Source organism: Ostrea edulis, chromosome 3, assembly GCF_947568905.1.
Source record: "Ostrea edulis chromosome 3, xbOstEdul1.1, whole genome shotgun sequence".
Classification (NCBI taxonomy): domain Eukaryota; kingdom Metazoa; phylum Mollusca; class Bivalvia; order Ostreida; family Ostreidae; genus Ostrea; species Ostrea edulis.
In genome coordinates, this window is record NC_079166.1 from 75,173,989 (window position 1) to 75,288,891 (window position 114,903).

General features: G+C 35.1%; 5 protein-coding genes across 11 annotated transcripts; 3 read left to right on the top strand and 2 right to left on the bottom strand.

Annotated features, from left to right (window-relative positions):
• Positions 1–1,086: 1,086 nt before the first annotated feature.
• Positions 1,087–10,677, top strand: LOC125677555 (fibrinogen-like protein A). Its single transcript, XM_048915665.2, has 6 exons — positions 1,087–1,652; positions 4,624–4,717; positions 7,546–7,664; positions 9,354–9,450; positions 9,727–9,891; positions 10,060–10,677. Exons 1-6 carry the CDS (start codon positions 1,323–1,325, stop codon positions 10,290–10,292), a joined length of 1,038 nt encoding a protein of 345 aa, XP_048771622.2. The 5' UTR covers positions 1,087–1,322; the 3' UTR covers positions 10,293–10,677.
• Positions 10,678–21,774: 11,097 nt separating this feature from the next.
• On the bottom strand, positions 21,775–44,137 carry LOC125677554 (tryptophan--tRNA ligase, mitochondrial-like). Its single transcript, XM_048915664.2, has 7 exons — positions 43,982–44,137; positions 33,752–33,933; positions 31,232–31,313; positions 29,981–30,061; positions 28,571–28,650; positions 28,145–28,263; positions 21,775–22,274 (listed from the first exon to the last, which is right to left on the bottom strand). The coding sequence occupies exons 1-7, from the start codon at positions 44,087–44,089 to the stop codon at positions 21,826–21,828; spliced, it is 1,101 nt and encodes a 366-aa protein (XP_048771621.2). The 5' UTR covers positions 44,090–44,137; the 3' UTR covers positions 21,775–21,825.
• On the top strand, positions 44,131–65,697 carry LOC125677550 (daf-12-interacting protein 1-like). 4 transcript variants are annotated; one of them, XR_008801252.1, is made up of 8 exons: positions 44,131–44,230; positions 44,513–44,678; positions 46,859–46,957; positions 48,388–48,542; positions 51,019–51,311; positions 52,972–53,112; positions 56,750–61,685; positions 61,739–65,697. XR_008801252.1 is itself a non-coding variant. In XM_048915658.2 (7 exons), exons 2-7 carry the CDS (start codon positions 44,535–44,537, stop codon positions 58,489–58,491), a joined length of 2,574 nt encoding a protein of 857 aa, XP_048771615.2. In that variant the 5' UTR covers positions 44,131–44,230; positions 44,513–44,534; the 3' UTR covers positions 58,492–65,697. The 4 variants fall into 4 exon arrangements, 3 of the variants coding, with proteins under 3 accessions (XP_048771615.2, XP_048771617.2, XP_048771616.2); XM_048915658.2 differs by having other exon boundaries at positions 56,750–65,697; XM_048915660.2 differs by having other exon boundaries at positions 48,388–48,536; positions 56,750–65,697.
• A 2,540-nt stretch (positions 65,698–68,237) lies between these two features.
• Positions 68,238–82,685, bottom strand: LOC125675675 (trichohyalin-like). Of its 4 annotated transcripts, none has more exons than XM_056158961.1 (10): positions 82,418–82,531; positions 81,530–81,680; positions 80,240–81,278; positions 76,358–76,580; positions 73,198–73,665; positions 72,252–72,968; positions 71,690–71,959; positions 71,270–71,459; positions 70,781–71,120; positions 68,238–70,368 (listed from the first exon to the last, which is right to left on the bottom strand). In XM_056158961.1, exons 3-10 carry the CDS (start codon positions 81,233–81,235, stop codon positions 70,144–70,146), a joined length of 3,429 nt encoding a protein of 1,142 aa, XP_056014936.1. In that variant the 5' UTR covers positions 81,236–81,278; positions 81,530–81,680; positions 82,418–82,531; the 3' UTR covers positions 68,238–70,143. The 4 variants fall into 4 exon arrangements, with proteins under 4 accessions (XP_056014936.1, XP_056014937.1, XP_048769410.2 ...); XM_056158962.1 differs by having other exon boundaries at positions 73,264–73,665; positions 82,418–82,493; XM_048913453.2 differs by lacking the exon at positions 81,530–81,680 and having other exon boundaries at positions 73,264–73,665; positions 82,418–82,685.
• Positions 82,686–90,777: 8,092 nt separating this feature from the next.
• LOC125676969 (uncharacterized) lies at positions 90,778–97,567 on the top strand. Its single transcript, XM_048914858.2, has 3 exons — positions 90,778–90,992; positions 95,733–95,865; positions 97,312–97,567. The coding sequence occupies exons 1-3, from the start codon at positions 90,874–90,876 to the stop codon at positions 97,408–97,410; spliced, it is 351 nt and encodes a 116-aa protein (XP_048770815.1). The 5' UTR covers positions 90,778–90,873; the 3' UTR covers positions 97,411–97,567.
• Positions 97,568–114,903: the final 17,336 nt, after the last annotated feature.

The window sequence follows — 114,903 nt, forward strand, 5'->3', positions numbered from 1 at the left end:
TTTATTGAAAGTAAATGTTAACCACAAACTAACAACTCAACTTTATTACAAACGGGATGATTTCAGATTCTCCATCGTGAACTTCCCATGCTTATGTAGCAATATTATATTATAACCTGCATATGGTGTCTATATCTCTCAACTGATTGGATACACACGAGCTTGTTCTGATTTTGATCAGGTTCTAAATCGAAGCAGGCTACTGACAAATAAGTGGATGGTACAGGGATTCCAACAGTCTCGTTTAAAGTCAGCATTTTGCAGATTATATGGTCGTTATAACGATCGAGTTTACCAATACAAACTATCATTGGGTCAAATGCTGTTTGACGTTTTCCTACCGATTTTTGGGTCGTTCTTGGTTCACTGATTTTGAGTACGGATAATTCCATTTACCTGATCAATATATTGGGCTCACGGTGGGTGTGACCGGTCGACAGGGGATGCATACTCCTCCTAGGCACCTGATCCCACCTCCGTGTTTGCCCAATTCTCTATTTTGTTTTGTTTACATGAGTTGTCAGTTCGTTGTCTTCACCTTTCATAAGGAATATAATTTTTAAAAATGTGGACAAACACAAACCCCTGTACATACTAGAGCAGGGATCAGGTGTCTAGGGGGATAAGCATTATCTGTTGACCGGTCACACCCACCGTGAGCCCGATATCTTGATCAGGTAAACAAAGCAATCCGTTGTTAAAATCAGTCTGCCAAGAACAGCTAAAAATTGGCATGAAACGCGTCAGACAGCATCTGACCCAATGACAGGTTGTATTGGCAAAGGTTATCATTATAACGACCATAGAATTTGCAAAATGCTGATTTTGAACGAGGCTGTTGAATCCCCTGTAACATAAACTTGTTGCTGGACATATGTATTTTGTTTAGCAACTCAGATGTGTTTATAATTTGAAGAAGAAAAAATGTTGCATATCACCGTGTTAGCAAATAAACATTACCAGTCCAATCAATGATTGTTGGTATCAAATTGCACAATTTTGAAATAATATGTGGTCGAAGTGTTGTGCTCATTTAAAATGGCTATAGACCATTGCCTTTCCAACTTTGAATATTAATGGGTTTATTTTGCAAAACATGATACGGCTGGAAACAAGGGGGTGTTTTCTAAACAGTTTATATCGATTATCGTTATACTTATAACACACTTAATTGACTTTCTGAAGGTGTCTATCAATATTTAATTTGTTTTGTTTCTACAAATACTCCAAATGTAATGAGGCACCAGACAATTTAGTCTTACCTAGAAGTTTGAATTATTTCACGTTAATCCCTTACAAGGAATAGCATAAACGAACTGATAATGAAATCTGCATATACAGAGTTTACTATTTTAATGTTCTTATTTTCGTTGTCCAAAATTCCTGCTGCCCCATTGCTTTCTCAAGATACTTTCACGTACATTGGGAATAGTTTTTACAGTAACACGAGTCACGTGAGGACGGAGCTGTCCGCCCCGCTTCTAGGAGATATTGTGGGATTCTGCTCCCGAAATTGCTTCCGTGACCTAGCGTGTTATGGATTCGAACTGTGTACCCTGTCAGGTGGAAATGAGATATGCCGCTTGACCAATGGAGTTGCGATGGGATCTTTTGATTTTACAGCCGGTGAAATCTGCAAGCATTATTACATGGTGAGAGTTGGGTCTTTGAACTGTTACTCTTGGATTCAAGATTTTCTACAAACAAATATGCTAATTTTTTTTTTTTTTTTTTTTTTTTTTTTTTTTTTTTGCAAAACTGCAAATTTAAGTTGATTACGGAATTAATTAAATACATGTAAGGTTTTGGAAATGCATCTTGTTTTTCTTATTGGGGTATTACAACACAGAAATGCTATGAAAATCTAAATTAGTAGCAGTTTACAGTATAGAAATCTCAAAAGTATCAATAGTATCGAAGGTTTATTTTTCCTCTTCTTTTTTGGTAATAAGGGTTTCTTATAGCCATTCTATTCAAGATTTTATTACAGTAAATACACCTGTTACCTAAAAGTCCCTAGATTTATTTTCAATTTTTTCTGGAAACTTTTTTTTCACACTATGGTCAAAGCGTTACAGTTTTATGAGTTGAGTAAATCAAAGTACTGAACACATTATCATTGTAGACTCTTGTTATATATCACTAATTGTTTTTTCTGTATATTTAATTACTTATTTGGTTGAGTCAGGCATTTCTATCAACAACAAAAATATTCATTTCAGACGAAAGAGTCGAAAGTCGACCGATTTTGACTTTGGGGGAATAAAATTTATTCCAACAAGCATTATATATCATGGGAATATTAGGATTTAACGGTGCATAATGGGATGGGTTGCTTGTTACTTGTTGGTTTTATTTGTTGGTTGTTTGGTTTTCTTTTTCCTTTGTTTTCTATATTATCATTATCATTACATGTATTACCGTATAGCAGGGCTTTTCCGCGGGTCTAAGATTTGGCGATTTACTGGCTCAAATTTATGCTAATAATTTTAGCGGAATAAATTTTCGCGGACAAGGAAGAGTTATATCTCTTTCAAATACTGACGTCGTAATTGGGTGCATATTTCGCGAGTGAAATTTTGGCGGAAAGCTATCTAACCGCTAAAATAAGCCAAATTTATAACCCCGCGGAAAAAACCCCTATACGCTATTATCATTGTTATTATTAATATCATTATTATCTTTATTATCAATTTATCTTGAGAGGTGGAGGTGTGATATTTATTCCACATTATATTTTGCATTTGTATTACTTATGACTGTTTAGTGGGTTCTCATTTCTACATGTACATGTACGTCCACGTGGGGAAGCGGGTTAGAAAAGGTCCTCAGTACCCGCTGTTTGTCGTAAGAGCCGATTAAATGGGGTGGTTCTTCGGATGAGATCGTAAAAATCGAGGTCCCATGTCACAGCAGGTGTGGCACGATAAAAATCCTTTTTAGCTCAAAGGACATAAGCGCCGAGCATAGACCTAAATTTTGCAGCCCTTCACCGGCAATGGTGACGTCTCCATCTGAGTGAAAAATTCTCTAGCGGGATTTTAAACAATATACAATCAATAAATCTATATGTATGTATTATAAGATGATTGTATCGAATACATAATCATTTCTCGCAACAAATAAGAAAGAAACATTGCTTTTTTTTCATTGAAGCATTTTCGAGGTCAGACTTTTCCCAATATTCTGATAAGCCAAAGAGGGTTTACATAATGATTTTGACTAAGGGTTACTCCGTTTACCTGATCAAGGTAGAGGATTCACGGCAGGTGCGACCAGTCAACAGGAAATACTTACTTCTCCTAGGCACCTGTTCCCACGTCTGGTGTTTCCCATGGCCGTTGTTTGTCCTTGAAATCTTTATAGGAGTTGTGAGATTGAACACTATTCGTTATCTTCATCTTTGATATGTCATACAATGCTGAGATACGATAGATCCAGGTGATATGTATGTGTAACCCAGTGTGGGATATAGCGAGCATGTGCTGATCATCAAATGGGAAATCTTTTCCTTTTCTTATTTTTCGAAGTTATGAAAAGCAAACTCAGTTGAAAGTACAAAATGTCTTTGTAGTACATGTAAATGTATTCAGAAGTATAGAAAGCAATAACCATACAGGAATCCTTTAAATTCAATGATATCTATAAGTATTCTAATACATATTGTTCGCTTATAACATTGAATAGGAAAGAATAAGCAACGTTTTGAAATAAAAGAAAAAGAAATAAATTTTAGTAATAAATTCATGCACTTTCAAACAAAACGAAGTAAGTGTAGACGAATCCTTATGATAGATAAAATGCTGATACATGTATATGCAATGATGTGTACATATACAATGTATATATAAATATTTTGAAGATAAGCAAAGCATTCAAACATGTTTGGAAATGATGAAGCACTCCATGCACAGTACTGTGATCCCAAACTCTTCCTAATCTTGCCTCTAAACAAAGCAGTAAGATGTGGGCAAAATAATCTGATATTTGTTTTGTTCATTAAAGAATAAGAACTTAGCCTATGTTCAAATCATTCATTGTAGTTGATTTCTTTGCATTAATAATCCCAGTGTACATTATGTATATGTGGAAAACAAGGAAATGATATCGATTATATATTTAAAAGTACATATATGAAAAGTGTGCTGACATAGGAGAATATTGCATTAAACCTTTAGCAATGAATTAATTTCGCAATTGTTATTTGTTCATAGTGGACTCACACTAGGATTAAAATAAAACTAAGGTTCTCTTGGACCAGTAGAGTGAATATTTGAATTTTTAAAGAATGTCAACTTTAATGACAAACTTTAATTAACCACAACAACAGAATTAACAAGGAATCACGTAATCCTCCCATCAATTACATTTAAGATTGCTGTAATGACCATGGAAATGATTTTTAAATTGACAGTACCTGTAACTTTGAAATACCAGAGTGGGCAATATGTCATGTAATTCACGCATTTTGACTTTTAAAAATATATTGAAATTACGCAGTTTATTTGTGTACCCGTCTGTTCTGTCGCTGTTTCAGGCAGCAACACAACGCATCAAAATATCTTAAATCTGATTTCTTTAAAAATCAAATAATCAAGATGTTTATTGCATGCATATTTCTAGAATCATGCCTGTGGAACTGGAATGGTGCCCAATAAACTGACCGGCGTGTGTCAGGCCTTAAATGTACAGGGGCATGTAGCAGGGATTTATTCAGGTATGCCATTGTTACGATCAATTTTAGAAATTAATTTCAGGTTTGAAAATGCATGGGGCATGAACTGCGATGATTAACCTCAGCATACTTCATGATGCGCGTTCATAAAAAGTACGCTGGTGTGAAGCGATGCAGTGCATGTCCTCGATCATCATGGCCTCATGTATTTTTAAAACTGAAATTTGTTGTTTTATTTTTTTTTTTTTTTTTTTTTTTTTTTTTTTTTTTTTTTTTTGTATATTCACATTCTACTTGCATGCCTGTTGGAATTTATCACAACTCTCTTTTTTTTTTTGGTATTCACGAGGAAATGGCTATCAGGCAAAAATATTTCTAACATTAGAAATGTAAATATTATCTGAATTAGTAATTACCCATGTGATAATTGGAGAACAGAAGTGATTACACAAACATCTGTGTTTTCCAATCAAACTTTCCTTCGATATCATTTCAGCTTTTATTCGGATAACAACGAAAGTTTGTTTTTATACACCTGTCTTTAGACATAGTTGTACATGTTTTATGGTACAGGGATGTCTGTAGGTCCGTCCGTTCGGGGGTTTTCTGTTTCTTTTTCATTTCTCTGTCACATATACCTGAAACTTGCTTTTTAGCGTCTTTGTGGGTTATCATAGCTCGTGTTACAATTTTGATCCCGTGGACTTTTCTTGCAGGAGTTTCACTCCTTTATTTGAAATTTAATGTTATATGAGGAGGGTGAATGGGATATCCGATAACTTCTTTCCAACGTTTTCGAGTCATGACCTTCTCATCTTACGAAGTGTTTGTACATGTATCAGTATCAGAGATGTTTATGTGGAAATATTACACATGGTTTGTTCATCTAACTCTATTCATAGTTTTATAGCCAGGGACCTCTTATTTTACAATGTTTGCGTGGGTCTTGAAGACGTGGATATCAAAATGATTTTGATTTTCTTCAATTTATGAGAAAATTGCACGTTGTTGGACTTGGTCATTATGAGCAAATATTACATAGTCCATGTCTGTCCGTCCATCTCTCATAGTTGTCAAGTTAGGGACTTCTTATTTTACAGTGTTTGCATGAATATTGAAAATATGCTTATTGAATAATTTTGATTTTCTTCAGTTTGGGAGAAAACAGCAGGTTGTTGAACTTAGTCAGTTTTGAGGATATGTTTTATGTACATAGAGAGTACACGGTTTGTTAATCGATGTCCTTTCACAGTTTTCATACCAAGACCTTGTTGAGTGCGTATCACAAGGATTTTAATTCCCAACATTTTCTTAATTTTCTTTGATGTTTGAAGAAAGTACAGGTTTTAGAACTTAGTCAAATTTTAGAGAAAATATTTTACACACAGAGTTCTTTGTTTGTCTATTTACGGGTTGTCATAGTTTCTATGCTGATACCTCTTATATATTATACCTTGTGGCATGTTTGCCATGTTTGCTAATAAATGTAAAAAAAAAAAAGAAAACATGTATCTTCATAAAAACACCCTACATACGCGTATGTTGGTGACGGTAGTGTTATGTACAGGTTCCGGAACTCTGGGTTATCTGACTTTGGTAGCTTGTGCTCTCTTCCAGACAATGTAGTATTACATGTCTGTACTGTACAGGTGAAATGATGGACCTAGTTCGATCATCAACTATAGTAACTAGAGTTGAAACAAAGTACAATCGAACTGCCTTTGGTCGAAACCGGAAGGGGTGTCTCTACACATGTCTGGTCTACCACACAGCAACATTTCCTTGCAGAGTGGTTGAACTTTAGTAACCAGACATGCGCACTGAAGGTCCGGAAGCAAGCTAGGCATGCGCAATGAAGTTTCGGAAGTCGACTAAACAACTACCATAGTTGATGATCGAAATTACTTTGGTTCAACTTTAGTTACTATAGTTGATGATCGAACTAGGCCATGATATGTTGATAGTGTGAATGTTAGCTACCGCTAGAGGGAGCGCAGAACAATACATATGCATGAGGGAATCCAGAACCTTTTTTCCAAGTGATTTCACTCCAGTCCAATCCATACTCGGAACTAACACTTAGTGTTTTACAACTATGGTGATTAAGAATAAGCAGATTAGAACTCTTTTTCTTACCAAGCTTGGTGGAGGGGGGGGGGGGGGTCACCGTCCTTGTTATATGCGCAATTACAGGATACCCCCACCAATGGAAATGCTGAGTATGTTTCATTGAAAAAAAGACGGGTAAATAAAGGTTTTAAATCATCAGCTCGAGTATACCAAAGACTGAATTCTAGAAACTCAATCCGTCGGGTTGTTAATTTAATTAGATGAGGAAAACCCAGACACTTGTATTTTCTGTTGCACAAAACAATATCATCATCTAGATCCGCCTTTGAAGCATTTGTCAAAACCTGTAGTTATAGACCGTGGTGTCATATTGTCATGCCTTGGTATTGATTGATATTACATTTAAAAAATGCATTTCATTTCTGAAAATTCATAAGGGTATCAACTGTGACACGGCATATTTCATCAATCATGGTAGCGCTTTATGGAAAAGCATACCGGCATGATTATTTTAAACAGCATTTCTCGACTTCGGGAGTTATCTTGCCTCATCCACGAAGTGTTGTTTGAAATATGAAAACGTATCCTGCCTCATCCACAAAAACTGGTACTTTATTTCTTGAATATCATACAAAGTTCAATAGTTGACCTCAAAGGCACTTGCATATGAAATGATAAACCACCCATTGAATATACCACTACCTACATGTATGTTATAATACCCCAGTTTCAGTAAATTTCTTTATTATTATTCAAATACCTATGAATTATCATGCCAGATTTATTTTTCTTTAACACAGGATGTTCTGACTGCGCATGTGTCGCTCTGTCATCGAGTGTAAGCGGGATGTACTCGATAACTCTAGACGGAGGCCTAGTGGACGTTCAGTGCGTTATGAAGAATGGATATGCATACACGGTATGACTTCTACATGTAACTGAACGCTTCCACTTTAAATTTCCACAAAGGCATCGTTCTGTAAGTTTACTTATTCTTGTTGCTTTGTACATTTTGTAAGGGAGGGAGGTGGATATTTCAGAATTGGGTGAACAGCACATGCAGTCGTTTATAAATGCTTCGTGTATTCAATGCCCGCCATGTTGGGTATCCGACCACTCGCTTCTCCTTTGACCACTGTGCACCCTAAGTCCGTTTCATCTGCCAGCATTCCAGCATACCAAACATATCATCAATAGCTCTTCCTTCTGTCCTCGACCTAACATCACATTTCAGAGACTGCATCAAGTTTCCTTGTTTTTATAACATTGCGCATGATATGAGGAAACTGTCTGATTCATTGAAAATAATATAACATCCCGTCACAACGTACTGCTTGTACTGAGCCTCTGCAGGGACTTTCCCGTCACCTCCAAGTGTCTTCACAACCAATGGGGGGGTTCTAATTCACCCTTTGTAGGGTTTTAAGTAAATTCAGGTTAGGATATTATTATAACAGAATGATTAGCAGAATATATTGAAATTCTGTACATGCATATCATGATATAAAACATATTTCTCTCCAAAATTAAAAACAAAAATGGAAAGCATGCGTTATGACGAAAGGTTGCTTGGTATATTATATATATATAGATAATCAATTATATATCTCACAGTATCCGGCAATAGATAGAAAACAAAACAGATTTTAAAAAGTTGACAACACTAGTAAAACGTGAGCGTTTTCCTTTAATCAGCCGCTGTATTATACTCGTATATATCCAAACAGATTCGGTTGATGATTCTTCATTTGTTGATTTGTCACGGACGGGTATAAATTAATGCATTAGTTATGACAACAACAGGATCCTGGGAAGGTTTAAAAGGTCAGGGACCTCATTAGTAGTGTGGAGCATGGCTATAAAAGATATTCCATTCATTTGTTGTACTTGACCTTTGTAAATAAACAAAATTCACAATACTGCATTAAAACATGTAAGATCCAAGTAGTATTTTGACGGAGTTGTTTAACTGTAGTCACACTGACAATATCCAAACAGTTTGTAACTGTCTTAGTTAACTGTAGCCACACTCTAATAATATCCAAACAGTTTGTAACTGTCTTAGTTAACTGTAGCCACACTCTAATAATATCCAAACAGTTTGTAACTGTCTTAGTTAACTGTAGCCACACACTAATAATATCCAAACAGTTTGTAACTGTCTTAGTTAACTGTAGCCACACTCTAATAATACCACACAGTTTGTAACTGTCTTAGTTAACTCTAGCCACACACTAATAATATCCAAACAATTTGTAACTGTCTTAGTTAACTGTAGCCACACTCTAATAATATCACACAGTTTGTAACTGTCTAAGTTAACTGTAGCCACACTAACAATATCCACACAGTTTCTAACTGTCTTAATTAACTGTAGCCACACTAACAATATCCAAACAGTTTCTAACTGTCTTAATTAACTGTAGCCACACTAACAATATCCAAGCAATTTGTAACTGGTGTAGCTGTAATTACGTTTCGCATTATAGATATTGCGATAGTAATATAACGTTAAGTAAGGAAGATCATGCGATCGTGCAAGTAATTTTGTTATTCCTTTCAATGCGATAGCGTCCATGTTTGTTATTGTAAAATATTCCTTTTCCAGGTAATTATGGACAGGAATGACGGAAGCGTGGATTTCTACAGGACGTATTCTGACTATGAGGTCGGATTCGGCAGTCCATCAACAGAAACCTGGATAGGTAAGGGGAGATTAAGAGACGAGTCAGAGAGAGAGAGAGAGAGAGAGAGAGAGAGAGAGAGAGAGACAGACAGACAGACATAGAGAGAGAGAGAGAGACAGAGAGAGAGAGAGACAGAGAGAGAGAGACAGAGAGACAGACACTTATATAATCACTGAACATTTTTCATTGTCGACGTACAAAGAGGGGGTAGAATGTTTCTGAGATAACTAACATACTGAAATGAATGAATAATGATGGTGTGTCTTACATTATGGAGAGTGTTTACTATTGTAGGAAACAAGTACATTCATTTGCTGACTACTGGAGGTAACACCGTGCTAAGATTTGAATTTGAAGATTTCTCCTCGAACACTCGCTATGCCGAGTACAGTAGTTTTAATGTCCAGTCAGCCACAACCAATTATCTGATGACTGTGTCCGGTTACACTGGCAATGCAGGTACAAATTAACAAACATGTTACTGAAATAATTATTGATGGGATTACCGTAAAATTCATGTATGATTGATACATGTATAACTTTTTACATAATCTTATAGACTAACACCCTCTGTCGTGACTGATTGATTCTTGATTTATCGATTAATTCACCATTCTTCTTCATTAGGTGACAGTATGACATATCACAATAACGCCCCGTTCTCTGCCAAAGATGTCGATCATGACACGAATGCCGGAAATTGCGCGGTGGATTATAAAACAGCCTGGTGGAACCTGAGTTGCCTGCGCACGAAATTGACGGCGACCTACGGCTCCAGTGGAACCAACGTCATGGGGTGGCATGGTTGGGAAAGTTACAAGCCTTTAAAAGTGGTGAAAATGCTACTTCGACACCCCTAAAAGTGTTTTGGAAGAAAACCGTAGCTCGCAGGCCCAAATATGTTTCTGTTTCTTCCGTCCTTCTCAATCTACCTGGAGAAATGCCCCAACTCAAAATAATTCATTGTTACCTCTCAAAAAAAAAAAAAAATTAGTTTACGATTCGACGCCCCAATTTCCTAGAATATTCATTGAACTGATATAATGTGGGGGTTTTTTTATTGAAAGCTTAACATGTATAAAGATAGAGGTGTACATGTGCTCGATGAATATTTATTTTTTTTATTATTATTATTATTATTTTTCAACATTCTGTACATAGTTCATGGTATATCTTCATAATATATACATATAATATAGAATTGCAGAAGTGTTTATTTCTTTTAGAGAGAGAGAGAGAAAGAAAGAAGGAAGGAGAGAGAGAGAGCTATGAAAATATTTGGTTCCATCTGTCCCAAAGGGCATCAAAATTTTCAGTATCACCATTTTTATAAGAAATGAATTTTTGTGTTTCATAGAATAACTTTAAAAATGATATTGCAGAGCGCACACTCAAATTTTTCTCTGTACACCTTGCTGTATAAATATAATACTTTAACCAAAGGATGAGAATATTTTGTATACCCTTGTTTTTCTCAAGGATGCCTACTATAAAAGACTTTTTTGTAAAGACTAGTTAACGATTTGTTCTCTGTTATAAATAAACTTCAAAACCAGATAGAAATGATTGAACACAATTACATTCCCATATTATATGTTCTATTCTTTCCTTCTCATTGTGACAAAAGGTACACATTTTTGAGTTCACTTTTTTTATTTTAAATAAAAAAGAGTTTCTTGATAAAATTTTATTAAGTATTCTATATTGGAACCATTGAAGTTTACTAGTTTTTGTTATTATGAAAGGTATTTTGTGGATTATTTTCCACTCAGTATCATCTATTTCTAAGAGTTCACTCCATTTTGTTTTGCCTGTTGTCACAGAGGAGTTTTTGTTGAGAAGTTCATAAAAGCATTTGGACTTTCTACATTTCAGTACATTGTATATGTTTGACATGATGAATGGATTTGCCAACTTTTTAAAACTTATATTTTTGGAAGACTTTTTAATCCATGTCTTTATTGCATGAATGATGCTTGCATATTCTAAAAAAATGATTTTCACATTCGGATAAGTATCACAAAAAGTTTCATACCTAAAAAAAATACCATCTTCTTCAATAATATCATTTATGTGTTTAATATTACTGTCAAAGAGTTGTTTATTAAAAAAAACTTTTCCCACCAACATGAATCATATGATTATAAAATAGAGGTGCTCGATGAATATTACCCTTTTTGACATCCCCTTACTTACACCCGTACGTAGCGAATACCGTACATTAATTATGCTTACCGGTACCTGCAGGGCAAACTGATTGGTCGCAAAGGAGAATGAAAGTATTAATCGTGTTCTAAACCTTAACAATATACATAAATTTGTGTATTTCTTCCCTATTTTTCAACAGTATTACCACATGTGGTAATAAAGGTGTTTTCGTATGTTCATAGAAATAAAAACTGATATAATTTGATAAAAGACTCTTGTTTTAATGTAGAAGCCTATGCATATTTTCATGAATTTGTTGGCATTTGAATTGCCTCTCCATCACTGGCATCGATGCTAAAACATCTCAACACTGTTTAAAAGTGCATGGCGTGAGCAGGTGCCATTTGTAAATGTTATGTCTTATTGTTTATTTCATTCATTTGAAACATATCTTATTTCAGGTATATGTAACCTTTGATAAATAAAATCTTATATCTATCAATTTAAAACGTCATTGTTATTCCCCGAGAGACAAGAAATGATGTCAAAGGCGGTAGTGATGAATTGTTACCCACCAGTATATTATAGTATATAAAGACCCGTACCGTAGCAGGTTTGACACGATAATTAGATTCCTCCCTGCTCAAAGGCCGCAAGCGCCGAGCATAGGCATAAACTTCGCTGCCCTTCATCGGCAGTGCTGACGTCTCCATATGAGTGAGAAATTATCTAGAGGGACGTTAAACAAGATACATCGGGTAAACCCTAAGAGCGTGATTTTTTTTTATTTTTTTTTACCTCTAATGAATGACATTTTTCAATCTTAATTTTTATTCATTCACTCTTTTTTGTGAGAAGAGCCGAAAGACTACCCCTAAAGATTTGACTTTATCGTATAAAAAAAAACAACTAAAGATTTGATAACTTCCAGGAGAATCGTTAATTATGATTTAATTAATCAGAATGATAATGAACGTCCTGTACTAAAAAGAATAACCTAATACCCCATAGTGTGTTTCAAATATCAAAGAATTTCAGGATTATAAATTTAGAATAGCAAATTGAAACCTGACATAATCTACGTAATTATAACAATTAAAGAACAAGTACATTGTACCATGGATAACAGAACCTATACCTAAGCACAAGCCGTGAAAGCTGAAATGTGCTTATTTCCAATGGAGTCCTTATAATTACATAATAAATATGACTAACAGACAAAATCAGTAAACAACGCTAGACTAGTATTGGAATTTTGGCAGGTTTTGATTAATATAAATTAGTTGCATAATGCGTTGAAAAAGGACTTGTCTTAATATTAACAAAACTGGATATGCTATCATGCAATAGCCCTTGCCTCACTGGCTAATTGAGACTTTACAGCGGTTTTTTTTTTTTTTTTTTAAACTTTGCTGTGTTGTCAATTTAGCTGTTTTGTTTCCAAAAGCAACGCATTTCCACCTTAATAACAATGTAAAACAGACAAGGAGATTTTTTGCCTTTTATCTTGGGTATGAAACATTCGTATTGGTTTTATTTATTTTCAATTCAAGCGTGTATTTAATTATCCATTTATCTATTTTCGCTACCTTAATCAACTTTGGAAATATATTGGATTAAGCACATGTTGTCCTTGAAAATTAGAACTCGTTTTGAGACAGGAAATTGTATGCTGAATCTCGTGTCCCCACTTCTCTTGCTGTGTAGGTGACTGTGTTCTCAAAGCCTTTTTTATAAAAATGTTTTATTTATCTATTGTAAAAACTTTATTTGCACAAAGGATAAAAACTAGGCCCGGTTGCTGAAATTAAACAATCTGTTTCGATTTTCTGTGGTCACATACACTTTTAGGGGACTTTACACGTTAAATGTCAATGAAATGTTTCACTAGATCTAACAAATGTATATATAGAAGGCAGTTACTGGACCTCTCAAGGGTGGATTGAGTATATTTCAATATTTGTGGACGAGCCCCTTCTCTGCATACATGTAAATAAATATACTGTAATTGAATCTTACTGGAGAACGTTACTACTGGAGACCAGGGGCCACGTGATCTCTATCTAAAGAATGGACAGACATTACAATCTAGAAAACGTGAGATACATTTGGAGGTGAATTAGATGAAATTGGAGACGAGTTTCATTTTTTACTTATATGTCCATTTTGTGTAACGGAACCCTTTCTAATTTTGCGCTCAAATATTGTGTAACACTTGCTATGAATAAGACATTTGCCCACGAATCACAAAAATAAATGCGTTTTGTCACCATTTTCGTCACATAAAACACACAAAATGAATGTTTATCTGTCATCACTTCTAAAAATACATTTTAGGATTATTTCATTGTATGCATATACATGTATAGCATACACAATGTTATTCATTGTAAATATATGTACATAGACATTGAAGTACTAGCTGCAGAACTCTATCTCTCTGAAAAAATATTTGGACAGATCAGAGATCTGATCTGTCCAAATAGTTTCTTTCAGAGAGCTACAGTTTTGCAGCTATTGACGTATTAGATACGATAAGTTACATTTGATTACCTGTATTTTATTTTAATTCCTTCCAAACTGACGAAAAAAAATCAAATAAAAATTAAAACATTCTTTAGGCACATTTTTTATAAAATAACTTATAAAACTTAAAAAAAAAAAAAAAAAACACGTCTTTAATTATGCAGTGTACCGAATTTTCACATTTACCATGACAACTAAATGAGCCCATGAATAACAAAATCAGGTTGCTTGTTTTGGGTTGTTTTTTTTGGGGTTTTTTTTTTTTTGTTTTTTTTTTTTTTGTATTTGGGGAGAGATCATTTTGGCTGTTGTTGTTTTCATCCTTCTCTTCCCACGTATTGACCAGTGATATACACTATGTAAAGCAAGTTATAAATCATGTAGTTCCATTTTCTGTTATGGTAGCCATGGCAACACAATAATTCCATAAATCGCTAAAATGAGTTTTTCACCCTTTTCTTCCCTTGAGGTGGAAAACTTCTCCAATAAACTATCACAATAACTTTGTCATGTAAGTAATGATACATTTTGTATCATAAAAAGTACAAATTCAAATTTTTATAAAAGTTTATAAACCTACAATACATACAAATCATGCACCAATAGATACAACACAACATTGATGTTTCCGTCAATTGTCGCCCGAAGAAATCAACTAAATGATCAACTGTCTGTTAATAGGAAGATGCTGGAAGATATCTTTAAAGCACAAATGATGGACAAACTTTGACTTTAGTGTACGCCAGGTTACGTAGGGAAGTACAGGGGTAATGACACCGGTATTGTCAGTGACCACATGCTTCTTTGTTTGTTTTTTAAAATATATAAGTTACGTTTTTCACCAATAGTTATATGCATTATGTGTCATATTTTTCATCGATTGATTGATTGCATATGGATATATTGTTAAACGTCCTTCTTGAGAATCTTTCACTCATATGGAGATGTCATCGTTGCCGCCGGAGGGCTGCAAAATTTAAGCCTATGTTCGGCACCCACGGACTTTCACCAGGTGGGATCTTTATCGTGACACGGGACCTCGATTTTTGCGGCTTATCTGAAAGACCTCGGTCCCCATTTAGTTGCCTCTTACGACAAGCAAGGGGGTACTGAGGACCTATTCTAACCCGTATCCCCACGGAATTATTTTGCATTGAACATATCCATAACCATTCCTTTTGTTCTGCACCACAGGTGCTTGTGGACAGGAACCCCTCCCTTCCCTGCCCCATCTGTATATATTCATCATAAGGTCCATCTATTATGCTCAATGCATATGTTTAACTCACTGAAATAATAATAGACCAGTAGACCACATCACTCACCAAGTCATCTTTGCCATGATCTTGTTCAGCTGTGGTGATTTTTTCCCCATTATATACTCCGGTCTCATAAACAAAATTGATCCCAAATTACGGCACCAACCTAGCCCTAGAGGGTCATGACATAACGGAATTTGAATTCACACAACATGAGTATGTTTCAATACTAATAGGACTAATATGATCTTGCTATTCTGGAGATTTGTTCCTTGTAAATCAGTGTTCAATTTCATCCACCCTAACCAACCTCAAGAAAAAACTTGAATCCATCCAACTTAGAAACGTTCGCATTTTAATATACTTAATTGTGGTCCTGTTGCTGTTGAAAAATTTGTTCTAGATAATCAGTTCTTGTACATTTCCATATAAAAGTTTGATCTATTGTAGCCCCGCCCTACCCCTGAATTTAACAAAAACGGTGAGCCCCTACTGTGCATTACTCCAACCTACGCCCGGGTCACACTGGTCGTGTTTGTATTCAGCATAGTTATAGCACATAATGTACGCATTCTAATGCGCATGTTGGTGTTATGGAGGTAGTGTCGAATTCACATTGTTAAGTTTAATTTCAACTTTTTAAAAAGGTAATATTTTTATTACTTTTATACGTGAAACATTCTACACGAGGTACAGTGGCTGATCCAGGATTTCCAAAGGGGTGGGGGTCCACATGTGAAAGTCAAGTATTATCAAAAATACTCAGCCATCTCGAGTTTTCATCTATACATGACAGTAACGCGAAAAGGAGGGGGGGGGGGGTGTCCCTCTAAATCCGTCACTGATGTACCAGAACACATCGTTTTGTGTCAAGTCATTCTTATTTGTTTATTTATCTAAAGGCGATCAAATTATTAACTGGAAAAAAAAACCTTGAACGCGATTATTTACACAAAGCAGGCAGGTAAAAAGTGCATGCTTCATGAAAGGTACGCATGTACATACAAGTTCTTTATTTTATCTATCGATATCTATTTTACTAATTACTGTAAATCTGATGGGCTGGAAAATTAAGTAATTAAAAATAAATGAAGCGACTCACATTATGTACATAGTAATAAAAAATGTTACCGCTTTTAACAATCAAAATTAACTATATTTATCATAATTCACCCCGAGACATCAATGTGGGTATCAAACTACCTTAATAATGAATATCTGCTGATTGTGTTCTCACTCAATATCATATTCATAAAATGTGCATACAAAAATACCCAATGACATAATTTCTCGATCATATGATCGTGTGATGCAACATTTCAACAAAAACTCTAAAAAGTGTATGATCCCAAATACTGTGGAGGCGACGAACTATCGATTTCCAATATGCAGTAGTAAGAATATATAAGTTTTTCACATTATTCTCAGTGCATGTTTTAATTTGGCCCATCTACTGCATAACCCAAAATCTCCTGTGCAAACGAACGATCTTCTCTGTACAATCATTTGATTTTAAATATCAAATTTCTTGGAAAAACAAATGACAATTCCTGTCACCCTTTACAAGACATGATTGGAAAGGGCGGTGTTGAGTGTATTTTATTTCCAATCTTATAAAGAACAAGATGATACCGTTTTTCATTCAAAAGTTCAACTTCTTTGGTAATAAAGTGCACCGCCACGGCACATGATACGCCCGTCACATATTGTTAACAGTATAGATTGTACCCATTAAAACATTTTTTTTTTATATCAACTTAATTAAATGTCACAGTGACTTTAAAGTAGGATGAGACACACCTTCTACCTAAGATGCATTAGTTGACCAATTTTGGTGATTCTAGGTCTAATAGTTTTCAAGTTATGAGCCGGACAAGTTTTTGCCATATATGGCCATATTTTCTTAATGAAAAGTCACAGTGACCTGGTTTTAATGTGCGACACACCTTCTACCCAAGATGTATCTGCAGACAAAGTTTGATGATTCTAGGCCTTGTAGTATTTAAGTTACGGGTCGGACACGAAAAAGCTAACAGACGGACGGACAGACGGATATCTTCTTAACGAAAAGTCATAGTGACCTGGTTTTAATGTGCGACACACCTTCTACCCAAGATGTATCTACAGACAAAGTTTGATGATTCTAGGCCTTGTAGTATTTAAGTTACGGGTCGGACACGAAAAAGCTAACAGACGGACGGACAGACAGACAGACGGACAGACATGAACGCCATACCATAATACGTCCCGTCTTAAGACGGGCGTATAAAAACTCAATACCGACCCGCCCGTCAACGATTCAAACATCAAACGAGCCATCAGAGTGTACTGCTTACTACGAAATCATGGGATATCAAATTGCCCAGAGCATCAGATTCTTCTTCTTTTTTTTTCGATATAAGGCCCAATCTAATTTGCACGGATCAACTTATCCCCGACACAACTGAATCGGGAGGGGGGGGGGGGGGGGGTTCTACAGCACAACCGGATGTCGATCATGCGATTTTTCTTTCACAACTTTCGGTCGTGCAGTAGATCGATTGGTGCCCGTGGTATAGGCATTTCTTCGCAAATGAACTACTTGATGTGGAAATGAAATAATCAAATTACATATTAAATACAACAAAACCATTATTTTGTAGAAAAATAAATGATTGTTTAAACAATGACGTGAAACTCGTATGAAATAGAAAAAATAGATTTCATTGACCCTCGATAAATTCCATATAAATCGATTAGTATACTTTGATAAAACTGCTATCAATATTCACTATTTTTGTGGTTACCGATACATTGTTTTTAAATCGAATTCGCACTTTGTATAACTCATGTGCACGTTATTATAAATATGATCGATAAGACTCGTTTATAATGATGCAATGCAAAAACGTAGCAAAGATCTCTGTCGTGTTGGAAATTATCAAAGCATTTAATTATCGGGGATGTTTCCAATTAAAATCTGCCCCACGTGTTAAAGATTCGCGATCTCTACAGGCGAGGTGCCTGATTAGTCCCGTCATCTACGATTTGGCTAATCCCACAGATTTTTCCTCCTAAAATGAGTGAAATCGTGTTTAATTTCAATCAATAGCATATACCGTTTCACACCAACTGTGACTTCATATCAATGTCACTTAACTACCTGCATAATTTCCTTTTCATAACATGGGTTCCGCAAAAATGAGCACCCCCCCCTACCCAAGCAGCACAGTAATGCATTGTAAAGACTTCATGGGTTACACACATACAAAAGTCGTCTTGGGGCTATCTAGTAGATTTACCATGTCCGGATTCCCGGGAAGGAGAACTGTTTTATTCATCAGTTGCTAGTACATGTAAGTAAGTAATCTTTATTCAAAGTTGGACTATCATACGAGTAACAAGAGTTCAAAACCAGCTGCTTCATGTACAGTGTCCTTATTTAATGCAAATTCAGGAAAAGGAGTTTACATGTATTACTGCAGTTTAATATTATGATTTGTTATATATTTGTTGTATAATACAGGATTGTTGCATGTCTGATATTAACACTGGCACGCACCCTTCAACACACACCCTGTATCAGCACCCTTTACCGTACATTTCATATCAGACCGGCGTGCAAAAATCAATTACGTGCACCATAGTTAATCAATGTATCGGAGTAATTTAATGTACCAAAGTTTTATACTAGAGTTGGCCTAAACCATTGTATCTAGGTTTTTACCATAGAAAAGAACTGTATCAAATATTCCTTGATCTGCCTTTCAAATGCTAAAACGCACCTCACGCGTGATAACAAGAATATTATTTGATAAAATCAGCTTTCGGACTCCGTATCAAATTTAAAAAAAAACACATCAAAAATACTATTCCGTCCTATGAAATTTTTAAGTATAAAAAAAGTGCAGTACAAATGTATATGATAAATAGAATATTACATGCCAAAATTCATCAGTGCATGTCATATCAGCCCGAGGGACCCAATATCAGCCCGAGGGCTGAAGGAAATTAAACGACATCCAAACAGTTATTAGCGTGATATACCGGGTGTTTCTAATCCTTATTGGTCAACTGAACCGGACGTGTTCCACTGTTTTATTATGACCGTTATCATTGTTGGATATTCGTTGCAAGCTAGAGCATGGGGAAGTCTCATAAAAGCAACAGTTCTGCAGAGCGGGGCATCTCTTTGCAATATGAAATATCTATCAAGAGTTATAGCACCCCAACAAGTTTTCTTCTTTAAAACCCATTCATTTCTGATATAAGATCAGTAATAAAAACAACATAACACACTAAATGGACTAGCAACGACACCCAGCAGCTTTTAATGTTGTAACAATACAACGTACTATAATTACATAAATGTAAATGCAAATTAGTATTAGTATAGAATTTAAATGTGTTGTCTGCTCTACGTGTCGTTCTAAACTGATTTTACATCGTTACTCGATTAAAACTGGTTCTATTGAACCGCATGACTGAACATACCTATACAGGTATTCGAATTGAAAACTTGAAATATCCGGAATAATCCATTCATTATAATTGCCAAGTAGAAATTGATTTCTGTCCAATTCGTTCCTCAAACGAAAGAAATCACATTTACTGAAATTATCAAATATGAAACAAAGAATATTGGAATTTCCAATGAACAGCAATCATTAATCACTCTGGTTCCATGGTAGAAGCGTTCACGTCCTAACTGGGAGGTCATGACTTCAAGCCTTGATGCAATTTGGAGGAGTAAGCATACCCTGTTGACCGGTCACAGGTCAGACAAACAGACAACCCATAGTCAAAATCAGTATGTAAAGTTCGTCTAACAATTCGAATGTGACGCATCATACTTTTACATCAAAAAATTTCTGTTCTCTCTTATTCGTATTTGCTCCCTAAATAGATTTATCATTAACGTACATATTGAAATGATGAGTTGAGACACACCCCATCTATCATTACTCTGAAAAGTAAGACGTTTGTTGTTGTACACTGTACATCGGAGTATGTGTTGGTGTACACTGTACACCGGAGTAAATGTTGGTGTACACTGTACACCGGAGTAAATGTTGGTGTACACTCTACATCGGAGTACATGTTGGTGTACACTGTTAATTGGAGTAAATGTTGGTGTACACTGTATATCGGAGTAAATGTTGGTGTACACTGTACATCGGAGTAAATTATGGTGTATATTGTACATCGGAGTAAATGCTGGTGTACACTGTACACCGGAGTAAATGTTGGTGTACACTGTACATCGGAGTACATGTTGGTGTACACTGTAAATGTTGGTGTACACTGTACACCGGAGTAAATGTTGCTGTATATTGTACATCGGAGTAAATGTTGGTGTACACTGTTAATTGGAGTAAATGTTGGTGTACACTGTACACCGGAGTAAATGTTGGTGTATATTGTACATCGGAGTAAATGTTGGTGTACACTGTACATCGGAGTAAATGTTGGTGTACACTGTACATCGGAGTAAATGTTGGTGTATATTGTACATCGGAGTAAATGTTGGTGTATATTGTACATCGGAGTAAATGTTGGTGTACACTGTACATCGGAGTAAATGTTGGTGTATATTGTATATCGGAGTAAATGTTGGTGTACACTGTACATTGGAGTAAATGTTGGTGTATATTGTACATCGGAGTAAATGTTGGTGTACACTGTACATCGGAGTACATGTTGGTGTACACTGTTAATTGGAGTAAATGTTGGTGTACACTGTACATCGGAGTACATGTTGGTGTACACTGTTAATTGGAGTAAATGTTGGTGTACACAGTACATCAGAGTACATGTTGGTGTACACTGTACATCGGAGTACATGTAACTGAAAGGCATCACTTCTTAGCGTATGGTAACTTAAAAATAAACTCTGGTTAAAATAAGCTAGCTGAATTACCATGCATAATAACTAATGATTTAAATGCAATCTGTGATTAATCAATTTATGCCATTGCTTTGATTGATTGATTGAATATTGTTTAACGTCCCAATCAAGAATATTTTACTCATATGGAGACTGCCGGTGAAGGGCTGCAAAATTTAGGCCTATGCTCCGCGCTTACGGCCATTGAGCAGGGAGGGATCTTTATCGTGCCACACCTGCTGTGACACGGGACCTCGATATTTGCGGTCTCATCAGAAGGACCGCCCCATTTAGTCACTTCTTATGACAAGCAATGGGGTACTGAGGACCTATTCTAACCCGGATCCAATGCTTTTAAAATTTGCCCATAAAAACAATGAGGATGCAAATTTTATAGATTAATAATGTAGCTTTCTCACACTCTGTTTCTCTCCCTCCCTCTCAATCAAAAGCAACATGTACATGTATCTGTATATGAAAAATAATTTCTCCCAAACTTCCTGTCAAATAATAAAATGTAAGTTTTTAAAAAATTCTTTCAAATCAGATCACAAAAAATCTTTATTAAAAAGTCACATCTAAACTTGATAATAATCAGGTGAATCCTACAAGTTTTCTGACATCAGTCATTGTGTCTTCAGCTATCACTGATGCAACTTCCTGTCCTTGGCTTAAAACGCTTTGAAGATGTGACTTGTCACTTAGTAACCAAACAATCCTTTCCCTGATTGGCTGAATTTCAGTGATCACAATGTCTGCTAGAAGCTTTTTATATTCTGCAGTTGACAAAGAGGCATATGTTTCACATATGTCATCTGGAGTTTCCCCTGTGCAAGCTGCATGAATATCAATAAGATTGGTCACGCCTGGACGATTTTCCTTGTCATAAGAGATTTGTGAAGTGAAGTCCGTGACTGCCGTTTTGATTTTAGATGCTATGACATCATTAGAGTCTGTTAAGTCAATCCGTCCCTTGGAACTTTTATCCGATTTACTCATCTTGTTCTCAGGAAATTTGAGGCTCTTAATCCTGGCAGTATTTCCTACAAAATAGTGAAGTGTTGAAATGATTTAACAAAAATCACCCAACATACACAACTGACTCAATGTTTATGTATTGATCAATGTTCTATTGAAACATGTAGATTTTTAATGACATTTAGGGTTTTCTACATTTGTGACTGAATTTTGATCAAAAAGATGGTCAATACACTGTTAATCCCTCTTTCTATACTTTTGTATCTGATTTTCAGACTTTCTTTTCAAATAATTACTTCTAACACATGACTAGCAAGGCACATGCATATCTAACCTGCATGTTCAAGTCAATGGCATTACACAGGGATGGTAAAACAACATCTATCAAAGCACAATTAAGGTAGCTCCACCCTCGTGTGACTAATCAATAGTAATAGTTGAAAGTGGAAAAATGTATTAAAGTCCAATCAATATACATTAATTTAACCAATAATCAAAGGAAATTGGTATGTTGCCACTTTTTTTTAAGATGTCAAGACATACAAAAACAGAAGTATAGGTCAACATAAGAAAATCAAACATTTTCGTAAAACAGAATAATAAAAATACAGTAGATAAAAACTTGATAAAATGACAAACTTTTAATGTTAACAGTTTGGAAAAACTGCTGATTTATGAAATATATATTATGGAAATCATCGCATAATATAGACATACAGTAGAGGAAATACCAGCATAGGAGTTATTGCCCTTGAAAACATTTTTTTTTTTTACAGTAAATGATTAAGGTAGACCTATACTCGGCCTTAAATGGACTCAATCATGAAAAAATTGCCTTTATAAAATAGATAATATTCCAGTAATGGATAAACATTGAAAAATATATATGTCAACATGCTAATTTCATTGTTATTGCTTCTCAAAAGTAAGTACCCTATCGACATAGAATTAGCATTAATGAAAATGTATTCCTCCTTCTTATTTTTCTTAATAATTATTATTTTTCCAAAACAAATGGGCTGTAATAAGCAACATAGACTATATACCCATTATTTAATGATATGTAATCATTTATTTTAATAAATTTGAATAACTATTTTCATAATGTACACTTTGTGAGCCCAATATTGGTCTTTCCCCCCAATTTTTATGGACTAAACCTTGAATAAATTGTTTTTAATTTACAGATTATCATCTCAGAAAAAGGATTTGCGTAAGAAAATCATATGTTGACGTATCATTTTAAAAGCTATAAGCTCTATAACAAGTACACCCCCCCCCCCCCAAATCTTGAATTAAACATTATCATATTTTCATACGACATGTAAAATTTAAGTATATTCACAACATTGGATAATGATTTTAACTATGTTAAACTATAAGTATTATAGATACATGTGGTTTACAATTAGATTTTACATTTTATCTGAAAACAAATCATTCTAGAAGAGGGTATTCACAATGTGAATGTAAAACGAAAGTAACAAACTGAATTTTGATAGGTTTGCTATTATGATTAATGCATGTGTGTAATGTGTGTTATATCTTTCATCATGGAATCATTTGCATGTACATAAATTGGATATACGTACATGTACACCACTTACGCCAATCTTTGTAGATGCAATCTCAATAAATAACTACAGTTGTAATCGTGTTATATAGATGCCGCCCCAATAATTTTGAAAAAAAGGAGAGGGGATGAGGAAACAAGAGGCCCATGGGCCACATCGCTCACCTGAGTCACCTTGGTCCATATCAGAAGATTTTCCATATCTATTTGCATGTAAAACCGTAGTCCCTATTATGGCCCAAACCTTCCCCTGGAGGCCATGGTTTTTGCAAACTAGAATCTACACTATGTCAGAAAGCTTTCATGTAAATGTGCACTTCTTTGGCCTAATGGTTCTTGAGAAGAAGATTTTTAAAGATTTTCCCTATATATTTGTATGTAAAACTTTGATCCCCTATTGTGGCCCCATCCTACCCCAGGGGGGCATGATTTTAACAAACCTGAATCTGCACTATATCAGAAAGCTTTCATATAAATCTCAGCTTTTCTGGCTCAGTGGTTCTGGGAAGAAGATTTTTAAAGATTTTTCCTATATATTTGTATGTAAAACTTTGACCCCCTATTGTGGCCCCATCCCACCCCCAGGGGCCATGATCTTAACAATTTATAATCTGCACTATATCAGGAAGCTTTCATATAAACCTCAGCTTTTCTGGCTCAGTGGTTCTTGAGAAGAAGATTTTAAAAGATTTTTCCTATAAATTTGTATGTAAAACTTTGATGACCCCCTTGAGGTCCCATCCAATCCCCGGGGTCCATGATTTTAACAAACTTGAATCTGAACTATATCAAAACAAAAAAAAACCAAAAAAAAAAAACAAACAACAAAAAAAAAAACTCTGACCCCCTATTGTGGCCCCATCCGACCCCCGGGGGCCGTGATTTTAACAATTTAGAATCTGCATTATATAAGGAAGCCTTCATATAAATCTCAGCTTTTCTGGATCAGTGGTTCTTGAGAAGAAGATTTTTAAAGATTTTCCCTATATATTTGTATGTAAAACTTTGATCCCCTATTGTGGCCCCATCCGACGCCCGGGGGCCATGATTTTAACAATTTAGAATCTGTACTATATCAGGAAGCTTTCCTATAAACCTCAGCTTTTCTGGCTTAGTGGTTCTTGAGATGAAGATTTTTAAAGATTTTTCCTATATATTTGTATGTAAAACTTTGATCCCCTATTGTGGCCCCATCCGACGCCCGGGGGCCATGATTTTAACAATTTAGAATCTGTACTATATCAGGAAGCTTTCCTATAAACCTCAGCTTTTCTGGCTTAGTGGTTCTTGAGATGAAGATTTTTAAAGATTTTTCCTATATATTTGTATGTAAAACTTTGACCCCCTATTGTGGCCCCATCCGACCCCCGGGGGCCGTGATTTTAACAATTTAGAATCTGCATTATATCAGGAAGCTTTCATATAAATCATAGCTTTTCTGGATCAGTGGTTCTTGAGAAGAAGATTTTTAAAGATTTTCCCTAAATATTTGTATGTAAAACTTTGACCCCCTATTGTGGCTCCATCCGACCCCCGGGGGCCATGATTTTAACAATTTAGAATCTGCATTATATAAGGAAGCTTTCATATAAATCTCAGCTTTTCTGGATCAGTGGTTCTTGAGAAGAAGATTTTTAAAGATTTTCCCTATATATTTGTATGTAAAACTTTGATCCCCTATTGTGGCCCCATCCGACCCCCGGGTGCCATGATTTTAACAATTTAGAATCTGCATTATATAAGGAAGCTTTCATATAAATCTCAGCTTTTCTGGATCAGTGGTTCTTGAGAAGAAGATTTTCCCTATATATTTGTATGTAAAACTTTGATCCCTTATTGTGGCCCCATCTGACCCCCGGGGGCCATGATTTTAACAATTTAGAATCTGCATTATATAAGGAAGCTTTCATATAAATTTTATCTTTTCTGGCCCAGTGGTTCTTGAGAAGAAGATTTTTTAATGACCCTACCCTATTTTTACCTTTTCTTGATTATCTCCCCTTGGAAGGTGGCCTGGCCCTTTATTTTAACAATTTAGAATTCCCTTTACCTAAGGATGTTTTGTGCCAACTTTGGTTGAAATTGGCCCAGTGGTTGTTGAGAAGAAGTTGAAAATGTGAAAAGTTTACAGACAGACGGACAGACGGACGGACGTCGGAATACGGGTGATCAGAAAAGCTCACTTGAGATTTCAGCTCAGGTGAGCTAAAAATGATAGACAGTCGGTGAAATAAAACAAATTATTTGCAGCCGTTCTTTGAAGCTTGCGTCAATATCTGCAACATTGGAGCAGCGAACACAACTACGATATCTGTGGTCACTGGAGCAGCGAAGTGTGAACTTTTATTTTTACACAAGATTACCATGTATTTGTTCATGATAATTTGGATTCAACAGCTGCATAGTTTTGAATTAGCAATTATTACGCTTGAGAATTTTTTACTCATATGGAGACGTCACCATTGCCAGTGAAGGGCTGCAAAACTTAGGCCTATGCTCGACGCCGACGGTCTTTGAGTAGGGATTTTTAGCGTGCCACACCTGCTGTGACACGGGACCTCTGTTTTTGTTGTCTCATCCGAAGGACCGTCCCATTTAGTCGCCTCTTGCGACAAGCATAGGGTACTGAGGACCTGCTTAAACCCGGATCCTCACAAAAGATATAATCGCGTAATTCCATATGTTGGACATGGATCATTGTAAAACTTTTACATACATGAATAGTCAATGTATCTCACGGACGCCCTCATCCGCTAAAATGTTGTCTGTTCTCTAACCGATTTTTATCTAAAGCTTGAATCATCTTTAGCCCCCTCCCCCTTTTTAAATACAAAATTTGACCGCCGCTGATAAGAACACCTTGGAAGGAATCAATATCGGACAATCATATTGCCATGTAAAAATCAAACTGATATCTTTAAAATAACACATTTCGGAAAACGGATACGTGGTTCTGCATTTACATTTGATTGTGACGTAGGCTTTGTATAGGTCTACTTTAATATAAACAAGAGGTACTGTGAGCAATGCTCACTAAGAATACCCCCCGCTTACCCCAATCTCCCAAAGGGTGTTGGTAATAGGTATAAACTACCTCTTTTCTGAGTGTAAAAAACAAATGGCATGACAAACCGAACCATATTGGTACTTCGATGTCCAGTGCACGTGACCTTTGACCTTTTGACCCCAAAATCGATAGGAAACATCTTCATCCCATGGGTAGTCCATATGTATGATATGGTGACTGTAGGTGGAAAGGATAATGCTTTAGAGCCCGGAAACCATATTGCTACTTCGATGTCCAGTGTGCTTGACCTTTGACCTTTTGACTCCAAAATCGATAGGAAACATCTTCATCCCATGGGTAGTCCATATGTATGATATGGTGACCGTAGGTGGAAAGGATAATGCTTTAGAGCCCGGAAACCATATTGCTACTTCGATGTCCAGTGTGCTTGACCTTTGACCTTTTGACCCCAAAATCGATAGGGAACATCTTCATCCCATGGGTAGTCCATATATATGATATGGTGACGGTAGGTGGAAAGGATAATGCTTTAGAGCCCGGAAACCATTGCGTCTACAGACGGACGGACGGACAGCCCGATTCCAGTATACCCCCCCACAACTTGTTGCGGGGGGTATAATAAATATACTGATATATGGAAAATATAAACTTTTTCACAACCAATTAGTTTTCATCCAGTGAATTAAATCCCTCTGAAAGATATATTTCTACCATGCAAAAATTTTAATTTAATTAATTTTTTTTTTACAAAAACCTACAACGTATGACATCACACGAGGATCGATCTACCTTAAGGTTATTGGAGCAACAAAAATTGTGCATAATTATCCCGACTGTTCATGATCGGGAGGCTCTTGGTAAAAATTGTACTAATTTCTAATATCAATATATTCTATGGAATCAAAAGGTCTGGGTCAGAAACAAGTTCTACATAAATGTACGAGTTCTTTCCACGCACTAATTAGCACGTTAACTGGACACAGATGCACAGTGTATGCCTGGTATAGCCTTATTCAGACAGGTGGGGGGATTATAGTGTTTCTCGACTAAGGAAACCAACCAAAGTCATCCTAGCATGTCCAATCCGCAATGCCAGGCAACACAAGCAAAATACATGAGTTTTGAACATCAATAGAAATCATTTAGTAGGATAACAGATGATAATTGTATTATTACAAAGTAAAATCGTGTTGTACATCTAAAATAGAAATCGTGTATGAAAGAAAACTTTCTGAAGTTAACCTTCGAGTGCCTGCAAAGTATTGAAATACATGTACAGTAATTTGAAACAATCCTGCTTGCAGATGAAATATCAAATATGTGTAAACACTTGCCTAATAACATTTTGGGGACTCGAAAAACTTTTCCGAATTTATTATTGAACGATATGGCTAGATCCTCACACAGATCGAGGTGCTGCCTTTGGTCCTCACCAATGGGAATTAAGGTTGACCTACAAATACATCCAAAAATGCTTTTCAAAGGGAGATAATTAGGCACGATCAACTTTGATGCCAATTTGTATACATGTATAATACAATATCATAAATTGTTGTGTTTGCACAAAACATTTTACTGATGATGATAAATGTTTTCTATAAAGATACAAAATTCAATTCTGAACAATTTAATTAGTTGTATTTATATGTTAATTTTAAATTCAGCTACTCAAAAATGTTTCCCATATTGGAAGGTAGATAGTGACGATAGACAAATGTATATGTATTCACACTGCAGATGTTCATAATTAAAAATCTTACTTGTACAAGAGAATATCAGCTGCCTGAAGAATTGGATAAGTAAACAAACCTACATTGGGGCTCTTTATGTTAGACTTCTCCTGAAATCACAACAACGAATCATCAGATTATAAAAAAACCATTCCAAAAAATAAACCTTTCTCACGATTAATCATTACATTAAAATCACTCAAAATTAGATAAACACATGAAATTAGACATTAAATTACATGTACAATCACACAAAATTAGACAAACATGCGGAATTAGACATTACATTACAATCACACGGAATTAAATAAACACATGGAATTAGACAAACACACGAAATTAGACAAACACACAGAATTAGACAAACACAGAGAATTAGACAAACACACAGAATTAGATAAACACACGGAATTAAACAAACACATGGAATTAGACACACACATGGAATTAGACAAACACATGAAATTAGACAAACACACAGAATTAGACAAACACATGGAATTAGACAAACACATGGAATTAGACAAACACACAGAATTAGACAAACACACGGAATTAGACAAGCACACAGAATTAGACAAACACATGGAATTAGACAAACACACAGAATTAGACAAACACACGGAATTAGACAAACACACAGAATTAGACAAACACACAGAATTAGACAAACACGCCAAATTAGACAAGCACACAGAATTAGACAAACACGCAGAATTAGACAAACACATGGAATTAGACAAACACACGGAATTAGACAAACACATGGAATTAGACAAACACGCCAAATTAGACAAACACATGGAATTAGACATTGCATTACAATCACATGGAATTTGACAAACATGCGGAATTAGACAAACACATGGAATTAGACAAACACACAGAATTAGACAAACACATAGAATTAGACAAGCACATGGAATTAGACAAACACATGGAATTAGACAAACACATGGAATTAGACAAACACACAGAATTAGACAATCACACAGAATTAGACAAACACATGGAATTAGACAAATACATGGAATTAGACAAGCACACAGAATTCGACAAACACACAGAATTAGACAAACACACAGAATTAGACAAACACACAGAATTAGACAAACACAGAGAATTAGATATACATTATAATGTCATGGAATTAGACATCACATTACAATAATACAGGGCATGTTCATATAAATGATAGTCACACTATCACAAATATACACAGCTTAAATGAACAACATATCAACCGTTACAATTAAATTAGGCAGTTTATCAAAAACATCAACTGGTGCAACGAAACCTTGGGGTCTCTTCTCTTCCACTGTTACACTGCTCTACAACACATACGTACATCAGAGAAAACAGAAAATGAAAAGTTGTGAAGATCCAGAGTTATCATCTATGGATTCCCCACTTATATAACGATGAATTTGATTGGCTGACCTGCCATTGTGGTAGATGCTGTAGTCTGGCACTGGTTGTGATACAACTTAAAATCCAGCAAAGTTCTGTGTGCTGTTGGACCTGAAAATGGATAAAAAAAACCTGAATTTCACATCTTGTCTTAATATTCTGTAATTTGAAAGAGAATGGATGCAAGTCTTGTATTGATTTAAAAATGCAAATATTTTGCATTTATCCTTACTGTGTCAGAGATGGCACATGCCATCTTCGCTAGCCAAGGGTTTTTGGTCCACTCCCCTTCCATGGGGAGCGGAGTGGACCGAAAACCCTTGGCTAGCAAAGATGGGCACATGCATGTATTATTACTGGTGCATATATATATATCAATACAAGGCTTTTAAAACCTTGAATCTGAACTGTCATTAGAATCAGCAACCATGGAACTTATCAATATACACTACTGAAAATAATTGCTTTTCGTTCGTAAAGAGTCAGTCAAACTGTCGATAGTTAAAAGATGTGTGAAAAATTTATCAAAGCATAACTCAGTGAGAGGCATGACTAGTAAAATATAACCTTGTTACATAACCTTGTGTCTATGTGTTTGAGACTCTGTTTTAAGTGATTATTCTTGTATATAATTGTATGTATCAAGTGGAAGACCCAGGGGAAGAATAGTGCGTGCACTAATCAGGTCACCTTCTTGAAATAAAGTATTATTATTTCATAACTTAGTGAGAATCACGACTACTAAAATAAGATTAGTCGCTTTTATCTTTATATTGCTGAAATATGTCCGAAAATTCTTCATCGACTGTCCACTTGGGAATTTCCAATGTTTTTGCCTTTGATATCTCTACAAACTTTATTGATAGCCATTTCCTCGTGAATGTGTTTTAGCTGTAAACAAGGCACATATGATTCTTGATAAATATAGTATGTCTACCTTAACAACTGGCAGTTTAGACAAAAATGAAAGTAGAATGTAGATGTAAGGTATAAACTTCATTTTTGAAATATAACAGGGTATGAACTGCAACGGTTCACACTGGGTCTACCTTTCTCATAAGTTTGAGATTTTTTGAGAAATCCAAGTTTGCACACTTTTCATGAAGCGCTAACACACTTCATAAAGTATGCCGGCCTGAAGTGTTGCGGTTTATACCCTCACATATTTTCAAACATGAAATTTATTTCTCAAATGTAATATTCGTTTTGTGTCAATTTCTAATCTTTTTTTATATTGCTATTCTAATCAATACAGGACAATTAAGGAAGCTTAAACTTCACCTGTGACTGTAAAAATAGAACGGACTTCTCTGGGTCTATTCCACAGGCCAGCAAACAGGCTACCATCTTATAAATGTTCTCCCTTTAAAAAAAAACCAAACACAGCCGATAAAAAATGTTGAATAGAAATATACATGAAATACAATTTCACACAACCATGTACATGTACTTATTAATCACTGTAATATCATACACGCTTCTTCTGTTTGTAAATTAGTCCCAGCTAGGTTCAGAGTTCCCCATGTAAGATTTACAAAACGTGAGTTCAAATATTTAAATTGCAAATTAAATTCGGTAACTAACAAGAACTTGAGAGTTGATATTTAATTCATCATTATAACTTACATGTAACTCGGAAAAAAATCTTGTCTCAGATTTAGCTTCTAGCATCATAATAGTTACTTACATTTCCAGTCACATTTTAAAATCATTATCAGCATATGGCAAATGTTAATATTACGACAGTTTATAAACAATCAAAGGTCGTGAGTGATTACGAGAAATAAGACAGTTGCAGTGATGATATTTATGCTTCTTCTAAGCAAATCTAATTTCACCCACCGTCCATGAAAACTATGACTATATGGGAGAGGAGATAATATTATCAATGAACAATTACTGCAATGTTTTCAGTTTAAATATTCAAATAAACAGTGTGTTTTTCATTGCTACACTTGATGCAAGAGTTGTAACACAGTTACATATATATTAAAAGTTTTTGATGATAGAAACTGAGAGTAGTTTATAGAAATTGCGAATTGAGGTTTTTGGTTCTGGCAATCAACTGTGAATTTTCTATCTAGGCCCTGATCGATTGATTGTATATTGTTTTACGTCCCTCTCGAGAATATTTCACTCATATGGAGACGTCACCACTGCCGGTGAAGGGCTGCAAAATTTAGGCCTATGCCTGGCGCTTACAGCCTTTGAGCAGGGAGGGATCTTTGTCGTGCCACACCTGCTGTGACACCAGACCTCGGTTTTTGCAGTCTCATTTGAAGGACCGCCCCCATTTAGTCGCCTCTTACGACAAGCAAGGGGTACCGAGGACCTATTCCAACTTGGATCCCCAAGGGAATCTAGGCCCTGTAATTCATCACTCCCGAGAATTGATTCATAAAAAGAGACATGTATGCAAAATTAAAGTGGCCACAATGGATGTGTTCTCTTTTTTAAATTGAGGTGCAATGAGGTCTACGATACAGTCGTTATTAGGACTGTTACTGCATGCAAAGAAAACAATTCCTTGCTGTTGGTTTTCTGTAACTGCCTATTGAATTGCCACTGGAAAACATTACAATGCTCAATGTCCCTACATAACAACTACATGGTAAACATAAATTGAGCAAGCCAACATTCATGAATAGATTAGGACTTCCTTTGTTCTAGAATATGTGTTTAATCCTATTTCATTTAAAATCTAATGAAATATGTTCAAATAAAACATTTGCAAGCTGAAGAATAATATTGCAAAAATAATATTGCAATCTTTACTCATTGAGTTGTAGTTGCTAAACTGTATATTGATCGAGATATCAGACTTTCTAAAATTACTAAAGACAATGACAGTCACATACAAAACGTTTTAGGTTTAGTGTAATATTTCCAAGTCATTTGTTTTCATTCATGTTTTAATATTGATATTTCACAAAAATATTACACAGATACAGTACTGCAGACATAGGTAACACACAAACTGAGCCGGAATTTGTAAGTTTTTATCATGGATATAATTACGGTAACATCTTAGCAGCATTATTAAATTTGACATTCGGTAGATATAGACTATTGATACATTTCAAAAAGAACTAGAACTACCTTCTTTAGGCCTAGACTCATTGTTTCTTTGGCAAGTGTTTGACCTATTACCAGAACTGTAGATATTTTGGAAGATACCTTTTAAAAGAGCTAGACCCTGTGTCACCTTAAGTGTTTGCATGATAAAGAACCTGGAGCTCACTGCTAAATGACAGAGTTCTTAAAACATGCCAGTCCATCTTTGGTCCCCAGTAATTTTTTCCCAAGTGATATGAGCAAACTATAGAACCTGATAAACAAATTGTCTCATTGTCTGCTAGATTTTCCTCCACTTTCTTTCACTTAGAAATGGACCAGAGATCCTAGCATAGGTCAAAGATTGTGGTGATGTCTCTAAAAGTGTTTGATTCGAAAATGGACTATGACCACAAACAACAAACCAGAAAGTCAAAGAACAAGATGTGTCTTTGAAACACTACAACCAATAGTGTATAGCCATGTTCAATTGTGTCAAATTTGACCTTGATCTTACTCAATGATCCTTGACCTTTTTTTGTCATTAGGACAAATAAATTTGACATTGACCTTTCCATTTAGCAAATATGCAGTATCTACCTTGTATATTTCAAAAGTCATGATCAAGGTTTAAAGTTTTAGACAGACAAAGAGAAAGACAGAGCTATAAGGCAGAACTGAAACAAAATATGTGAATTCTGAATATCACAGGATTAGTATGCCGGTATTTCTATTTAGACTGTGAACCTGAACTCCTTCGGATCCTGTCTGACTGTGATTGCGTGGAGGTCGACAACACTATACATAACATCGTGATAATCTTCCTGGAGTTTCCTCCACAACTTAATGGCCCCAAGGTAGTTACCCAGGTGGGGGATGCCCGTTGGCTGTATGCCAGAGAACACTCGCATTTCTTCATCCTGTACAATCTACAAAAAATAAATATTTTGACAGGGATTTAAGGTAAGGTCTGCAACAACAGGGAGATAACTCTTGACATACCTCAGTGCACTTTGCGCTTTCTGACGTCATAATGAAAAATGCGCAATGTCATAGTTGTATCGAGGAAAAATGTCATAATATATACTTGCTATCTACTACCGCTGTCAAGTGTCAAGCGGCGTATGTGTAAATCTCTAAGACAAAATAATTATTTTTTTCAAATGATCATTTATAAGTTATTTTCTTTGATATTATAAAAGTCTACAATTTTTTTATACATACATATATGTAGTATGCGCTACGGTTAATTTCCATTAAAATTATGTTGTGACCTTGAAATTGCCTCTAATGGGCATCAGCATTTGAAATACATGGAGAAAGTTGTTTGTAAACAACGGCATGGCTCTAGTAAAAGATGATGATCGGTACCGGTTGCTGATATTTTGTGTGAAACCATGAGATGTTCACATGTAATCTCTGCGAATCTTGCTAGGGAAAGTAGGATTTATTTTGATGCTGTTATTAATCGATCATTGTTTGTGAATAGTATCCTCAAAGACAAGATTCGACAATAACAAAGATAGGAATTTTTATGACATTCACAAGCATTTTTAAAAAAAATAAACCTGTCAATGTTTTACCTCTCTAGTTGCATGCACTTTATATTTCAATGCTATGAAATCTACTTGGGCCGACAGAGCGATTTATCGCATGAACTTTGAAATGTAGAAAACGTGACTGATATGATCACGTAAGAAATAAAAAGGTGTCTTCTCTAGTATATTTCAAAATATTCTAATTTTGTCTGAGGAACATCTGTATAAAGGGATAGATCTTGTTGACATATTTATTAGTGTCATTTTTACTAATTTTACATTACCCCCCCCCCCCCCCTCCCTTCCCCCCCCCCCCTTCTAGGTCCCCCACTGACCGGGCTTTATATTGTCATGAAGGTTACAGTTGTATGTTCAACTATGTAAACAAACATCAATGTAAACAAACATCAAGTAATGGAACAAGAAGAGGGAATTTAAAATTTCAAAGATGTAGTAGTATATAAGACAGGTTTGGACTAATGAAACACGGAATTTATGAGGAAGCGGGACCGTGGAAAACCCGCCGGAATATTGAAGATATTATATTGAATTTAGAAGAAGAAAAAACATCTTAATTTCTAATAAATGTGATACTACAATACTTGACATATAAATATAAATATCATTTTTGGGCTGGAATTGTATTTTGTTCATGAAAATGGTCAAAGCACTCTTCAAAAGTTGTACAATTATAAAACAAAGTGAATATTCACATAAATGAAATAATTCTTTTCAATCTGTTACCATGGAAACAAAGCCCGGTGCCGTGGGTAGTAATTTTATATGCTTTCTTAAAGGACACATCTCGTGTTTTCAAAGTATACAGAATTATATGCATTTTGTCTCCCTTATGCTTATAGAAATTAATTGTAATAGTTTGTTCACTGAAGTATTGCGATAATTAGCCACAATATGGATTTAAATCTAAGCCCCGATTTCAAAATGCCTAGTTAATTAGATAGGTAGTCACGTGGCGATGCAAGTTGTTTCGGCCTTTTTACAGTTCGGCCCTAGGTTCGTTCGGCCTCAAGTTTTTTCGGCCTCTTGTCGTTTCGGCCTCAGATACCTAGTCGTTTCGGCCCAAGTTTCGTAAGCGACAAAATACCGACAATGTGATGTTGTTTTTTTGTTAATATAGATGTGTAATGAATTTATGCTATTGTTGTTTGTTGAATGGAAGCTGTTCGAGTGTAAGCTTTTGAGACTTTAATGAAGAGGAAATTTTGTATGATGAGGAAATAATTGGAGGTAGGCCTAGTGTTAGAAAAGATTATGAAATATATGCAAAATTGTTCAAATTTTCTTTTCCATGATGCTTAGCAAATTGTGATACCATGATGATTGTGAATAGCTTTTGAAATCATCAAGGCAAACTTTTTAACATCGAAATATAATGATTTCTTAACTTTGTGCCGTAAAATTTCAATTTAGCATTTGACATGTGATTTCACCGCAAAACCTATAGATATTAAAAATCACTTTGAAATCATGTGAAGAAACTACAAACAACTGTGTATTTTTTGTTAGTATATTTATAAAAATTAGCTACAATTTAAGTGATACTACACTAAGCTTATTCAAAAAGGCATTTTTTCAATGAAATATATTTAGTGAAAAAATAAACAATTATGACTCATGGCCAGGTACTGTTCCTGTAAACTGATGTGTTATTTGCGTAGTTAGTGTATGTTAGGTTCAGTTAGTAATTTTACGGGTGAATACAATGTTGATAATAAAATCTACAGTACAGACCACGAGTATTCCCCAACACACGGTGTAAAATGTCCGTGAACACGATGTATGTGTATTTCGAATACACAAGAAGACTGCCTTGTCTAAAAAGTTAGTCCCTGATACCCACCGTGAGATCAGTGGCGAATTTAAGGGGGGCAGCCGGCGTCCCACCCCCCATAAATTTTCAAATTTAAGGTAAATCGTGGTATCTTGTTTAGAAAAAATGTAATAAACGATTAAAAAAGCAATAATTTCTTTCTTTCCCAGCCGGGAATATCTATCAGACATTCATATTATGAATTATTTTTTACCATAAATGTAACGTGTTCAACTTTGTATACAAATAAAGAAGTCGATCAACAGAAACACGAGTGATTAATTCTAAAATCTTATTTACAAGTTTTGATGAATATTAATGAGTCAAGTATCATGGAAAATTATTTAACCATACTAAACTGACACAGAGAACTAAAAACTTGATTGTAATGTGCACGAGGTCCGCGTGCTTGAATGCTTGAAATTCGGTCACGGCCTCCCGGGAAGCTGATTCACACTTTTACGCATGGAAATATGTTACAAAATTGTTGTACATGTACATTGTATGTCCAATTCTTCGGTTTTGTAAATTAATGATTGACCACACAATTAGCTGTGCGTCAATTTTCAATTTAAGGACATAGGATACCCAACAACATTTGCTGTAGAATTTTGTAATACTATTTATAAGGGTTTAAAATATTCAATGATAACCGATGTGATTGATCTTGATCTCTCTCTCTCTCTCTCTCTCCTTTCTAGCCGACCAAACTTATGAAGTGTGAGGACGTCCTCACAATGTGTAGAAGATAATACACACATATATTATTATTATTGAGAAAAGAAGACATTCAGTCAAGTCGCAGATCAGGCAGTCGGTAAACGTTTCTTCATACAAATGTCTTGAACCTCAACTTGTCATTACGCACATGATGGATCCACAGTTTACATAGTCTTTATGACTTGGTTGAGTCGCGAATTTCGGGGGGAAAAAAACTTTTTTCACATCCCCCCCTTCGCATTAGTGCAGTAATTAACTGTTTGCTAGGAATGCATCAACCTATTTATTCCTAAGATCTACCACATGCACATCTTTGATGATCTCACAGGTGCTTGGGTTCAGGACCCCCCCCCCCCCCCCCCCCCTCGAATAAGCTACATGAGTTGATTTAATTAATTTTTGTTGAAAATATTACTAATGCATGTCAACAACGTCTTGCATACCCATAAAGTCCAAAATACATGTAATTCAAAATAAGCCCTTTAGAAAAATACCCTCACTGATTATTATAAGTTCTGTTATAATAACCGGTGAGGGTATTATTTTTTTAAAGGGCTTATTTTGAATTATTTTGGACTTTATGGGTATGCAAGACGATTGTATTGAGAGGGGGGGGGGGGGATTATTGATTGTGTCAAGTCGATGTTTGGAAATAATACTTGACGTTAGGGTATTCTCTTTCGAGAAATGTTGAATATTTGAAGTGAAGTGCATATAACGTTATAGATCTGTCAAGAACGACATTAAAACAAGAAAAAAAATTATCTGCAACAACTTTTTAATTGTTCACCAAAGAAAGCAGACGATATATAGAGCTTCTCTATCTGCTGGACTGTAAAAATCGGATATATGGACCTAATGTATACTGACAATTCAGAAATATTGTGCAAAAATACATGTTGATTAGGCTTAAAAACACAATCTTAATCTCAAACTCCAATGAATATTGTAATCTTTCTATGTTAGGTCGTCGCACTGCACGTCTCTCAAAGCCGGATATATATTTTGAAGGCTTATTTTCATATTTTCACTGCATCAGATGGTACCGGTTTATAATTAATCAGCATCATAATGTGTTTTGACATTTTTGCTTTTAAAATACAAGCTTATGTAATCTGTAAATGGAATATCATTTTCTTTGATGGTGTGGACTTCCTTGTTTACACCATAGACAATTATAACAGTTTACACAACAATTAAACATTTTTGTTTTGCAATCCTTTGTCTTTTTAGACTTTTGTATACAAGAAAGTCCACTTGTAGTGAAAAGGTTATACATGTAGGTGTCCTTTATTTTTAAGAATGGATAAATTTATACTGTCCGTTCTTAAAAATAATGGACAGCAATTGTCAACTTATTGGACAGTGTCAGATAAACCCAATCTACAGGTAGACTGAAAATAAGAAAGACAATACGTGTGTCATGGAGATACAAATTCAATTTTAAATTCCTTACAAGTAAGAATCAAAACAGATATCGGAAAAATCACTGAAACACTTAAAACGATATTTTCTCTGAGTAGAATTCTCTGCTTCAACTCGTAAGATTCACATTTTTTTAAATTCCATTGGCCATTATGATGTCGCATCAAAACTTAAATTTGAAAGACATATTTCCATACTGTATTTGAATTTCGCTGGATTCAGAGGCACAATCCAAAACTTCTTCACAACGCTTTGGGGGGGGGGGGGTGTTTTCTTTATTAGCATATCATAATTCTGAATTATTATTTTCGCTTTCATGAATAATTTCATTTCACGAGATGGGCACATTGGGTTCTTTTGGCTGGCGTTAATTATTTCCTCATCCAAATATTCGAAATCACAATGCTTTTCAGATCAAAATTTGGCTCCCAGTGGCAACCTTTTACGTTGTTAAAATGTCGATAGCTTCTGACCCCCTGCCTCGGTAATATTCGAACCCAAGCTACGCCTATGGCTCCAATAAGTGAACAAAAGAAACAGACTTCTACGCAAGACTGGTTATATTGTCAGATTATTAAAAAAATAACTTTATTCATAATTATCATTGTCAATGGGTTTACCTGAGCCTGTCCATTCTTAGAACAAAAGATGTAATGTTTTAAGTAGGATATAAACCTCAAACTTTCCATTTTGCGAGAGAAAGAACTGATCTCGGCCCTACGGGCCTCACCCAGTTCTTTCTCTCACAGAATGGACAGTTTTTGGCTTATATATATCCTATACAGAAATATCAATTTTGATATAGTAAGTAAGATGAGAAAAAAGACTTAATGTATTGGTATTACAAAGGTATTTAAAAGTTAGGCCGAAACGACTAGGGCCGAAACGACATTAGGCCGAAACGACTATGGCCGAAACGACATTAGGCCGAAACTACTAACGGCCGAAAAAACTTGGGGCCGAACTGAAAAAAGGCCGAAACGACCAGAAATCTCACGTGGTACAGTGACGTCATATGCGACCTTCGTCGATCAACTTGTTGTAATAGTAGTGTTAGATATTTTTTAAAACTCGGGTTTTAGGGGCCTAATTTATTTACCATGGATAACATTTATTTCGATGTTGACAAATTTCCCGAGTCTTATATCTTTTAGCCACCAGTGCTTACAAATAGCGACCCAAATGTAGCGAGGAAAGCGAGTATGAAATCTGCATAAATTTGCGAGTAAATAATGTTTACATGGGATCACTGTCTAAACACTATTTGGTAATGCCATTTCTGTAAACAACTGTAATTAGCGTTGTTGCTTTTCTAAAATAAACAGAGCAATTATTATTAAATTTATTTTTGGAGAAGTTAGATAGGCCTAAATTATAATACGATTACGTACATGTAGCATTGACAACTAGGCCTACCGTCACGGGTGCATTTCGGGAAAAAAAATATAATAAAAATTATCAAAGTTATTGTGAAAATCACAATATTTTTAAATTATTTTATTCAAGCTCAATTTTATTAATCATTATTTTTTGTTATCTACACATTGTTACTTAGGAAGTGGGAGCGCGGCGTGCTGTTGTTGTAAACACGTACGCGTTCCTTTAAAAAAAATGAAAGCATTATAATTCAATTCAAAGTTGGGAAATATCATATTTTATTATTTATAATTGAAAGTTCTATTATCTTTTATCTTTAAATTTCTTTTTTAAAACTACCAGTTGGTAGACACTGCTAGCAAAGTTCTGCCTATATGGTGTTACAAGGTTAAGGTCAGTTGGTGCGAGTGTGTATTGAATTTGAGAGCAGAACGGAAAGCATATGCGGTAGGCCTATATGTAACAGTGCGAAGCTTCGATAGAACCATTTTCTCGCAGTTTATATACGTCTTTGTCCAAGAGCTTGTTTGAAAAAGTATAGGGACAAATTCTGCTGGGTTTTTTTTTATGGCAAAGTCGTTGTGCCAACAAAAAATATTCACGTCTTGTCCCTCATACCTTCCTTCGAAAATTGAAAAAAACACAGTCCAAATCATCTCTACTGACAGCAAGTACACCCTTAAACGGCACACAACACCCCAATGCAGTGTTATTTACAAGCCGTTAATGTGATAATTGTTTGTTTGTCAATTAAATCTAATCTGTTTATGAAATGGCTAACAAATGTTTTCAAATCTTCTCGCTCGAGGTCGCATATGACGTCACAGATAATGGCGCGTAAAATATCGAAGAAAATATGCATATCGCAAGATTTGAATTTCATCGCAATCAAACTCGAAAACTACGCAAACTGTTTCTTTTAAAACACATGTAAAGTAGTTTTAGGCATGAAATGAATTAATTTTGCTGAAAAAATTAAAAAGTTTAAAAACACGAGATGTGTCCTTTAAATGTTTATGGTCCAAATATTATGTTTAAAGTGAAATCTTTTTAAATGTTAACTTTGTAAAGCTGCTCAATATGCATTTTTTGTTGCCATGGCAACCAATTTAAATTTTTGGTGTTTTAAAATACAATTTTTCTATCAATTAGTATATAATCTTATAGGTAATACTCTTTTTAAAAATTCTACCAGCTTTTTACCCCATAAGTTTGCCTCATGTAGTTTTTATACCACTAGTATTCCCCTTTGTACAAAGATCCCGAAAATGTAAAACATCACAAAAATAAGCCCATCTGATCAAAAAATCGACACAAGCATTTTTCTTTAAAAAGTCAATTTTTAAAAGATAAATTCCTACAGAAGATACTGATATGCAACATAACTTTGTTTGCTACATGTCTAAATGTCGCAAACCTTACCTTAAGATATACAATGTACTATATAATTTTTTTATGTTTTATGATTATGATTACAATAACAACTAAGTAAACAAGCATGGAACACTTCAATTGATATAAAATTCCTGCATTACAATGCTACTTTCAAAGAAAGGAATCACTACAATCATTCATACAAAAAGTCAATTCTAATCTGTCATTCCAGCACATCCCGAAAGTTCTGTATTGTACCAGGTCTCCTATGTTTGTAAAGTTGCTAAATGTCAATGTTAAATATGACATCATAATGCATTTTTTACATCAATTGTGTTATATTTCCGGCCTTCAATGAATAAGCGGATCAAATGTCTGAAATCGTGTAAGATGCTTTAACAGCTGTCCATACACTAAGTAGAATGTTCAATCGTTTGTGTGATAATGTCCTATGGAGCCAGTTTAACATGGTGAGGACCTGTCCCGAGTCATGAATTATTCTACACTGAGTGCCCAAATATGGCTAATATCATCACAATTTTACTCGCTTCAAATTTTATTTTTATTGCTGACGCGTAACAAAGTAAGCTTGGGTCGTGATGTCAGGTATGCGAATTAACGAGGGTACGGATTATATGGGGGACCGTTTGTACTTCAAAGTAGCAGACGATTTCCGGTAAGGTATCGAATGAAAACAATGTCGAAGAATGAGAGAGAATTGTCAATGGACCTAAAGGAAAGGATTGTAATTCTAAATTCAAAGGGATTTAATGACAACAAAATTAGTGAATCATTGGGAATCCATTGAGGCACTATTGGAAGAGTTTTGAAAAAATTTCGTCAAAAAGAAAGTGTTGAAAACGATCCCCAGAGTGGAAGGCCCCGAGTGATAGATGAGAGGGGTGGTCGGAAACTTTATCGCAATCTGAAAACTAACAGAAGTTGGAAGACAATCTCTTCAAGACCTTACATCAACTTTTAATACGAATGAAGGTACAAATGTGTCCAGGAAAACTGTTCGTCGTAGGTTAAACCAGGAAGGATACAGGACCCGCAAAATTCAGAAAACGCTTACAATCGCTAAAGTCAACAAACAACGCCAAATTTTTTGGTGCCGAGGAAAAGACATTGGAAACCTGAACAGTGGTAGAAAGTTATTTTCTCAGACAAAATACAGGTAGTCATTGGACAAAATGACTGTAAGTTTGTGGAGAAAATCGTCCGAGAAGCGGAAGCTTTACCGTCTGAACCAACGCAAAACGCCCGTGAGAGTAAGTTGTATGTTTTGGGGTTATATTACCTATGATGGTATTGGTGTTCGTGTACCTGTTGATAGAAATCTAAACAGCAAAGTATATTGAATTGCTGGTAATCACTTATGGCCTGTTGTTGTCAAAGTTTTTGGAAATCAGCAATTTATTTTCCAAGACCATAATGCCACCCCCACTCCTCTAGATAGACCAATACTTGGAAACAAGAAAACAGTATTCCAAAATTAAACTGGCCTGCACAGTCCCCGGACCTTAATGTCATTGAAAATGTCTGGTGTTGTATCAAAATCAAATTGTCCCATGAGTTTGATGATATTAAAAACCAGGATGACCTAATGGCTGCAGTGACAAGAATTTGGAATGGCCTCTTTCAAACATATATCCGTCGCTTTCATGCTTCAATATATTCAAGACTACGACAAGTTATTATTCAGAAAGGCTTTGCAACAAAATACTAGAAAAAAAATGGTAAATAGATAATGTTTATTTCATTTAAAGCTGTACGGTCCGAATTACAATATTTTTTTTCCATCTCGTAAAAACGCTATTAAATCATCGCACGTATGTAGTTATGAGACTGTACGACATATCATAAATTATTTCACCTGTTTTAACCCAAATAATTTGATTTTAAATCGATGTTTACAAATAACCGCGTCACTCTGCCATTTCAAGTGACAGTCACGTGACCAGTTCAAACTTTCAGATCATCGGTGGTCTTATCTGTGTAAAGTTGTGTATTTTGTTATAACAGTACCGTACCATAAGTTTAATAGAAATAAAAATATCAAATAACTCTTAGTAATTCGTTGTTTTACGCTCTTTCAGCCTTAAAACTAGACATTTGCATATGAGTTAATACATCATGTTGGGATTCCCCTGACGCGCGTGGGTCTATTTATAGATGTTTATTATGGGATGATTTATATATGTAGCCACTGTATTTGCTTTCTAAATAATATTCGCACTGTTTTCTTTTACATGCAGATGTTTTCAAGCATGTAATTAAGGGAAAGTTAATAACTTTATAAAGTAATTAATCTGCTTTAAAGTAATTATGTACAAAAATAATACATGAACATCGGGTCATACAACTTTAAAGTTGGTTTTTTCCATGCAGCTTTTATTTACATTGTAATGACGTCAGCCATGTTTGTTGCAATACTTTTGGCCACTCAACTGTTAGCACACGTCTAGATAACTTAGGAATTATCCAGTTATGTATATAAATACTAATAATATCAATAATTTTTGCTGTTCGCCCTCAAAAACGGCCAAGCCGTGAGACATACTATATTAAAATTCAAGGGTCTATTATCATTTCGTCTGTTTCATGGTCCATATAGACCCTATCGGGTTTTTAGCTCCTTTAATACTCGTGTCAGAGACTACGTTGCGGCTGACTGAACAGGGTATACAGCGAATGACTGTTGAATTTTACCTCTCTGTGTCGCCGTTTGGATGTCATTTTCTTTGTACCTATGACGTTCAATAGGGTAGTCCTTCTAAATAACGATGCTGTGCCTCTGACTGAAGCGGACAGCATCATGATGTGTTTTACAAGATTTCTACGTTAAGAAAACGCTTTAACTTCGACCCACTGATTCCATTAGATTTCAAAACGTTTAAACGATACAGACATATATTTTAGTTTCACTTTCAACAGTTTTTCCAAACTCTAACATCTGAGGTATCTGTTTTGATTCACTTTACGTAATGTTATTTCTATACAAATTGGATTTGTTCTTCATAATCGATCTGTTACTTTGCTTATGGCAGGATTGTAATGATGGAGAAGATTAAAGAACATTTTTACTACATTGTAACTACAAACACAGCGTCTAAATACGAGATAAATATTGTTGAAAGAACTGCAATCTTATATCAAAAATACAAACTTAATTTATATAAATGCCAAACTTCAAATATTGCTTAATGATATCTCATTGAAAAGCCAAATTTGTCGCTTTAGATTCGCAGAGAATGCCTTGATCATGGCTCGTACAAAGGCATCAGAAATGGAGCAGGATAGTGCTGAAGAGAACACTCCCTCAGGCAAGAACAAGAAGACTCAGCAGAGGAAGAGAAAAAGTCTATCCCAGACACTGGACATGGCAAAGAAAAAGAAAATGAATCAGGTTTTATATATACTTAAATTTTCTTTAGTCTAGACGATTTCTACTTCAAATACTGTATTAGTAGGTATTGTGTGTTATTTTGAAGAGATCTCAAAATTTGGTATATTTCATAATAGTCTCCTAGGCCCCAGGAAAATATCTTTTGAATTTATGCCCATGGATTTTCATTTACATATATACATGTACTATCATTTAAATCGCCAAATTTATAAATTGATGACAGAATTAAATACAAACTTTTATTTACAATGTATCTCTTAAATTCATCTACCAAATAAACTCACAATACCTAGTATGATACAGGCGACTTATGTAGAGGGTAAGATATGTGTAGCTGATGAACATATATATACTGGTACATCTTTTTTGTCTCTCAGTTTATCATTGCCATAGGACTGAAAATTACCATCAGAAATAATTAGAATTGATCCTATATGTTATCTGTAGTTGTTAATCTTTGATGGATGTACAGTTAAGCCATAGGACTACTGTAAAACACATTTTATTTGTGAGAACATTATATTTATGTGTTATTTTGTGAGATTAGCCATTCGTGAAAATTAAGTTATCGTGAATAATCTCTTACACATAGAACAGGGCTCAACATTAACTTTTTTTCCTACTTGTCCATTCGGACAAGAGACAAAGATATTTACTTGTCCGAACTTCAACTTCACTTGTCCGAAAAAATTTCTAAAATGGATCTAATATCGTCAACTTGAAAACTGTATTTAATTTACTTAATATATAATCTATTTTTATACCTGCTTGATTGATTTTTTTAAAATCTTATTCTCTTGATAAAAACAACAAACGCATAAAACAAAATTTTATCTAGACTTCCCATCTTGAATCAATGACTTCATAAGATCCATGGATGCATTCTCTCACCAGAGGGCGCGCTACATTGTGGAGCGTAGCGTAACGCCCTCTGGTGAGAGATTGCCATGGATGATTGAAAGTAGTACGCAATAAGTGAACACCAATCCCGATTGAGTTTGACTCAGCTAGTTTTCATAGCGATCGAACTTCATTTTCCATGTACTTCTGACTCTGAACTACCGATAAACTTTTCACAAAATTGTTTGGAGACTTCTTTACATAAAAAAGCACTTGTCCAATCGGACAAGTGCCCATCAATATTCACTTGTCCGAAATGTTTTTCCACTGGTACCGGACAAGCGGACAAACGTAAATGTTGACCCCTGTAGAAGACATATTAATCAATGAATAATAGCTTGTGAAAGTTATGTCTCGTGAACAAATACATCTTGATGTTTCCACGGTGATGTAAAAATAAGGTCTTGCTAAATGAAAGTGGTCTACAGTATAAAGCAGGAGTACCTATGATAACCTAGTGGCTAAGATGCTCACGTTGCAGAAGTTCTGGGTGGAAAACATGGTGTGGCGCATTAAACATCAGAGATTTTTTAGGGTCTGTAGAGGGCCGAAATTTGGCTCCATTCCCAAAGCTCAAAAGCAGGTGTTTTTCTCAAATGATACCTAAAAATTCCCAAATGATGAATGCTTTGATGAGAATATGCCATGAGGGGCCATCCAACATTAGTGCCACTGTTGCAAAAAATTTGTGACAGTTTTTTCTCTGCCAAAGACCAGAATTTAAAGCTTGTTTAAGCCATCCACATTGATAATAAAATATTAAATGGTTATACTTTTAGCTTGTTTTCTTATTTTTTGCATGAAACAAATTTCCCAATTTTAATCAAATATCGCTATTTTCCCCAACATTGAAAGCCCTGGCCCCTGGATTGAAGGGGTAAAAAATCCCTGAACATACATGTAGGTAGGTTTTTTTTTTTTTTTTTTTTTTTTTTTTTAATATATAATTTTCAATATTGGCAGAGAAACTTCAAGTTTCGGGCTTTTAGATGAAACCTAAAAAATACTTTGTATCAGTAAGCGTCAGCATCATTAAGAGCATTCACTGCTATGGCACTGAGTGTCATAGCTAGGTCTGAATTTATGGCATCTCACTAACAGCTGGTGACAATCTCTAAATCAGTGAAAGGCATAAAACAAATAAAGCAACCCAAGAGTAACTCCTTTTAAGTTTGATGAAAGCTTTCTATTAGTATGTTAGATTTCAGAAATATTTGAATGTACATTGTATGCAACACATCCTAAGAGTGTTTGTGTGAATTTTCTGTGTGATTTTTCAGGAGGAGTCGGACAGTGAGGAATTATCTGAGGACTCTATCACCGAAGGCAAAACTCAGTTTCATAAAGGGACCACCTGGCCGCTGGATGCCACTTTAGAGGTCAGCCATTTTACATCCAAGTTCTGTGATGCTTGATTTAAAACATTTTAGTGACTTTAGCTATTCATTTTACGTATGTGATCTTTCATTTGTTGACTCTTTTTTTTTCATTCTACCATATAGCAGGTTATTCCGCAGATCTAAAATTTGGCGATTTGCTGGTTCAAAGGATATGCTAATAATTTAAACTGGAATAAATTTTCACAGACAGGAAAGAGTTGTCTCTCCTTTACATACTGAAGTCGCAATTGCGTGCATATTTGGCGAGTGAAATTTTGGCGGATAGCTGTCTAACCGCTAAGATAAGCCAAAATTATAACCCCATGGAAAAAAACCGCTATACCATATTTTGTACTCAGTACTAGGTCACCTGGGTCACTTAGATGACCTAGATTATCCGGTTTTTTTATCTGCCTCGTCGTCCATAGTGCATTAACATTTAAACATTTTCATTTTCTCCTCAAATGCTAGCAAATTTGGTATATATATAGTATGGTTTATAATGCAAGGACAATGAAAATTCTGAGTTTTGTGGCCCTTGGCTCCCTGGAGGCTCAGTGGCCTCAGGTAGGTTCAAAACTTGGGGGAGGAAATGGTTTAAAATCGTTGATGATTCTTTGGGACATATAGCAGACGATGATGGACCTGGAGGTGTCTGTCTCAGTTGTGAAATTCAGAATCCATTGTTAACAGTGCTGGAAGGGGGGGGGGGGGGGGGGGGGGGGGCTCATACATTGAAAATTCATAATTGCTCTAAAATCTTCTTCAATCATGGTCATCAGAAATCATACAAAGTGCATAGTGGAAGACATTTAGTTATTACGAAGGTCTCTTGACTATAAAGACAGTGATAAAAATGTTACAAGTATTTATCTAGACAGTAACGACTATTCCTTATGATCACTTGGGATTCTGCTTTTTAGAGTAGGTTGGTGTATCTGAGTTTTTTGGGGTATTTTTTTTGGTCTGAAATTGAATGCTTTGTACTGATTTTAAAGACTTAAGACTGTATATTCAAGTTGTTTTTGGATCATGTCTTGAACACTGAGACCTAGGACCATTAGAATTGTTCACATGATGTATCTTGGGGATGGGTGGGTGGGTGTTGTTATGACCCAAAAATAGGTCATTGTGTCCTCATTTAGTAATTTTATGGCTGTGCATAGCCTGATTGTTTTCAGCATATTTTGCACTCTGTAAGCTAGGCCTAGCTCCATCAAACCTGGTCTGCTGATGGATTTTGAAGTATGCAAACATACATAGCTATACATATAAATACATTATGTACATGTGGTTCCAGACAAGTATATCATGTACCTTAGTGGTGTACTTTTAAATTATTTATTTCAAGTTGGGTTTTTTTTTTTTGTGTATGTTGGGTTTATTTGGCAGCTATGTATAGAACCATGGTCTTTTGATACATTGAACAGATTCTGGTAAACTATGAAGGAGTAAAGGAAGTTCGCACAGTCAAACCACAGTTCTTTCCCCTTGTGTATCACCTGACTCGTGGAGAACCAGAAAAGATTGCCAAAGCCATTTCATTTGTAGCATCTGTTGACGATCTCCTGAAGAAAAGGTACAGGTCTGCATTGTTTACAAAAGAACCCTATACCATATACTCAAACCAGTAAATGAAATAGCTCCTCCCCAACATGAGACAATTTTGACTTTCACCAACTTGTATTTTGGGGAGTAGGCACACAAAGGAAGGATTTTATAGATAAGAGATAATGAAATGGATTTTCTGTTTATCAGGCAGTTTGTTATTAGGAATATTTTAGCAGATTTTCTCTGAAAAGTATTTTGATATGGTAATGCTATATTTTTCTTATGTCACAATTTCATTTAACATTGATATTACAAATGTATATATATCATTTACATGAATAGGAATTTTAATGCTTTCATTTTTGGTGATTTTTTTTTCATCCACCAAGAAAAGACAATTCCTGTCAGTGTGCACCAAAATTACCTAATATTAAGCATATCAGTGCAGTTATCAACTTTTCAGTGGACCCTTGAATATGTTTATGTGCAATCAAGTGGATCCTGTATTGACAAAATTGACTTTGTATTGTACGAGTATATATGTTTATCTTATGTTGTGTAATTTGTCATTGCACGTGTATACTCAGTTCCCTGTTTATGGAGGATGAAATTAAGTCGTGTTTAATACTCTAACAATATTTGTGGTTATAGCCCTGCACAAAAGATAAATGATGGCTATGTCAACTTTGTGCTGTGCAGAGTATCTGCATCGTGCTGTTAATGATAGATTTTATCATTACCATATGCAGGGTAATTTTTGCCTCCTTGTTTTTGTCTTTCACTACACTTGTAGATGGTTTCGCCTCATTTTTAATTTACCCAGACACAGTTGTGTTAAAAGAGAGAAAACAGTTTTGCCCAGTCTTGAATTCACCAGTTGACAATAAGAACAAAGGAGCGAACATAAAATGGGGGGAGGGGGGCAAATATTATCCTGTATACAGTAAGTCAGATTTGATTTTTATGCCTCGATCCCTTCAAAGAGGGGCATATTGCTTTGCACCTGTCGGTCGGTCGGTTGACCACATGTTTTCCGCTCAATATCTTGAGAACAATTCACTTGATCATAATGATATTTCTTAAGTCGGTTAGTTATGAGTAGAAGAGGACCCCTAGTGTTTTTCAGGTCAAAGGTCAAGGGTCAATCTACTCTGGACATACATTGTAGGAAGACACTGTCTGCTCAATATCTTGAGAACCCTTTACATGACAGACATCAAACTTGGTACACTCATACACCCTTAAGGAGTAGGTGATCGATATTGAGGTCACATGGTCAAGGGTCAAACTTCACATAGGAGTATACTAACCGCTCAATGTCTAAAGAATCCTTTGCTTGACAGACATCAAACTTGGTACACTGGTACATCTTCAGGAGAAGATGACCCTTATTGATTTTGAGGTCAGATGGTCAAAGGTCAAGGGTTAAACTGGACATAGTAATATATTATCTCCTGTATTTTAAGAATTATTTGTTTGATTGAAACCAAACTTGGTACACTGGTACAGCATAAAGAGTAGATGACCCTCTATTGAATTTTAGGTCCACTCCTGACATAGGAAGATATGTGCTGCTCAATACAGTAAAACTCTGATATAGCGAATTTCTGGGGATCCTCTATAAAAATTCGCTATAAGCGTAATTCGCTATACGTTTATAGCGAATTCTTAATTCAAATATAACGAATTCGAATTCATTATAAAACTGATTTGTTCTACATGTATATCAGTTCTCTAAGAAAGCAGCAATCGATATACTTGCGTTTGCATTGTCTTTAAAAGAAATGAAGCCTATATATATTTTCGAGAAGAAATATTTTTATACAAGAAATATACACGTTGATTTATATATGATAATTTATCTTGATGGATTATTAAGTCATGCAAGAACATGTCAAAAGAGAAATGTCAACAAAATTTTGCACAATACATACATGTACAGTCTGTTGCAATTGACATTTACTTGTAAAGGAGTGTACGATAAAATAAATGCAATCAAACTTCAAATTTAATGAACGAGAATAGTAAACAATACCGACAATATATTTCCTAAACGTATGTGTAAGTATTGTTTTGCGTTAACAACCTTTTTAAAAAAAAATACAAACACAAATTTTGCAATAAGTGTGGATCCTTTATGTCAATGGAAAGCGATTGTTAAAATCACAAAGAGATTAAAATGAAAAAAATAAAGTCGTTATAAAAGGTGATTTTTATGTTCATTTTTAATTCAAGGGGAATAGGAATTCACTTCGTTATATCCGTAAATTCGCTATATCCGTGTTCGTTATAAACGCAGATTTTTATATAGAATATATAAAGAATTTGCCGAGGAAATCGTTTTCACTTCGCTATAGCCGTAATTTCGCTATATCCGTGTTCGCTATATTCGAGTTTTACTGTATTTTGAATTGGTGATACTACTGTCAATTAAATGATGCATGTGTATAACCCTTTTCAATTTTGCACCATGGGGGGTATATGTATTTTATAAACACCTCTTGTTTCAGATTTCAAAAGGAGCATAAACCAGCAAATGATAGAACAGTAACTTCAGTGGAGAAACTTACTGCAGCGAACTCCAAATCTACTTCCCCAGACATATTAAAGATAATCCCTCATTATGGATTCCGAGATAAGAAAGGCAAATGGCTACCAAAGAAAAAGTGGAAATCTGCTGAAATACTTAAAAACAAGGGGAAGCTACGAAAACTGGTAACTCAGATGCCGAGTGACAGAGCTCACATGTTGTCTGTCAACAATTTAAGCATTGTTGAAAACACGAGGAAGCAGAGAATTACAGGTACATCAACAGTACAGGCTCTCAGTGTTTTAGATTTATATCAATTTAAAACATTTTTCCTGTGAACAAACTATTCACATGAATAATTTATTCACAGGAAAAACATTTTTTTTTTATCGTGAAATGCAGAGAGTCTGTGATCAACAAACACCTGTATATTGTATAAATGTATATTATAAATTAGTTAGGGTCACCAATTACAGTTTGGTACTCTTTCCTTTCAATAGTAGATTGAACAGGGTATTTTTAGTTGTTAATTATAACCTGTTTATGTTATTTTGTGCCAACCCCCCCATCCCCCACTTCACACCATGTGCACCACAGATTTTCGCTGGTGCACCAATTTTCATGTTTGTTTTATTTAAAAGCTTGCATGATTTAGTATAAAATATTCAAAGGTTTTAGAAAATTCTTCATTTGTCAATAAGAATGTCACCTAAAAATGTAAACTACACCTCATAATAGTGAGTAAAACACTACTACTCCACACCGGCCACAGGTCCTCTGTCGCAACTGTTTATTAGAGTCTGTGGAATCTCAGAATGTTATATACAGGTGACTCTCGATAACTCAAAGTTCGAGGGACCTTGATAAAACTTTGAGAAATCGAGAGTTCGAGAGATCAAAATTCGGAAACTGAAGATCCGCCGATATGGTTCAGATTTTACAGTAACCGGAAAAGTTTACCAACAAGATCATATCGTTTTGACATGTTTTCCTTCATCTTTGTCAGGTAGTTAATTTAATATAAGAATAAAGAACCTTATTTTGCATTAATAAAAAGATTTCAAAGTTTATGTATTTCTTTGCTCTTTAATCATGCTAACGTAGGCATACAAAACCAAGTTCTGGTAAAGTTTTACTATCACTAACTAAACAGAGCACACCGTTATGTCGCTTTACACAAAGCAAAAATTCAAACGAATGAGTAAAACGAAATTTCAGAGTAACTTTACACAAAGAACAATCTTGAGAAATTTAACAGTTTTTAGATCTCTAAATTAATGTATAAAACTTACTCTCTCGTTGTCAAGTCAACACAAATTATAGATTTTATTCATAGCCAGATTATATACATGTATAATATTCTAATCATCACAAGACCCCTGTGTAAACTGACCAATTAGCCATCATATACTCAAGTGTGTCACCTCCACAAGGAAGCACAGGTGATGTTTCACCTTTGTAAACACCTAATTACCACAGCCACACTATCCTCCAACATTCCACAAAATCCAGGTAAGGTCCGAGGGGGAAATTATTACACGCTTGGGTAACGGTGGGTATACGCTACCACCACTTTGAGAGATCGAGAGTGAAAAACAATGAAATATGTTTTACGGGACCCAACTTCACTTCGAGAGATAGAGAACTTCGAGAGATCAAACGTTCGAGAGATCGATAGTAAATTTGCTTTGTTATATAGAGAGAAAAATCGGGACCATGATTTCACTTCGAGAGACCGAGAACTTCGATCTCTCGAAGTTCGAGCCATCGAGAGTCACCTGTACATCTACATATGTCAGTGCATTGTCAGAAACCCATGGTCGGTCACACTTCTTTTACCTCCCATAGAACACAACGCCGATATTTTTATATGATTCATTAAAATGCTGCACTATTGATATTGATAACATAAATGTTGATTTCACTATTGCAGTACTCAATGATGCCAAATCAGCTATTCAGAGTGTTTTATCCCAAGTGTCCATGAAACGCCAGCAGTATGCTAAGCTACTCGTCTGGATGCAAACTTTAGAAATGAAATCTCACGTAAAGCCGAGGCCATCCAAAACATCTGGTAACAGCTCTAAACAATTGTACATTTTGAATATACTTTTAATACTATGCGATGTTTCTGACATTTTCTCAAAATTATATTTTTATCTCCACGACATGAAGAGTTCTTGTATGATTTTCAAAATAGGTTTAAATTTTCTTTTGTTTTGATATTACTATGCTTTGTTCATCAGCCTGGGTAGCTCAGTGGTTAGATGAATCTAATTAAAGTTAGATCTTCCATCCACTCTCCAGTTTTCGACGTATCAAAAACCAGGGAGCGGATGGAAGATCTAATTTTATTTAGGTTGTGGTTAGATCACCTGACTAGTAATGCAAAAGTCCTGGGTTCGATACCCAATTATTCTAAATATTTTTCTCTTTTTCTTTGCTACAGTAATGTCCATTTATACAACTTACTGTTATACATAAGACCCGACTTTACATTTTGCTTGCAACAACCAGGATCTATCAAAATATGCTAACTCTAAAACAGACATAGTAAATTACCCTTGTTTTTTGGTAGAAATGAGATAGAACACCTGTGTTATTCCAGGCCTATCTTGTAATTATATACTGAAAACAGCCATGATTGGACTGGTTTCATTGTAACACCCCAAAAATTGGAATTCACAGATAAACATGAGTGATTTAAGGTCACCAAATGCATAAAACACTTGTCAAAAAAAGCTTGGACCCTGTGGGTTTTCTTATTTACATTTTTTGGGGGTTACCTGTTGATTATCGCACAAACCCTAAGGCTTTGACTTTCATGGAACACATCAAGAGTGGTCAGCAGAATGTTAATCCCTGAAAATCAGTGACAGTGACCTGAGAGGACTGAGTACAGGACTCAGTACACGTAAATACATGTATATAACAGTTCCACAAGCCTGAGTACCATGTATATACATTTACTTAACAGTTCCACAAGCCTGAGTACCATGTATATACATTTACTTAACAGTTCCACAAGCCTGAGTACCATGTCAATACATACATGTATGTAACAGTTCCACAAGCCTGAGTACTATGTATATACATGTATGTAACAGTTCCACAAGCCTGAGTACCAGATAACTCAAGTTCAAACATAAATTCTTATCTTAAATCTAAGAGGGATTTTGACTGTCATCAAACAATTGTATTAAATGAATTATAGGTATGGTTAATATCATTGTTTCATGTGAATAAGAAAAGCCGGAAATTAAGCCTTTGTATTTGAATTGCCTTGGATTACAATAATTAAGGTCTTCCGTTTTCAACGGAAGACCTTCTAGTGATTCTACTGTTTATTATTATTATTATTATTATTTTATTTTTTTTTCCCTTTCGTCTCCGAGACCGTTGGATGGATTTTCCTGAAACTTTCACAGGTTATAGAGAACGATGGTACCTCGAGGCATTTTTTTCATTTTTTCAAAATTCACTTCCGGTCACAAGATATGTCCAATTTTCGTCTTTTTACAAGATATTTTGTCCAGCGTTTTTCTCAGAAACGGTAAAAGATAGAGTCACCAAATTTTCAGAGTTAATAGATCTCACTTTGTAGGCGTGCAGTAGGGGGTTGAGAATGTCGGCCGTCACTTCCGGTCGTCACCGGAAGTCATTAAAGGAAACATGAATTTCAAACTTTTTTCTTTCAAATTGAAACCTATTTTGGTTTACTATATCTCGTTCTAATTCTCAAAAAATGTTGACCCCACCGGAAGTTGAATCTTCAACTTCCGGTTATATCAAAGAAAGCCTATTCATTCTCTCATTTTTCAGTGCCATAAATCTCGGTCATGAAACTAGTTAATGAGTTGAGTTTTAAATATATAATAGTCACTATAAATGTCTAGAGTAACGTCAAATATTTTTGTAAAATTTACTTCCGGTCGGCAAATACGGCTTATTAGCTGTTTTCGTTGTCCAGCGTTTTTCTCAGAAACGGTAAAAGATAGAGTCACCAAAATTTCAGAGTTAATAGATCTCACTTTGTAGGCGTGCAGTAGGGGGTTAAGAATGTCAGCCGTCACTTCCGGTCGTCACCGGAAGTGATTAAATGAATCCTATATTTCAAACTTTTTTCTTTCAAACTGAAACCTATATCGGTTTACTAGGTCTGGTTCTAATTCTCAAAAAAATGTTGACCCCACCGGAAGTTGAAACTCCAACTTCCGGTTATATCAAAGAAAGACTATTCATTCTCTCATTTTTAAGTGCCATAAATCTCGGTCATAAAACAAGTTAATGATTTGAATTTTACGTATGTTATAGACACTATAAATGTCTAGAGTAAATTTAAATATTTTTGAAAAAATTCACTTCCGGTCGTGAGATATAGGGTGGACATATTCAAACCTTGTTTTTTCAGTTTCTCAATAATGAATATAGATAGACGCTTGAAACTTGTAGAGTTGATCAACTAACATTAGTCCATTGTACACATACATTCAATTTTTTCGTCCGTCACTTCCGGTCTATACCGGAAGTATTTGAAAAAATGTCGATTTTCCGATTTCTTCGAGTGATTTCTCAGAGATGGCTGAAATTTTCAGGAATAATGTCTTATGAAATGACCTTGCTATAATTATTTTTGTTTTTAGAAAATTCACTTCCGGTCGGAAAATATGGCCGATTTTCTGTTTCTAAAAAGGAATTTTGTCCAACATTTTTCTTGGAAAAGGTAAAATATAAGTTCATCAAACATTCAGGGATGATCAATCTCTGTTTGTAAGCATGCAATAGGGTGTTGAGCATGTCGACTGTCACTTCCTGTTGTCACCGGAAGTGATTGAAATAATCTTAAATTTCAATCTTTTTCTTTTAAATTGAAACCTATACTAGTTTATTAACTCTTTTTCAAAGTGTCAAAAGAATATTGACTCTGTCGGTAGTCAAAACGACTACTTCCGGTTTCTTGATAAAATACCTTTTTACTTTTCGTCTCTTTGTCCCCATAAATCTCGCTTATATTTGAAGTCTTTCATTTGATTTTCACATGTCTTAATAAAAGTATCAACTTCTAAAGTTTTGATAATTTTCTTTTTCAAAATTGACTTCCGGTCGGTAGTAACCTAGTTATTTTTCTTTGTTTAGTCTACTTCTTTTTGTTGAGAACTCTTTCAGATAGAGACGTGAAATTTTCAGGGAATATAGACAGTAAAGAGTCGCTGTCATTTATAGGAAAACGCATCTGAATAGTACTTCCGGTCGTCTCCGGAAGTTACGAGAAAGAAGTAAAAAATTCGATAATACATTTCTCATACATTGTGAAGGCACATTTTCTGATACATTTAAATGGTTTTCGTAGAAATAGAAAGCTCTTTACCGGAAGTGGTCTAACGGAAGACCTACTCATTACTAGTAATGAGTGTCTAGTTACTGTATATGTTCATAAAAAATTAATGTTCTAGAGTTTTACCTCCTGTATGACCAGGAAGCTGCTTCTCTCTCTCTCTCTCTCTCTCTCTCTCTCTCTCTCTCTCTCTCTCTCTCTCTCTCTCTCTCTAAGTTTAATGTTACAACTGACATGGTAATTTATCATTGCTAATGATGAGAGCATTCAGTCATGTTGTTTTGACACGTTAAGTTTGATATGCATGCAGTTGCTAAGCTCTACATTTCTTATGTGATATACTGGTAGTTTGATAATGTTTTGATTGTTTTCTCAGTGACTACCAGAGACAAACGTGAGAATAAGAGGGAAGTTAGTGTAAAGAAAGACGAGTCTAAAGCAGGATTAAGCCGCCACACCTCCGCTTCATCTTCCAACAAAACACTGTACGGAATAGAAGAGAGTGCCATCATTGAGGGCAAACGTCTGAGATCCAAGCCAGATTTTATGCCTTACATTCCACCCAAACCACAATCGAGAAAAAAGCCTGCAGAAGTGAATCAAAAAATTAAACCAGAAAATGTTGATTCTGGATCAACAAAACATTGTGTTCAACAGCCTGGGACATCAAAAACTGTAAGACAAAATGTAGTGTCATCCAATGGTTTAAGGTTCTTGTTTAAAGGCCAGAAGTTTTCTCCAGGAAGCAAAGGTCTTTTAAACAGGAGTGAGGATTCACAAAGTAAGAGCGAATCGGAGTACTCAGATGGAGAAAGTGATGTGTCTTCCACAGCTAATGAACAAACACCAGCAGGGAGAAAAAGAGAATCAGGATCTTCGCAGCCAACAAAGAATTGTTCTAAATCAATTGTAGGTCCTAATTCGAGCAAGAAAGTTTCAAAGGCAAAGTCTCACAAAAATGTTTCGAGGGAATATTTATCGACCTCAAGCACAGACGAGTATTCCGATGATGAAGTTGTCATCAATGCAGAAGATGGTAGGACTGCCAGTGCGTGCTCCCCACGAGTTAACACGCCAGTAGTCGTGCTCAGTAAACTACCATCATCTTTACCACAATCAAACCATCCACCAAAAATTATACGCTTTGCTCATCGAAAGCGAATGGAAGCAAAAAATGAGCATAATCAAGCAACGAGTACAAAAGGTAATCAGCGTCCCAATTTGAAAGAAGGATCTTTTAATGGAAATGTGGATACATCGAAAAGAAAAACAGAGGAGGAGCACGACTCCCATAAAAAATCGTTGAGTAAGAAAAATAGTGATCAGTTGGTGATCGATGTGGAAAAGTTTCCAGATAATGAGCTGGAAGATGGAGAAATTGAAGAGGAAAGTGGAATAATGACTCTGCAGAAAGAGGGTGATGTTGAAATGAGTGATGGACTGGATGATGTGATTATTGAAGATGATGTGGAGGAAAGTGGTGAGTTTCCTCCCCCATTAGTTCATATCGAAAACCTTGAGGGTGAGGACAGTTTGAAGACTGAGGCTGAGTACTCGAGAATTGATGACCCAGAGGTTTGCGAGACAGGGAAAGAGATCACGCCTTTGCGTAGTGAAAAAGAGGCAAAAAATAGTTCTTCCAGGAGTGACAAGTCCACCCCAAATACCCAGCCTACAACAGCTGTGGAAACTCTACACTTACTTCTAAATCAATTGTCTGCCTTAGGCAATTCTAAGGAGGAAAATGTCAACTTCCTATTATCAAATGCAAAGCAAGTCTTATCAACAGCTGAGAGAAGACTTCCTTCATCAGTAGAAAACCACCAAATTCCGGACATAAAGCCTAATGTCAGTCAAATGCATGTAACGACATTAAATCGAACCTGTATGGTAAGTCCTGACTCTTCAAATCAGGAGGGAAATTCCAAGTCACATGACCAGAGTGTTGAAGATCTTGTGATGCTGAATGATAGAGTGGGTTGTGACGTTGACATAGTTCCCTCAGATGCCGTGGTGACAGTGAAGGAGGAAGTGAACACTGTAAATAGGAATGCGGGGCTACAAAACCAAAAAGAGGCTGAGGCTATCATCATCATAGATGATGATGATGATGACTGAGGGCATATAATGGTGATTGTGATGGCTGACCTGGTGCTAGTTTAACAGAGGAGCAGAAGGCCAGCATCCTTGCATCTATAGCCTTTTTTAACTTCTGGGTCACAGTGGAAGGACTTAGACCTGTTGTTTCTGATCAGTCCATGTGTGTTATACTCTGTTCAACAAGGTTAAATCATCGATCACCATGTTCATCGTCGGAAACCCACGGTTGATTACGCTTCGTTCCTCTCTCCATCACCCGTGGGTCCATTCATACCTATTCGCTCGTTCTCATGAATAATTCATGAGGCAATTTCATTGGGCGCTTTACGTATACCCTGAGCGAATTCGTCCAATCAAAAAGACGCTTTTACTTTTGATTTTGGAGTTGGGGTGAGTTTTAATGAACTTAACACTCGTTTTGTCCCTTTAGGCGTTGACAGTTTGTCTTTAAGACTTCGAACACCTGTCATATCTTTCAACGTGGATAACAGCTTATCTCGTTCGTCTTTTATGCTAATTAATTTAGTTTTCAGATCGTTGTTGAGCTTTTGAACGCGGTTGAGCTTGTTGGCACAGGAATTACATGCAAATCCTTTTATGCTTGGAACGCACATAAGTTTGTACACATCCTTGTACTGTTCCTGACTCGTGGCTGACGATAGAGACCTGTATGATCGGTCAGTGATGGTCTTTTGGCAAAGCACGCAATATTTTACAGGCGCGGCCATATTTGCTGTGGTAGCAGTTAAGTAATGCTACCTTTAAAAACAGAAGAGTTCCGTTATTATAACGATTACTTTGATTGGACAATATTTTTAGATATTATTCATGAGAACGAGCGAATAGGTATGAATGGACCCACGGGTGATGGAGAGAGGAACGAAGCGTAATCAACCGTGGGTTTCCGACGATGCACCATGTTTTGTTCAAATTTTTGTTGAATTTTTCTTTCGTTTGTAATTCAAGATATTGAATTAATTTGTTGTTCATGGAGGAGGGCCTTCTCACACACCTTGTATGTGTTTACCAAGACCTCAGCAGTGTTTATTTTCTATCGGGGCACTCCTTCCTGTTGTGTTATGTAACTGCACCTGTTGTGTGTTTTCTTGTGTTTTATGTAACTGCACCTGTTGTGTATGTTTTCCTGTGTTTTATGTAACTGCACCTGTAACAGTTGTGTATGTTTTCCTGTTGTGTTATGTAACTGCACCTGTTGTGTATGTTTTCCTGTGTTTTATGTAACTGCACCTGTAACAGTTGTGTGTGTTTTCCTGTGTTTTATGTAACTGCACCTGTAACAGTTGTGTATGTTTTCCTGTTGTGTTATGTAACTGCACCTGTTGTGTGTTTTCTTGTGTTTTATGTAACTGCACCTGTTGTGTATGTTTTCCTGTGTTTTATGTAACTGCACCTGTAACAGTTGTGTGTGTTTTCCTGTGTTTTATGTAACTGCACCTGTAACAGTTGTGTATGTTTTCCTGTTGTGTTATGTAACTGCACCTGTTGTGTGTTTTCTTGTGTTTTATGTAACTGCACCTGTTGTGTATGTTTTCCTGTGTTTTATGTAACTGCACCTGTTGTGTATGTTTTCCTGTGTTTTTCTCTCATTCAGTCACCATCAAGCTCCTGTCAGATGTTAATATGCAATCATCTAAATGCAAGTCTAGATGACTTAAATTTTTAAATACCTGTAGATGTACAGTTTTAACAGAGACCATATAAGAGGGTACTTTAGCGATTTAGCGATTTTCTCATAAAAATGGGTACTATATATATTGTATATTTAGCGAGAGCTAATTTTAGTGACTTTATAATTCCAAGAAAGATAAGTATGCGGAATTAATTGTTAGCGATATTCAATTCTAACAAGGTCAACACCCTTGCTAAGAATGCCAAAATTAAATCCACACTGAAAATTCTGCTTTAACAGTGTGTGGTTAATTTCTTCTAAAACTTCTGAATTTTCTATAATCTTATAGTATCAACCTAAAGCATTTTAGATGATTTTATTATAATATTTTATGGTTGTATTGTATTTTAAAGGTTTGAGAAGATGCGTTGGTTTTTTATTTGAAATATTGTGATGTTTGTTTCCATATTTGTACAGTGTTATTGGACAGAGTCTATCGATTTTGTTAATGAGGAAACCAATATTGGTGAAGACTGTTGTTATTTTGAAATACATATGCATAATAATTTGGTATTGAATTGAATTTTAATTATGCCTTTAGAGTAGTGTCTACATCATTTCTGCATTTGAAGGGAATTGGGCAGTGTATATATATATGTATATTACATTGTTAGATATATAAGATAGGATACACAGCAAAACATGGTTATAGTGAACATGCTTATTATAATTCATTATAATCAGTCAGTCATTATAATAATGACTGACTGATTATAATGAATGACTGATTAATGTACAAGACTTATTGTAACGAATGACTGATTATAATGACTGACTGATTATAATGAATGACTGATTATAGTGACTGACTGATTATAATGACTGACTAATTATAATGATTGACTAATTATAATGACTGACTGATTATAATGAATGACTGAATAGCTCAGCGGATTTAACAAAACTCGGGTTATAACACAGCATTTCTGGCTTTTCACTATAGCTGTGTTTTACTGTACCCAAATAACGATGATGGTTGTTTTTATCAAATTGTTTTAATCAAAATGTTGTCGGTTGTAAACAAATATCATGTATAAGGCTTGTGCATGTTACTGAGAGTTGCCTTCAGATAGAAGGGCATTTTTTTTTTATTTTTGTATGTTGACTATGTCTCAATAACTGAAAGATTTTAAGATATTAGATGATGAAGCTTTCCAGTCCTGATAATAGAGATCTATTTCATGTGACAGGCCTTGTTTTCACTATAGTTACCAGTATTATAGAGATCTATCTCATGTGACAGGCCTTGTTTTCACTATAGTTACCGGTATTATAGAGATCTATCTCATGTGACAGACCTTGTTTTCACTATAGTTACCGGTATTATAGAGATCTATCTCATGTGACAGGCCTTGTTTTCACTATAGTTACCAGTATTATAGAGATCTATCTCATGTGACAGGCCTTGTTTTCACTAGGTACTGGTATTATAGAGATCTATCTCATGTGACAGGCCTTGTTCTCACTATAGGTACCGGTATTATAGAGATCTATCTCATGTGGCAGGCCTTGTTTTCACTAGGTACTGGTATTATAGAGATCTATCTCATGTGACAGGCCTTGTTCTCACTATAGGTACCGGTATTATAGAGATCTATCTCATGTGGCAGGCCTTGTTTTCACTAGGTACTGGTATTATAGAGATCTATCTCATGTGACAGGCCTTGTTTTCACTATAGGTACCGGTATTATAGAGATCTATCTCATGTGACAGGCCTTGTTTTCACTATAGGTACCGGTATTATATAGATCTATCTCATGTGACAGGCCTTGTTTTCACTATAGGTACTGGTATTATAGAGATCTATCTCATGTGACAGGCCTTGTTTTCACTAGGTACTGGTATTATAGAGATCTATCTCATGTGACAGGCCTTGTTTTCACTAGGTACTGGTATTATAGAGATCTATCTCATGTGGCAGGCCTTGTTTTCACTATAGGTACCGGTATTATATAGATCTATCTCATGTGACAGGCCTTGATTTCACTATAGGTACCGGTCTTATAGAGATCTATCTCATGTGACAGGCCTTGATTTCACTATAGGTACCGGTATTATATAGATCTATCTCATGTGACAGGCCTTGATTTCACTATAGGTACCGGTCTTATAGAGATCTATCTCATGTGACAGGCCTTGTTTTCACTATAGGGACCGGTATTATAGAGATCTATCTCATGTGACAGGCCTTGTTTTCACTATAGTTACCAGTATTATAGAGATCTATCTCATGTGACTGTCCTTGATTTGACTATAGGTACCGATTTTATGCGATTATTACTTAAGGACAGACAAAATAAGCATACTCTTTTCAATATTAATCTTTTTAAAACTATAGAGTCTGATTTAAAATGCTTGTACATTTCCATGAAAGGAATAACAGTGTATTTATTATTTTAAAAAGGATTCACTTTCCAAGAATCCTAAACCCATTGTAACTATAAAATCCTGATAATTATGAACAAAGAAGTAGAATGAGAGTAACATGTAGTTTAGGGTATCAGAAAATGGGAGACATTTCATCAAATTATCAGAATATGTTTTCCACTGTGTTCAAATGAGAACAAAAATTATATAGTTCAGTGTAAATTTAGAATATTTTTGTTTGTCCTCCATGGTTGTTTTCACGTTTGTTATAAATCCTACCTGTTGAAATTATACCACACCTGTGTTCAATGAAGTTTGTCATTTCCATTTTGATCAAGTCAACTGTCCAATACTTAACTTGTACATATGTGTGTGTGTGTAGATGCATGCATGTGCTTGTGTGCACGTGTACAGTGCTCACTATTATTAATGTGATTAAACATGTTTATATGGACTATTTTGAAAAATATTGCATGCTTTCACTTTACACAATGACTACTAGTTGTACAATGAAATTGACACTTGTTAAAATGTCCAGTGAAAATCAGTTGCTGACATTATGGCTTTTGGATTTTTTTTTAATGTTGAACTGCATTATAAACACATCTTACCTTGTTTTACAAATTCGTCTCACCGGAGTCATTCAGGTGATCTATTGTTATTGGTCTGTGTCTGCTGTCGTCTCACCGGAGTCACTCAGGTGATCTATTGTTATTGGTCTGTGTCCGCTGTCGTCTCACCGGAGTCACTCAGGTGATCTATTGTTATTGGTCTGTGTCCGCTGTCGTCTCACCGGAGTCACTCAGGTGATCTATTGTTATTGGTCTGTGTCCGCTGTCGTCTCACATGTGTTAACAATTGAATTTCTTTAACTTCTTGATAAAATATACATTCCAATTTTTTGCAAATGTGGTATAAAGTAACTTTGGGACAATGGGGACATATATTGTATATTTCAGGACTCCTGCACCCCTAGGGCCTTAAGGGTGGGGCAAATATTTACCAATTTTCAACAATCGTGCGTCTGTAAATGCAGAGTCTCGTAGAGCAGGAAGGCCTGTACCAAAATTATAAATTTCTTGATCCATGGGGTAGAGTTTCTGACGCAAGGGCGGGGCCAAACTTTGCAATAGTGTTTATGATTGTGTAAAAAAAAAAAAAAAAAAAAAAAAAAAAAAATATGAAACAAAAAAGATTGTAAAAGGAGCAGGTAGCCCTTTACCAAAATTGTTAATTTCATGATCCCAGAGGTAGTGGTTTTGGTTCCAGGGTGCCAAAATTATCATAGCGATTATTGTCTTCATCATTATAAAGAAGGGGTATATCAAAATTGCTAATTTCGGAACCTTTGGTTTCTGACTAGAGCAGGTCCAAATTAGTCATAGTGTTGATTTAGTATATTGTATCACATAAAATCTTTCATCAGTATGGGCACTTTCAGGGGCATTTGTGTTTAATAAGAACACATCTTGTTTTACTGCTGTTGAATTAAGCTTAATTATAGATATGCAGAACAGGAAAATTATAGAAGTCATGCATAACCCTGGGGCTAGAGACACTGTGAACTAATACTCGGGTAACAGTTAAAGGCATTTAATTGTTTATTACTAAGGACGTATACCGGTAAGGAGTATGAGAACAAATGATATATTTTTTCAAGTGGTCGGTTTTCAAGAAACTATTCTACTTAATTCATACTTACATAGATGGTGTATCTAGGATGTAAAGAACAATTGATACTCTGAATGCTGCATCTGATCTACGTTTTCTGGATGATTGACCAGATTAAAGGTTCTTTTAAGCACCCATTCCTACGTACATTGTATTTCTCAATATCTAGAGCATCTGAGTGATGCAGATTTGCATGGGTAACTCTCATTGCAGTTTTTTTAATATATTTAAATCTGTATGAAATCCTTTTCTTTTACGAATTAAAATGTATGATTCCTTTTCATTATTTTTTTTTTTCCCCATTTGATCATGACCTCATGATTCAAAGTATTTTCATGCATGCAGTTATAAATCAATAGATTTTAATTATGTCCAATGTGTATTGGAGCTATTAAATTGACAGCATAATTTCTGGGTTGTACACATTCCTCTTTAGAGGAGACCTTGTGCAACAGTGATATCTGTATGTCCATCTACACAGGGTTTCTATTCCATGTGGCGAGGGTTTTGATTTTCTTCATTACATGTATTTGAAAAAATTACAGGTTGTTTAACCTGCTCACTCTAGAGGAAATATTACAGAGTGAGTACAATGGTTCTTCGGTCCCGCTCTTTTCACAGTTGTCAAGCTAAGGCCTTTATAAACAACTTGAAGATGTGCATATATTGTAAGGATTTTTAATTCTAAACAAGCCAAAGTCTCTATTTTGATTGGAAATATTACAGGTTGTTGAACTTTGGGGAAATTATTTTTAACAGTAAGAGCTCTTGGTTTGTCTATTAATACTTCCTGTCGGAGGTTTTAAGCCTGGACCTATATACATGTATTCATTATAACAATGCTAAAGAAAGTATTACATGTACATTTGTAGTAAAAGAAAAAAAAAGTATAGTAAAGTATGCCACAACTTGTGATGACTGATACTACCTTCAGTAAAGTTCTACAACATTTATCATCCAACATAGCTTGTGATGGGCGTATTATATCCCATTTAACACCCAACATAGCTTGTGATGGGCGTATTATATCCCATTTAACACCCAACATAGCTTGTGATGGGCGTATTATATCCCATTTAACACCCAACATAGCTTGTGATGGGTGTATTATGTCCCATTTAACACCCAACATAGCTTGTGATGGGCGTATTATATCCCATTTAACACCCAACATAGCTTGTGATGGGTGTATTATGTCCCATTTCCAGTACCTTTTTTTTTTTAGTATTGACCAACAAAAAAACTAGCAAGAATTAAACTATAGAAAGTTTTGCAATGATAAGTCACTTACCAGAAATTAGTTGTGTTGAAGATGTAAAACTTGTTGCTATTATTAATTTAGTTTTAGTTTTATTACCAGAGGCCTGTACATGCACTCAGAGTTTCAATACATTTTGATTATCTTGTATATCTTTTTGCATCTTTTATGTACAAAACACCACTGCATTTGTTGTTGTTAAAGATGTTATTTATGCAATATAAGAATTACACTTTTGTTTTGGGGTTGTTGTTTTTTTATGTTACTCACTGAGTACACAAAATGATGTTAAATTTTGTAATATCCATATTACAGCTACCATGCAGATCTGTAGCTCTCTGGAAAATATTGGAGAGACCGGTCTGTCCCAGAAATTTTTACAGAGAACTACAGATCTGTAGCTACATGTATATCCATATCCAATGAATTTATATAGTCTAGATTGTAGTGTCCATGATCTCGTGGTCAGTAAGGGACATTTTAGGATAAAAATAATGGTAAACATTTCATTTTCATGTATGGAGGGGAAATATAATAGACAATATCCTTTCTTTGTATATGTTCTTTATATTCTTCCCATATATTTTATAAACTCGTGAACCGGTCTTAGTAATGTTAATTGTTAAAGGAAGACCATCGCCATTGAATGTCATCACTGGTTGGATGCTCCTATTTTGAGCCTGGGTAGCATATACATGTCTTGGATGTATCACTCGGGCTTCTCTTTTGGCTTAAATCCCAAGTTTGATACTCAATATTAATGCAAATGGCTTTCCTTTCTATGTGAGGGTAATGTAGTGGTCATCCACCCAGACACAGGCTTTCCTTTCTGTGTGAGGGTAATGTGGTCATCCACTCGGACACGGGTTTTCCTTCTGTGCTTTGATTTCCTCCCATCGAGTTTTGTTGGTTGGGTGTATATTCATTGATATTGTTTAACGTCCCTCTCGAGAATATTTCACCGGAGAAGCCACCATTGCCGGTGAGTTAGGGCAGAAAAAGTTAGGCCTATATGTTTGGCGCTTATGCATGCAGAGAGGGATCTTTATCGTGCCACACCTGCTGTGATACAAGGCCTCGGTTTTTGCAGTCTCATCCGAAGGACTGCCTCATTTAGTTGTCTCTTATGACAAGCAAGGGGGTACTGAGGACCTATTCTAGCTGCGATAATGTAGCTCTCTCCGGTTTGTTTTATTCTGACGTTTTCGGGAGAGAGAAAATTGGAGAGGGTTACATTATTGCTGCTAACCTGGATCCCCACATTCCCATAGAGTTTGGATGCATGCAGATATCTACAAATAAACTTCTCCCACCTAATGTGTTTTTGTTGGACATGCAACGAGGTGTGTACTAAATGTAAATTGAAAAGTAACTTTTAGCATACACACTATTTATAGAACATTGTTTTGAGAATAAAATGGTTCTCTAGTAGCCTCGTGGCCACACAAGTTGTTTGACCTTGCAACTCGAGCACCATAAGGAGGGAGAGATTTTAAATGTTGCAGTACAATGTGTATTTAGGTGACCTCAACTTTTGGTCACTTTTACATTGTGTATTTAAGTGACCTCAACTTTTGGTCACTTTTACAATGTGTACTTCGGTGACCTCAACTTTTGGTCACTTTTACAATGTGTATTTAGGTGACCTCAACTTTTGGTCACTTTTACAATGCGTAATTAGGTGACCTCAACTTTTGGTCACTTTTACAATGTGTACTTCGGTGACCTCAACTTTTGGTCACTTTTACAATGTGTATTTAGGTGACCTCAACTTTTGGTCACTTTTACAATGTGTATTTAGGTGACCTCAACTTTTGGTCACTTTTACAATGCGTAATTACGTGACCTCAACTTTTGGTCACTTTTACAATGCGTAATTAGGTGACCTCAACTTTCGGATGCAAGGTGTGTTAAAGATTTTAAAGTAATGATATATTACAGTGTAGCTCAAAAACACTGATGAAAAAGAGTGTGTGACAAAATTCCTGTAAATCAAATTTCATGATTACAGGTCTTGCACATAATTTCCCAGGACTAGCCATCAGCGAAAATTTAGAGAATATAACAGACTTGCGAAAGTTATGGCTCATCAATAAATACATCATTATACACATGCACGGAAATAAGGTTTCTTGAAATAAAAGTGAGTGGCAACACTTAAATAATAACTAAAGATTGTTTTTATGAAAAACAAATGGCTCCCCTGAGCTCCCCAAATTGGAGGTGTTCGAAATGAAACCTCCTCCCCTTAATGTACTGCATGGTGTGGAGGAGAAAGCATGAGTAGGAACATAGACATTATGAACTCAGATAAGCCACATGAGAGAAGTGTTCACAAACTATTTTACACCCTCCACCCCTCAGATCCACTATAATGTTAAGGACAACAATTAGATCCTCCTGTACCTGCAATATGCATATCTGCAAATGGCATTGAAGTATTGTACAAAATTTCAAGTCTATCGGAAAAGCCATATAGGAGGAGAAGCATTTACAAGCTATTTTAACATCCTCCACCCCTCTTAGATCCACTGTAACTTTTAGGAAATTAATTGGATCCTCCTGTCCAACCAATATGCACATCTACAAATAGCAATTAAGCATTGTACAAAGTTTGAAGTCTATCCGATGAGCCATATAGGAGGAGAAAGGTTCACAAAATTTTGTGACAGACAGACGGATGGACAGAAAGTACAAAAACAATGTCTCCCCCTGAAAGAGGGGAGACAAAACATACATGTGACAATTAAGTGTTTACCAAGAAAACAACACATAAATATTTCTACCTTGAATTTATTGATCTCCTCTTCAACAGCTAATTAAAGCAAAATATTAATATACCTCATCGCAAACAAATCTACACGATTCCTCGACTAAAAAACAGATTCAACAACAGAAGATAATGGTTATCACAGCTTTAACAGAACACAATGTCTACTGACAGACCGACAAAATGGACAAGAGTTATACTAACTGGTAGGATACTAACTGGCAGGAAAAGTTAGAAATCTAATTAGTATTGTACAAAAAAACCGAGAAAAAAGTCCTCAGACCTGTTGAAAAATTGAGCTTAGGTGGTCAAGTTCATTAAAATTCAAGTATTCGTACATGTATTCGATGAATCCACTATTTATCAAAGCTGTACAAATTCCTGTTTTCTATAACCTGATTAATTGCAGCAATATACTTAAGCTTTCTAAAATCAACTATATACATGTATTTCATATTGCTTTGTGTATTTTTCATCATATTAAGATAAAAAGTCTTGCATATCAATCTAAAAATTGTATTCATAATTATTTCATATAGTACATTCTAGGGTTAATAGAATCAAAGCTTGAGCAAGAAGTTTGATCGTAACAGTTATACAATAATACTGAAACTTTCCTTTGACTATACATGTATATGAAACGCCTTCTCCAACAAGATTACTACATTTGTAACTACTAACTTAAGAGTTCTTCCCCTTTATATTCTGAGTCTATTCCTTTTATTCTCTTATTTTAAACAATTAATATACACTAATATTTTCAACAAAAAAATCTTTGACATTTATTTTCAATATGGTTGCAACTATACTTGAGAAACTATGGTTGTACATCACACAGATGATTTGAAAAAAGTGAAAACTATATAATATTTATATATATGTATGTAAATCTTAATAACATCAAATTCAATCTGACATCAGTCTTTTGAATACGCATCACTGTACATCACGTGCATTTTCTTTATTACCTATAGACTAGCTCATTGCATAAACACTTGGGTCATTCATTGATATTCAAACTATCATAAAATACATGTATAAAAAGCCCTACTCCAAGTTCTATACATTTCAATAAAACAGTAACAAGCTATTGTAGGTTATACATAGGAACAAGAAGTATTAAATAACCAAGTAGATTTTGGAGAATAACATAGTCAACAGTCTATCTAGAATACACATTTACTTAAATTCAAACTATTTAGCTAATTTTTATTTTAATCATTTCATTTTTATTAAATTCTCATCACGTCTGTGTCGGTGAAAAGTCTCGCTAACTTGTCACAAAGGTCTTCGTATTTTCTTTTAAGTCCAGTGCATGTTTACATAAATGTCAAAATACTAATACATGTATTGCGAATTGTTAAATATATCACACAGCATTGATTAACTGTACTCCAGCTGATTTCATAAAATAAAGTATGTCCGTTTCTCTACAAATTTCAGATATGTTTACAAACCCTTGTGAGAATGACATTTTATTTTTCCTGTGCCCCATAGACATGCCTCATACATGTATAACAATATACTGTAGTAGATTTGTTACTTACATTCATGCTTATATCAATTGATTCATCATATCTCACATACCAAAACAACAAAAAAGGTACACTGGGTTTCACAAGGTGCATCAGTTCGAATTTCTTAATTATTTCTTGTCGTTTAAATCTTTCAATTGATTTTAACAAAAACTCAAAACATGATTCTACGTGTATTTTGATTCACATTTCATTTTGATGTAACTTTCAAATTCTGTATATAAAAAAATAAACTTTTATCAATTTGACATGGTTCTTGCATTAACAATTCAAACTTGTCAGTTTTTTCTAAATGATATTAAATTCGATGATAAAAAAAAACACAAAATTTTATCTATTTTAATCAAACCCAGGATCTTTAGATATATGCATCTTCCTTCAGGGGAACACCTGTGACCTTAATAAAGCTAGGTGCTGATCGGACACTTTGATGCGGATATCTTTCCGCTGTTGCCCCTCCTCCTCTAACTTTTGGAAGTGCTCTATCCGGTTGATTTTTGCGTTGCGAACTCTCTCCCCCTGAACTTGGTTCTCCGCCTCCTCTTGCTGCAGTCGACTGTGGACATTGTCCCACCTCTGTTGAGATCGCTGAATTCTGACCCCCTACAAAGGATATTTAGATTTTTTTCAATCAATTCTGATGTCCAAGGGACTAAAATTGGAGAGGGTATTGATCTTGTGTTTAAGCCAGACCAGTTTATACGTCCCCTTCATTATGGTGTTTCTCTACAGCCCATTAAAACATGCTGAGGTAATTTAATTTGTAATCACATCAGGTTAAGGTCATGTTCAGAGGTCAAAGGTCAATATGATGGCACTTCGTTACCAACACATCATGTTTGTTGTCAGTGTTTAACTCAATTTTATTTTTACAACATGGAATTGCCGTCCATACACATATGAACAGCCCAAACCCAAAACAGAGAAGAATGACAAAATCCCCTTAAATCTTGCCATCATACAGAAAATTCTGGGGTCTTCTGAATGTACAATCATGACAAGATTCAGTGCTTACTTTTCTCATCTCGGTGATTTTTTCCTCCTCTGCCAGTTTTTTAGCTGCTGCTGACTCTCGCTGTTCTCTCCTCTGACGCATAGCTTCGATTCTGTTCTGTTCCTTCTTCTTGTTCTCTAGCTCGCGTTTCTCCATTTTGGCGCGAAGCTCTGCTGACACGTACTTCTTTGCCTTTTGAGCTTGTTCCACTGTTTCCTGCTCTTTTCTGAGTCGCTGGCGGTCACGCTCCATTTGTGCTACGATCCGCTCCCGGTGGTTGTCTTGCATGATGTCCTTCATTAATTGTTCATTGCGGATGCGTTCATTCCATTTCTTATTTCTCTGAGATACTTTTACCCTCCTATTATAAATAGACATGAGCCTTTATTATGTTTATACGTGTGTGTAAAACTCTTCAATTATATATAGTCACAATACAGTTTTTTCTACATAGAAATTAATATAATGTTATTTTGTTAACAATAAGTGTAAAATAAGTAGGAATCAAACCTATACTCCCTTCGTGCAGCTTCCTTGGAATCAGCAGACACGGGTCTTGTCCCCCTGATTTCCACGGGTGGAGCGGGCTGGTATCCCCCCTCTGGGGGTTTGGGGGTCCTCATCAATTGTTCCACCGTCGAGGTACATTTACTCTTGGCAAATGGATCTACATAAGTGTACACTGGAGTTGTCCACTCACCTAGGTCAAAAATGTATTTCATTGAAAAATGTAGGTGATTTTTACCTGACAGTGTTGTTTATTTTATGTATACATGTACTTACACAATTGTGGCATTCAATAATGATGTAAATTTGAAAGTTTTCAATTTCAAAATGATATTGTACATATCCACCACTTTCCATCCATACTGGATTTCCATGGGGTGTTATTCCTTCTTAACATGAAAAAAAAAACCCACTTAAACCTACAGGCATAAGGATATCTGCGGAGATCCCTGGCTTCCAATGGAGCCTGAAGTGCTGTCTCCCGGAAAGCTCCATGGTTGGGTGGGTCTATGATATCAGGGATGCTGTTCATTGACCAGTATTTTTGCCACTCAGGTTTCCGAGAATCAGCTGATCGTGGTCGTCGCCTCATGAAATTGGCTGAATTTCTCGGTGGATTAAAGCTGGTTCTATTGCATCTGTAGCCCTTCTCTTTTAAAAATTTGTCGAAATTGAACTCCTCTCGGTATTTTTCTACAAGGAATTGATGCATATATATATATTTATACATATATACATATACTAATCTTGAAATACATGAAAATGAAAACTTTATATGATATCTTAAATTAGGATATTAAACTTTTTCTATATATAGTGGACAAAACAGTAAATTACCTTAATTTTCACCATCATGAGAATACAAAATGCTTTTGTAAAAAAACAACTACTACACCAAATTATCAATTTTCATTACTTTTATGGTGAAGATACAGAGATGATTGCTATTTTGAAATTTTCAGTGCAATATTTAAATTTCACTGACCTTCATCATCAGACAGAGGTCGCGACTGAAACTGTACCCTGTTGTCACCATCTATCTCAAGGTCATGCTCATTCAGCTGGTCCTCAAATGTGACAGACTTTCTTAATAAATTCTCCTCCTGCTTGTCTCTTTTTCTCAACAACCTTGACCTCTCTATTTCAATCTCCCGTTCAATTTCCTCCAGACGCATCCTGTGCTTGTCTCTTTCTCTTTCTAACATTCTCTGTCTTTCTTCAAGAACTGATCTTTCCGTATCTTCCTTTTCTCGTGTCAAACATTCTACTTCTCTGTAATTCAGAGTATCTTCCACGTTTTCCTCCACACAGGCATCTCTCTCCTGTTTAATCCTTGCTGATTCCTCTGCCTCCTTCATCCTTTTGATTTCCTCCTCTCTCCTCTTCTGATATTCCTCCTCTGCGGCTCTTCTATGGGCTTCATACTCATCCCTAACTCTCTGAGCCATCTCCTCCTCCTCAGCTCTCCTTTTTTCCACCTCCTCTCGCAGCCTCATGTCCACCTCTCTCTTCCTTCTCTCTTCTTCCATCATCCTCATTTTTTCTTCCCTCATCCTTCTTTCCTCCTCTCTTCTCTTTAATTCTTCCTCTCTCTCTACTTCCTTGTTGTCTTTTTCTGTCTGTCTCTCATCTAGGAGAAGTTTGTGCTCCACCAGCTGAGACACAACTTTGTCATCCAATTCTTTTTGCGTAACATTGGTGCCTGAAAAGATATTCATATTGTCTGTGACAAATGTGAAAAGTGAGTGATCAGTTATAACTTAGGCGGTCAATGAACATTCAAATTTTGATTTTCATTTTCCCAGTTTAAAAATATCGTGGAAATGGAGTTTGATACACTATAGGTCTTTAAAAATGTGATTCAAATTTGTTAAAAGATCCAAATAATTTTTAAACATGCACAATTATAGATGACCATCTTTTAAATGTACCACTGCCCATCAATCTGTATATGGTCGTCCTGGAAGATTCATTTATTTTCATTTTAGATTGCGAACCTGGAACAAGTTTATTGATATCCTCACTCTTCACTGATGACTTAGTTTGTAACCTCACTTCACATGGTTGTGGTTGTCTCTGGGCTGGTGGATAAGCAGGGATATAGCCATTTCCCCACGGTAAACTATCCAAGAAAACCGGATCATGTTGAAAATGGAATGGATTGGGGAGAGGGTACTCTGAGGGCTCAGCACTGGGACCAGATGTGGGGTACCCCTCCAAATTCTCCTTGGGGTAATTGGGCTCCTGGTTTTGAAGGGAGAGCCTGGCCTCTTTGGGCATTTTCAACTCCAAGGTCAGTCGTTCATAGACTTGTTCAGGGGTCCATATGGCAACATCCATAGGAACTTTTTCTGTTTTGCCATTGGCAAAAGTTACAGTGATTTGTCTGTCATCAGGCCCTTTAAAATACAAAATTATAATTGATATAAGTTTCAAATTTGTCAGCAATGCGGAATTACAATTGTACCAATTAAGTGGTGGGGATTTGTGCAGAATTGTGATTTTTCCTTGCTCTTTCAGAACATAATTCATAACTGATGGTATAATATCTGCTCAAAAAGCTATTTTGCCAGGATCATGGTTCATTATTCAGGATTCCAAGTCACCACAAAATGATCTTGCACAAAAACAGACAAACATGAAATATGATTTGGAGGTACTGCATTGATCTTGATCTGGGTTAAGAGTTATCTTTATTTGTTTGTTCATGGCATTCAAGGATTTCAATCACTATAGATTTGTAATAATCATCTAAATTGATATCTGCAACTGACTGCTGCAGTGCATTATCAATAGCAAATATATTCTTTAAGGTGGCCGGCTCATAATGTACACCGAAATTTCATTTATGGCTCGATCGTTAAAACATATCTCATATGAAGTATACTTTCACCGTCAAAAGAGTATGTGATACATGCTCTTTTGTTAAAAAAAATTAGAACATCTACATGAGTCATCTTGGCAAGTTTTATCAGATATTTATATGATGCATCAAATTAAATCGAAGTTTGGATTTTAAAATCTCTTATAAATTTGCAAACATAAAACACCTTTATTATCAATCTGGGAAAAAAAATACAAAAAATCCACATAAAATAATTGATAGCTTGTTATAGTATACACTTTTGATGGTGAAATCATACTTCATATAATTTAAAAGTGCTTAAACAAGTCATGAAATAAAAGTTTGGTTCAATATGTCAAGCCACCTTAAAACTCGTCTGGCTCAATGGATTAAGGCGATCATGCTAGCATTGATATAGCCTATCATGAGTGTGTTCATTGAAGTCCCATTTGGCGTTATTAATTTTATTCTAAATGGGTGATTTTACACAAAATTTGCAATTTTTAACTACAGGAGGCCATTATGATTTTGAATTTCTAATACCACAACATTTGATTTCAATTATTCATGACATTTTTATATACCTTTGTAAATTATTAGATTTCTACTCCTTGCATGATTACCAGGGTAAACTTGTCAATCTTTATAACATATGTAATCAGGGCCTGGTGACTCTGAAGAGACGAGCATATTATCCAAAAATTTTGGACATGCATCATTACATGATCTCAGATCTAACAAAACTTTATCCATGTCTGAATACACTTGCATTCATTTAAACCAAACTCATATCAAATCTGAAGAATTAAAAATATTTCTTTCTCTTTCAAAAATACTATTATGAAGTCAAACTCTGGTTCATGAAAATGCTTTCACAGAGCACGGATACCTATTGCAGCTTTATTTATTTAATTCCTCAATCAATTGCTTAGGAGAAGATTAAGACTAATCTACAAAATTTAATCTCATCATAATAAAAATCAATATCTTTTTGATCATGTGTCAAAAAGGAGAAGTCCCAGTCGGCTGATAAGAAGAAAAACAAACAGACGGCATGCATTATAAAACTTTATACTGCAAATGTGCAAAGAGTGCATACAATGTAGACCAAAAATGTTTTCTGAGCTCAGCAAAGAATGATTCCAAAGGCATCTTTAATAATGTCCCACCAAACTGCCGTGAACCTTTGGAATTTAAAATAATTTTTGAGACACTGCAGTGTTAAGAACTTCCATGCACATTGAAAATTTTGAAGTTTAAACAGTCAGATAAAATCTTCATTGAGACCTTTTTGCAATGGCAGACTTTGTGCAGTTAAGGTGGTCTCTGAGAATCCTGACAGTTATTGAAAGATCTTGACTAATTAGATTTTGAGTGTAAATACAGTGAATATTCCAAGTGTGTGAATGAACATGCAGTCTTCAAGGTTTTAATGATACTTTATATCTGTATAAATCATACTGCATTCAGTCGATTTGTTAACATCACTAATGTAAAGAAGGAAACAATGTTTCTTTATATTAATCTAAGTGGCTGTGATCTGACTATAATGATGTTGGCATTACACAAGTATTTCAATCGGTAGACATTTTTTAAACCCACTTTAAAATGAAGATAGAGATCACGACAAGGAGTATTCTTTTTCCTGTCAGTGGGGAAAGAGAAGTCGTTTCTAACTAGATGTTTAAAAACTGTCGCTAAAAACAGTGTGATGGATTGTAGGGGTATGTCTACAAAACAAATATGTGCCAGATATCGGCAAATATTGACCAATGAAACACACTGACAAGAAAACACTAAGGTAAACATTTCTCCAATGGTACATTTTTATAAACTCAGAAAATCAATGCTTAAGCCCTTTTTCTGCTATATAGACAGGAGAATTTATTCACAATGAATAAGAACTGGTTATAAGAGCTAGTCTGGATCCACAATGAGTAGATGTACATGTTAAATCCACCAAAACTAAAAAGATTCCATACATTTAATTCTAAACTTTAACTTCAAAACCATGTGGTCATACATTCAGATTTTACCACATGGACTTTAGTATAAACATATCCAAAAAGAAATTTTAATTCAAAAAGTAAAAATATATATTAAAAATCAAAATTAATTTTTTTTCTTCAAATATTGCAGAGCGGAGTTTAAAATAGTCTGGTCAAAGGTCACATGCAGTCACTTGGAAAATATGATACATGCATGCCAACACCCCATTACTTATTTCAAGTATTAAATCCCCTTACCATTCACTTGTCGTTTCTCTTGACCCTCAATGATCACCCCGGGGCAGAACCTTTCTCCCTCAGGTTCCCAAGGGGCCAGTACTTTGTCCCCAGTCTGAATTGTGTGACGTTTGGCATCCTCGTAATCTATGATGTCATAGATAAACGTGTCCTGGTATTTAGTGTCTTTGTATTTCCCGTGTTTGCATGGACCAAACGCCACCAGAAATTTGTCAGACAGAATCTGAAATAGAAAGATTACAATGAATTATGACTATTGATTGTAATTCTAACCATTTTTTCATCCTTCAAATTCTAATAGCTGTCAAAATCAAAACTTTTTAAACATGTACATCAAACAATAGAAATTAACAAATAACAAATCTGAAATATTTAGAGATATACCAGCATACACACACACAGATATACCTGGATACTTCCTGGGTCACTTCCCTAACAGTATCAGGCGGAACTATATTAATTATTTCATGACAAAAGTTGCTTCCCTTTATGCATTTAGCAACCACATGAATATATGCTGGCCTGATTATAGTGAGGAATGTAACTTTAGACATTCAGCTTAACATAATATTTAATGAAATCTAATTCCAATGAACACTTCCCTGGCATAAAGTTCTGTGGGATGTCATTATCATTCAAATCTTCAATAACTGAGCATCATGCAGGGTTCCTAGCAATTCTTATCAGTCCAAGAGTATGACTGTTAAGCAGTTATAATACATTGTACGGATATATATGAATTACTAGCGCAGTATATATTTGCATGAATGTTGATTAATATTAGTAAGTAACATGTGCAGTATACACATAAACATTACCTTCATCTCTGCCTGTTTCTGAGATTCCTAGATTGATGATAGTATAATATTATTTTGTGTGCAATGGATATATGGAGATTTGGTACATTTTTTGTACATGTGCTGTACATACATTGTACATACGTTATGATATTTGTATGTTAGTACATGCATGTTTTAGGTTTTTTTCCTGTAGAGACAAAGATCTATAATTCTACTCACTTTTTGTGTCTGGGCAAGTTCTAAGAAAGAGACTGTTATTTGATGGGAAAAGCCTATTATTTTAGGTAAAAAAGAGAGCTCTAGATTTAATTTCGCAGCATATTACAAGTTATATAGAGTCCCAGAACCCTGGTCTTCAATGCTTGTGTGTGCAATCAGAACTTACATTAATACCTTTCTCCTACAAAACAAATTTACATGTAGCGACAGGATTTTTTCTCTCCTTTTTTGAAAATGGTTCCTGCATGAACAAAAACAAAATTTTTGCTGATTGTTATTTAATTTATAAAATTTATTGAATTTTATTTGATAAAAGCGTAACACAGAAACATAAAGCTAACACAACAGCATGCAATCTCCGTGATTAATGGTGATGTTACAGATGTATCAGAATGTTCAGGATTTTTTTTCCATTAAAACTTTTTCGAATTTCCAGCAAGAATGAACTGCATTATATATATTCATAAAAATCTAGTCAAATTTGGTTTTAATAAATGAAGGTTTTCTTCGGTCTCATTATGGACACCTTTTCATAGTCATCAAACTCTTAGTACGTGTATTTATTTAGTTAAAATCATGCTATGTAACTCTTGATTAATTAGCTTTAAATGCATTTTTCATATTACAACAACTATAAAGATACATTTTCACTGGTATAATATAATTCACAAAGTGTTTTCATTAGGGATTTTTTAATGTACATTTCTTCTGAAGATCTGCATCTTCCTGCATTGATCGAGCATTCTAATCTCATAAGAATAAGCAAATCTGACACTTGGCATACAAACATGGAAGATCTGATAAATTTCACACATCATTGTTCAGTTAAATAATTCAATTCAAAAAATTGTGTTCCTCGATCTAGTAATTACATTAATGGAGATCAATATATTTCTCTTTTAGATAACCTTGTGTTTCCATAGAGTTCAGACAATATGACCCTAACATATATAATGTTTGATACAAAATCATGTTTTTCACTGTCCATGGTTAAAGAGGTAACCTTGACAACAGCATGATTTCTCTGTCTAGTTGTCATAGTAATTGCAAAGTCTCTCTCTCTCTCTCTCTCTCTCTCTCTCTCTCCTGACTTCTGTCTCTGGTTGTTCTCTCTCTCTCTCTCTCTCTCTCTCTCTCTCTCTCTCTCTCTCTCTCTCCCCTAGATCTCTGACATACATAAAATTAATCAATCAATATTTGATTAAGTAAATCGGACAGGAAAAGCAATTTTAGACTAATGAAAACACAATGTAATTCGAATCGGGCTTTTTTGATCTGCGCTGTATAATCGTATGTAGAGTGTACAGCACGGATCTATTAGATTGATGAAAACACGAATATACATTTACTTTTTTACAGAATTGCATGCGGTTGGAGACAATGATGGCTGCTGTCAGTTTGAATCATACAGCTGTATTTATATCAGTATATTTATTGTGACTTTCTACTGACTATAGTGACTAATTATAATCACTGATATTAAACATCACATCTGCACATATATACTTTCACTTTTAATTACAACAGTATAACTATTGTTTTTTTGTTTTAAATGAAAGTCTTTTCAGTTTTAGTTCTATAAATTAACTAAAGCAAAATTGTAATTAATATTAACATAGTAACCCTTAGTAAATGAGCCATTACATGTACATTATGTAATTAAATCCAGACAAGATTTGATAGGGCCATTTACAATATAATATATATAAATCATCTACATTGGTAATTATTTCTGTAAACTTGTTTACACCTTAGGATAATCCCTTTAATAATTGACTTTCACTAAAGTACCCTCCATATAGGGCCATTGAGATAAAGCTTTATGGGCCAAGACAGAGCTGTATATGGATTGTGGTGGTTTTATCATAAATCTTTAATAAGCCGGACTTAGATTACAGAGTGAAGATACGGAGTGTATAAACACAGCACTCTGGTTACGAGAACATTAATCAGCGTTTATATGTTCAGCCACATCTCGAGACGATTGTCACAAGTCTCAGGCTGGATGTTCAGCCACATCTCGAGACGATTGTCACAAGTCTCAGGCTGGATTGAGTTCTGTGACATTATAATATTAAATTAAGAACTCATGCGATTAAAATCTATGGAAGAAGTAAGTTTATTAATGATAAAAAAAATATTTAAAATTATGTATCTTTTTATTTTCTCCATTAATACACAAAACTCCATGCAGTCTACCTTGAACCATTATTTATTGATAACAAGAAGGAAAATTCAATTCCGTCTACCAATATGCTAGTACATAAAATGGCAAACCCTCTCAAACTCTAATATTGATCGAACTTACTTCACACAGTCAAAATTACCACTGAAGGTATTTGAAGTAAATTGAATATGATATTGTATGCATGAGTTATGCATTTATACTTAAAATCCAGAGATGAAAGTAAAACAAATCTGTTTGTAAAACATGATATGCCCACTGGCATCTATTGAGGTAAATGACCTTGACTTAATCAATCACCCCCCCCCCACCCCCACCCACCCAAACCTGGTCCTTTCTATTCACCTAAGTATGATGTTTTTATATTGTGTAGCTCGAAAATTGCATGTATGGCATAAAAGGCTATTGTTGCAGACAGATATATAAACAGAACAAAAACAACATAATCCTCCCCTACATCTATACATGTGTGTGTGTGTATCTTAGATCATGGGAGTATGAAAAGTAATAGTACAAAAGTTATAGTACAAAGAGTCAATTTGAGAACAATCAATCAAAATCAGTACTGACATTAGAACAATTAATGCCCACACTAAATGCTGTACACAAATTCTCAACAATGATCCAGCACTTAGATCAACCTCTAAGCTACAATAAACACTGTAAGAGAAAACTTACCTGGCTTTGAACAGTGCCCATGTAGAAATACCCATCGTCAATTCTCCGAGCTAGAACTCTCTTTCCGATCAGCAGGGCCCCTGCCGCTGGACACACGGGGGAAGATTCCGTGGAGTTTAGCATTAGATCCTGGGCCTTCAGCCATCCTTTCGCTGGCCTGTATCGACTCCATCCATGGGGGTAGTAATACCTGTAGGGCTGAAGGAACCAGTGCTTCCAGGTGTCCATGTAGGGATGGCCCAGGGGGTCCATAAAAGGGAGCTGACGACCTAGGAGGGACACGCGGGGGGTTAGTCGTAGACTTTCTTCTGGGTCCACCATAAGTGTGGTGGATACTCCACAATTTTTGGTGGAATTGTGGATTGTTCCATTCACTGTTCTAATGATTCTCTCGTGAGCATGATCGGAACGGTAAATAGGGGTGATGCGCTCCACACATCCGTGGACTGTGAGCGTGATTATATGAAAAGATCCAAATGATTCCACTGCGAGGTCCTCCAGAAATTCTACAGATGCCTGATCTGTGGAGTCCTCAGAACACAGATAAATACAGTGGATCGGCCGGTTGTGGCCAGATAATCCGACATGATCCAAAATGTCTGCCGGATGCTGGTCAGGAAGACCATCCGTTACTAAGTATACTGCTTCACAGTGATTGTCAGACAGAGCTGTTAGCAAAGCACCCTGGGTATTTGTTCCAGTTTTAGCACTGAGGTTTTTCACCCAGTTGGTTGCCACTGCCACAGTTTCTGGGGTACATTTCACCATCTTGTCGGCCCACTGGGTAACTTCAGAGTTAAACTCAATAATGTTGAACATGCAGCTAACAGACTTGTTGGCCTGCTTCAGTAATGTTTCCACTAAATGTTCTTTAACTACATCCAGACCTTTATACATACTGCCTGAGGTGTCCACACAAAATGTGACATTCCTCTCTAGGACCTCGCCAAAGATGGTAGGAATGCCCTTGAGTTTTGGGATCAGAGGAACCGCCATTTTGGAGATGACTACGGGTATACAAAACTTTATGGCACAATTTCTGCAAAACAAAGTAAAAATGATTGTTACCATCATGACTATTTAATGAAAACACACTGGTGGTTCGGGTTCTTCAAGTTCTTTATTATATCCTATTTCTGGAGGAGGATCTAAAAAAAATATGTAAAATAATTAAGTACTCTCTCACTCTATCATTCACACTTTTAGTTATATTAAAATAATGATTTCAAAATATTTATAAATTAATGTAATAGATAAATATTTACCAATAGAGTAAATTCAAACTCTTACCATAAACTCGGAAAAATAGAAACTGTAGTAAAACTTAGTTTCTTTGATATGATGATAATATATATATATAATATAGTCACTCGATCAGTCCGGGTACGAGTGTTGTTGGGTTAGTCTTTTGGAATTGGCATGAATCTTGCTTAAATAGCACCTAAATCAGTAAAACAACTCAAAAGACACTCACAACCACACACAAAGCATATATTCATAATCAGTGCATGGATATAGTGTTTTAAAATGAGGTATAATTACATTAATTAGATTGGGATATGAAGAAGTATATCAGGTACAATGCATGCATATAATGAAATGAGTTATAAATTTTCTTTATGTTATAGTTTTTATATCTAGATTCAATACACCAAAGTTTAATGGTATAACAGTAAAAAATTTAGCACTCTCAATCTCTGGCTCTCCCTCTCATAATAACACATGATACATGGCAAAAATCAAATATGGTAAGGCGAATTCTCCATCTTGCAATGAAAGTGTTTTCTAAGATATCCAAAGACGTTAGTTGCATAACAGTATTATATTATTCATTTCTAATCATGAAAGCCTAGTATATGTACTGATCTACATGTATAGGCCTAATTAATATGTAATTAATCATTTAACAATCGTGTGCACGTAGTACATCGAACATCTGATTTTGGTGTATTATCAACACCTAAACTTGTAGCAGAATTATCTTTCACACGAAAGCCTCTTTTTTACTGGAAATCAACTGTACAAAGTCGGCAAAGAACATGATGTCATGATACAGTATACCAAACAAAATGTGGTCATGTTGCATTTCACATCGCGATTCTCTTTTAATAAGAAGTTTATTTATCAAAATAAATATCATATTTCCTACTCTGGCAAATTGGAAATTCAAAACTCTACCTCAAAACGTGGTTGAATCCATATCAATCAAGGAGATACTTCATCTCAGTTTACAAAGCACCTAGGCCTACTGTTGCCAAGGATGCCATATTTTGATTAATTGGTAAATAAACCGCAGTTTCGAATAATCATCTGTAAGTTATAGGAGCATTGTCACATCATAATTTTTGTTTTGAAATAACAATTTCTTGTACAACATATCAATTTGTGAAACAAAATGTCCTTTGAATATTATTTGTTACTTTTTTAAAAACCAATTTGAAAACATGGCCTGAAAAGTGCGAACGGATAAAATTGGCAATTAGAAAAAAATTGGAGTTGTCGCTCTTTCAATCTCTTTCGAATTTGATTTAAGGTAGGTAAATACTATTAGAAATTTCTGTCAATCAAAATATTTTTTCAGTTAAATAACTTTACCAACTCATAAGCTACAGAGCACATATACCCCCAAATGCAAAAGCCAAATTTTAACACAAGGATGCATGATCCCATGTTTTATTAATTCATGTACCAAAGCACATCATATTAAGCTATAATATATAAAAACGAATAGATATTCATTTACTGAGAGAATTTTTAAAGATATTCAATTGAAAACATACACAACTGCTGTTTAATCTGCTCACATCCTTCAGAAAAAAATCACAGAATATTGCAATTTTCAAAAATTCTCAAAATCTAAAATGTTTACATGCCAGTTTTTCTTTAAAAATATTTAGAATTATATCTAAGGTTAACAAAAAACCATATTTTACTATAGTTGACCAGAGATATTTTGCAGAATGCTCTCTTGAATACGTAACCCCCCCCCCCCCCCCCCCATTTTTAAATTTAAGTTTTACAATTATTCTTTGCACACTTTGAAAATAGTAAATTGTAACAGCAAATACAGTCTTAAAATCAAGATTAACAGAATATAACAATATATATATATGTAAAACATATTGAAAATTTTGTCCTACCAGACAATTAGAACACGAGGAGTGGGGGGGGGGGGGGGGGGGGGGGGCTTCCTTTTTCTCACAATTGTGTGTGTGTGTTATTTTTCTTCCCCCCCTTTTTTTTTATTTGGCTATCAATCATATCATACATAAAAATACATACATGCTATCTCATACTTATAGAAAAAATAAATTCATGTAGATTCTAGCAGCTACAGCTCATGTACAAAATATTTTGTTTCTTGAAAGTACGTATGAAGAAGAGTTCAAATATTAAACAACTTTGTTGATGATTTTCTGAGGCTTTATAATTCTGGGTTTCTTTGAACCAAACACAAACTCACTAAAAACAGTTTGAATTCCACTGTGAGAGTCATGCCTATGTATTATTTTTAACTTGTTCAGGCTTAGATTATAAGCTATATATTGAGCCTTTTAGAGATCAGTGTAGATATTATATTGCTTTGTACCATTGGAGCTAGTGAAGACTTGACACTATAATAATTCATGGTAAATATATCTGAAGATTCAGAATTGAATGCTAAATTTGACTCGTACAGTTCTCGTAAACTACAAACATTAGACAAAGAAGTTATAACCGGAACTTTCTAGTCAGTGTTTAAAATTTAAAACCGGATACGTAAAAGCACGGCCTTTCCTTAATTCAATTTATCGACAGCAGCATTCATACATTGGCATATAGAAATAGATATCATACAATAAAAATAACGATGAAAATGAAACAGTATACACATATAGTTGTGTTAAAGTTACATACTCTTCTAGCAATTTTGATATTCTGAGGGTTGGTATAATTTATTTCAACTTATGTCCGCGATTATCTTTCATATAACATTGACAATTATATTATATTAATAAAGATGTTGGCCCAGATTGTATTAGCCATAAATTGTTGAAATCAACTAAAACCACCATTGTCAAACCATTTACTATGTTATTCAACAGATCATATTTCCCCATCTTTTTTTTGGAAAATTGCTCACGTCACCCCCCCCCCTTTTTTTTAAGAGGAAGACCCTTCAATAGTATGTAATTATAGACCTGTTTCGCTATTATCATGTGTTAGTAAAATTATGGAGAAAATTATTTTCAAGATTGTATATAATTATTTTCATAGTAATGATCTATCTTATCGATATCAAGCTGGGTTTTTACCAGGACATCCTAGTTTATCAATTATTAGAAACTTATCATAGTATTGTTCAAAGTATTGGTGAAGGGAAATCATGTATGACATTTTGTGACCTATCAAAAGCATTTGATAGAGTATGGCATAATGGTCTCATTTCTAAATTGCAAACGTATGGTATATCTGGTAGTCTTTCACATTGGTTCAGAAGCTACTTAATTAAGTCACAGATCACAAAAAGTAATGTATAAGGACTTATCGTCAAAACTTGATATATTTGTTGATGTACCCCAAGGTTCTGTTTTAGGACCTTTACTATTTTCTGATTTATGTTAATGATGTTGCTGTAAATATACTATCAATGTGTAGATCATTTGCTGATGACAACTCACTCCAGCAATCCTCATATATACTGTAATATGCTAGAAATTGAATATAAACTTAAGTATGATTTACATATATTAGAAAAATGGTCAAATAAGTGGCTACTAAAATTCAATTTATCCAAGACTAATTATAAAACTGTTTATTTTTCGGAAAAAAATATAACTCTGTTCTACCGAACTATTTTTTCAAGGTGATAGACTGGAGTGTGTTCCAGTCCATCGTCATCTAGGCTTATTATTGTCACATCATCTCAGTTGGTCTTTATACATTGATTCCATAGTTGATAAATCTTTTTTTTTTTTAAATTAGGTCTTTGAAAAAAGCTAAAGTTCAAAATTGGTAGAAAAGATCTGTCAAAATTGTACATAGCATTTATTAGACCTACTCTTGAATATGCTTAGATTGTTTGGGATGGCTGTTCTGTTCACGATACTGATAAGCTTGAAAAAGTACAATTATATGCAGTAGAATTGTTACTGGTCTTCCTATTTTTGCATCTAGTGAATCCATTCATTCAGAAACACGCCGGCAAACTTTACAAAATAGACATTATATATCGCAAAATGGCTACCATGTTTAAAATTTGCAATGGTAGCTCCCCTGATTATTTAAATGAAATTATTTCACATAAACAGGAAAATATATTCCTTTATAATACTAGAAACAAAGATCAATTATATACTAGTATTCCAAAATGCAGATTAGAGTTATTCAAAAAATAATTTGTAGCTGACTCTGTAAAACAGTGGAATTTATTCAATGTAGAGCAGAGAAGCCATCTCAATAAATTCAATCCTCCAAAATATAATAACAGACATTACAAGACCACCATCATATTACTCTTTTGGAAAACGATACATCAACATTATATTCATACAAAACTAAGACACAACTGTATACTTAATTATAATCTTTATAAACGAAATATTACAAATTCTCCGTTTTGTGCATGTGGATATATTTACGAAGATGTATAGCATCTCTTTTTCGCTTGTAAAAATTACTCTAGAGCTAGAAATAATCTTTTAAATCGACTTTTTATGCTTGACTTGGTCAATATTGATACAAAATTGTTATTCTGCGGTGATGTCAATTTGCCTCTGCAAACTAATATAAACATTTTTTTTCAGTTGTTCATAAATCTATAGAAGAATTAAACTTGTAGAATGGTTTAATCATTGTACATTTTACTTGTTAATTATCACCCTGCATGACAATGTAATATTTTAAGAGATGGACTTGAAAGTTGTTAGAACTTGTTCCCAGTCCTTTTGATTTCATCAATAAAATATGTTCAAAACAAAACAAACAATTATATCAAAAGTCTCTCATCATATCTGCATTGACAATTATATTTAAAGTGTCTCTGACATCATATTTGCATTATTCATAACTTGGTCAATAAAATGTCTCTATCCCTGGGGTCGTGAAATTTACAGGGTCACCTGCTCCTTCTAAATATTATCAATTTAGTATCAATAGCATTAAAAAAGAAGTTCTATATATATATACAGATGGTTTAGTCTGGTACAGCCGAACGACATAGATGAAATATAAAGAACAACTAGAGCAAAGCTCGTTGCAAAGCAACGAGAGGTCTTCCGTCGGAGCTGTGTGACATAAAAACCTTGAACTTGACCATATGTCCTTGGGTCAGGTCCTAATGCAGCCTCAATTAACATGAAAATCTGTTGTAAGTATGAAATCTAAATGTTTCTTCATTACAGCATATGGTCAGGACAGGGTTTGTATTTTCAAAAAAGTGAACTTGACAATATGAGCATGGGTCAAGGCCAGGACACTTTCTTTGATCATATGGAAACTTTTCTTTCAGTATTAATCAAAATTTGCCATTAGTTAGATCTATTAAGACTCTAATCAATTTTTAACTTTTAAACCTTTAAAAATGGTGCAAATGACCTTACATCAAGATTATTTATGTTATTGTCATTAATAATCTTTATAAGAAGAAAGGCCTTGAATCTCGAAGCCCAGGAAGCAGGTTTTTTGAATTACTATAAATTAAAGTAATACATGTATGCAATTCAGAATCTGTGTTCAAATTTTCATGTTTCAACAGGAAAATATGATTAATCAATTCTTTAATAAGTAAATCTTAATAAGGTTTTTTCATATATAAAATGATGTATCAATTTAAAGTCCTATCTCAATTTTTATTTCTAAAAAATCTAAATCCAAACCTTCCATTGACCGGCAAGTGTATTCATTTTCAACACCGAAATGAACGCGCAAAGACATTTTCATCAGCGTACTATCATTATAAGAGTCACGAGTCAAGTCCGTATAAAGCAATATAGTTAGAGGCAGGCAACCAAACAGAAAATCCTCAATAGGTAAAAACAAAAGAGGTAAACATAAGGCAGATTGAAAGCAGGCACGTAACATCGTTTTTGAAAGGGGGGGGGGGGGCAGCCAGAAAAAAAAATTCCACTTACCAAAAAATCTTTGACAAGCAAAAAAAAAAAAAAAAGAAAGAAAGAAAACGGACAATTTCCCAAAGTCAAAAATCCTATTTCGGGGGGTGGGGGGTGGGGTGGGGTGGGGTAGGTTCCAACTTTTCTGTACACCAAAAAATTTGTTCTTTACATAACATTAGCGCATTTCACTACAAAAGTGGGGGGGGGGGGGCGGGGGGGGGGGGGGCAACAGGCCTTCCAATGACCATTTTCATAGTAAATTAACAGTAAAACGTTAGGTTTCCTGCCCCCCCCCCCCGGGTTTTACGTGCCTGGAAAGGGCATGACCGTAAATTAACGATCTGTATTGTATACTGTCAAGCATATGTTGGCAAAAATATTGGAGGGTGGGAACTGGAACTTCCTGTTTTTCCACCAATCATTTGAAAAATCCGATTTTATTAAAAACATAATTTTCTGTAAATCGTTGTGTTTGCAAATTACATTAAAACGGTAATGTTTTTGTGTGTACATGTATTGCCGCTGATCGCTGGTACACATGCGATGGCTCCGAACTCGGGCAATCGAGCCATGGGTTACGTAATTGTAAACAAGAACAAACCCCGGTGTGTATGTAAAATGCTTGCAGTTAATGACTGAATGAAATGAGACTGATTCGATGTGGATTTCTGATGATTTTTTATACATGTTTAGATTTGGTATAATCATGATAAGAACCCGTGATTTAAAAAATTAAGTTTATAAATTATTTGTTATGCTTACAAAAAGGATCCATTTTTTTCACTTTGTAGAGAATGCAGAAAGCTTGTGTATCAACTGGCTAAAGTAGAGTTAAATCACAGATTGCTTGTCCACATGTGATGAATCTCCAAAATTTAACACAATAAGACGCTTGAGATGTATATATATATTTGGGGCGCTCTTGCCTTTTTCATTTCACTTATAAAAACCGCATTTACTTGCACGCATGATTGTATTTAGATGAAATGAAATGAACCGACAAATAAATCCTTCTGTATGCAGACAATTATAAGTTAATAAAACTTAAAACTACTTCATTTTATTTTGTACGATTTTTTCTGACAATTAGAAACGTCACATACCCTTACCGTAAACTTATTGTGAGGAAAATGACAACCCGATAAATAATCAGGAAAATTGTGTAGGTTTTTTTAAATGTATGTATAACTTGACACAAATATTATGAGGTCCATTGATCACTAACTCGAAATGTTTGCGGTAGCATCTTTACAATTACTTTATAATTGAAATAAAACATAATATAATTGTTAATTAAGTATGATATAATGTAAAAGGATTCAAAATGATTTCAAACATAATTTTCCAGTAATTGATGTGTTTATTTATGCGATGGACGAAAGCCGAGTTAGCTTCGATGTTTTTGTTTTGATTATGCAAGCTTGTCACTCTGGCCACCTGCGAGCGAGGCGAGAGTTGGGTTACATAACTGTATAAAAAACGCTGACCGTGAAGAATGTAAACAGCTTGCAGTTATTGACCATGATTTATTTTACGTTTGAACGTTTTATTTTTATGTATATTACTTATTTTAATTCTAATATGAAACAAATAAAAGATAATTTATCTCTCTCCTTTTGTTGTTGTTGAAGGTTTGTTTATGTTAAAACGAAAGAAAAAGAGAAATGTATCATTAAATAATTTGTATTTGAACCACAGAGCATGTTAAAAACCTTATTTAAAATGAATATTAGTATCTATTGTAGTCAGGTATGTTATTTTTAGCAAGTTTATTTCAGTTATACGCATGAAGAGTTCTCGCTCACTTGCCAAATGAAAATGGCTACTTGTTTACGGGTATAGCTTTTTACTCTAATATAACACAAGATTCGAACAAAATAATAATTTCATGAGATAAATAAGATGTTAAAGAACAACTTTTCCATCGGAAGCCATATCGAATTCTTTGCCGTTTTTGAGCTATAAAGCGAAAACTTTTAGGGGCCGTAGATCCCTAATTTAAGGGGTCAGCCCCTTTTTACTGGTGTCAAATAAAAGCTCTTGAAATTCTACACAACTTTTATTCTACATGTCTTAACAAAATATTTTTAGTTTAAAAGATACAAAGGAAATTATGTGCAAATTTTCGCTCTTTCAGGCGTCCTGATTTTTGACCCCTCTCTATCGCCATTTTAAATGGCGAAATCAAAAAACAAAATATGATGTGCACAACTACAATGCTTCTACTTTACCAATTCAGTGTTCTGCTCCAATTATTATAGTCTCGGAGCCTTTATCTGGAAACCAAAGCCCTTAAAATTTCACTAAAAGGGAAATAACTCGCAAGCGGAAGAGAATATCCAAAATGTTTAAAAGTATTTTGAAAGTCTTTAGTAAAATGTATTAAAGCTGAAAATTTGAGCAAAATCGGTTGAGGAATGAGCGAGATATGAAGCTTCAAAGTTAGCGTCTAGGGAAAAAAAAGAAAAGAATAATAAGAATAATCTTAACCAGCACAATAAGTAGAAGGTCTTCCGTTGCTACGGAAGACCTTAATAATGACCATCGATGATAGGCATGTTGGACTAAAATCAGAGTACATTGTATTATAATGATTATGGAATTAACAATCAATTCGTTGAGGGTTTAGTAATAAATGTATAACACTCCATATTCGAGAACTTATTTCAATAGACACTGGTATTTTTAATTACATGTAATAGTGGCCGGAACATGATAAAAGTATGTATAGTTCTAGCAATTAAACAGTGCTATCGATATGCCAATTCAGTTTTCATTTTTGAGGGTTAGCTTATGGGTGGACCCGTCCCGTAAAAACAAGTTATCCATGAAAAGATATGGCTGGTACTCAATAGGAGTCGTGTCTTACAAATAAAACGGTCACCATCAGAATCTGTAATCTTCATTCTTGTATACACGTGTACATATGTCCCTCAACACGCATATATATATCAAATTTACTGTGATTATATATACATGTACAAGTACGTATTTTTCTAAGTCATATTTTTTGACTTGTGAGAATAAATTAATTGATTATGAAATTGAATCAAAATAGGCGATATACCGTACATTGTATTTTAATATTAGGACCTTCAGATAAAAAAAATAATAATAAAGCACTGAAAGATAGTATCCCATGTTGTGTCTTTATAAAATACCCCAACGTTTGAAATAATATTTTCATAAACGAATAAGAGTAAATCGTAAAAAAAAAAAAAAAAAAAAAAAAAAAAAAAAAAAAAAAAAAAAAAAAAATCAGGTCCCGAGGCCATAAACTGAGAATAGACTAAATTTTGTTTACCTATATCTTCAGATGTATCTAGCACAGATGTTTAAAGAAACTGCAAGTTTATCAAAAATTCAAATGCAAACATCTACTGAAAATCTTATTATTATTATTATTATTACAATTTACTCATTATAAATACCAGTTTCCAATTTTATCCGAAACATGAGTTTACACACACATGTACTAGTTCTCCTAATATTAGGGAACTAAACAACAGTGTCCTTGCAAGTCTCGTGAAGAAGAAATTAATGATGTCGCGGCGACTGGTGCCAAATTTGGCCCAGCTTTGTGTGCGATGTTCCCGCAGAAATATTCACACAACCTCCATTCGTAATGGGGGAGGGCATCCTCGTGGGATTCCCCTCGCGTAAGCATATTTTAGTGGAAAAGGGGGGGGGGGGAGGTACTCGAATTTCCTCTGTTTGTTGTACCATTCTTCTGCATGTTGTGATGTACGTCAGACAGATACAGTCCAGTTTTTGTTACATGTTGAAAACCTTTAGTATGACCCATTTGAAAGAAGCAGGTACAGTTTCTACAGTCATCGGCCCAGAGAATTGATGATTTCAGTAGGAGTCTCTAAATCTGGCATTCAACAGGTTGGGAACACTTCCCCTATAGCGAGATATTCTCGCTAAAACGCGATTATCCCTCTCTAGCGAGAGTAAATATATCCTGTACAATCGAGAAAAACACCCGTGGAGTACATCTCTTCGTGTTTCACATGAAAAGAAGAAAAAGTGCTAAAATCTCTGATACTTCTGCAATTATATTAATCAAAACAAAAACACTCACGATGTGTTTTGGTTTTCAGACTGCTTCCCTCTTACGCAGCAACTTTGGTATGCAATTTCTGGACTATGTTGTCAATTTCATAGAAACAATTCACATCATGTTGAGTGTGTGTCGCACTTATTCAGCAATGCACGGAATTTGCCATTATTTCTGAATCAATAGACACTGAAAACACCTGGTTATGGTAATGTTTATTTCTCGCTAAAGAGGGATAATCGCGTTTTAACAAGAATAACATGCTATAGGGGAAGTGTTCCCAACCTGTTCAAATAAGGAATATATTCAGGCGAACCCAGAATATGTTTAATTTGATTAAAAAATTGCATTTTGTTATATGAAAGGAGCGTGAAGTTGGTATAAAATTGCAAAAATGCCAAAATCAATGAAAAAAATTCATAAATTCAGGGGGTTTTCCTTTCAGAAAACATACAGCCCATGCGCTGAGCAAAGTCATATTAAAAATACATTTTTCATCTTCTATTGACACACAATATATATTAATTTCATTTTGCTCGACAGATGGGCACACCTTTTCCTAAGCAATAATCTGCATGAAATTTAACAGTTATCAGGCTCTTTTCTGAAGAAAGGCGTGAAAAAGGCTTGTCATAATGCTATCAAATAAGCAACAACTTTGATTTAAGTTGAGATGGTATACTTGGCATATACACTATCTAATTAATAAATTGTCTATTTGATTTAAGTTTAGATACATGTAGTATACAGTGTATACTTGGCATATATTTAACTTGCTTAAAACACGTACTAAGCTTTATTCAAGACACATTTTAAAACGGAGAAATTTTTGGGGCCTTTTTGTGTACACACAATCGTACCTTGTTCTTTGTCCATTACACTGACACTGTGCGAAATGAACCTCAAAGATGGGATATCTCATTAATATTAGACTTTCTTCTTTCCAGGACATTTTTTAGCACTGTCTGTATAGTATTTCTATAGGGATAGACCTACGACAAATAAGATGACCACAGCGTTAAAAGATATTGCTTTGTCTGTTTGTGTAATGTCCTTTCAGAATTTTTTATTCATATCGACTCGTTACTAGCTGTATAGGTGAAGGATCACAACTGTAGACCTATATACATGAAACTGTGTAACCCTCAGCTCAGGGCCCAGTTGCATGACAGTTAACAGTCAACTTTAACAAACGGTTAACTTGTCATCAACTCTCTCTCTCTCTCTATTCAATGAAGAAGTAAATATTGAAACAATAATTTTTCCGAAATAAGTAATTTCCCTGCCAATTGCCTTCACTAGTTGCTTGGAATGCTAAGTTAATTTCCACTTTCTCTAAGATTTTGAGATTACTACTTGTGAGATGCTTTTAAAGGGACTGGTTCACGATTTTCCCCAAAATTTTGTTTTTCACTTTTAATGATCAAAATCTACTGTCTAAGGTGTTTAAAAGATTTCATATGAAAATTAATGTTATACATTATCATAGAAGCTCATTTTAGAGAGTTTATCATTTGTTTTGTAAACAAAGATTGTGGTATGTTATTGTTTACGAATTTTTCAAAAGAAATGGATATCCATCCAAGTTTATCATATCTTTCACACTTCAAGCATTCATTGGGTAAAATGTGACATCTAAAAGTTAAAATTTGTGAATATGCAAAATTATGATGCTTTATATTACAAAATTAATATTTCACTGGTTTGTTTGTTTACATAAAAAGACTCAGTCTTTGTTTACACAACACAGATTTAAGGCTAAAATATTTCTTTTATTCTTGCATTTAGAAGGTCAAAATTTTGGCTGTCAACATTGAATGAGTTATATTTTTAATGTTTAACATCAAAAATGAAAAATATTTTTCTCAAAAATCGTGAACCAGTCCCTTTAATATTATGTAAATTATTATATTTTATATATATGTGTTTCAATATTAACCTGGCTAACTTACTTGGTATAGTATTTCTCTATCAAGTAGAATTGTGAATCTTACATTCAACAGTCTTTAGCTCACCTGAGCCGAAGGCTCAAGTGAGCTTTTCTTATCAAAATTTGTCCATTGTCTGTCGACGTTTTTGGCGTAAACTTTTCACATTTTCATCTTCTCAAGAACCACTGGGCCAATTATAACCAAACTTGGCCAAAAGCATCCTTGGGTAAAGGGCTTTCAAGCTTGTTCAAATGAAGGGCCATGTCCCCTTCAAAGGGGAGATAATTACAAAAATTCAAAAATCGGCTGGGGTAACTTAAAAATCATTTTCTCAAGAACCAATGGGCCAGAAGAGCTGAAATTTACATGAAAGTTTCCTGACATAGTGCAGATTCAAGTTTGTAAAAATCATGGCCTCCAGGGGTAGGTTGGGGCCACAATACGAACTAAGGTTTTACATGCAAATATATATGGAAAGTCTTCAGATATGGGCCAAGGTAACTCAGGTGAGTGATGTGGCCCTTGGACCTCTTGTACTTTTAATTGCATTATTATTCTTGAAGTCTTAAAAGGCTTCTAATTTGAATAAAAGTCAGAAATACTCAAAAGATCATTTTAACTAAAATTTGTAATTTATATTTAACTTTCTTTCTTAAGTGCAGAGCTACATGTATGATAGTATTCATATATTTGCATCCAATGAAATAAAATGGTGTAAACGAATAATATGTTGATATATTTGAAAGATCAAACATTGGATCATCATTTAATATCTTTTTCGATACTTTTTCTTGGCTTGTACTTCAGATTTAAAGGGACTGGTTCACGTTTTTCGAAAGAAATATTTTTCATTTGCAATGTTGAATTTTTTTAAAAAATATAGCTCATTTAATGTGACAACCAAAATTTTGACCGTCTAAATGTAAGGATAAGAGCAATATTTTAGCTTTGATTCTGTGTTATGTAAACAAAGACTCGAGTCTTTTTATGTAAACAAACAAACCAGCATGACCAGTGAAACGTTCATTTTGTAATTCAAAGCATCTGTATTTTGTACAATTACAAATTTTAACTTCTAAATGACACATTTTACCTAAAGCATACTTGAAATGTGACATGAATCAATATCCATTTATTTTGAAAACTCGTAAACAGTAACACACCCCAATCTTTGTTTTCAAAACTATAATGAGCTTCTGTCATGACAAATAACCTAAAAAAATTTATGAAACTTTCTAAAACATATTAGACTGTAGATTTTGATTATTTAAAGGCATAGGGTCTATCTTTTATCTCAAAAATGACATCACAATATTTTGCAAGAAGAACTCCAAAAAAACAAATTTGTAGTATTAATTATGAGTTATCTATATCTGCAGTGCTTTGAAATTGAAGTCATTTTGACGTTTTAGCCCTTAATAAAATTTTGTCTGGAGGACAATATATTAAACTGGTACCCCGCAGATTGGTGGCTACACACAAACATAAGAGATGCGAAGTCAACAGGGTACCAGTTTAGGCAAATTAGAACAGGGAATTATTTTGTAATTACTATCGTATCCAATGTGTTTGTAAACATTCTGAAGAACTTTTTGTGATTTTTTAGTTATGATCTTAAATTTTGCCACCTTTTGGAACATGCAAAATTTCACTAATATCTTAGACCCTATGCCTTTAAAGTGAAATACAAAATTTGAAGGAAAATCGTGAATCAGTCCCTTTAAGAGATTTACATTTTTTGGCAAGTAATATATCTCGGGTCTCACAACACTGTTAAAAAAAGGGTGACTCTAACTAAAGATGTATTGAATCCCACTAGTGAATATATGTAGATAGTTTTTTTTATAAGAATTACCACTTTTTTGTGGTCAAGTATTGAACTTGAGTACCTCTACAACGGTTGATATACTGTGCCAGTGTATTTCTTAGCATTCAATTACTCAGTTGAATACTCAAATCCCAGCTTGCATTTTGACAGAACAAGTTATTCAGTTGAAATTCAAATGATGACAGTAATTTAAATTTTTATTTTCGTAGCTGGTTTTGAAATTGTAGATGGTTTTGAGCTTAATTACTGAAACTACCTACTAAAAAGTAAAAGTTCTAAAAGATCATTTAAATTTCTTTTAACAAAGCTTTGTCATCGTAGGATTGACCATCTTTGCAAACTACAGGTGAAGTCCACAAGCTCTCCACTATAGAGAGTACATCAGAATTACGAACATATTCACAATAAGAGGATTGACTAACCCCTCCCTCCCTCCAGCTATCTTGTCCTCAGCATTTCCCCCCTTTACTAGTTCAGTCACAATAGCAAGTCTTCATTGCAGAACTTAGAATATTCTATCTACCTGTAGACATAATTTGATTGTCTACAATGACATTACCTCTCTTGTTTTTAACAGAGACAGAACCTACAAGGTGACCGTTGGCAGACCGCCACCTGACAATGTTGTGTGGATCTGTGGAACTGTGTTAGCACTGGCTGGCTTTACTAGGCTCTCCTACTTCATGATGGCACATTTTGATCATTGGACGGTATGGAATAGAATTTATAATACGTGTATAAATAAAAAATTTCAAAATTTTAATCCTGGAAAGTCTCTATTGATTGTTGAACAGAACTGGATTGATGATGATGTTCCTTCTACACTATATCCAATAAAGGTTTCTTCGGTAGATGTTTTTACAGTATTACCTGTAGTACATGGAGTTGGCATATGAATGGCCCTCGGATATCATTACATGCACAATACAGTACTTACAGAATCCCTCATTAGTACAACTATTGGATTAGGAAATTCCACTGAGGGGATGAGATTTTCAGTCTAGGACAGGCTTTGCAAACTCCTAGACAATAAATCTTGGTTCTGAGGTGGGACTCCCCTATCCCAAACTGGTACTAATGAAGGATTATTTGTTATGCCCCTGCTATATCCTAGCTATATAGTATATATATAGTGTTACTCTTTTCTGCCCTACATTTCATGTATTCTGTTGTAATTTGATATCTGTTCATTATCTCTGCTATGGATGCAGATATTCAACTGAGATCTTCTAGGGGAATAAAGTGAAATTTGGTATATAAATACATCATGGGAATTATAATATACAGGTCAAGTTCTTATTTGGTTCTTTTAAATTATTTATTACAGAGTTATGCCCCTTGGACTTAGAAAAATTCAAACAATTATCATTATCTCAGTCATAGATGTACATGGACATTTTAAATTGAAATTTAGGATTTAGATGTATCAAGAGAATACTACTTATATGGATCAGGTTGGATTAGTGTCCTTTGGTGGAAGGGGGAGGGGGCAGTCATGTTGCACATTTAGTCTCGCATTTTATCCACAGTTTTGTGCATAATTTATGAGCTTTGAGAAAATAAAAAAAATTTTAAATCCTCATTTCAATTTAAACTGATTAGACAATCAGAAAGAGTGTAAAATTAAAGGAAAAACCCAGGCTGTCCCCCCATCAAGGTACATCAAATTGAATGCAAAGTACCTGCATTTTACTACACCATGTGATGTAAATAATAAGAAAATGTATGATGTCCTAATTAATGATGTCACACAGTGTATGATAGGAAATCTCACATCCCTTGATAGGTAATGTTGGTTTCAAATTGGTGATTACATGGTACATGAGGAAATTTTATTTTATTTCCATCCAATGGCCCTCAGAGAGACATGAAAGAGTTAGAACTGTAGGTAAATATATAGACAGTGGTCATGTGTTAGAAAATGTAGTTGAATACCATTTGTATCTATCAGCATATACATACAGAATAATGGTGATTTAAACAATGTCAGTCTCGGTAGCTGTGTAGTGAGATCACCTGTCATTGAATGCAGGGGTTCCTAACAGGGAGGGGGGGGGGGGTGGGTATATAAACTCAGTTCCAGGTACAACCAGTTATGTTGAAATCATTCCTTTGACATTGATTCTTTTGTCAGCAATTTGTGATGTCAATTTCAGGGTGGCCATCATAAACTCCCTGATGCCTCCAAGTGGACAGATGAAGAGCTGGGTATTCCCCCTGACGAGGAGGGACTATTAAAACCAGAATCTAGTTAATTAATGTGTATCTCGTTATAATTTTTGTACATAAACTGCGGAGACGATTGTAATATTGAAAGAATTGGAAACTGCTTGGTGTTCTTAGAAATGCTGAAAGTGGTGTATCTTGTCAAAGGGAAATCACTCCATGTAATAAAAATGTTGAAAATATTAACATATTTTTATTTTTATTCATGCATATATATATGTCTTCAAATAGTAGTGCCTACCAACATAAAGAATACATTGTCAGTGGAGTTTTCATTTCATTGTTTGTTGTAATCTGTATCTTGATGAAATCTGAAATCAATGTGAAAATTAATATGATGGCAATTTTTGCCTAATTTAACAATTAGAAACTTGAAAGAAAAAAAAAGAAAAGAAAATTCACAATTGCCAAATTATTATATAGAAATATGGCTGTATCAAATAGTGATAAATCTTGCACAGGATTGGAAAAAGGGTGTACAGAGCTCACAAATCTGGTGCTAACTGCAGAACTGTAGCTTTCCGAAAAGATTAAGTTGACAGTGTAGACAGTGTAAACCTGTAAACATTTTACAGTTCTACAGCTACCTTTGGCAAGTGCCCATTCCTAATTTTTACATTTCCAATGTTTTTGCCTTCCATATTTTTTACCAATTGAATGATAGCCATTTCCTCATGAACGTGATGCAGTTGTGAACATTGTGCGTATGAATCTCAATGAATATAGTACGCCTGTTTTAGTGGCTGTGAAGTATGCCGTCTTGAATGCCCTCAAGAAGCTTTTATGAAAGGTGAAGATGACGAACAGTGATGAATCTCGTAACTCCTTTAAAGCAGTACAAAATAGATAGTTGGGCAAGCACGGACCCCTGGATATATCGGAGATGGGATCAGGTGCCTATGAGGAGTAAGCATCCCTGTCGACCGGTCACACTCCACGTAAGCCCTATATCTTGATCATGTAAACGGAGTTATACGTAGTCAAAATCAGTGTGCCAAGAATAAAACACTTCCATGGGTTTTTCCTATCTGTTCTAAGCTCTATTCCATTCCCAAAGTTTACTATAAAAACGAGACGCACATCTATACAAAGTAGGAATTCCCTCAGCCCACCCCCTAAAAAATAAACAGTAGTCAATTTTGGACCAGCTTTAATTTTATTTGTCCATTCCTGGAGCCTTGAGCATGAGGCTAAACTTGACCAGTTTTCACTATGCAGAACTGACAGGAATCTTTTGAAAGAATTAAGTATTTAATCTTCTTCAGAGTTGCTGCATATGTTCCTTCTGTAGTTCTGTACAAGTATAAAAAGTACTCTTTGAAGTGATCTGAATTCCAATATGGCTTTTGATCAGGTGTACGTAGTTTTGTTTAACCAGACTCCTCTGGCCGCTACTTAATTAACCCTTCTCAGCAAAGAAATTAAACTGATTTGATACATGTAAAATGCATATTTTAGTAGTCCTGAATGAATTCAGGGCTTAACAGTGAACTTTGTATGAAATTAGATGTATGAAATTTAATATTCATTTGTGTTAAAATTTTAAAATGCCCACAAATTTCAATACACCTTTGGACTTTATGTTATCACCGAGATATTATTGATTCATAAATATATACAAAAATCCTTTACATAAGCTTTCTGATTGGCTGAAAGTCAACAAATTTTCGAGATGAAAGCAAGCTGTTAAAAAGTTTTTCTAGATATGTGTATAAATTAAACACTCTTTACAAATATTCGTCTTTATTTGACCCGAACGTACTTAAGGCATCTTCATGTGAGAGCATCCGGTCAAAGTGCACATAACCTGGTGTTGATTGACATGCGATGTTGTGTATGAGTGTAAATGTCAACCAATTATTTAATTGGATAGATTTTAGTGAGACTTTATGTGAAATTAAATTTCTAAATTCTGATGAACAACACTCAAATCCCTTACCATTGAAAAACACTGTCTTTCTATTTCCCGCTCAGCATATGTGAACATTCGCAGAATTGGCTGTATCCGTTCATTTATCAATGATGAAGCATGTAAAACTCTAGTAAACTCGTTAGTTACATCCAGATTAGATTACGGAAATGCATTGCTTTATGGTGTTCATTCTCAACACACCAGCAAATTTCAGAGGGTACAAAACACGCGCGTACGGCAGCAAGATTAATAACACGCTCAAAAAAAAAATCCGACCACAGTTCTCCTGTTCTAATATATCTTCACTGGCTCCCAGTTGAATACAGAATTCAATATAAGATCCTTCTTTATACTTCAAATCTCTCAACAACTTATCTCCAGTTTACATAAAGGATATCCGTACAGTTTACAATCCCACAGGATCACTAAGATCCGAATCTCTGCATCTTCTCCAGGTACCTCGGACACGTGCGAAAACAAGGGGATCGACGTTTGGATAAGTCTCAAGAACACTCTGCCTTTTAAACTCAGACAATATACTTCACTGTCTAGTTTTAAAGCTGACTCCAAAACGCATCTTTTTAGATTAGCTTTTAATTTGTGAAATACATACTTACATTGCAGCTCTTATAGTGCTGTTAAATTTTTTTTATTACCAAAAAAAAGAAAAAGAAAAAAAAAAGAAAAAAACAAACAAAAAAACCCCTTCAGTTGCTATTTGTCCTGTAGTTTGTTAATATACTAGTGTCCTTTCTTTGTATATAATTATTCCTAAGGGTTGTTTTAAATTGTTTTATATGTTATTAGGGTAATTATATCATTTCATTAGGCACTATATATTAATCATAATAATAATTATGCATTTTAATTCTGACACTATGAATATTTTATTCACATGTATGTGCACATCGATTTTATATTATCTTTTCTCTCACATTTGTAAAGTGCTTTGGAGAACTAATGTTGATAGGGCGCTATATAAATCTTTTAATTACAATTACAATATATGAATAGACATTTTCTTAGCATTCATCAGTACCGTGATTTGATTTATTGCCTATAATTGTAGTTATTTTTTATTCTCTGATATAAAGAGAAATATTTATCCATAGAGAATGTTGGTCTATATAGCCACTTGCACTTTAACATTATTTTGTTCGTTCGTAACATTATTACAACTGTATTCTAAACGAACATGGTAGTAAATCCACATTTAGTAATCGTACTTATACTCCAACTTCCCTCTCAAAAGATGAAATTCTTCAAATCCATGCCTCAATTTTAGACACTTTTAATACCCCAGTCAATGGGACGTTACACAAGAGCTTGTTCTGCGTATAATCAGTTTTTAAATCGAGGCAGCTGGCTACTGACAAACAAATTGATGTTAAGGGGTTTAATTTTATGGTCGTTATAGTGATATATTTTGCCAATATAACCTATCATTGGGTCAAATGCTTTTTGACGTGTTTTATACCGATTGTTATGCCGTTCTTGGCACACCAGCTGATACTCTGTTTACCTTATCAAGACATGGGGCTTATGGCGGGTGTGACCGGTCGACATGGGATGCTTACTCCTCTTTGACACTTTCTCCCACCTCTGTTATGTCCAGAGTTCCATGTTTGCCCAACTCTTTATTTTGTATTCCTTATAGGAGCTATGAAATTCATCACTGTTCGTTATATTCGCCCTTCATAGGAGAGGTTGATAACTAAAGCATAGAACACACGCAAGAGAGAAACAGAGAGAGATTGTTTCATGGTATTAAATCTTCCCATCACCCATACAAAATGATCCGTCCAATGTGGTTACTTCATTTTCCAAAGTTTTTCAGGGGACTTAATTTAATTGTCCAAGGGGACCAAATGCAACGAAGGCGTTACCCCGCACCCGCTGTAAGGAACAAACTGTTAAACTCCTCGCTTTCATTTCCAAATTGGAAAAAGAAAGGAGAAAAAACCAACAAAAATAAAACAACCACACTATGAATGTGATTTTAAATGTTTTGAGCTTTCTATAGGCAATATAAATGAGAGGGCTAATCTTATAACCATCGGCAAATGAGAATTTTTGTTGGTGTTAATATTACCATTTACTTCATGTTTTCACAGTCTTGCTCTCCATTTTCCCGCATACATATTTCCTGTTCAGCTAGTGGGACCATGGTACGACATCAGTTCAGTCACATATTTCCTGCTCAGCTAGTGCGACCACGTTCCCACATCACTTCAGTCTGATATTGCATGAATAGTGCGCTTTAATTGATAAGATGATTAGGTACTACATGTAGTATTAGATTCATTAACACTTGATTTTGACATTTCTGAACAGTACAGGTTCCGAACAATACAAATTCTGAATAATACAAATTCTGAACAATACAAATTCTGAACATCACAGACTTTGAACATCACAGATACTGAACATTACAGATTCTGAACATCACATATACTGAACATTACTGATTTTAAACATTAGAAATTTTCAATGTTGCACAGATTTTGAACATCACACATTCTGAACATCACAGATTTTGAACATCACACATTCTGAACATCACAGCTTTTGAACATCACAGATACTGAACATCACATATTTTGAATATTAGAGATTTTCAATATTACAGATTTCGAACAAAAACAGATTTTGAACATCACACATTCTGAACACCACACATTCTGAACATTACAGATTTTGAACATAACACATTTTCAACATTACAGATTTTCAACATCACACATTCTAAACATTATGCACATATTCTTGTTCAATACAGATTCATCAAAATCTATGTACGAAGTTATGGTGACAATAGAATTGCAAGGATGTGCAATGGGAAACATGTTCGCAAATTCTATGGTTGTTTACTTACTTACTCTCCATTACCCTGGGACAGCAACAAACTTCTGTCTGTCCTTGGCCATATTTTGTAGGCTTCCCCGTGAGTGGTTAAGTTGGCTCATTTCCGACTAACTGATACGACACCATGTTACCGTGGGTCTACCTCTGCGCCTTCCTTCTGGTGTCCAGAGAAGGACTGTCTTAGTGTGGTCTTAATCTTTTTTCAAGACGTGCCCAATCGATTTCCACCTCCTTTATATCCAAATATAGTGCCAAGCCTGAATCATAGACCCCAAAGTCTCCATTGTGAACTGAGGTATCTCCAGTATGTATTCAGAACTCTTTAATTCAGAATTGAACATGGAGCTGTAAAATCCGTTACCTACATGTATCAGGTTTGACGGAACTGTATTTTCCCCCAATAGGCTGTGATCCTCTAGTAATATAAAATGTTGTTTCTTCAAATCTGGTTACTGTAATTTTTGTTTTGCTGTCTTCCGGAAAATGTTTTAATTGAATACACAATCCCGCCTAGATTTTACTTATTGCCCTTTGGCGTTGGTTATCCATTTCCAACTATCCACAGAATTTACTAATCATGCTTCTATCTGGGTAGGAATTAATATCTTGGCAAGCAACTTGCTTTGTGTACAAGAGCTCTTTAAATAAATTTTCATATTTGGTACTTTTGGACTCGAAACACAACTGACGTTCATCTGACCTCTTAGAGGAAGTTGAGTTTCTCTCCTGTAACCTTTGTTTGAAGTTTCTATACCCTGTATCCTTATTCGTCATCTTCTTTGGGACTGTAGACTGGTGTCTTTTGTATCACTGCATGCAGTCTCACTAAATTGCCTTTACTTGGATGTCGCAAAAAATTCTCTACCCTGTAGATGTTGGGTTTCTTTTGCATCGTTTATAATCACTGCGCTTGAATGCAGAATCTATATATACTTTCCAAGAAAGAGATAAGAGGCAACAGTTGAAACGTTTTGCAACTAGTCTTATAAGTTTCGATAGATGCCATGATAACTCTAGAAGTCATATCCGCCATCTGATTAAACAATCGTACAAGTGCCAGTCCTATTCGTATCTGATTGCAATGAGTAGAACGTGATCAGTAAGCCAAAGAGATTTGTCACAGCTAGCAAGAGTCTAATGCTCATATCTACTTTATGAAACTTTGGATTAGGATATAGGGATCACGATGGGTGTGACCGGTCGACAGGGGATGTTTACTCCTTCTAGGCACCTGATTCCACCTCTGGTGTGTCCAGGGGTCCGCGTTTGTCCAACTATCTATATTGTATTGCTTATAGGAGTTATGGGATGGATCACTTTCGTTATTTTTACCTTTCATGAAGCACTGTTTTTATCGTTAAAACGAAACCGCCCTTCAGATCCTTAAGCAGACCTCTTCCTCGAATGATCCTTACCTTCTGTAAAACCTTGTTTACTATGCAAGCTTAGCAAAATTCTAAAGACACAATATATATGTCATCGTTCTTTGCTTTGAAAGCTCGAATCTTGCCACATATCTGCCATTCCTTGTCTACATTCATCAAGGCTTGTAAATGGTTGTATATTGTTGATCCCTCTAATGGAGGTCTATTCTTAGAAACTTTACTGTAAACCGCTTTGACGCATGGATGCATATTCTATGCTTTAGGCCTCTTGTCCTCTAAAGAGACATTTAGGTAAGCTCTGTTGCCAGTTGACCTACATATCCCCTCTAGACACCAATGTCATCATTAGGACCAATAATAGACTAATTCTCTTCACATCTCTCATTTCCGTGCGATTGAGGATCATCGAAAGACTCCTTCTCATCGTCATCAAAGACATTTATTTCAGCATCTTCTAATTTTAATACTTCTAGGTATGCTAATCATGCCTGGTTTGCAAATCTATTAAAATGACAGGTAATATGTAATCTGCTAGATGTACTTGAAGTCTCAGGACCCGATGATGTCACACTGACAGGATTTTTCTACTGAGCAAACAGCCTGATTTTATTGTCGAAAACATTAAAGCATTGAATGCCTACTCAGACTAATATTGCAATGCACTGTTACAATGTTTATTCCTCGGAGACATTTGCTGAAAAGCAATGTACCTTGGTGGTTCCTTTAAAGGGACTGGTTCACGATTTTTGATAAAAAATATTTTTCATTTTTGATGTTAAGCTTTAAAAATATAACTCATTTAATGTTGACAGCCATACTTTTGACCTTCTAAATGCCAGAATAAAAGCAATATTTTAGCCTTAAATCTGTGTTATGTAAACAAAGACTCGAGTCTTTTTATTTAAACAAACAAACAAGTGAAATATTGATTTTGTAATATAATGCATCTTAATTTTGCATAGTCACAAATTTTGATTTTTAGATGACACATTTTACTCCAAAAATGCATGAAATGTGAAAGGTATAATAAACTTAGATCCATATCCATTTCTTTTGAAAATGTTGTAAACAATAGCATACCACAATCTTTGTTTACAAAACAAATAATAAACTCTCTAAAGTAAGCTTCTGTGATAATATTTAACCTTAATTTTCATGTGAAATATTTCAAACACAATAGACAGTAGATTTTGATCATCAAACGTGAAAAACAAAATTTTGGGGAAAATCGTGAATCAGTCCCTTTAAGGCTAGGTGGTATAGATATTTGTTTACATCTTAGTGACGTATTTACTACATATAGGTGAAGCATTGAGGGGTATTCAATTTGCTTTAGTGGCGGAAAATAAATTGCTTTTAATAATAATATTTGAGCGTGTTCGAGGCGGTAAGCAGCTACACGTGCATTTCCCGATTGGGACAAGTTTTATCCGGAAAAGAGACATTATGTGGGTCTTTCGTTTACCGATTAGCCTCACTGGTTGATATACACAGTGCTAGTAATGATGTTTGGGTTTCTTTATTATGAATGGAACATTGTTTTGATTTATTACTTGGAAATTGGGGTTGTATTCTTCATAGCAGAGATTTGGTGGAATTTTCCGCTCTCTCTGTGACGTCACATCATAGTGTTTACATTTCTAATTTTAGTACGTTGGATGAGTTCTTTTGTTTTGCAGTCTGGGAGTGGGAGATACTGATGCGTTAATGCTTTATCAAGTGGATTACGGTCAAATGATTTTTTCCTTTGGATGTGATTGGCTTTGGATGTGATTGGCTTTGGTTGTGATTGGCTTTGGTTGTGATTGGCTTTGGATGTGATTGGCTTTGGATGTGATTGGCTTTGGTTGTGATTGGCTTTAGATGTAATTGGCTTTGGTTGTATCGCAGTGTTTATCAGATTATGATTGGTGATCATAATTTTGCAGATCGGTGGAATTTTAATCCAAATTTGACTTAATTGTGATTTAACCCTGATGAAGTGGACAGCCTGCAATGGAGAATCTATTTGCATGTTATCAAATACATGGAAATACAACACGTGTATCTCAACTTTAATTACCCAGGGGCCGTCTTTGCCCTACTCTTAATTCTATATTTTTTATAGGACTTATGAGATTGATCACTAATCGTTATTTTCACCTTTTTTCATTACTTGTATTACTGTTTTGAGCACTGGAAGAAAGTTGGGATTTTTCTCTCTCGATTCATTGAGTGGATGTAAGATGATTGATAATCTGTGGAGTCTTAACATGATACGACTGCTTGGGTATATTCATCATTGAGAATAGGACAATTAGTAAAGGGATTTAGCCTCACTGGTTAATATCCGAGCGGAAGTACGTGTGAATTATCAGTCATCCATTAGACACACATGCTTGGTTGTAGATAACATGCATTAAGGGGATGATGATGATCGGTGGTTTTATCAGTGTTATATTTTGGTTCTTGGGAAACAGGCCAGTCATGAATACTCCATAGTAAACGCCAAAGTACAGCATAATGACGATTTGTGTAGTTACTAGTATCATAGGCTACTGTTTACTATGGATGCAGTGATTATTACTTGTATTGTCATACCTTCAGATTTCTCTATGAAAAGTCTTTTACGCCCACAAACTTAACTTGATCTGAGTACTGTAGGTACCACCGAGGATAAGGTAACAAAACAAGTCGTAAGCGAAATCTAATTAAGCACAAAACAAATTACACAACAGCGAGTTAATTAAGTTGATTGTTCGTTGACTCGATGTGGTCGTACCATTTGTGAAATAACCCAAAATAAATTGATTATTATAATTGTCAATTCAATCAATTTGACAATTTTTGAAGTATAACAATTTCCGCCACTTAATGTTTGTTTTGTTTTTTACACAAATAGTTATTTTGCATGCAGTTCTTCCCCCAGAAAGGAAATAATTGATAACCATGCAAAGATTTATCTTTCCGTATCTACTACACTTTAGCGATATACTTTTAAGTGACACCTGTTACATACTTATTTGACGTTTCACTCTGTTTTCTGAACGAATTAAAACTATTGTGCTCAGTACGACATATCCGTTTATCGTCTTTGAAATTACCATGACTCTTGTACGACCCTTAAAGTTATAACAATCCAGACCATATAACACTGCAAAAACAGTGTAAATTTTTCACTTAGAGTCTAACTCCTCCTCGCGCTTTCAGGATTTTTTACCCTTCCATTCTAGAACAAGGCTTCATTTCCCAGCTCATGAAGATGAATTCACATGCTCACACAAGTTAATTTGTAATCTCTACAGCCTGCGACGAAGTTAGGAGACAAGATGATACTAGTATTCTAGACTTTGGCCGACATCATGGGCTCAGGGAACCATTCACATGATCAAATGTTGAGGGATCTGAATACTCTGTTTGCCAAAAGAGGCTCGCAGACGTCCGCTGTAACAATTGCTATCATTGTCATTGGTGTAATTGGGAATACCTTCGTTCTTGCAGCGTACTGGAAGCTATATAAACACAAGAGCAAACAGCTGAAAGGCCGCTATTTCATGCTTCATTTGACCTTAGCAGATCTCATTTCCTGCGTTGTTGGATGTTTCGTGTATTTGTATTTCGATTTCCATCGATTGATATTTACGTCAGACATAGGGTGTCGACTGTCCACTTTTACTGCACTTTCGACTAACACAATGTCGGTTTTGATGCTGCTGATATTCTCGGTGAACCGTTACCTGAAAATATGTCGCCCTCTTCACCAGCAGATGGCGCTGTTTTGGAAACGGGCTTCTCTGATTATTATTACAGTTGTTTCTGTGGTATCCTGTACGCCCCTTTTGCATTTTTCGGGAGTACGTCATGGACAAGTCAACACGACGGAATTTGCCGATGTTTTAGACCTTCCGACACATTTGAAAAACAAGACCCTTACTTATCATCAATGTGAAATGACAAAGTACAACAATTTATTGTGGAAGCTTTACTACAACTTTTTTCTTCTTGGACAATTTGGAAACATAGTTGCTATGATTTTTCTGTACGTGCAGATGGGAAAATTGATATATGAGAAATACCGGCAAAACAAAGACTCACGATCAATGACGTATCCGGCGGGTGTGTCCACCGACAAAAGAACCAACACAGCAACAAACACCGCTACCACCGAAACAGCGTCAAATGACGAAAGCGCCGTCCAAAGTACCGATATAGTGGGGTCCAGTGATCAGATTCAAGTTCGCAAACAACGTGGTCGTAATCACAAAGCTTGGAACAATGCCAAAAATCGTTTCACGTTAATGTTTATGGTTATTGTGATAGTTTACGTCATCACAAATTTACCGACATTTATATATATGTACTCTATTATGGAGAGTGCTAGATTTCGAAAATATTTTATTTTTGATTCTGACTTTGAGAGTTATAATCTAATTTTGTCTCTCTTAAGGATACGTCTAATCAACAACATCGTGAATCCTTTTCTATACGGGTATTTTGACTTGGCCTTTAGAAGGGAGATGAAAGCCATTTGTTTCAGCATTTTCTTTAAAACAAAACAGGTGTGTTGTTCCCGTGGTGCATAGAATTGTACACCTATTTATAGGACGCGGTCACGTATTAAAAACAGCTCACCATAAAACATCACTCCTCCAAAGGTTTACATACATCATATCAAATTTCTAACCAAAAACTGACTTGTACTTCTACATTTGTGAATTGCTGATGGAAGAAGTATTTTCAAGTCAGATATGGCACAAAATGTGACATGCATATAATCATATAGAAGTAATTCCCGCGATCTCTGTGTGCCTTTCCTCTAGTGAGAGGATATAGGCTGTGGGGAATATTGAAACCACTGTCCTGTTCCTGGAAGTAGTTCAAAGATTTAAAACTGCAATGACTAATGAATCTGTCCACCAACTTTCTTCCCAGGTTAAGGGAAGTTGCCAAAAATTCTGTCTCGGCTACTGAACTCTGTCCCTGTTGCCGGCATTTAAACTTCCGTACATCCCCTAATTTTTTTTACCATATTTGTTATATATATATATATATATATATATATATATATATATATATATATATATATATATATAATTTTCAGTACCTAGTTGTGATTATTTAGTGCTTTATATATATATATATATATATATATATATATATATATATATATCTTTAGAAATTGCACAATTGATATTGAATTTTAATTCGAATTCAATAATAACAGTTATTTCCTTCAAAAACCTTAAATTTCCCATCACACATCCAACTTCACTTTTAAAGGGACTGATTCACGATTTTCCCAAAAACATTCTTTTTCACTTTTAATGATCAAAATCTACTATCTAATGTGTTTAAAAGAGTTCACATAAAAATTAAGGTTATACATTATCACAGAAGCTCATTTTAGAGAGTTTATTATTTGTTTTGTAAACAAAGATTGCAGTATGTTATTGTTTACGAAATTTTCAAATTAAGAAATCGTGAACCAGTCTATTAAACTTTTTAGGATAATTTTTATTTCTTTACTTCTTGTAGATAATATATACAATTCTTTGACCTCTGCTTACTCACATATCCTACGACTCGATTGGATACATCTTTGCCATGTGACGAAATCGATTTCACCCTCTGTGATCTTGTAAACAAACTATAAACATACATACTGATAACCTCGAGCCATGTCGTCTCACCCCACGGTGAAAAGTTCATACATTTTTGTTCAGTATTTGTTAACTGTCATTTTTGTCTCACATTATTTAGTCAATGTCAATTCATTCATAATCCTTCTCCCATGTTTTGAAATTCTATCATCTGTTCACTGCAATGTAATTTTCGTTATGACAACCTTTCAAAAAATTGGGTCAAATGCTGTCTGGCTTGTTTCATACTAATTGTCAGGCTGTTCTTGGCACACTGATTTCGACTACGGATAACTCCGTGTACCGGTCGACAGGAGATGCTTACTCCTCGTAGGCACCTGATCCCACCTCTGGTAAAACCAGGGGTCCGTGTTTGCCCAACTCTATATTTTGTATTACTTATAGGAATTATGAGATTGATCACTGTTCGTTATCTTCAGTTTTCTTGTATGTAAGTTTATGATCGTTTTTGTTATCATCTGTATGGTTTCATTTTACCATGAAAATAAATGTCCCCTTGCAATGAGGATGTTCTGTGTCGTGATTTTCAAGGACGTTAACTAATAGGACGTGTTCCTTAGCATGTACCGTGTACAGAGTTTACACATAGACATGTATTTCTTTTGCATCAATAAGAATGAGGATCGCTATTCTTAGTTTTGTGTCAAGGTTTGTTGAAGGTCACAACTTCAACATACCAAAGAAACTTCAAGATATTCCACTAGAGCAGTTTTTGTTTCGTCTTTGAAAATTCTTCACTCATATTCAGATCTCACCAGCTGCAAGTGACGTATCCAAAACTTCATCTTATGCTTGACGTTCAGGGCCTTAACAGTGATAGTTCTTTATTGTGTTGATAAAAACGCCTGTCGCAACACAGGATCTCCATTTATCCGAAGACCCGTGATTGCCGAGCGTTTGGCGAAGGAGCAAACCACTACCTGGTTTTAGTCGTATGTTAGACGTTGTTATGGCACGAGCACAGCTCCCGGTTACGAGACAAACGCTTTACTTAAACAGTAACCACAAAGCTAACGCCACGCAGACTTTGAATGTATTAATAACTATTGATTTCTCATCATTTATTCCTAATTCACTGCATAAACACCAGGTATGAACATAGTTTGTCTTTTTGCAAATTCAATAAAATAAAAGATGGAAAGAATTTCTTCTGACCCTTTTCCATTTGTTTACAAACTTTTTCATATAACAGCACCTGTGTATTATTTGTAGTTATACTCCAACTGCCCTTTCAAAACATAAAATTCTTCAAAACCATACTTCATTTTTAGACACATCTAATATCTCAGTTAATGGGTCAGTTGAATATGAGTTACCTTACCTATACTGGGTTTCTAAACTTCATAAAAAACCCTTACAAAGATTTATTGCTGGATCCAGTAAGTGTTCTACCAAGCCTTTATCTTTGCTCCTCACGAAAATATTAAGAGATGTGAAGGAGAAACTTCAAACGTACTGTGCCACTAAATATGCCATAAGTGAAGCAAATACAATGTGAATTTTAAAGAATTCTTAAGATCTTTCAGTAAACTTGAAATTGCAAAGCTTTTCTCAAATCAACAACATCAAAACGTACGACTTTTCTACACTTTACATGACCATTCCTCACGAAAACTACAAGACTTTGAGACCTTATAGACAGTTGCTTCTTGAACAAAAATGGAAAACGGAAATATTCATATCTAGTGATCAGTCATCCAAAAATTACTTTGTTAAACACCATTCTGAATTCACGCACAAGTACTCTGAAGTTGAAATTTTAAAAATATGCTGTACTTCATCATTGACATCTTCGTGGACTTTGGTTATCAGGCCTTCTAACAGTCTGTTGGAATTCCCATGGACACAAATTGTGCTTCTTTGTTTGCTCACCTCTTTACATATTGATATGAAGCAGAAATTATTCAAAAACTTCTACGTGAGAAGAAAAAATATGTTGCTGTGGCCTTCAATGCGACATTTAGATATATCGACGACGTTTTATCTATTGACAATTCTAATTTCCATTCATATGTATATTCGATATATATCCCTGTGAACTCGAGATAAAAGTAATCACAGAATCGACCACATCTGCTTCATATTGAGATATTTTATTCAAAATAGGTATTAACGGTAAACTAACAACTCAACTTTATGATAAATGGGATGATTTTAACTTCTCCATCGTTAACTTTCCACATCTATGTAGCAATATTCCATTATCACCTGCATATGGTGTTTATATCTCCTAAGTGATTCGATACGCAAGAGCTTGTTCTGCGTATATGCAGTTTTGTTTTGCAATCGACGGAGGCTACTGACAAACAAGTTGATGGTGCAGGAGTTTCAACAGTTTCATTTAAAGTCAATATTTTTCGCAAATTCTATGGTCATTTTAACGATGTAGTTTGCCAGTGCAACTTATCATTGGGTCTAATGCTGTCTGACTTGTTTCATACCGATTGTTCGGCCGTTCTTGACACAGTAATTTTGACTACGGGTGGTTCCGTTTACCTTTAAATATAGGATTCACGGCGGGTGTGATCAGTCGACAGGGAATGCTAACTTCTCCAAGGGACATGAGCCCATCTCTGGTACGTTCAGGGGTCTGAATTTGCCCAACTTTCTAATTTGTATTGCTTGTGTGATTTATGAGATTGATCGCTGTTCGTTATCTTCACATTTCATTAGCGGATGCAAAAAATGCCAAATATGGGAAGGGGTCTGTGACAAGATCATGTGATAAATTAGTTACATGATTGACAGCTCGATGAATTATACAAGATATCGTTTCTTCATTACACATTTGAGAGGCTCCACCTCCTCGTGTGCAATAACGATATTTTGTATACATCATCTCGTGTCATCATGTATCTATAACGATGATAGTTATCGGTGTTTTCCCCTCCCACCCAACCTTTATACGAGTGTTATGCTTTGGTTCTTGTGATCATGTGACCTATCATTTTATTCATATCTTTGATTGTACGTATCATTATGAGCATATTGTTTGCATTTCAGATGGCCATGGGAAAGAATAGTACTATGTACTAATCGGGCTACCTTCTCTAAATAAAATAGAGTTTATGAAATAAACTAATTTTTGGCAAACTGTAGGCTTGTATATCTTATTAGAGTTATCTCTCTTGTACTGTTCATGTTTAGCGCAAGGGGAGGTAATTTTGATTGTTGAGTCACGCAACTTTGCATATAGAGGGCGCATATAGGCGCATTCTAGAAATTTCTTAAATTAATGGCTGGACAAGTCCAGAGTAAACAAAATTTCCCCACCTCCCACCCTGATGCATAATTTGTTAATGTGGTGGTGGTGGTGGGGGGGGGGGGGTAGATATGCTAATAGTCTAGTTGGCAGTTGATCGATGAAAACTTGAAGATGATGTTGAAGCTAGTTAATTTTTGATATGGGGGGTGTTAAGCTCTCCATCTTTGGTGGGCCATATAATTGTGGATATTAAATGTATGTTGATTGTGATGTTTCATCATGTATATCTTGTTTATTATTGGTTGTATTTTTACCATTGCATATTACCTGTCATTTACATTAATAAATGACATTTTTCACATCAACAAGCTTTTGTCATTCAGATCCACCAAACTAGCACACACTGTGTTGACAAAAAGCATTATTATTATTATTAAACAGTTCAGACATGGGAAACGCACGGTGTAGCACAATGGTGATTTGTAAAGTTATTATATTAGTACCATAAGCTACTGTTTACTATGGATGCAGTGATTGCTATTGTCAGACATTCAGATTTCTATTGCTCTAGTGTTAACTATGGATGTAGTGATTGCTATTGTCAGACATTCAGATTTCTATCTATCTAGCCGCTCGTTAAACCATATTTTGGACTGACCAAATTAGACCACAGCGAGTTAACTTTGTCTCGTGTTGGTTGCCTTACTGTGAGAAATAACCAACATGCAACTTGGATGTTTTTGTTAATTTAATCGTGACCGAATTTTGAATTATAACATCCCATCCCATCCGTTATATCAATTTTTATTTTGACAAAAACAGTGATTTTGCCTGCGGTTACTCTTCCTGATTGGAAATAATTCATATTCCTGCCAAGATTTTTCTTTTCAGATCCGCTACACTTAAGTGATAGACTTCTAAGTGACATCTGGTACATACTTTGCTCGACGTTTCACTGTTTTCTGAATGAATCTAGTCTATGGTGTCCGGTACAGCACACCCTGTTCTATTCCTTGTAAATATCATGACACTTGTAAGAGTCTTAAAGTTATAACAATCCAGAACATGTGACACTGGAAAAACGGTCTGTCAATCTATGAAGAGGCTGACATTTCCCCCAGCGCTTCTAGAGCATACCAGGAAGAAAACCGTTTATTGCGGATCAGAGTCTCACTTCCCGGTTCATGAGGATGAATTCACATGCTAACACCAGTTCATTTATGATCTGCACAGCCTGCGACGAAGTTCAGAAGTACGATTTAAACTTTCATGATACTAGTATTCTAGACTTTGGCCGACATCATGGGCTCAGGAAACCATTCACATGATCAAATGTTGAGAGATCTGAATACTCTGTTTGCCAAAAGAGGCTCGCAGACGTCCGCTGTAACAATTGCTATCATTGTCATTGGTGTAATTGGGAATACCTTCGTTCTTGCAGCGTACTGGAAACTATATAAACGGAAGAGCAAACAGCTGAAAGGCCGCTATTTCATGCCTCATTTGGCCCTGGCAGATCTCATTGCCTGCGTTGTTGGATGTTTCGTGTTTTTGTATTTCGATTTCCATCGAGTGACATTTACGTCAGATATAGGGTGTCGACTGTCGACTTTTTCTGCATGGTCGACTAACGCAGTGTCGGTTTTGATGCTGCTGGTAATCTCGGTGAACCGTTACCTGAAAATATGTCGCCCTCTTCACCAGCAGATGACGCTGTTTTGGAAACGGGCTTCTCTGATTATTATTACAGTTGTTTCTGTGGTATCCTGTACGCCCTTTTTGCATTTTTCGGGAGTACGTCATGGACAAGTCAACACGACGGAATTTGCCGATGTTTTAGACCTTCCGACACATTTGAAAAACAAGACCCTTACTTATCATCAATGTGCAACGGCAAAATACAACAATTCATTGTGGAAGTTTTTCTACAACTTTCTTTTTCTTGTACAATTTGGAAACATAGTTGCTATGATTTTTCTGTACGTGCCGATGGGGAAATTGATATATGAGAAATACCGGCAAAACAAAGACTCACGATCAATGACGTATCCGGCGGGTGTGTTCACCGACAAAGGAACCAACACAGCAACAAACACCGCTACCACCGAAACAGCGTCAAATGACGAAAGCGCCGTCCAAAGTACCGACATAGTGGGGTCCAATGATCAGATTCAAGTTCGCAAACAACGTGGTCGTAAACACAAAGCTTGGAACAATGCCAAGAATCGTTTCACGATAATGTTTTTGGTTGTTGTGATAGTTTATGCACTCACAAATTTGCCGACCTTTATATTTTTGTACGCGTATATGGAGAGTACTAGATTTCGAAAATATTTCATAAGTGATTCTGACTTTGAGAGTTATAATCTAATTTTGTCTCTCCCAAGGATACATCTAATCAATAACATTGTCAATCCATTTCTATACGGGTATTTTGATTTGACCTTTAGAAAGGAGGTCAAAGCCATTTGTTTCAGCATTTTTGTCAAACCAAAACAGATGTGTTGTTCCCGTGA

Excerpts from the sequence above, each read along its gene's own strand:
- LOC125675675 (XM_056158960.1), bottom strand. The coding sequence starts at position 81,235 with ATGGCGGTTCCTCTGATCCCAAAACTCAAGGGCATTCCTACCATCTTT. Across the intron at positions 76,581-80,239 it reads TGGGCACTGTTCAAAGCCAG|ATTCTGTCTGACAAATTTCT; the intron begins GTAAGTTTTCTC and ends TTTCTATTTCAG. Across the intron at positions 71,960-72,251 it reads ACCTCTGTCTGATGATGAAG|AAAAATACCGAGAGGAGTTC; the intron begins GTCAGTGAAATT and ends AATTCCTTGTAG.
- LOC125676969 (XM_048914858.2), top strand. The coding sequence starts at position 90,874 with ATGATGTCGCGGCGACTGGTGCCAAATTTGGCCCAGCTTTGTGTGCGA. Across the intron at positions 90,993-95,732 it reads CCTCGTGGGATTCCCCTCGC|AGACAGAACCTACAAGGTGA; the intron begins GTAAGCATATTT and ends TGTTTTTAACAG. Across the intron at positions 95,866-97,311 it reads CACATTTTGATCATTGGACG|GGTGGCCATCATAAACTCCC; the intron begins GTATGGAATAGA and ends TGTCAATTTCAG.
- LOC125677555 (XM_048915665.2), top strand. The coding sequence starts at position 1,323 with ATGAAATCTGCATATACAGAGTTTACTATTTTAATGTTCTTATTTTCG. Across the intron at positions 7,665-9,353 it reads AGAATGGATATGCATACACG|GTAATTATGGACAGGAATGA; the intron begins GTATGACTTCTA and ends TTCCTTTTCCAG. Across the intron at positions 9,451-9,726 it reads ATCAACAGAAACCTGGATAG|GAAACAAGTACATTCATTTG; the intron begins GTAAGGGGAGAT and ends TTACTATTGTAG.
- LOC125677554 (XM_048915664.2), bottom strand. The coding sequence starts at position 44,089 with ATGATGCTGTCCGCTTCAGTCAGAGGCACAGCATCGTTATTTAGAAGG. Across the intron at positions 33,934-43,981 it reads CCAAACGGCGACACAGAGAG|ATTGTACAGGATGAAGAAAT; the intron begins GTAAAATTCAAC and ends TATTTTTTGTAG. Across the intron at positions 22,275-28,144 it reads AGTCCCCAAAATGTTATTAG|GAAATACTGCCAGGATTAAG; the intron begins GCAAGTGTTTAC and ends ACTATTTTGTAG.
- LOC125677550 (XM_048915658.2), top strand. The coding sequence starts at position 44,535 with ATGGCTCGTACAAAGGCATCAGAAATGGAGCAGGATAGTGCTGAAGAG. Across the intron at positions 44,679-46,858 it reads AGAAAAAGAAAATGAATCAG|GAGGAGTCGGACAGTGAGGA; the intron begins GTTTTATATATA and ends GTGATTTTTCAG. Across the intron at positions 48,543-51,018 it reads CTCCTGAAGAAAAGGTACAG|ATTTCAAAAGGAGCATAAAC; the intron begins GTCTGCATTGTT and ends CTCTTGTTTCAG.